Source organism: Lathyrus oleraceus, chromosome 1 (assembly GCF_024323335.1).
Source record: "Lathyrus oleraceus cultivar Zhongwan6 chromosome 1, CAAS_Psat_ZW6_1.0, whole genome shotgun sequence".
NCBI lineage: Eukaryota > Viridiplantae > Streptophyta > Magnoliopsida > Fabales > Fabaceae > Lathyrus > Lathyrus oleraceus.
The window spans coordinates 453,402,107-453,546,285 of NC_066579.1; the positions used below are offsets into that span (position 1 = coordinate 453,402,107).

General features: G+C 34.6%; 1 protein-coding gene across 7 annotated transcripts; it reads right to left on the reverse strand.

The window, feature by feature from the left end:
• Positions 1-8,965: 8,965 nt before the first annotated feature.
• On the reverse strand, positions 8,966-113,966 carry LOC127083878 (MADS-box transcription factor 23). Of its 7 annotated transcripts, none has more exons than XM_051024260.1 (9): positions 113,827-113,966; positions 113,472-113,653; positions 104,523-104,601; positions 104,321-104,382; positions 104,071-104,170; positions 9,815-9,856; positions 9,646-9,729; positions 9,322-9,476; positions 8,966-9,235 (listed from the first exon to the last, which is right to left on the reverse strand). In XM_051024260.1, exons 2-9 carry the CDS (start codon positions 113,651-113,653, stop codon positions 9,220-9,222), a joined length of 720 nt encoding a protein of 239 aa, XP_050880217.1. In that variant the 5' UTR covers positions 113,827-113,966; the 3' UTR covers positions 8,966-9,219. The 7 variants fall into 7 exon arrangements, with proteins under 7 accessions (XP_050880217.1, XP_050880224.1, XP_050880237.1 ...); XM_051024267.1 differs by lacking the exon at positions 9,815-9,856 and adding an exon at positions 103,940-103,981; XM_051024252.1 differs by lacking the exons at positions 8,966-9,235; positions 9,322-9,476; positions 9,646-9,729; positions 9,815-9,856 and adding exons at positions 102,940-103,169; positions 103,272-103,426; positions 103,779-103,862; positions 103,940-103,981.
• Positions 113,967-144,179: the final 30,213 nt, after the last annotated feature.

Here is a 144,179-nt window from a genome sequence, read left to right on the forward strand (position 1 = left end):
ATGTATCAAGTGTGAGTAGTGTGGTTAATAGTCTGGTTGAAAATGTGGAGACTTGAGCATTTATAAGTGAGAGAACCCACCCACCTATCACCTTAAGGTTTTAGGTGAATATGTGGTGTGTCTCTCACAAATGTGTTGCTCTAAAAAAAGGTAATAGTCTCACATTGGTTGAAATATGGAGACTTGAACATTTATAAGTGAGAGAATCCATCCACCTATCACCTTAAGATTTTAGGTGAATATGTGGTGTGTGTCTCACAAAGGTGTTGCTCTAGAAAAAAAGGAAGTCCCACAATGTTCAGTGTTTCCTAGATAAAAACTCCCCCAACAATATATATATATATATATATATATATATATATATATATATATATATATATATATATATATATATATATATATATATATATATATATATATTCAAGATCAAATGACACTAAGGTGTTAAACTTAATAACATGACACTTCCGATAAGTCTCTATTGGATATCTGTATAACAAAATTTATCACTGGATTAAAAAATATTATCATACATATCCGATTATATTTATAAAATTTAATATCAATCGTAAATTATTTGATATGTTAAAGAGAATGATCAAAATTAACGGTTTTGTTGAAGTTTTACAAGACGTTAGTTTTCAAGCATGTCGTTGACATATCAAATGATTTTAGATTGATATTAAATTTTATAGACATGATCCATATGATAATAGTTTTCAATCCAATAGTGGATTCTGTTATAGGATATGCGGTAAAGAGTTATCAAAAGTATCATGTTACTAAGTTTGACATCTTGATAAAATTTAATCCTGATCTCATACAAACACAAAAATTAGAAATTTTTCTTTAGTGATCCTTACGAATGAACATGATCAATGATAGAACCGTTACCTCTTGTGGCGATTGAAACCTTTGATGCAGATCTAAAGAGTGATCACGAACGTTGAATGGTGACAACGCCGCTACTCAGTCCACACGAACGAATTCCTCCAGTCTTAGTGCTAGCTGTCATGAATGAAGACTTTGAGTGAGAGAGAGAAATGAAATTTCATCAAAATGAAATGTTTATGCACAAGTGGTTCTCTCTCTCTCTCTCTCTCTCTCTCTCTCTCCCTCTCTCTCTCTCTCTCTCTCTCTATCTATCTATCTATCTATCTATCTATCTATCTATCTATCTATCTATCTATCTATCTATCTATCTATCTATCTATCTATCTATCTATCTATCTATCTATCTATCTATCTATCTATCTATCTATCTATCTATCTATCTATCTATCTATCTATCTATCTATCTATCTATCTATCTATCTATCTATCTATCTATCTATCTATCTATCTATCTATCTATCTATTTATCTATCTATCTCTTTATATATATTCGAACTCATTTAATTTACATACTTAATTTTGAGTACAAGTATAACTTATTTGATTCATGTTGTCCAATAACTTAATTACTTATTCAAACGTCAAACCATTTTTAAATTGATTTGATTTATTGTCACTTGTAATTATAACATCTCGAGTCTCAGATGATATCTTATTCCCTTCCTATTAAATTCAATAAACAAAACAAAAAAAAACCAAAAGTTTAATTTTAACTTTTATTTTAGAATATGGAATCAAATAATTTATTCATTTATTTAAGGTAATGTACCTAAAATGAAATCTCACGAACAACTTGTACCGATATTTGGGCACGGTGGAGGAACTTCACTTCGTGCTCTGATTGGTTAGAAAAGTGCAAACTCATCTTTGCTTACATAAAGCCAAACACCTTCTCGCATTCCAACACCATTCACTCCACAATTCAACCCACCAATTCGTTTCGTCTCTTCCTCCTTCTCGCCGACATACCCTATTCACGGTGGTTCACTTGTTCGCGGCATTCCATCAAAATTCCAATCCAGAATTCACACAAATCTCTATAGGTTTTCAATTTTTGCCTTTTCTATTTCTACTAACTCATTTTGTTTGTTTTTCCTCTCGTCAACTTTGCATTTGAAAATCTAAAAATCGTTCTCAAAATTCTAGTATGATATATAGTTTAGTAGTAGTGTGCCTTGTTATTTAGTTTGGTAGTTGTATCGGCTACTTCAGATACTGTTTTGTCGTTTTCACCTTAATATTTTTCCTCGACGCTTGATCTTACAACTATATTTTGTTTCTTATTTTTCTAGGATATCATGTTTCCTATAACAAGTACATAATACCTAAAGATGGATCATCTATCAGTGGGTGAGTCTGCCTAATCAGCATTAGAATATCCAACTATTTGAGTATGTCCCTTATCATCATACACAATAAGATAAATGCATCCTCGAGCCGACTAACAATAAAAAGTTGAATGGTCGGCTTCACTAGAACTATGTCAAACCGTTGTACTACGATGTTGAATCTCCCAAACCAAGCTCTTGAAGATTGCTTAAGACCATAAAAAGATATGTGTAGCCGACAAACCATAGTCGAGGATTCTCCCTGAGCAACAAAACCAGGTGGTTGCTCCCTATATACTTCCTCTTTATGATCACCTTGTAAAAATGCATTTTTGATGTCAAGTTGATGAAAAGGCCAATGTCAAATTGCTGCAATGGTGAGAAGAAGTCTAACTGATGCCATCTTTGAAGGAGAATAGCGATCCAAAATGCAACGGAATTTAAAATTTCTCCTTTAGTGATCCTTACGAATAGGCATGATCAATGATGGAATCGTTACCTCTTATGGCGATCGAAACCTTTGATCCAGATCTAAGGAGTGATCATGAACGTTGAATGGTGATAACGCCTCTACTCAGTCCACACGAACGGATTCCTTCAATCTCAGTGCTAGTTGCTACAAATGAAGGCTTTGAGTGTGTGTGTGAGAGAGAAACGAAATTTCATATGAACAAATGCTTCTGCACAAGGGTTCTATTTATAAAACCACTTGTGTGGGCTGTAATCTAAAAAACCCACTTAAGTGTGTGTGGCCCATATCTTATGATATACCAAAATCACTTAAGCACATGGTACCTTACCATATTTCACTACTTAAGTGCACCGTATCTTATGATGTTCTACAATTCACTTAAGTGCACCGTACCTCACAGTGTTCCTTATTTACTCTATCTCTCATCAATCCGTCCTTTTGTGTGTGACCCTGTAGGTTCTCGTGACATTGGTAATTATATTAAATCACGTATTTAACATAATAAACAATGAGCGGTATCTAGCAACACATCACTGCTATCCAAGATACGAAAATGTCATGTGATATGACAAATCCTTTTGTGATAATACTTATGTGTACAATTACCCTTTTGCCCTTATGTCTATATTGAACACAAGGCATAGACCGTGTCATCCTTGTCCAATTCAATATTGGGCCCTTAGATATTTATCCTGTTACGCGGAATGGAAAAATTCCATCTAGGTCACCCATGTCCCTCAGCATGCTTCGTGGAGTACCCATCAACTGTCTTTATGATCATCCAGTTACGGACAACGTTTGATCAATAATAAAGCACTCGACTCTACATCTAGGGTCCATAGTGGTTTCAGGTCGAAGGGTGGTATGTACCACTATCACCATGAGAATAACTTGTGACACTTTGCATAACATTCTATATAGTATTCTCATAGCGGGTCAATCCAGTATAAATATTACTCTTAATATTCATACCTATGTTTAAGACTTGATAACTCCTTTTCCATGATCCATGAGATGTGATCATCAGTCTATGTACATAATAGTCTTAATGCTTTAATGTTATCCCACTTTACAACAAAGCTCGACTACATATACTTTAAGAATAGTATCCTTAAGTTTAATGGGATCTCATGATTAAGTCACAAGTATAAATATTACTCTTAATATTCATACCTATGTTTAAGACTTGATAACTCCTTTTCCATGATCCATGAGATGTGATCATCAGTCTATATACATAATAGTCTTAATGCTTTAATGTTATCCCACTTTACAACAAAACTCGACTACATATACTTTAAGAATAGTATCCTTAAGTTTAATGGGATCTCATGATTAAGTCACACTTGATACATTAAACGGACTACCTATTCTAGGGACTTTATTAAACAAACATAATAAAGAAAAAGCCTTTTATTATTAATAAATAATTCGATACAAGTACCAAAAGGATTGACCTCTAGGGCTTACACCAACAATCTCCCACTAGCACTAGAGCCAACAAGCATACCCCTAATGCCCATAGATCTAGTATATCCACCATGCTTCTGTTGTGCAAGAGGCTTTGTTAGTGGGTCAACAATATTGTCAAGTGTAGGTACTCTGTATATTTTCACATCTCCTCTATCTATTATCTCTCGAATGAGGTGATAACGCCTAAGTATGTGTTTGGATCGTTGGTGAGATCTAGGCTTCTTAGCTTGTGCGATAGCACCATTGTTATCACAATAGAGATCAATGGGATCCACAATGCTAGGAACTATGCCAAGTTCACTAATGAACTTTTTGATCCAAACAACTTTCTTTGCTGCACTTGAGGCAACAGTATACTCGGCCTCAGTTGTAGAATCAACAACTGTATCTTGCTTTAAATTTTTCCAGCTCACAGCGCCACTGTTTAAGCAAAACACATAATTAGATTGCGATCTAAAGTCATCCTTATCTGTCTGGAAGCTAGCATCGGCGTATCCAATTACAGCAAGCTCTTCCTGACCTCCATATATTAAGAATAAGTCTTTTTTCCTTCTCAAATACTTAAGGATATTCTTGACAGCTACCCAATGAGTATCACCAGGATCAGATTGGTACCTACTCGTTACACTTAAAGCATACGAGACATCTGGTAGAATAAATAACATGGCATACATGATAGATCCTATTGCAGATGCATATGAAATCTTATTCATGCGATCCCTTTCTTCCTTAGTTGAAGGGGATTGTGTTTTTGATAGACATAGACCATGTTGCATATGTATGAATCCTTTCTTGGAATCATGCATATTAAAGCGTCTCAACACTTTGTCTATGTATGTACTCTAACTTAGGCCAAACAGTTTTTATGATCTATCTCTATAGATCCTGATTCCTAATATATAGGTTGCTTTACCTAGGTCCTTCATAGAAAAACATTTCCCCAACCAAGACTTTACTTGTTGTAAGGTAGGGACATCGTTTCCAATGAGTAATATGTCATCTACATATAATACTAGGAATACGATCATGCTCCCACTAACCTTCTTGTAGACACAAGGCTCATCATGCATATAATACTAGGAATACGATCATGCTCCTACTTACATATCTTTTGGGCTTCTTCTGGTATGTAAAATCCTTCAGGATTCTCCCTAAAAAGATCTGAAGATCTGTTTAGCCGACAAACAATAGTCGAGGATTCTCCCTGAGCAACAAAACCAGGTGGTTGCTCCCTATATACTTCCTCTTTATGATCACCTTGTAAAAATGCATTTTTGATGTCAAGTTGATGAAAATGCCAATGTCAAATTGCTGCAATGGCGAGAAGAAGTCTATCTGATGCCATCTTGACTATAGGCAAGAACGTATCATTGTGATCCAACCCAAAAATTTGAGTGTACCTTTGCCTACAAAGCAAGCTTTAGTGATACGTTCACAGTATAAAGCCATTAGCACAACATCCCCCCAAAATCGGAGTATAAAGCCATTAGCAAAACATCCCCCCAAAATCGGAGTGGAACATTACCTAGGGATATCTAGTGGGTAACATGTCATTAACACAACATCCCCCCAAAATCGGAGTGGAACATTACCATGGAGAAGTAGAGTCCGAGTGGTTTCTATGAGATGTCTATTTTTGCGATCGACTACCCCATTTTGTTGAGGTGTACGAGGGAAAGATGTTTGGTAAAGTATACCATTGCAGGACATAAAATTTTGAAGTTGTTAGGATAAGTATTCATGGGTATTATCCCTTCTTAAGGTACGAATAAACATACAAATTAAGTTTTTATTTCTTGATAAAATTGTTCCAAAATAGAAAACAATTCAGATTTGTTCTTCATTAAAAATAACCACGTGCAACGTGAAAAATCATCAATGAAGGTAATAAAATACCTAGACTCAAAAGTAGAAATGATATGTGATGGACCCCAAACATCATAGTGAACTAAAGCAAAAAGGGACAACCCCATTTATTGACTCGATTGGGAAAGTGACTCATGACTACGAGTATGTTTCCTACATGACACAACTCATCGTGTAAATTAGATAACTTTGATAAACTTGACAAAAACTTCAGTAGTTTATGAAGATTTAGATGACCTAACTGAGCATGGATAATGAGTGGAGAATCTGCAGCTGAACATGTCTTAGATGACAGAAAGAGCTAGTAAAGGCCTTGAGACTCACATTCAACGTCAATCGTCTATCCCGAACTCCAGTCCTGTAGGGTAACATTACCGTTAGTGAAGGTGACAATACAATAAAGAGAACCAGTTAAACGACTGACTGAAAGTAAATTAAATGGACAATTATGTAAATATAGAACATAAGTAACATAGAGATAAGGTACGATTTGAACAGTACCGATCCCTTGGGATCGAGTTTTAGATCCATTTGGAGAAGTTATAATAGGTAAGAAACTAGAGGTAGAGAAGGAAGAGAAAAGACCTTTATACCGATACCATGTTCAGACACACTAAAATCAAGGACCCAAGGGCCAAGTGAAGATGATTGAGAGAGGCAAACAAATAAATACCAGAGTGTGCAACCAAAACAATAGAACTAGAGTTCTGATTATTCGGACACCACTTGATGAAATTATCATAGCTTGGCGCAAAACTCTGAGGAATAGGTGAGGTCTGAAGAATTTCTAAATGATCAATTTGAGTCGCACTCACCCGTTGTGGAGGTCTCCCATGCAACCTCCAATAACGGTCAATAGTATGTCCAAGTTGGTTACAATGCTTATACTTGAGACGAGGTTTGAAGTTGGATGAATAGTGGACTTGATAACGCCGCACAATTGAGCATCAATTTGTTCCCATTTTTACTTTTTAGCTGCAACTACTGTGTTGGAAGTCATAGTAAGGTGATCATTCTAGCCTTGGCCATGAACCTATAATTTGATGTCACTGACCCAAGTATCGTAAATGAATCCAATCAAATTTTTATTAAGCTCTAGATATCATATTGAAATACGAGAGAATGAGAGACATTTGAATAACACTCTGATTAAGTAGCACTACGAAAATTGTATTATACAGTGAATATACGATCATCGTATTAATTACATAAGAAATATGTTAAGGTGTATTCTATATTCTATATAATATTCTATATATACAAATATAACAAGTATCATGCCTTAATCAAGAATCAAACTCGGACCTATCTCCTCTTCCTCCTAATAAACAAGCTAAGTGGATATTCAAGATTTAGTAGAATCCAGATGACACTCTTAACAAGTATAAAACAAGGTTGGTAGCCAAAGGTTTTCATTAGCTTCATGACTTTGATTTTATTGAGACATTTTCTCCCATAGTTAAACCTATCACGTTAGGGTTGTCCTTAAAATAGCTACCTCAAAAGGTTAACCCATCACTCAATTTGATGTGAACAATGCCTCTCTCAATGGCATACTTTATGAGAAAGTCTACATGCAACAACCTCTAACTCTCTCAATGGTTTTGAAAGCTCTAACTCACAACTTTGCAGGTTGAACAAGACAATCTATGGGCTGAAGTAGACATCTAGGGCTCGGTTTAAAAGGTTAAATCAAACCTTAAGAGGTTTTGGCTTCACCTCTAGTAGATGTGACCCTTCCCTATTCACTTTAGTCACTCCTACCTACACTATAGATGACATAATTGTTACCGGAAACTCCCACTCATAATACTCAACTGCTTATCAACAAGCTGAATTTTCAATTTGCTCTTAAACACCATGGTACTCTTGAGTATTTCTTGGGGATAGAAGTTGCTCATCAAAAGAATAGTGCTTTTTTTTTGTCTCAAGCCAAATAGATTGATGCTGATAACATGTGAAATGTTATTTCATTTCCCTTTTTGTAATGTGTTACATAGTGAATGCTGCATCTATTAATATTACAATGAACACATCTCTCATGCTAATATTACAATTAATTCTTACTATTAATTCCTTTATATACAAAAGGAAATAATTATGAATGCTGCAGTAACTAAATGGGATATCAATCATTTGCAGCTGGCTGTTATAATATGTCATAAAAGGGGCAGATGAGTACACAATCTAAAATTAATTCCATATTCATATTCAGAAAGAAAAACAATTCTTGCTCTTGTTGCATCCCCATGATGGCCATTACATCCAATGGATGTAAACTATGCATTCCTCCATGGCGACTTCAATGGGGAAATTAACCTCCAAATCTTATGCCCTCACCTAATATTGTTGGCGAACTAAAACACACTAATAGCAGAGAATTCTGAAAACATTGAACTAAAACATTAAAAATCCGCTTTCAAGATGAAGCAGAAGGCTGATGGGTGTTTTGTCTTATGAAACACGGACACCGAAAATACTACACCAACACAAATATATTGACACCAAGGATAATTTCGGTGTCAGTTTCGGACATGAACACACCTTTTTTCAGATGCGTAGATGCTAACGAGGTTTTGTCAGGTATCAAAGCACTCTCCATCTCTCACCATATATGTGTAGAGGAAGCCTCTATGTTGAGTTGTTTATACATTTATTTATGATGTTGTAGCATTATACATCTGGCCGAGTTCACTGTTGTTAAATGGCGGTCATGGTGCCCGCCATGAGCCACAGTGGAATGGCGTGACAGTTTTTTGGACCACTGCCATAGAAAATTTGTGAATGAATGCCCACCATGGCGGTAAAGGCGTGCATATGGTTTATTTCTGACCTTCCGCCATATTCAGCTAACATTGGCTGAGCATGATAGATACAAGATTATTGTGTTCCAAATTCCATTTAATTGATCACGAGAGATGTAGAAATCATATAAAGCAATACCAGGCACAACAATCATTGATATCTTATTGCATAAAATTTACAAAGGCAGTCATTATGTCTGGACTTTAACACCAATTTTAAGTTTCTTGATAGACAATCTCATACCCTATTCTGTTGAAATTGAACAATGTGGCTGTTGAACTACAAGATCCCATACATAGCAGCATGATTATATGTTTGAACTGGTTCATGACAGCTTGTCAGGAATGAAAACACAGGTGATTGATTATCAAACAGTTCTTGCTAATGCAGCTGTAATCTGGTGCAGAATTTAAGTCTTTAGTTTTTATACAAATCAGAAAGAACTGGATCTATATGTGGTATATTATTAGTTCGAGGGAATACCCTAATTTCATGGCTTTGGTTGCTGGTTCACTGTATTGAGGCTGTGGCTGGCTTAGCTGGAGACTGATAGGCGCATGTAAATCATATCCATTTCTGATAGTGCATGAAAGATTCGATGCCACATTTTCTTCATTTCTACTCCTTGCTTCATAAACCTAATATGCAAATCTTCTCTTTAGTTTTAGCACAAGAAAATTCGAAGCCTAATGAAAACTAAGTTTTGCTTGATATATAGCTTGTGTCCGAGTTCAGGATGTGTATGCATTTACGACAATTATTAAAATACTCTTAAATTGCTGTGTTTTTTTTTATATTCATATATACCTTCTTCTGTAGCTCTGCATTTTCTTTCTGGATGAAGTCCATCTTTTTATGGAGTTCTACATTTTCTTGATGGACAAGAGTTCCCTACAATGGCATTAACGGAAATTGGTCAGAAATCTGCGAGAAAGGCTCATAAAATACAGCAAGAAAACCATACTCCTCCTGGTACCTTTTGGTGTAATTCTTTAATCTCATTAGTCAAAATATGATCCTGCAAAATAGACAGCATTGTAGCAGTCGATAATTTGGCGTAAAAAAGCTTAAAACTGATTGGATGAGATTTGAATTGACCCGACATACCTTTTTCATTCGAACACCCTTCAGACTAATCTCCAGTTGATTTTCCAGATTTTGTAGTTCTTTAATACCCAAGCCAGAAAGTCCTTCACCCATCAATTGCCTGCTTTTACCCGAAAGAACGTACAATTTACATTTTCATATGAAATTGGTTGGTTTACTTATAACAGAAATTCGAAAAAATCAATATTATCCTTTACCGAAAAGGTTATGATTAACTGCTTAGTGCTCATCATTTAATTTACCTATGGCTTTCTTGCAGGTACTGCAGTTGTTGTCTTAGTCCAGCTGCTTCTGTCTGCCAAAACTAGCAGGTAGAAACACAGATATCAAATATGTTTAAACAGTTATTACTAGAGAAAATTCGGAACAAGATGAATAGAATAGTAATAATTACCTTGACTTCTGAAGCAGGATTCATTAGCTGATGCTGTTCTTCTCTCTGTTTGTTATAGCGCTCGATAACACCTTTCATGCTGCCATAATATACAAAGTTAATAAAAAAACATTGCCAACTATTTATGATTAAAATAGGTTTATCAATGTGATAAATTGTATAATTAGTTATTTGTAATGTAGTTGTTGTGACTTTAATGAATAAGAGTCTGGAAAATCTTTAACATGTTGAGATGATTCTGAGCGTTTGCAATACACGAAACTAGTGTTTTGGGTTCGTTTCAGATATCTCAACACCCATTGGACAACCTCCTAATAAACCTTTTAAGATTTTTTCAAAAAGGTGTTTGAGACACTAACAACATGAGAAGTTTAGAACATAATATAGCATACATAATGCCACCTAACCTAAGAAGAGAATTGAACCTGGAAATTTTATTATTGGTTTTTTGAGTTTGTTACAAAAAGATTATGATTTATATAGATGAGTCAGGAACCGTTGATATCATCTATAAGTCTAAATTTTTTACATTAAATCTCAATCGTTAATAAGATTGAATCACACGATCATATTAAATGAAATAAAAAATATATGGTTATTTCTTTTTTCTAAAAAATAGTCTATTCATATGACTGTGTGATTTATTCCTATTAACTAGGGGTGTTTGCGGTACGGTTCAGATGATTTTAATGCTAAAAGTCATTCGAACCGCAAGAGAAAAAAGTGTGTGATTCGGTTGGTTTTTAGAAATAAAACCGAATCAAACCAAACTAAACCAATTTGGTTTGGGTTGGTTCGATTTTTTTACAAGATTTTTATTGATTCATACGTACGTCTATAGAGAACAACATAACTTTGTGTTTAGTCTTTATAAATTACCAAATATAAACAAAATTAATCATACTTAGACAACAACTTCTCAATCAATATACAAAAATCAAATTAGACCGATGTGAAATAAAAACATAAATAGTAGTATAAAACAATATCAAAAATATTATAATGAAATAGAAAAAATAGAGGAGATGAAAAAGAAAGAACATAAGAGATGAGAGATTACAGAAGAAAGGTGCGATAAAAATGTAATTGGAAGAGAGAACATTAACATAAAGATGAGAAGAAGAAAAAGAAATAACATAAGAGAGGATGAATTAAAGTAGAAGAGACGAGATTTACATGACAAGGAAGATGAGAAAAATCTGCGATACTACTAGGATAAGTTTGAGAAGGTTGAAACTGAAATCCTAAGTGTGAGTAAGAGACATCGTTCGTTATCGTAAAGTTAAGGAATAATAGGTTTGAGTTTTTTTGTTGAATGTGGGATAAATGAAGTTTGAGCTGTAACGTAATGCGGTTTGGTTAGGCTTGATTCGGTTTTAAAAATACAAACTGCAAACCAAACCAAGCCGTACAACTCTGTTTAAAAATGACGCAAACACATCCGAATCAAATGTGGTTTTTTGCGGTTTCGGTTTGATTTTGAACACCCCTATTATTAACGGTTGAGATTTGGTTTAAGTCTTTTAGACTTACACTTGGTGTCAATTGATCCTGACTCTTATATAAATATTTTACCCTACATATAGTCATAACAAACTCTAAGTTAGTTATGCTGAGGTGGCAAATGAAGTTAGATGGAGCTTCTATAGGAATCTTTTAGCATATACTATAGCATAACAAACTTTGAGTTAGTTATGATGAGGTGATAATGGAAGCCTCTGATTGTACATCTCTCACACCCTTTTAAGATTAAAGTGAGTCTTTTGGAAAAATCAATGGGACCACCAAGGGCTTGAAAAATTTGCCATCAAGAAGAGACTTGGTCAGAATGTCTACTTTTAAAAAAAATATATAATTTGAAGATCTTTAGCAATAACTTTCTCCCTTATAAAAAATAGATAATTTCCACGTGCTTTGTCCTAGCATGAAGAACGAGGCTATGAGCCATACCAATGCATTGTCATTGTCAAAAATAATGAGTGGAAATACAGAGGAAACCTTAAGTTTTTGGAGGGGTGTCTAGAGCCACATAATCTCAGAATTAGTGAGAGCATACATTTGTACTTTGCCTCTACACTAGACATGGATACTATAGTTTGTTTCCTAAAGATTAAGTTGGGAAACTAAAAGTGAATCTTTTGTCATTAGGGCCAGTTGCTCAATCTCCACTAGATAAACTATGCATAGAGAATGCTTTCTTAGGGCCAACTGGATGAAGTTGGAGGCCAAGATGAAGAGTGTCCAACAAGTATATGAAAATCTTTTTTATTGCTTGCTATTGGGAGTCCAGATGGTTAGCCATAAATTGGAACACTTTATTGATAGAGAAGCTAAACTTTGGTCTAGTAATTGTGGCATATAAAAAGCCTTAACTATTGACCTAAATAAAGTAGGATTGTCAAAAGAATATGAGTCAAGTTTGGAGAGATCAGAGATGTCACTCATATGAATGGAAACATGATTAAAATCATACATACGAGTTTTATTCAAAAGGTCACTAATGTATTTAGTTCGAGACAATAGTGTGGTGTCTGAGTGTTGCTTATTTACTTAATCCCAAGAATATAATCAAGATCACCAAGTTGTTTAAGAAGGAGCTACTTGTGTCATTTGATTAAACTCAAAAGACTAGATAAATTTTCAGTAAGGATAATATCATCCATATAAACCAAGAAATGTGCAATTGAAGCCTTAAAATTAAAATTAAAAAGTGAGGGATCACACTTGTTGGTTTGGAAAATTAGTAGAAGTAAAGTGTTTTTTCATATTGTAAAACCACTACCTGGAAGCTTGTTTCAATTCATACATAGGAACATAAATCAAAGTTTTATTGAATATTAAGGCATCAGAGTTAGATTCCATGGTAGTAAGTTTGTGTGCTTGTTGGATGGCTTATTTGGTGGTTATGGTGTTCAATGTTAGGAATGGATGAATGAATTTTGTGGCTAATAATATCATTTTTTACCCTAGTTTTCATAAGGTGAGTGTGTGAGATAGAGGATAGTATATTAGTCTGTGACTAGATAAGAGTGAAGAAGAGATTAAGGCATGATAAGTGGTAGATATGGCGGGACTAATGATGGGGTATATTATGGTATTAGAAGAAATAAGTGAGGTGTATTGATTGTTAGAGATTAATGGTTCAGGTGAAAGAGGGACAAAGGTTTGTGGTAAATATGGTGTCATGTCACCAATATGGGAAGATAAATTAGAAACTTGAGGTGACTAGGGACCAATGGATGAAAGAAGGATATGTTCACGGTTAAGAGTGATAAAAATGACATGCAAAAGATCCAAAGATATACTCCCTTCGTCCCATAATGAGTGATCTAGTTGACTATTTCACACAAATTAAAATAAATAAATAAACAAATGAAAGAGAGAGAATGCTATTTTTACTAAAGTACCCTTATCATGTATTGGAAATGATGAAATTAATATTAATTAGAGGGTAAAATTGAAAAAGATACATTGGAAATTGAAATAGATAATTCATTTTGGAACACTCTTTTATTTCAAATATGTCACTCATTATAGAACGGAGAGAGGAAATGAAGTGGTAGAACTAGGATGGGAAGTTATGACAGGAGAATCAAACAAGAAAGGATAAGGACATCTAGAATAATTAAACTAGACATCCTTAGAAATATTGAGTCTACCGCTAATTGACAAACATTTATAACTCTTGTGAGTAATGAAGTACCCTATGAAATGACATTCATGAGATGTTAAATAAATTTTGTGAGATTTATAGGGCATGAATAAGGGAGCACAATCACAACAAAAATAATTTAGGATTTTTTTAATCAAATTGTTGACCTAAAAGTGTGAAATAAGGAGTGACATGGTGAATGGATACAATTGGTAACCTATTAATGAGATATAAAAGTTGTGAGGTAAGCCGTAAACATTGAAAGTTATAGGAGAAATAATTAAATACAGTGGAATTAACATAAGGGGCTCTAGGAGCTATGAATTTATGTAGATTAACAAGGATAAATGCTTGAAGGAGTTGGTTGAAACACTAAAGGCACAAGGAATCTATGTGACCAAAGTTGAAGTGCATTTGGCATTACATTTCATCGAACCTTCCACAACCATCACAGTGACATCCACCTCCACAATTAGATTCACCAAATCTAGAAAAAACCACACAAGAGCCATTGGAATTGTGAGACTTACATGTTGGAGCAATAGAGTGAGGGACAAATGTGCTAGAGGAGTTACCTAGTCTATTTGACTAAGTGAGATTAATCGAAATTGTAACAACATGAACTTCTTGAACTTTTCAATACTTGTCTCATGAGCAAGAATAAACGATTCAACCTCCTCAAGTTACACATATTCAAACTTACTTTCAGTAACATAAATGATATGATTGAAATCATGTAGAAATCCTTATAGAGTTACATCTGTATTCTATAATGAAGGGAGAGGATTAACGATTGATTCAAAAGAATCCATTAAGGTTTTGATTCAAAGAAGATCATGGAAATTCACGTGGATTAGATCTTACCGTTGATGAGTGTGAACACAACTAACAAGACGAGTCATCATGATTGATCTTGAGAATGAATAACTAGGGGATCATATTATTGAGAAAGAATTGATCATTAGAAGCATGGATCTAATTAGAAAAATTACTACATTAGTCTTGAGCAGGGGAGGACATGTAATTGCCAAACTCATTTGTTTTACATGAAATTAAAGATTTTTGTTATTAAACATGATGGTAATAAAAGTTTGATCCCATATGAGTTCAGAATATTAACGTTGGCGCCAAAGATTAATCATCATGATTCCCCTAGTCATTTTCATCTAATTTATCTTCTCGAATACTTATACAAAATTGTGGTCAAGGTGATATATAATATGTAGAAGTATGTTTTAACTTTAAGTGATGAAGAGAAAATTAATGTTTATCGAGATTCCAGAAACTAAAAAGGCATAAAAGAATCCAAGATATCGTCAGATGGCATCAAAATCACAAGTACACGGCTCGACAAAGATTGCTTGGTGGCAGGGATTTGGGTTGGTACACGACGGTTCTAGTTTTCGATCATCTTGTCCGATTTTCTGAGTTCGTGTGTTTTGGGCTTCTTCATTTCAGTTCATGGTAATGTTAATTAATGGGTTGAGTTTTAGACAATGTTATGTATATGTTGAATTTCACTATGTAAGATTTTTCAAGTACACAGGGTTCACAAAACTTCAACTTTTTGACTTTGTCTCCACCAAGTATATTTTGTTTCCTCAATTCGTCCAGACCCCTTTCATTGACATGGCCCAATATCATGTGCCAAAATTTTGTCTTCGACAAAGGTTTCGTGGATGCAACATCTGCACAACCACTGACAACTTCAGCCTCAAGAGTATACAAGTCTTGTTTCTTCATGCCTCTTATAACTTCCTTTGGCCCCTTCATGATTTTTAGAGTATTTTTTTCTCCTTGGAAAACATATCCTTTCTTGTCAAATTCACCAAGAGAAATCAAATTTCTCTTCAAATCAGGTACATACCTGACTTCAGTCAACCACCTTATTGACTCATCATGGAGCTTGAATCTGACAGATCCAACATCTACAATCTTGAAAGCTTTATTGTTTCCAAGCAATACAGATCCACCATCTTGATCATATAGTTCCTCGAACAAATCTTTATTTGGAGTCATGTGCCAAGTGAAACCTGAATCCATAATCCACTATTTACTTGAGTCGTTGCTTGAACCACAAGAACCTCAGACGAGTCGAAATCATCTTGAACAATGATTGTGTTTCCATTATCCTTACCTCTATGATCTTTCATGCGTTCATGACACACTTTTCTTGTATGACCACCTTCTTACAGTGATAACATCGAATTCCAGATGCATCATCACTATAAGACTTTTGCTAACTTTTACCCTTCTTCTTATCGAACTTGCCGTCTCTCTTTGTGAATTTCGCCTTAACCGACATGCTTTCACTAGTCGAAGATGGCATGTGCTCCTTTCGTTCGCTCAAATCCTTAAAATACAAGACTAATTGAATTTCTTCAAAGGTCAGAGACTCTCTTCCATATAAGAGAGTTTCTTTGAAGTGAGCATGTGATATGGTCAAAGCACATAACAACAACAACGCTTGATCTTCATCCTCGATCTTGACATCGATATTTTAAAGATTAGGAATCAGCTTGTTGAACATATCCAACTGATCAACCAAAATTTTGTATTCACTCGTCTTGAATGAATACAGAGCTTGCTTCAGGTATATGCCATTGACCAACGATTTGGTCATATACAAACTTTCGAGTTTTTCACCCATAACTCTGACGTTGTCGTCTCCTTCGAAACCTGTCGAAGAACCTTATCACCAAGGCTCAATAAGATGGCGATGTGGGATTTCTCTACTATAGTCATTTTTTCTTTGTCCGTTAACGCAACGTCCATGACTTCGGCTCCCTTCAACGCTTCTAAACAACCATGCTGAACTAGTATGACTTTCATCTTCAAGCGCCACATACTGAAATCGTTCACTCCGGTGAACTTTTCAATCTCATATTTTGTTGACAACATCTTTTCCATGCTCATTGCACCAATTTGTTGTGAAAAATGATGCAGGAATAACAAAGTATAATTAGTTTCTTGATCGACAATAAACTCACAAGGGTAGAAAAGAGGGAAGCAAGAAGAACACAGTGAAATTGGTTATAAACTGTCATCTTTTACTTTCTTTTGGGAACAAGATTACAAGTGTTACAGAGTAGCAAATAACCTTTCTCACCCTAATTGGGATTTGCGTTATACAATGATGAGAGACTAATATGCTATTTATAAGAAAACTAAAACACATGCTCATTACACAAGTTAATTTAGAGAACAAACTAATTTAAACAATTAGACATGACAAACAAGCCCAATTCGACATGCTAACAATTCTAGCATATTTTGACTACAACATGTGAACAGACTTCAACAACATGCAAAGGTCTTGTCGAACCAATAAGCTATCCTTCGACCATACTAAAGTTTAATCCAATATCTCAGAGGTGTAATATTGTACAGAGAGTTATTTTTTTTACTGAAGATCAATTATTATGGTTTCTATTATTCTTTTTCCCAACACATGATTTTTTTTGGTGTGATCGAACCTTTTAATTTCTCAACATGATAGATTAAAAAAGTTAATGAATTATATCATTTCACACAACAAATTTTAATTTATTTAAAGATGTATTTTGGCATATGGGAGTTATTGTCATTAACGAGATACTCCCACCATTCTTTATTATAAATATAAAAATTTAATTTTTAAATTTATTAAATTATATATATATATATATATATATATATATATATATATATATATATATATATATATATATATATATATATATATATATATATATATATATATATATATATATATATATATATTCCGATTAAGGAGACTTCATTTTAAAATATTCAAAAAAAAAACAAGTCTTTCTTGTGGTGTTTTCAACTAGAAATGTTGTCTTAAATTGGTTTATCGAGGCTTTGTGAAAAAATATGGGTAATGAGTACTCTATTTTCTTTTGGCATAATATTCGGTTGGTTTCCCTCTCCTGAAACTTATATTTTCAATATTATACTTGTAATTAAGTTCCTCGTATTTGTATTTAACGCGAAGAGGAGAAGTTAGATTCAAGTTTGTATTTTCTTAGAAAGTTCTGCAATGTTGGTTAATAGTTGTTTGATAAGGGAGATGAATATTTAAAGAATTAAAATATGGTGATCCATTTGCTCACTTCATTTTATTATCGATTGTGAAGTGTTTGAGTTAGGCTTTGAAAAAAACATAATCAACTAAATCATTTTAGGAGGTTTCAATTGACTCGTCAAAATCAGTAGTTTGAAATCGTCAATATGTTAACTATACACTTCTGATTTAAGAGGTATTAGAAAATATCCACATGAGTTAGATATTTTCGTTGATACGAAGATGTTTTTATGGATGTTATGTTTATGAAGTATGGAAGGCCAGGTGCTATGAGTCTATATTAGGAGGATTTGGTATAATATAGTATTTCTTTAGTTTGATGAAAAGCCTTATGTCTCTTGTAATTTGGTAGAGATTGTTGTTCATATACATAGATACAAGAGGTTTTTTTGTTAGATAATTAATTTCTTTTAACCAGTCATATCGTATACGGGCCACGAATAAACGAATTAGTTTTTTATTTTTATTTAAAATTTTAAAATAAAACCCTCATAACATTTATTATTAATCCAATATATAAAGTATACTACTTTAAATAAAATACTTGTTTTAAGTATTATAATCTTTTTTTTTTAAATAGTATATCATATTTTTAAATATAATAGTTAATTTTTTTTCAAAATAACACACAAATATCCAACCCAACACAAAGTAATAGAATATAAGGAAGTTGTAAAGGGAAACATGAAACAATTAAAAACTAATTTAATAAAGAAGCAAGTTGAAAATTTTGTTCTCATTTTATGAGCGATGAAAGAGAGTATTTGATCAATCATTTTTTATGAGATTAAGTTAAGGTATTACTCTCTCACTTCCTTTTTTAAATGTTTCTTTCCTAAAAAAGTTTTGTTATTTTTTAATTGTTATTTATTAAATTCAAGATAGTATTAATTATATTTTTTCAAAATTATCCCTAAATAATTAGTAGGGGAAAAGAAAAAGTAAAATGAATGTAATAAATAATTAAGAATATTATAGATAAAAGAAAAATTATTGTTGAAAAAGTAACAATAATAATTAACTTTCTTGGTATGGGTAAAAAAATCAAAAAATAACATTTAAAAAGAAATGGAGGAAATAAATTTTTCTGCTTCTTTTTAATAGTCTCGTTGATGTACAAATATATAAATTTATCTTTAAAAGAAATAAAATGTATAATATGACATAGTAAGAACCAAACTTCACTCTCATGTTATCTAAGTGTTTTTTTAGTGAGCTAACATAAATGAATTTTTTTTAAATAATCATTTTTTTCAAAAATAATACGAAAATAACCATAATTTTAAATTATTTACCAATATAACCACTTTTTTTTAAAAATGATTAAATGCGTCATTTGCTATGATGCATGCGTTGATGAATTTGTATTCACGCGTCACTACAATTGGCGCATGCATGTAAAATATAAGAGCATGCGCCACTGCGATTGACGTATGCATGTAAAATGTAGGAGCATGCGCCACAACAATTGGCGCATGCATGTGACTACTCTTTATTTTTTTTACATGCATGCGTCAATTGCAGTGGCGCATACTCCTACATTTTACATTCATATTATAGTGGCGCATGCTCCTACATTTGACATGTTTTTACATGCATGCGCCAATTGCAGTGACGCATGCTCCTATATTTTACATGCATGCGCCAATTGTAGTGACGCATGCTCCTAAATTTTACATGGATGCGCCAATTGTATTGGCGCATGCTCTTACATTTTACATGCATGCACCAAATGTAATGGCGCATGCTCTCACAAACATGGTTAGTTTGATAAATAAATTGAAAATATGATTATTTTGGTATATAATTTGAAAATGTTGGTTATTTTAAAAAAAAATCACATAAATATTAGTATAATTTTTAGAATTTATAGTTATACACTCCAGATGAGTACTAATTTGGGTAATGGATTTTTTCATGCCAGGGCAAAAAAAACGGACTCAAATTTGTGTTTTATTGGGTTAGGTGGGTCGACCAAAACCCTGAGTTTTAATGGTCATCGATTCATACAACTTTTTACCATCAATGATCGCTTCTTAGAACTTCAAGCTATAAGATTAGGTTCAAGGAACACACATGAGCCTGAAGTTGAACGTCTTTTGTCAAGATCACTTGCCCAATCCGAGTCGTTATATGCTTTTAGTGAGATTTTGTGCAATGAATGTGCAAGAACTAGAAGCAATCCATGGGAGCTTGTGCCACTAAGGTATCTTAACATACGTTTGACCACACTCCAATGATATTTAAGTGGTTCAGCCATGTATTGGCATGTTTATTGACTCAAAATTCTATGCCAGGTCAAATTAAGGTTATATATTGCAACACTCAAACTATGGATCTGTAAAGGAAGGGACGAGGAAGCTTGTCATCTCCATGTTTACTCAGTTTACAAGTTTTGAACATGGGAGTCTCACACCCTTGGATTTTGTCATGTTAATCTTAGCAAGCTAATCCTTGATATATTTTGTTTGAGTAAGGAGAATGGCTCCATTAGGTTGATGATGCACCTCAATTATAAGAAAATATTGAGGGATACCTAGCTTCTTTAGAGCAAATGTTGCGTGAAGCTTGTCAATGAGTTTATGAAGTAGAGATGATGAAGACCATGTGAGTAAGATATCATCTATTTACACTAATGCATACATAATTACATTATGATGATGGTAGATAAAGAGAAGAGTTGTCACATTGAATTGAGATAAACCCAAACTGCAATAGGGCTTGATGGAAATTTAGATACAATCCACGAGGCACTTGTTTCAAGCCATAAATAGCTTGAATCAGTTGGCACATTAAGTTGCATCTGTGTGAGGGAACCCCAATAGCTATTTCATGTAAACCTCTTCTTGCAGATCACTATTGAGGAAGGCGTTGTTGATGTCCACTTGTTGAACTTACAACTTGCAAGTGATTGTTAGTGTGAGTATGATCCTGATGGTGATAGGTTTCACGACTAGAGAGAATGTCTCAGGGAAATCAAAACCAAATTGTTGATGAAAGCCTTTAGTGATAATTCATGCTTTATATTTATTGACGCTACCATATGCATTCTCTTTCACTTTGTAAACCCACTTATATCTTATTAGCTTCTTATCAGGTGGTAGAGTAAATAGAACCCATGTATTATTCTTCATAAGTGACTCATGTTCTGATTTCATAGCTTGGAACCATTCAGGGTGAGCTAAGGCTTGCTTTGTTATGGTAGGTTCATCGTGAACTATGAAAGCCTTTGGTTTGGATTTCCCAATTTTATATCTAGTGAGGATGGAGAAATCATTAACTAGGAGTGGGGCCTGAGTGATTTGAGTGTGAAAAGATGGTGAAATAGACTCAAACATGGACTGTCATTTATGTGATGTTATGGCATGGTGATGTTCAATAGGTGCATCTGATACAATTGGTGACTCATATATGACAAGTGGAGTCGAGGGAATAGGTGGAAATTGACAAGTGTCTAACATATGTGAAGATCTACTAAGTAATTCTTAAGGTGATGGTTGATATTTTCCCGAAGTAGTTTGTTGGTTGTGTGCATCATGTAATGCATTATGGTCTATAGGTAAGGTAGTTGTGTCTATAGTGTTATGAAATGATTGGATAGTTGGAGGCACATGACTAGGTGAAGCCCGATCTAAGTGAGGAATGAAGTTGGACTTAGGTAGGAACAACATCAAGTTTGAAGTTTTAGATGATAGGCTTGGTTGAAATTTTGAAGTGTCATCTGCCTTGAGATAACTTGTTTTGCAAGGAAACATTGTTTCATTGGAAATTACATCATTTGAGATGAAGATCCTGCCTTCTAAGTTGAGACATTTGTGACCTTTGTGTGTTGGAGAAACACCTAGATATGTGCATTGATCACTTATAAACTGAAGCATGTTCTGTTAGAACAAGATTTTGTTTTGCATATATATCTTGAGCTTTAATGATAATAATGTTGTATTTATGTGAGAATAATTTTGGTACCCTAATGGTTTATTATTATGTAGATTTAACAAACAGTCATGATTCTGAGTTTATGATGTGCAACGTCATCAATTTCTGAACATTGTGTTCCAAATTCCGCTTCTGCGCTAATCATGAGAAGTTCTGAAAGATGTCAAGTTGCTGCTGCAATGTTCTTTTTACTTCTATGATGATTCACTCCTGAGAAGTTTCTGAACAAACATTATGTTGTTGCTTCAACGTTCTCTCTACTTTTGCTTTTGGATGTGACTCTGATCATTAAGCTTCTGAAGTTTAGTTACTTAGCTAGAGATTCTGAAGATCTCAAGTCAGATGTCGAGGTTATCAAAGTTCTAACTGAAGAGTCTGAAGATTCTGAAGATACTCGAGATCTCAAGGCAGACTGCTGACGCAGTCAAGATTCTGACTGAAGAATCTGAAGTTTCTGAATCCAGCTGTATGTTTCTTCATTTCATGCTTCATCAACTTTCATCAGAAGCCAATGAATTTGAAGATAAATTCAAAATGACATGTGATCAAATAGTATATGATACAAATCAAATATTCCTTCCACTACCTGATATTGTGGGCAAATGACAGTACTATACATCACACCTTTCACTGAATTTATGGACGAAGGATTGTACGTTGTATCACTCCTTTTACCAATGCAACTGTGGACAACCACTCTATTTGGTATCCCTATTTTGCCCTCCATCAGTTCCTTTTCTTATGCTATATAAGTGGGACTTGGAGACTTGAAGGACTACTACAACAATTTCATAAGACTGTTTTCCACGTGAAAAAGATCTAGACTTTGTTCATATTTTTCTTTAAGTGTTTTGTATTTGATTTGGGTAAATTCGGCTTGTGTAGAAGCATCTTGTAACACAAAACCTTTGATTCAAACGTGTTGCATGAGATTCCTTAAGGATACTAGGGTATAGTCGGATCCTTGAGAAGACAAAGAAGGTTATTCTTTGTGATTATTTAATCATTTGATTATAGTGGATTAAGTCCTTGTGTATAAGGCAAAATCACCTTTGAGGGTGGAATGGAGTAAAAATACTCGTGTTTTTATCTCATTTGTTCTTAGTATTTGACTGGTGGTCTTGAGTTGATAAAAAACTTTTGTTTTTAAAACCCAATTCACCCCTCTTTCTAATTGTGATAAAGTTTTTATCAACACTTCACCGTGTCAGTACCGATCTAATTTGTATGAGAAACAATGGTCGTTGCTAACAATAACGCTGCCACTACTAACACCAATGAAAGAGATCACTATAGTGTTACACCCCCAATCTTTGATGGTGAGAAGTTTGATTATTGGAAATATAGAATCGAAAGTTTCTTTCTTGGTTAGGATGTTGATCTCTGGGATCTTGTAGTCAATGGCTATGTTCACCTAGTTATTGCTGAAGGAAATAATATAGCAAGAAGTGCTATGAAAGATCAACAAAAGAAGGATTTCAAAAATCATCATAAGGATATAACTATATTGCTAAGTGATCTCTTATACTGAATATGAGAAGATAACAAACAAATATTCTGCTAAGTCCATATTTGATTTTCTGAGGATGACTCGTGATGGGAATGCTAAAGTAAATGAGACAAACATTTTTGCCTTAATCTAGAAGTACGAAGCATTCGGAATGGAAGATGATGAAACCGTTGAGACCATGTTCTTAAGATTTCAGATGCTTGTTGCAGGGCTGAAAGTTCTGGACAAAGGATACTCTACAACTGACCATGTCAAGAAGATAATAAGAAGTCTCCCTAAAAAATGGAGACCTATGGTAACTTCTTTGAAGCTGGCAAAGGATCTTAACAGTATAAGTCTTGAAGAACTTGTTAGTTCTTTGAGAAGCCATGAGATAGAACTCGAGGAAGATGAACCTCAAAAGCGAGGTAAATCTATTGCTTTAAAGTCTAAGCCTGAGAAGATAAGAGTTTATCAAGCTGAGGAAGAATCAGAAGTTTCTGATGAAGACTCAGAAGATGATGATGAGTTGTATTTGATTTCAAAGAGGGTCAACAGACTCTGGAAGCACAAACATAATGGTCAAGGAAAGTTCAGAGGATCTAGGAGGACTGTTGGTCGTTCAGATACTTTGTTTGGCCATAAGAAGCAAGATTATGGTAAAGAGGTTATCTAATTTGAGTGTAAGGAGCCAAACCACTACAAGAATGAATGTCCTAAGCTGAAAAATGACATAAGACCTAAGAAGAATTTTTATAAAGGCAAGAAGGGGTTGATGGCTACATGGGATGACTCAAAATCAGAAGAAGATTCTGATGAGGAACAAGCCAACATTGCATTGATAGTAACAACAGCTGATCCAAAATGTTCTAAAAAACTAGAAGATAAGATGTTGTTATAATCACAATCAGACTCCGATTCTGAAGAGGTATTTTCTGAACTATCTCGTTTTGATTTAGAGTCATGTCTCTCTAAAATAATGGAAAAGTACCAGAGTCTTCAAAGCAAGTACAAAGACCTTAAACAAGTCCAAGTAGTTTGTTCTGAAACTCGTAGTGAACTTGAGAAAAACATTTCTTCCCTAAATGAAAAATTATTTTCTTTAGAAAGTAACAACTCTGCTTTGGAATGTAAAAGTTCAAAACTAGAGGAAGAAATAGTCTCAGAAGCTTCATGTACTTATTGCATTATTAGATATGACAGATCATTCCAGTACTTTTTGGATAAAAGCATAAATAGAAGTAAAATGGCTTCTTTGATCTGTGGAGTTAGCAGAAATGGAAATAAAGGTTTAGGTTGTACAAAAACTTTAAAACCTGACGAAAGTAAGAAGGTTAAATCGAAACCTCCCTATGAGCATTTCATGCCTGCTGGCACTGAGCTTGATTTTTCTGCACAGACACAGAAACTTACTAAGGATAAGAACTTAGTTCTGAAACCTAAGTATCATGCACAAATTTCACTTGACTATCATGTTGCACAAACCCAAGGGTATAAGAAACTTCGGGAAAGCTAATAAGAGAGGACCTATAAAGTGCGTACCTAAGGATAAGATCATCTATGTTATAGACATCCTTAGCAGCTCAGTTGAAACACCAATCATGGTACCTGGACAATGGATGCTCGTGACATATGACAGGAAGAAGGACTATGTTCCAAGATTCAGAACTTAAGCCTGGAGGATTCATTGGTTTCGGAGGAAACCAAAAAGGGAAGATCACTGGCTCTGGAACTATTGGTAATGGTAAACTTCTTTCTATTACTAATGTTCTTTTGGTCAATGGTTTGATGCATAACTTATTGTCTATTAGTAAACTTAGTGATAATGGTTATGAAATCATATTTAATCAAATGTCGTGTAAGGCTGTTAGTCAGAAAGATAGTACAATCCTTTTTAAGGGGAAGATAAATAATAACATTTATAAAATTAGACTTTCTGATCTTGAGGATCAAAATGTAAAATGTTTAATGTCTGTTAATGAAGAGCAATGGGTATGGCATAAACGTTTGAGCCATGTTAGCATGAGAAGGATTTCTATGCTAAATAAGCTTGGATTAGTCAGAGGCTTACCCAACCTGAAGTTCGCTTCAGATGCTCTTTGTGAAGTATGTCAGAAAGACAAGTTTTCTAAAACTTCTTTCAAAGTGAAAACTATTGTTTCTGCCTCTAGACTGTTAGAACTTCTGCATATTGATTTGTTTGGGCCAATGAAGACCACCTCTATAAATGGTAAGAAATATGGATTGGTCATCGTTGATGACTATAGTCGTTGGACATGGGTAAAGTTCTTGAAACATTAGGATGAGTCACATTCTGTGTTCTCTACTTTTTGCTCACAAGTGAGACAGAGATGGATTATAAAATAGTCAGAGTCAGAAGTGATCATGGTGGCGAATTTGAAAATAAACATTTTGAAAATATTTTTGATGTTAATGGCATTTCCCATGATTTATCCTGTCCTAAACTCCACAGCAAAATGGGGTTGCAGAAAGGAAGAATAGGACTTTGTAAGAAATGACCCGCATCGTGATCTAAGAGACTGATATGGCTTAACATTTTTAGGCAGAAATAGTTAACATATCTTGTTATATTCATAACAAGTTTTCTATTAGACCTATTCTGGATAAGACTCTCTATGAATTATGGAAGAACAGAAAGCCCAACATTTCTTACTTTCATCCTTTTGGCTGTGAGTGGTTTATGTTGAACACTAAAGAGAATCTTGGAAAGTTTGATTATAAGGCACATAAATGTTTATTGTTAAGATATTATGGACGCTCTAAAGGCTACAAAGTCTTCAACACTGAGACACAAATTGTCAAAGAGTCAGTTCATGTTAGATTCAGTGATAAGCTTGACCTTGAAAAGTCAACGCTAGTTGAGAAATTTGCAGATATGAAGATTAACTTCTCAGAATCTGAAGATAAAGACTCAGAAGTAAAAGAAAAGGACGCTGAAGCAAAAGAATCAGAAGAGACTCAACCAGAAGCCATTGATGGTCCAACTCATCAGAAGAAGAGTATATCAAGAATTTCCATTCTGAAGAATTGATTCTGGGAGATAAAGACGCACCAGACAGAACTCGGTCTTCTTTCAAACCTTATGAAGAAACTCTTCTAAGTTTGGTATCTCTGATTGAGCCCATATCTATTGATGAAGCTCTTTTGGATAATGAATGGATTATGGCTATGCAAGAGGAACTGAATCAATTCACCAGAAATGACGTCTGAGATCTTATTGGAACTTGATGGGTTTTCAGAAACAAGCTCAATGAGAAGGGTGAAGTCATAAAAAACAAGGCTCAACTGGTAGGACAAGGTATACACTATACAAAAACCTTTACTCTAGTTGCCAGGTTAGAGTCTATTCATCTTCTAATTTCATTTGCAGTCAATCATAACATCATTCTTTATTAGATGGATGTTAAGAGTGCATTCTTGAATGAATACATTTCCGAAGAAGTGTATGTGCACCAACCCCTTGGTTTTGAAAGTTCTCAAAACCCATATTTTATTTTTAAACTGAAAAAATTATTATATGGTTTGAAACAAGCTCCTAGAGCTTGGTATGATAGACTAAGTAACTTCCTTTTGGAAAATGATTTTACCAGAGAGAAAATGGGCACAACTCTCTTTTGCAAAACCTTTAAGAATGATGTTCTGGTTGTGCAAATTTATGTTCATGATATTATTTATGGTCCTGCTAATGCTTCGTTATGCAAGGATTTTGCCAAGTCAATGCAGACAGAATTTGAAATGAGTCTGATGGGAGAACTCAAGTTATTTATGGGAATCCAAATTGATCAATACTCAGAAGGAACATACATTCATCATAGCAAGTATACAAGGGAACTTATAAAGAAGTTTAACTTGTCAGAATGCAAGCCAGCAAAGACTTCAATGCATCCTACATGTATTCTGGGGAAAGAAGAGGTAGGCAATAAGATAAATCAGAAGTTATTTAGAGGTATGATAGGCTATCTCCTTTGTCTAACTGCTTCTAGACCTGATATTTTATTCAGTGTCTACTTATGCGCTCACTTCCAATAAGATCCTATAGAAACTCACTTAACTAGGTATCTGAAAGGTAGTACTAACCCTGATTTGTTTTATAGAAAATCAAGTGAATATAAATTAGTAGACTATTGTGATGTTGCCTATGATGGAGACAGAATAGAAAGGAAAAGTACTTCTAGAAGTTGTCAATTTCTGGGAGACAATCTGATCTCATGGTCCAACAAGAGACAATCAACAATTGTGCTTTCAACAACCGAAACTGAGTATATTACAACTTTTGGATGCATCACTGAGATACTCTGGATGAAGAGCCAGCTGAAACATTATAAGATATTTGAGAGTAACATTCATATTCTCTATGATAATACTTCTGCTATTTGTTTGTCTAAGAATCCTATCTTGCATTCTAGGGCTAAGCATATTGAAATTAAACATCACTTTTTACGTGACTAAGTTCATAAGGGTATTTTTCACTTAAAATTTGTTGATACAAACCATCAATGGACTAATATCTTTACAAAACCCCTTCCTGAAGATAAATTCATTTTCATTCTAAAAAACTTATTTATTGACTCTTGTCCAGAATGAAAAGATGAATTTCAGAATGTTAAGCTTCCAAAACTCTAGATTGGGTTCTGATAATTCATTTGTTGATTCTGAGACATGAGCTTTCTGAAGTGAGGAAGTTTCATGGATCATAAAGGTTTTGATTAGAAGCAATCTTATCGATTTGTATTATTGATTTTAAATAATTATTGCATTAAATGTTTGTCATTTACTTTGATATCATGTGGTTCTTAATGGTGACAACTGTCCCACTTTCTGAGCATGCGTGATGTTAGCGTGAGACGTTGGGTGTTGGATTTATTGGAATTAGGTTTTAAAAAATTACGCTTCCCCCTATGTCTGCGTATTTGTTAACTTTTCATCATTGCAATTTTTTTATATATAAACCCACTTCACTCATATCTTTACACTGAGCGCACTTTACTCTCACACTTTTCTCTCTTTCAAACCTTCAAACACCTTCTCTGCAACTGTTCATGTTCATCTTCATCTTCATCATTCAACAATGGCTGCTCTTCAACAACAATAACAATCTTATATTCGCTCAATTGTTGACGAGAATCATCTTGTTATGAAAGGGATACCTTAATTAACTCTTAACATTCTTGTTGATGAGCTTATGGTTATTTGTGAAACCATTGACGACTTCAGAAATATGAAGGATAATTGCTTGTATTTCTCAGAGACTTTGGAATTCCAAGGGTGGAAGGGTTTTTAGAAAGATTAATTGGTCCAGTATATCCAGTGCTTGTGAAGCAGTTTTGGATACATGTTGTTGCTACAAAGTATAAAATCACTTCCTCAGGAATTTTCAAGGAATGCACAAAGTTGGATGAAGGAAAAGGTCCAAGTTCTAAAGACCTATCTGATAAGATGAGTGTTTGGTTTAAGATAATTATGGGTTGTATTCATCACCGACCCAAGAAGGGAAGGTTCATTCCAAATGGAAGGTTAATTTCTGACCTTCTGGTTGGAAATGGTCTTGTGGATGACCTTTTGGTTAGTGGTTTAACGAAGAAGCTAGTAAAGGATGCTGGAAAGATCTTTTGATGGAAGAATATAAAGAGCATGTGTCTCATATCCAAGGTAGTCAAGCCAAATTTCATTCCTTCAAAGGATGATATATGTGGACGAGAATTCCGATTGACAGCTTTCCAATCTTCACCAAGATTGATCCTCTAGAAGTTCTGGAATATTATCTTGAGAGTTATCTTAAAGATGGAATAGATCCAATGGTTGGCCCATTTAACTTACCAGAAACTTACCCAAATATTCATAGGAAGAGGAAGAAAGAGTCTCATGAAGAAGGTTCTTCAAGACCTTAGAAGAAGAAGAAGAAGGCTGCTACTTTTTTGGATGAAGATGAGGTGCCTCTCAGTGAGCGCCAAATGGTCTTGTGGATGACCTTTTGGTCAGTGGTTTAAGGGAGGAGCTAGTAAAGGATGGTGGAAAGATCTTTTGGTGGAAGAATATCAAGAGCATGGGTCTCATTTCCAAGGTAGTCAAGCCAAATTTCATCCCTTCAAAGGATGATATCTGTGGACGAGGATTCCGGTTGACAACTTCCCAATCTTCACCAAGATTGATCCCCTAGAAGTTACGGAATATTACCTTGAGCATTGTCTTAAAGATGGAATAGATCCAATGGTTAACCCATTTAAATTACCAGAGACTTACCCAAATATGCATGGGAAGAGGAAGAAAGAGTCTCGTGAAGAAGGTTCTTCAAGACCTCATAAGAAGAAGAAGAAGAAGAAGAATGCTACTACTTTTTTGGATGAAGATGAGTGCCTCTCAGTGAGTGCTAAAAAGTAATGCTTCTGAAGGAAACTTCTGGTGTTATCCAACAGTCTTTGAAAGCTTCTGACACTCACTCCTGGTAAGCTTCCTAAGGCCAAAAATCTTTTTGTTTCTGATTCTCTAATTTATGAACGGGTTTTACCAACTCAACCATTTCCATCTCCTTCTCAAAGCATTCCTACTTCACAACCACCTCCCATAAAAATAACTGTTTTAAAACATGTTACAGAAACTCCTAAAGTTTATGAGACTCAATTACATCAACAACAACAATAAATACCACAAACATCACCTCCTTCATAGTTACCTTTATCACCCATTCCACGTCTATCTCTAATTGTTTATGCTCCCCACACCGAAAATCCAAATTTAACAACACCTAGAAGATCTCCCTCGAGAGATTATGGTAACCCAATGTATGAAGGTGCTCTTGAAGGCATGTCTAATTTTGAGCCTGGACCTAAAGTATATGACTCTGGAAGATACGAGGCCATTCCCTCTTCTCTTCCTACTATTTATGGTCCGGATCCTCATCCAACCATAACTGATATTTCTGTCAGAATCCCTAGCCAACCTAAACCAAACCCAAATATCGGTAACATTCTAAAAAAAATTGAATCAGACTCAAGAAGTTGTCTTCACACTGGTAGGTGGACTAGTTGTTTATTAGCTAATCCTGCAGAAAGTGATATTGCTTGGGAAGATTACAAAAGTTGCATAAACTCCAAGATCTCCAAGCTGAAGAACTTTGGGTATAAAGTCTCTGAAAGAAACTTATGTTCTGGGTTTGTAACCCTTGTGGAACTCTGGAAGTTACGACATAATCCATTGTGTCTTCTTGCTCCAGAGGTCAAAGAAGTTGTTCAGGAAGCTGAGGTAGATTCTGGGCATCCAAAATTTATCATGGAAGATGATGTTGCTTAGCCGATTGCTTCTGAAGAACAATAGATTATGGTTTCCAATGATTAACAGTCTGCTAAAGTTTTTTAATTGTCTTGCAAGGATAAGTTCAAACATCAGAAGCTCTTGAAGTTTTTTAGATCAGAACTTAAGTTACCAGTTTCTGAAGAAATGATCTACTCTCTGAGTCTAAAGCTTTAACTCTGCTGTTTGAGAAAGATTTCAACCAGGAATCAGAATTTGGCATCAATTTTTGAGGAATTGAAAATTCGGCATCAAGTTTTGAGGAGTTGTAAATTCCATGGTAATTAGACTTGGAAATCAAGCTCTTCAAGAAGAATTTGTAACCAGGCTCTGAAAGCTGTTTTAGAGAGTCAAAGAGAATTTCAAAGAGAACCAGGCTCCGAAGCTTATTCAAAAGAGTTCAACCAAGCTTCTGAAGTGAAGTTCATCAAAATATTGAGTTTGATAACCAGTGCTCTAGATAAGTTCAAGTAACTTCTGAAGACAAACCAGATTCTGATGGAAGATCATTCTTGTACTTAAAAAGGTTAATCAGAAAAGTGTTCTTTCATTCTGATTTTATCTTTTTAGGATTATACATCTCAGGGGGAGCTTTGTGCTTCTATAAGATGTATCTTTCTGTGATTACCCTGTACAAAACAGTTCATCAAAATACATGTTTTTGTCATCTTCAAAAAGGGGGAGGTTGTTAGAACAAGATTTGGTTCTGCATCTATACCTTGAATTGTGATGATAACAATGTTGTATTTATGTGAGAACCATTTTGGTACCCTAATTGTTTGTTATTGTGTAACTTTAACATACAATTCTGATTCTGAGTTTATGATGTGCAACGTCATCAGTTTCTGAATATTATGTTCCAAATTCCGCTTATGCACTAGTCATGAGAAATCCTGAAAGATGTCAAGTTGTTGCTATAATGTTCTTTCTGCTTCTATGATGATTCACTCCTAAGAAGTTTTTGAAGAGATGATATGTTGTTGCTGCAACATTCTCTCCACTTCTGCTTCTGGACGTGACTCTGATCGTCAAGTTTATGAAGAATGGCAAGCTTCTAAAGTTTTGTCACTTAGCTGAAGATTCTGAAGATCTCAAGTCAGATGTTAAGGTTATCAAGGTTCTGACTGAAGAGTCTGAAGATTCTGAAGATTCTGAAGATTATGAAGATACTAAAGATCTCAAATCAGACTGCTAACACTGTCAAGGTTCTGACTGAAGATTCTGAAGTTTCTGAATCCAGTTGTATGTTTCTTTATTTCATGTTTCATCAACTTTCACCAGAAGCCAATGAATTTGAAGATAAGTTAAAAATGGATACGTGATCAAATAATATATATTACAAATCAAATATTCCTTCCATATCTGTATTGTGAGCAAATGACAGTACTATACATCACACTTGTCACTGAATTTGTGGGCGAAGGACTGTACGTTGTATCACTACTTTCACCAATCCAACTGTGGGCAACTTCTCTATTTCCCCATTCCTCCCTCCAACGGTCTCTTCTCTTATGATATATAAGTGGGGCTTGGAGACTTGAAGAACTACTACAACAATTTCATTAGACTATTTTCTATGTGAAAAATATCTAGACTTTGCTCATATTTTTCTTTAAGTGTTTTGTATTTCATTTGTGTAAAATCTGCTTGTGTAGAGTTGTAACACAAAACCTTTGATTCAAACATGTTATTTGATATTCCTTAAGGAGACTAGGGTATAGTCGGATTCTTGAGAAGACAAAAAATATTATTCTTTGTGATTATTGTCATCAGTTGATTATAGTGGATTAAATCGTTATGTATAAGGAAAAATCACTTTTGCGGATGGACTGAAGTAGTTTTGAGTTTCAAGCGAACCAGGATAAAAATACCAGTGTTTTTATCTTATTTGTTCTTAGTATTTGAGTGGTGTTCATGAGTTGATAAAAAAACATTTGTTTTTAAAATCCAATTCAAACCCCTAATTTCTTGTGTTTTTCACACCTTCATGTTCTTGTTACAAGGTCTGAGTAAAGTATATCATGCACATCCAAATATGTTTTTTTATCAAACACTCTCGATAAAAAACATCAATTCAAATATAATACTTCCTGTGTTTTTTATAATTTATATTGAATATCTAAAAAATATTATATTTGATTATCGAGAAAATAGGTGTAGATTTGTAAGAAAAAAAAAAGAAAATAAGTGTAGATAGAGATTTTTTTTGGGTTGGTGGGTATGGTAACTTGTTTTGTTTTCCCTTTTTTGAACAGTTTTTCTTATCTATGTTGGATTGTTTCTTGTATTATCCCTTTATAATGTTTTGTTCTTTAAGAAAAGTAATAAGTATGTTATTCAAGCCTCCAAGGTAGCATGTTTTTTCATCAACATGTCTACAGCTCCTTTTCCAAGGCATACCTTGATCGATTCCACCACATCAATTAAAACTCAAACAAAAAGAATCTTGTTCATCTAACATCTCTTTCATTTATAACAAGATTTTTTTCCTTCAAATTAGGTTAACCTTTCTTTAGCCATCTTATCCTCAACTTCTTTCACAAGAAGCATTCTTTCTTTGCATAGCAACCCCTAAAGAAGCATATGAACTTTTGAAATTGTGAAATACAGATGTAGTACTTATTTTTTTTTATAATTCTTTTTTAAGTGAAATTTGTAGTTCTTTCAAATATTAACATAATAAATTTGTAGTTCTTTCATGTATTAATATAGTAGATGCATGTATTTTAATTTCTTTGTTATAGTAACTTAACACAATTTTCTATTTTTTAAATTTTTATTGTAGTGTTTAATTATGAATTGAACAATCTAGCTAACCACCGATACATTGCTCTTATTTTTTTTAATAGACGTACTGATTCCTTGATTTTTTTAAATGTCTTATCCCTCGTCGGTACTGATATTTCTATTTATGTATCATAGATTGTAATTTGTTAAGAGTCTCACATTAGATGATATATTGTCTGAACATGTATTTATAAATTGTGTAATCCTCATCCTACAAATCAATTTTGTAGAGTTGAATTAGGTCAAATCATATTTTTTTAATATGGTATCAAAGAGTCTCGTTTAAAATCTAGTGGATCACTTACTTTGATTTTCGTTATCTCACTGTCCACTATTTATTTTCACGCTACAATTGTCTAGTCCTAAGTGTGAGGAGATGTGTTAAGAGTCTCACATCAAATAATATATAGTCTGAACATGTACTTATAAGTGAAGTCAATCTTCGCCCTACAAATTTTATAGAATTAAATTAGGTTCAACCACATTTCTTAACACAACTAATTAGGAAAATACAACCTCAATATAGCTCTTACTCCTTCATGTATAAAACTACTTTGTCCACATTTAAAATGCCAACTACTAACTATTTATTTGCAGCCTCTATGCAGCTCTCTAAGCCTATGTTTTAGAATCTTCAATATCTACTTCAATACAAAAGCACCTTACCCTTCAACCTTTATAAATGTCCATTGCTTTCAAACAAACTCTAAAAAACCTTCTTACTTCCATTCCACCGTGATCACAAGATATTTCTCTTATAGATGAATTTGTAGTACTAAGGATAAAAAGCTAAGAAAATTTTTCTCTTTAAGTTAAGGGACAAAAATCATCTCCCATAAATATTGATTATATAATGATATGAACTGCCAAAAAAGGAGTTAGTTTCCTGGTTTAGTGCACTATATCACATGTGAATATTCATCTTCAATATCATGTTAAACATGTAGCTCAATAATACATTTGCATATATATAGATCATACCAAATTTCTGACATTCTCAATCTAGCATTTATCTTTCTGTTAGTGCATAATTAATTTGTAGAATTTGTACTTTTCATATTAGGGACAATGCATGAGTAGATAAAAAAAAACATATACTAAAAAAGTTTTATTATTTTACTACAAGATTTTACAGGTTTACTTCATAATAGTATATTAACTATTGCTTTGAAAATTTCAAAAGAAAAGGAATGCACCTGCGTTCTGGTGATAGTGTTCAGTGCAGAAAATAGATTCCCAAACTATAATTCTTTACCTTAACCTATACATACATATATATAATATTTATAGTACAATATGAGATTTTGTGCCGCTTTAAAATACCTACATATATAATATTTAGTCCTAAGTATAAAATTATTCTCATTTTAGAAGTTGAAATGGTAATTATAGTTAAGGTCATGAATCATGAAGATAAGTACCTATTTATATGTTTTATTATATGATCATAACAAATATATTAATGCCATAAAAAGCTCCTAATAATGCAACAGAATAATCGCAACAAACATATATAGTTATTTTATTTAATTTTCCATTTTATAAATGATATATATTTTTCTTTTTCTCTCCAGTAAATAAAAAAACTGAGATTTCAGATCACTAATCAAAAAGGAAAATAAATAATTAGAAATAATGAATACCTAGTGCTTGAATAATCATAGAGCCTTCCAGTGCTTGAGAAAACAATCAATCCAACTTCAGCATCACAGAGAATGGATAATTCTTTTGCTTTCTTCAACAATCCATTTCTTCTTTTCGAAAAAGTTACTTGCCTGCTCGTCGAGTTATCAATCCTTCGAATCGCAATCTTTCCTCTTCCCATCTCAAAATATGGATTAGGGTTTCTTTCACCTGCTAGATCAGTAGTCAAATACTCTTCTTCTTAAGATCCATCACCAAGGGATATTCAATTTTTTTTTTAAAAATAAATAAAAAAAGGGAAAAAAATATGAAAGATAAAATAGAGAAGAAAAAGTGACTTACTTTATAGGAGTATTGAGTAATAAGGAGGAAAGGAAGAAGAAGAAGAAGAGTTTATAGATGTTGGTATAGATTTGTAGAAAGCGGTATTTGATGCAGTTTTATTCTTTATATGGAAAGACTAAGGAGCTTTAGGACAAAAGTAACTACTATATTTATATAATTTTCAATTTTTTCTATTTATGGGAATCCAATATAAATATAAAAGAGAACCTGTCATAGAAAAGAGAGATAATATGTGTATATTATGTTTTAATATTATTCAGTAAAAAAAAATTAAAAAATCAAATCATTATATCTTAATTTTTGTTGGTCAGAAATTGAGGGAAGTGACCAAATAATATAATATAATTGAAGTTAATGAAATAACCTATAATATTTTTTAGTTAAAAAAGGAAACTAAAATATTAAATTAAGTTAAGAATTTAATAATTAATTATGTTTTAATATTTATAAATTTAGATGATAATTGTAAATTAAGTTAAACCGAATGAATAGTTCAATTTATAAATATTAATTGATTTAAATAAATATAGACAATTGATATAAGAATTCAAATACTTAGATTTGTGTGTGAATTATAGTGTTTAATATTATTCTTTTATAATGAAAGTTATTATTTTTATATCTTTTGTTTCCAGCAGATGGGGAAGGTGTGAAGTCGTTAAAAGTATTTCTGATGCAAACCTTAAAATGGTATTCCAAGATTAGTGGTATTAAGGTTTCCCAAGTAGTACATAAAAGAAGCGCGTGATTTGTACTCGCTCATTGTTTTGATTAAAATGGTCACGTTTCAAATTGATAGGGAGAGTGCTGAAAACGTGGCAAGCATGCGCGTGGAATGGTTTACATTATGACAACATCGGAATTCAGAATGATGGGACCCTGAAAGTAGTGAAATAATGTGACGTATAGGGAAGTGACACGTGGAGTTTCTAAAACCGAGGGCGCTATTTTTTTCCTGCTTGTCAAAAACGGTTCTTCTCTCTCTTATAGTTTTTTATATTTCACTGTTGGCAATTTTGTCCTTTTCAATTTAGGGGAATATAATAAATATTGTAAAATAAAGGTCTATTCATTAATTATAGAGTGCCTTTTATATTTCGTCTGCTTTTCCAAAATGGAAATTAATAATTATTTTGTTTTATTAAAATGCATGTTTCATAGTCTATTTGAAGGTAGGTATTACTTGGTGTAATCTCAATACATTTGTGAGAATGATGGTTGGATTTGATACTTTATATAGTAAAACCTTTCTTATATTTAAAACAAAGTTTTATCTTTGCTGCTAATAGGAGTAATAAGTACTGAATTGCAAAAACTTTTACTTTTGGGAAATGGACAAACTTTTTTAAATGAGCGTTTGGCGATGATTGTCCTTAAATATTTTAAGATTTTAAATAAATTAAATATTTTTAACTTTTAATATATTGAATATCCGTATTTTTTTTTATCATTTTAATATTTTTCATAAGTGATAGGTCATGCTTACGAGTATCCCCGCACTCTTTAAGAATTTTAAATAAAAAAAATTTATTAAAAAAATTAAATATTTCAATTACCATGCATTGAATGTACACATTTAAAAAAAATGTACCTTATTAAGTTCTTAAAAAGTGTTATGAGGCATTCATTAATATTTTCTTAACTGATGAGACATGTCAACGAGTGACCTGAGACACACTTTAAGAATTCTAAATAAATAAAATATTCTTTAGAAAAGTAAAATATTTCAACTTCTAATGCATTGAATCCAACTTTATTTTTAATGAAAGATAACTGAAATTCTTAAGTATATGATAATGAATGAAATTCTTAAGCATATGATAATGAATTTTTTAGAAATGTCATCATTTTAAATAAGTTACTTGTAATCAAATAATATGTAAGTGGAATGGAAGCACATAGAAAACTAGAGAAGATTTTTCAGAAAGAATAATCAATGTAACAATGTGAAAGCGAGGCGACAAAAGAGTACGGTTGATAGGAGAACATCTTTCTTTTTCACGTCAATATCAAGTGAATGCAAAGCTAAGGAGATGTACGAGGTATTCGGGAGTTACTGTGACATACATTAGGTTGTGATTCCATCCAAGAGAAACATAAGATTAATGTGAATATTCTAAGGTTTTAAAGGAGAGGTCATGATAGGGCTCAATAGAATCCTAATTTTAGAAGAGAAACCTACATAATTAAAGAAGACACAAGAGGCAGGATGTTGGGTCAACCATTCAAGGATAAGTAGAGGCAAGCTTAACATTTGGGGGAACCGGTTCACAAAGAAAGCAAAGATTCTAGATCATATGCGCATGTACTCAAAAACGAAATTATGAACAGAAGGAAGAACTTTAAAAGGGAGCCAAGAGCAAACCATAACATGGAACCGAATTTGCTCATCCGAAACTCGATATTGAAAAAGAAGAGGCGTGAAGTAGATTCGAGAAGGCTTACATAGGGACAATAGAAAATTCAGTCATGACGTACAATATCCAAGATGTATTCAATTATGAGGGATACTTTGCCATCCATGCTACACCATTGGAGCTAGTTTACACCCTTTCGAAGAACAAATGAGGGAGAACTTCAAGTCCTAGTTAATGACAGAGATGATTTGCTGAAGTAATGGTTCAAGGAAATTAGAAAATGGGATTCGTCTGTTGTGGATAATGAAATAGTAACATGGTTATGATGCTATTATGTTCCATGTCATGCATGGAACCTTAAAATGAAGCCCTTTGAATGCACATAAAGGTTTGTACTCATCATAATCAAATGATTCTTCACGCGTGTAGATCAGAGAAGAAGAGGCACCAGAAAACGAAGAAGATTATGATGATTTTCTTGGACATGGTAGCGAAAAACATGAAGTGGGGAACATGTAATACCCTAAAACTCGACACCCTTGATTTATTAGAATAACATAATTTTTACACAACCTCGATGTTATACATTCACAACATATATCTTTCTTGCAAATTATAACATGAAACATGCAGCAGAATAAAATATCAAAACTTCAAAGAAAACACTTATTGATCTCATCAAAATTTACTAATTAAAATAACTCAGACATCTCAAGAAACATAAAATATAAAAAAGCCACATGTCCCTAGTGTTACATATCATATCGACACCAAAACTTAACAACTCGAAAAACTGTAAACAAACGAAAAGGTCTCAATGCCATCCTCCAAGTCCATAACAGCTAGTGTTCCTCTATTTTAGTAGTTGTACAACGAGAGTAAGGACACCACAAACAAAACAACCAGATGGTAAGAATACATCCAATAGAGTTAGTGGTGCATAAACATTAAAGGATAGTATAATTCAAGTAATTACCAATCACATGAATATCATTCACAACCATGCATTGATTACAATAATAACTCGATCATAAAAAGGCTATGTATGTGTAAGACCCCAATTTTGACCCTAAGATCCCTCATGCAATTTCATCATAAGCATTAGCATTGGGATCATACCTTGGCATTCTCCTTACCCCTCATTCATTGGGTTTATTTTGGGAGAGATCACCAAGTACTTTGTGATTGTATCATACTTGTATTTTATCATTTTACTAACCAAAATACCAAAAATATGTCTTTGCATTTGCCTAACTCTTTTGTAGGTAGGGCATGATCCCATTGATTTATCAAGTTCACATTTAGGGTTTGAGACCCTCATGAAGAAAGAACACAACCATGAATTGATACAAGAATGATTATGAGCATCATATATGAGTTACATTGATTACTACATGTTATATTGATCAAGTTTTCTTCAAGAGTTTGAGGGTGATTTGCCTTGGAACCCCTAGTTTGACTGGGTATCTTGAGTAACTTCTCCAACAAGCTATCTCACCAATTGATCAAACCTCTCAAGGGACACTTCAAATTTCATCATATTATGCATATATGATCTACCATGAACTTATAAAGTCAAGAGAATTGAAGATTAGCAAGTTGGTTGATGGTGGTTGGCCAGATGAATTCATCTGATCAAAACTGGGTCTCCCTAGACCCTATCTCCTACAATTTTCACCATATAAAAATTATTACAAGATCAAACTTACTCTAAATAACATTCCAAACAACTTTCGTGTTGATACCTAGAGCTAGTTTTGCTTGGAAAATCATTTTCTATGTTGAAACATTATAGGTCATTTTGTCTAAACCCTAATTTGAAAGTCAACTTCCCAAGGACATAACTTGCTCAATTTTTATGAGATGAAAGATTTCCAAGTTGAAAAATAAAATTCAAGATACCTACTTAAACTTTTATGTTTGGAGTGAGAGCTAATTCAACTTTTATGAGCATGTGATATGAGGCTACATTATAGGTCACTTTTGACCTATACCATTGAACAAGTGATTTTTCCAAACTTCAAAAATGCATAACTCTATCATTTCAAATCCAAATTACATGAAATGGGTTACCATTTTGGAGGTCTTTGAAAGAGCTACCACTTTAATGAAGACACTTTTCTCATTTGAAGCTCACATAAAAAGTTAAGCAAGGTGGAATATTGAGACATATGGCTTGATACTTAGAAAAATATTGATATGTTAAAAATTTCCATACTTCCACCTTAAAATTCTTCATGATAAAAACTTCAAATGGAAAAATGTTGAACATGAAAGTTGTTCCTCTTGATCTCACCTTTCCAAAAAGCCTAAATTCATCTATTTTGGACAAGAAATGAATAGGTTGCGCATGGCATGAACATGGTATCATCATTTGGCAAGATTAAACTTCAAACATCCATGCACAATTGCTTAGCATTCCAATATGACTTCAGCCTTTCTTACACTTAATTATGGATCAGATGGAGTGATTTCATGGGCCTGTACACGCCCATGCACCCATGCATCACACATTGCTAATTTTGGAAGTTCACTTCAAGTGTGCAAATATCAATTGAATTGGCTATAAATAGAGCCCTCTTGCATCAGAATTTCACACACATTCGCGCCAACTTTGATCCCAAACCTCTAACCCTCTCATTCCAAAGGATAATCCTGAGAATTTCATTTGAAATTGAGTTTGAATTCTCACTGTTTTGAGATTCAAAACTCCAAGGATCTAAGACCTTTTGTGCATTCCATTCTACTTCTGCAAGCATTTAGAGTGAGATGAAGCACGAGCCAAGGCAAGAACAGTTGAATCCAGGCCTACATGGAAGCTATTTTTCAAAAAATTTCATCTCTTCGATTCTCTCTCAATCTTGCTCAATTCTCTTGATTCTTTGGTTGTCTGAAGTCCTACCAATGTAGGCAAGAAGATTGAGTTGCTTTGAGGCCAAATCGAAGCAACTCAGTTCATGTACCTCAAATTTAAACTCCATGTATCTCTAAATATACTTGGAGTTAGGATGAATTGAGGTCAGATTCGTGCTCTACGCCATTTTTTCTTTCAGATCATGTCCTCATTTTTCATTTTTTTGATGGTGATGAGTGAATCAGTCCAGCCAGGGTCGCCGGAGAAGACGACCGGCCTTTGGACACCGGTGATGTGCTGGCTTGGTTCTGAGCCATTGATCTCATTTGAATTATTTTAATCACGAGCGTGCATTGTAATTACCTTTCCTGTGGCGCATTGACTCAAGACCACAATGGAACGCGCGCTGGTGGCCACTTGATCTGCCACCTCAATTAATGTGGGAGATCAAGTGGCTCACGTTTTTTGGTTATTTTCATGATTTAATTGATTTTTCATTTGTTTTTAATTGTTTAAAAATACTTTTAAATTTCCAAAAATTATGAATTTTTTTCTCCAAGGTCCTTTGACCTTATTTGACCTATGATAAATCTCATGGCCATTTCTTTGGTGTTTTGATGAGGTTTTAGGAATTGGACAAACCATATTTAATTTAAATGCCTTATTTTAGTATTTGCCAAATAATTTTGTTGACCAATTTGATAATTTGTTTGAGTTTGACTATTGTTGTTAGGCCTTGGTCAAGGTTCATTTGACTTTGTTGAGTTAATATCATTGGATTTAGGGGATTGATGGAATGTACATTCCATCTCCCAAAATGAATGGATGATATTAATTTGGTAAAAGTCCTCCTTTGACCAATTTGTGTTTTGATCCACCCCCTCCCACTTTATCTCATTCCCTTTCTTCATTCATTCATTTCATTTGGCCTATGATGTCTCAAGATCCTAAGGCTAGTTGATTGAAAAATTAACATAAGTATGGATGAGATTAGGCCACACCTTTTGCATATTCTTTTTGTGTGTGACATGTTTCATGAGCATAGTTCATAATACTATGTCTCTAACATGAATTAACACCAAAATTCTATTGCTCGACCTCAAATAGTTGTGACTTCTACATAAGTCCAATTACGATTGCTTAACATAGCGCTAAATTTATGACATCAAAGGAATATCATTCTAATTAGTGAGATTGTAAGTCTCCCCTCTTTCATGGTATTGTGTGGAAACTTGGCCTTCTTTCCTTCCTTTGGAAGATGTTTTGGTTCAAGGATCCATGCTTGTGATAAGTGGGTTGAGTGTTCTCCAAAGAATGTCTAAAAATGAAAAGTAAAAGCAAAACAATATTAACTTCTAACTCATTAACAACTAACTTTTAATTTCAAGTCATTTACTTTAATGTCATTTAATTCTAGCTTTTATACATTTGCCATTGTTCATATCATTCTAATTGTTTATGTTAATGCAATTTTCACTTTGTCCACTTGAACCATATTGTGTGATACATTTTGTTTGTGTATACTTTGTGTGTTTGTGTGGTCTTTGACCATTAATGTACATAATAACAACAAAAAACCCTAAAAAACTTTTGTATGGACTGTTGGCTTGATCTTAGACAAATGGACTTAGAACTTAGGTAACATTCCTATGCTAAAGGACTTGGCCAATGGCAACTTATTGAGAAATCAAGTGCTTGCAATTTGAAACTTCATCTGATATATCATTCAAGATCTCTCTAAGTTCATATGCAACATGATCATTGTGAAGCTATTATTTTGAACTTGTGACTCGTGAATTCATCTGTTACATGGGCTATTTTGAAGAAGATCATGGATTGGATAAGCTTGGATGTGGATATCTTTATTTGATGCCTTGCTCTTCATGATAATATAATTGTGCATTTATGTGTTGCTTGATTCTAAAAAAAGTCCAAGGGAATTCTGGGTTTCTATTGACATTCTTGTCTATTGGATTGCTACCCATTTGGTCAGATCTTTTCAACTCTAAACTTTTAATTTTGTACATAGGATAGTCTCTTCATCTTCTCCCCATTTCTTTAATTTCAAAATATCTCCCTCATTTTTCAAAACCTTCTTTGATTGAACTTATTTTGTTCTAAACTTTGACCACTTTGCAAAAAAGATAGAAACTTTGGCCTTATGCCATTGCATTTTCAAACTTCTTTTCTTAAATCAAACTTGTAAATAAACTTAACTATACTTGACTTAAACTTTCAAAAAGCCAAAAAGAACTAACTCATTCAAACCATTTTTAGGCCTTTGTGCCTTTCAAACTTAATTTTTGTTAAAATCAATGCATCCACTTTGAAATTTGTATCACGAACTACGAGGTTTTGATCCCTCATTTTTATGTTGGTACGTAGGCACAAGACCGAAGGTCTTGCCAAACACAAAAATATAATTAATGAATTCTTTTCTCATCCCTCCATTCTATTTGTTTGTAAACATCACTTCATACCAAGTACATATGCACACAAAAAGGGCTCCCTAGGAGTACCTAGAACACTTTGGGTGCTAACACCTTCCCTCTGTGTAACCAACTGTTAGATGCCCAAGTTTGCTTATTTGAGCTATCAAATATGGGCATCTTTCACTCCTTTTTGTTAGACGGTGTGGCTAGTGATCGAGAGGGGGGGTGAATAGATCACCTCTTTTAAATTTAACGGATTTGAAATTTTATCAGAGTTTTCAAAGTTGGCGGAAAAATTTGTCCCGAATCGACTTCCGTCTATTCTGAACCGCTACTAGAAAGCCGGACACACAAGTTTAATTGCTGGATTTTAATGAGAATGACAGAACCAATTCACACCAGAATTTTAACTAATTGAATGCACTTATCATTAAAGTCTATTTCCAATGAATAAAATCTAGCTAACCATTTTATCAAACAGTTGGTGTGTATGTGATTGATGATAAACAACAATGGAGTTTGATTAAAAGTTTTCTTGCCACTGCTGTCTTGCAAAAGGAACAATCACCACAAACTAACTGAATGTGCGAAAACAGTTTGAAAAACGTAAAGAGGAGTAAGATAAGAAAACGATACGCAGAGATTTGGTAAGGAAGTTCCCCACGTCGTCCTCGCGTGTGGGTACGTCTCCCTCTCAATTTCAAATGAAATTGAGAACTTTGATTATCAATTTTTGCCGAATCCGTTGATACAAGGTTATGATACAAAGACAGAATTCTAAACTCTAAGAACTTCTTCTTGTATGAACCTTCACTTGATCTGAGCACGATCAAGATTTTCCTGCACGAAATTGCAAACAATTCACCGGTTCCACGACCTGCTTGCGAAATCCTCCGATCTCCAAACGCAACGCTGTGGCTGAATATGTTCTGCAAACGTGGCTCCCAAACCCTCAAGAACACTCCAGTTCTTGAAGGACAAACCAGTAGGTTTTTCCTAGAAACCCCCTTCAATCTTCAACTCAGCTAGATCCTCGATCGTTCCACTGCAAACCACAGCTAGATCCTTGATCGTACCACTGAACGTTATCTCGATGCTTCTTTAATCCAAAGAACAAGAATGGTTATGTGTAAATGTTCTTGAAGAAAAGTAATTGAGAAGATGAAGAAGATGAAGTCTCTTTCAGGTTTCTAATTGCTCTCAAACAATTGCTCCAACACTGCTTTTGATCTTGTGTTCAATTGTTTTCCCTCAATGAATTCGTTTTTTTTTTGCACTGCTGTTATAACCTGTCTTATATATGCTGCAAAACAGTTGCTGTTATAACACAAAACAGCTTTATGTATTGATACATAATAGTGTGCATCGATGCATACTGTAGGATATGTGAATTTTTGGTGAAATTGATTACTCATGTATCGATGCAAAAGTCGTGTGTATCGATGCATGTTATTATTACACTAGTATGTATCGATGCCTGATGCGTATGTGTTGATACACAGACTGTTTCAATTAGTCATGTATCGATGCAGGGATCGTGTGGATCGATGCATAGAGTCTTTTGCCTTTCATGTATTGATGCATGACTCGTATGCATCGATGCATACTGAACAAAAATGTTTTGTGATTTATCACATGCTGTGTGTATCGATGCAGAGGTTTATGTATTGATGCATACTGACACCAAATGCATTTTAATTGTTATTTAGAGGGAAGTATCAATGTAGGTCTATATGTACAGTTATGCAACAATAGAGTGGGATGAAAAATATAATAAAACACACATGTATCATGTAATGCAATGCACAACCAACATTTGGATGATGATCACACAATTTGCTATCATTAAAAATTAATTCAAGGTAAAGAATTCTCTCACAAACTCCCCCTTTTTGATGATGGCAAATTCTTGGCAAGATGTGTGATACTCCCCCTGAGTTTGTGCATATCTGCATTTTCTCCCCCTTTGTCAACATCAAAAAGAGGAGGAAACAAATTTATCAAGGTAGCATAGTGTAGCAGGGCATGGCAAAAAATGGATAACAGGCTATCAATCACAAAGAATGTAGCTTCAAAGTAAAGAATCATTCACAAAGAATGAAGAATAAGGGCAATAACAATAGAGATAAACAGAATTAGAAAAGCATTTTAAAGATACGAACGAGTTTAAGAGTTACATAAGCTAAACCATATATTGTGCAACAAAATAAAACTTGAGCAATATGAAATGAAATGCAGTGAGATGAAAAGATGGTTGGTTAATTTGGATTGTTGCCACCACAGGACTCCTCATCATGTCTGTCAGGATCTCTGTAGCTTGGCGGAGGCGGAGGAGGAGGCATTGTGTCTGGATTTTGGCCCATGAAGGAGTATTGCCTAAATCGGTTCTGAACTTCAATGCTTCTAAAGCTGTCCATAATACCAGGATTTTCACGGCAGTCGTCCATAAAGCCGGACATTTTGTTGTAGAAAACCTGATGCCATTTAACCAAGTCTTGGTGCCAAGCGTGTTGATTCTGATGCATCCGTGTATGCTCATCATGCCAGTCCCGATGCTCGTTGTGCCATTCAAATTGTTGAACATGCCAGTACCGTGCTTCTTCATGGCGTTCTTTGTTGACAATTTCCATATGTTGAAGCATATGAGTGATGTCCGCATTTGGTGTTGAGGCTGAAGTACCACCGGAGAATGGAGGGGCTGTAGGTTCAGGTACGTAGTTGGTAGGAGACCACCTTCGTGGCACCCAATCACCCCAACCAGTATTGGCCTTAGCTTGTGGTGCATCTGTTTCGGCCGCATCCTGCATTTCTTCATCAGGCTGATCTTCAGCAACATGGATGCGTTCCGAGGGCACGTCAAAGTTGTAAATTCTGGTTTTGGATTTTCTTTCGAAGAAATAGAAACATTTGCGGTCCTTGTCCCACCGATATCCCATATGCGATAGAGTGGCAGAGTCAAACTCTTGAGCAGCAGATGGAGATAGGAGAGGAACAATAGGTATTGCAACTTTCCAAAACTTAAGAATTTTCATTATTTGAGAGGCATAACCTAGAGCCACATTCTTGGAGCTGTCTCGCACAAAAAATAGACGTTTTACAAAGTAGTTCGCCCAATTTAGGAGAACCTTATTTTGCAGAATGTAGAGAAGATGTATGCTAGGCCTATCCAACCGAGAGTGTCCACTGTTTGTTGGACGCAGAATATGTGTGATAATCCAGTGAAGAATACGCGGAGTTTGCTTGATCATACCTGACGTGACGTGTTCATCCTCAATCAGCGGTCTATCAATCTTTAGGATAGAAGTTGTAAAGTCCTTCATGTCACATTCAGGATCAAAATGCAGGTTATGCCAGCACTTGAAAACCATCGACGGAGACGGCATTTGAAATACCGTTTCCCAATCAGAGGCTTCAAAGGTATATGTTCTGACTCCGATAGAACACCGGAACATATAGCCTCTACCAGTTTGTAAGCCAGCATAAAAGACCCGAATGAAATCCTCATGATAATCATCCTTTGTGGACAGAAACGACCCAAGTCTTTGTGCATGTAAGAGTTCAACTACTTCATTTAGGTGTAGGTGAATGGCATCTGTTTTATCAAAGACGTGAGGTTTCATGACTAACCTTGTCTTGAAGGACTCTTCAAATTCAGCAGCAACAGCAGGATGAAGTAGCTCTAAGGCATTTGAAGGAACTTCTGGTGGTTGCTGAGATGTACCGGCTGTTTCCTTTCCCTTTCCTTTTCCTTTGGCTCTGGCTGGAATAGTGCGTGGAGGCATGGTGATGTGAGATTTAGGGTTTGAGAGAGAGAGTGAAGATGAGGAGGATTAGGGTTAGCCACTGGTTTTGGGGTTTTTGAGGGCAGATGATATGAAGTAATGAGATAGGAAGTGATATGATTGGCTGATGTGTCGATGCATGAGAGAGAAAGAAATGCATTTAATTCAGATAGCATCAGTATGTATCGATGCAGAGGGTCATGCGTCGATGCCAAATATTCACAATTGGCATGTGTATCGATACATGCGATGGATGCATCGATGCATCCTGAAGCAGTTTTTAAAAATTTGAATTTCAGAATGTATGGGTCGATGCATGCTTCGTTTGTGTCGATGCATACTGATGCTGAACTAGCTTTTAATGAGTTTTAATGCAGTATGAATATGCATTATGCACTATGTCATGATGATTATGCTCAACAGAGATTCAGAAGTCAAATTGTTAATGTGCACACAATATGGACAAGGAGTATATGCAAACAAATTTTATATCAACTAGAGTAAGAACATTTGTTCTAACATACACAATCACTTAGCAATAAGAAAATTGTAGAAAGGATTGATATTACCTCTGTTGGAGAACTCTTGTGATGGATAATTGACATCTAAAACAGCTCTTATCAACCATGGTGAGGCATAATATAATTAAGAGGTAACATGCTTATGACATCAATTGAGAGAGATCTAAGATTCCCAATTCGCGACGAATGTTGAAGAAAGGTTCCATTGCCAATGGTTTAGTGAAAATATCAGCAAGCTGATTTTTGGAATCAACGTGTTCAAAGACAACGTCTTCTTTTTCAACATGATCACGAAGGAAATGATGTCTTATCTCTATGTGTTTAGTGCGTGAGTGTAAAACAGGGTTTTTAGTAAGGTTTATGGCACTAGTGTTGTCACATTTGATAGGAATACGTTTGAGTTGAATGTTGAAGTCTTGTAGTTGCTGTTTCAGCCATAAAATCTGAGCGCAACAACTACCGGCTGCAACGTATTCTGCCTCTGCAGTTGACAAAGCCACGGAAACTTGCTTTTTGCTATGCCAACTGACCAAGGAGTTTGAAAACAGGTGACATGTACCACTTGTGCTTTTCCTATCTGATTTGCAGCCAGCAAAATCAGAATCGGAGTACCCTACTAGGCTACAATCACTTCCTTTGGAATACCAAAGCCCGTATTTAGGTGTTCCGTGAAGATATCTAAATATGCGCTTCACCGCTTTTAGGTGTGATTCCTTAGGATTTGATTGATAGCGTGCACACATACAAACACTAAACATGATGTCAGGTCTAGAAGCAGAAAGATACAAGAGAGATCCAATCATACCTCTGAACCTTTTGACATCTACACACTTACCGTGCTCATCCTTATCTAGATTTCCGTTGGTAGGCATTGGGGTGTCGATTGATTTTGAGTCATTCATTCCAAATCGCTTGAGTAGTTCTCTACAGTATTTTGTTTGACATACTGCTGTACCCTCATCAAGTTGCTTTATTTGCAGTCCTAGGAAGTAGTTCAGCTCCCCCATTAGACTCATCTCAAATTCACCCTGCATAACCTTAGAAAATTCTTCGACCAAGTGTATGTTAGTTGAACCAAATATGATATTGTCGACATAAACTTGAACTAAAAGAATGTGCTTCCCTTTGTGTTTAATAAAGAGAGTATTGTCCACTTTACCTCTTGAATATCCATGATCAATTAGGAATTTGCTAAGCCTTTCATACCAAACCCGAGGGGCTTGTTTAAGACCATACAAAGCTCGTTTTAATTTGTAAACATGATCTGGATTTTCAGCATTTTCAAAACCGGGAGGTTGTGAAACATATACTTCTTCATTTATGACACCATTAAGAAAGGCACTCTTTACGTCCATTTGGTAAAGCTTAAAATCCTTAGAACACGCATAGGCAAGCAAAAGACGTATAGCTTCAAGGCGAGCAACTGGAGCATAAGTTTCCTCATAGTCTATGCCCTCCTCTTGGTTATACCCTTGTGCTACTAAACGTGCCTTGTTCCTAGTAATCACTCCGTTTTCATCAAGCTTGTTCCTAAAAACCCACTTAGTGCCTATGATATGATGATCTCGCGGACGAGGGACAAGTTCCCAAACGTCATTTCTTTTAAATTGATTAAGCTCTTCTTGCATGGCCATTAGCCAAAATTCATCAATCAAGGCCTCTTTGGCATTCTTAGGTTCTACTTGTGAAACAAACGCGAAGTGAGAACAAAAATTACTTATCTTAGAACGAGTCATTACTCCCTTTGAAATGTCTCCCAAGATGTTGTCAATGGGATGGTCTTTTGAGGATCTCCAAGCTGTTGGAAGATCATTCACTTCAGCTGTCTTTTCTTCCTCAATTTCTTCATGACTAGTATCTTCCTCCTTCTCATGGGCAGCTGTTTTGGACTGATCAGTTTCCTCAACAGCTTCCTTGAGTATGTCTTCTGTAGATACACCTGTGTCATCAAAAGAAATACCTTTTCCGACATTTTTCGGATAAGACTCATCAAAAGAAACATGAACAGATTCTTCAACAGTAAGTAAACGCTTGTTATACACTCTATATGCTTTACTTGACAGTGAGTAACCAAGAAAGATACCTTCATCCGCTTTTGCATCAAACTTCCCAATGTTTTCCTTACCGTTATTCAAAACAAAACATTTACAACCGAATACGTGAAGATGTGACAAGTTTGGTTTTCTTCCTTTCAAAAGTTCATAAGGAGTTTTGTTTAAAATAGGGCGAATTGAGATTCTGTTTAGAACATAACAGGCCGTGCTGATAGCATCAACCCAAAAGTATTTTGGTAATCCACCCTCATTGAGCATTGTTCTTGCCAACTCCTCTAAAACACGATTTTTACGCTCCACAACGCCATTTTGTTGTGGAGTGCGAGGGGCTGAAAAGTTATGCTCAATACCATACTTGTCACAAAACTTCTCAAAGTGGTAATTTTGAAACTCACCACCATGATCGCTACGAATTGTAACTATTTTGGAATTCATTTTGTTTTGGGACAGATTTGCAAAATTTTTAAAAGCAGAAAAAGTTTCATCTTTGCTATGAAGGAATATAGTCCAAGTGAATCTAGAGTAGTCATCAACTATTACAAAGCCATAGTAATTTCCACCTAGGCTCTTTGTCCTAGAAGGTCCAAAGAGGTCCATATGGAGAAGCTCAAGAGGTCGTGAAGTTGAAATTACATTCTTAGATTTAAAGGACACCCTTGTTTGCTTTCCCATTTGGCACGCGTCGCATAGGTGGTCTTTTGAAAATTTTATTTTTGGTAGACCGACTACTAGATCCTTAGATACAATCTTATTTAGCAAATCGAAGTTAACATGTGCTAAACGTCTATGCCAAAGCCAAGAATCATCATTCAAGGTGACTAGACATTTAGTATTTGTTAAAGGTACATCAAACAAGTCAAGCATATAGATATTGTTTACTCTTACACCCTTAAACACAATGTTTTGTTCAACATGTTCAATTATGCAGCAAGTTTTTGTAAACGACACTTTATAGCCCATGTCGCATAGTTGACTTATGCTTAACAAATTGTGTTTAAGTCCCTCAACTAAATGGACATTTGAAATAGTAGTGGTGGAGGGATTACCTACACTACCTTTGCCGAGTATAGCTCCTTTGTTGTTGTCTCCATAAGTGACATATCCCTTCTTCTTTGCCTTGAAGTCTATAAAGAGCGATATGTCACCGGTCATGTGCCTCGAGCAGCCGCTGTCAAGAAACCACCTTCTATCTGCGGAGGCAAGGCACTCATCCTACAACATCAAAAGAGAGAAGTTGGTACCCAATTTTTATTGGGTCCAAGTGGGTAAGTGCTAACATGGTTGCCTTTTGGCTTCCATTGATAAATGCCTTTAGGGACAAGAAATCTCCTAAATTTGCATTTCTCAATGGTATGGCCAGCATGGCAACAATAATGACATAAACCATGATGATGTGTTTGTTGTTTCTTGTTCATTGAATCCTTTAGAATAAAAGAGTATTTTGCATATGGAGGATTCAATGACTTCTTAAACAACTTGGGGTCAACGGCATAAGTAACTTTAGGTTGTAGCGCTTTCTCTAATTTGACCTTAAGAGTGTTTACCTCTTTTTGCCAAATATAACAAGCGTCACAATACCTAACTCTACTACATCCGTCAATGTCAATAGTTTTTGAATTTTCTGCAATACTAGTTTTCAATGCTTCTAAATCAATTTCAGCTTTGTTTACTTTACCTTCCAAAAATGAGAAGATATGTTTGTCGGAAGATAGTCTTTTAAAAGCATCTACAGCTTCGTTATGCAGTTTTTCAAAAGCTATTTTTAGTTCCGAAAAAGACATAGAGGAGAAATTATTGTAATAGGCTTGTTTTACCTTTGTGTCATTATTTTTCTTCTTGTGGTAGGACAGATTTTTTGTGTGAGCCATAAGGCACAGATTTGCAGCTTCATCACCATCACTAGAGCTTTGTGTGCTTGATGAATCACTATCACTTTCCCATGCAATATACGCTCTTCTTTGTTTGCTGTACCCTTTTGGCGAATCTTTTCTTTGATCCTTATACTTCATAGGGCAGTCCGTTTTATAGTGTCCAGATTTACCACAATTAAAACAGGATCCTCTTCCTCTACTCTTCTTGTTCTCTTCTTGTTTCGAATTTGTAGATTGTTTTCGAAACTTCATGAGATTTTTGTCGGAATGCTTGACTCCATTCTTTCGAATGAATCTATTGTATCTCCTTACAAACAGTCCCATTTCCTCATCATCCGAGTCTTTGTCACTACTTGAATCATTGCCGCTTTGCTCTTTTCGTGAGGACTTAGAGCTAGAGGCCACAAGAGCTATTGGCTTCTTCTCTCCCTCTTTGTCTCTTTTCTTCTCCTTTTCCTTCTTACTTTTATTCTCATATTTTTCAAGACTTTCCAAAGCTTGCTGATGTTCTTCCAGCTTTCCAAACAGAGTTGTAATCGTAAGTCTTGTAAGATCGTTGGCTTCCTTGATTGCTGTAACTTTAGGTTGCCACTCTCTGCTAAGACACCTAAGAATTTTATTAGTAGCAATTTCATTGGAAATAGGTTTTCCAAGAGCATTCAATCAGTTAGTTAGATGAGTGAATCTCTTTTGCATGTCGGAGATGGATTCTCCTTGTTTCATGCGAAAGAGCTCAAACTCTTGATTGAGTGTGTTAATGCGGGACTGTTTTACTTCAGTAGTACCCTCATGGGCAACTTCTAAAGCGTCCCACATTTCTTTAGCTGTCGTGCAATGGGATACTTGATAATACTCATCAACACCAAGTGCTGAAATTAACATGTTTCGAGCTCTCCAATCACACGACCACTTTTTCTCATCTTTCTCATTCCAATCATCTTCTGGTTTAGGTACTATGGCGCCAGCCGCATTTGTCATAGTAATTTGAAACGGACCGTTTTCAATGGCAGCCCATACTAACCTATCCACAGAATTTATATGAACTGCATGCAGTCTTTCCAGTAGCCATAATTTTCACCGTTGAAAATAGGCGCTCTATTATATGCCCCCTTTGGTTCAGAATCCATACTGTTACAGGCAGCCACAGAGCACCAGCGAACCGACGCTCTGATACCACTTGTTAGACGGTGTGGCTAGTGATCGAGAGGGGGGGGTGAATAGATCACCTCTTTTAAATTTAACGGATTTGAAATTTTATCAGAGTTTTCAAAGTTGGCGGAAAAATTTGTCCCGAATCGACTTCCGTCTATTCTGAACCGCTACTAGAAAGCCGGACACACAAGTTTAATTGCTGGATTTTAATGAGAATGACAGAACCAATTCACACCAGAATTTTAACTAATTGAATGCACTTATCATTAAAGTCTATTTCCAATGAATAAAATCTAGCTAACCGTTTTATCAAACAGTTGGTGTGTATGTGATTGATGATAAACAGCAATGGAGTTTGATTAAAAGTTTTCTTGCCATTGCTGTCTTGCAAAAGGAACAATCACCACAAACAAACTGAATGTGCGAAAACAGTTTGAAAAACGTAAAGAGGAGTAAGATAAGAAAACGATACGCAGAGATTTGGTAAGGAAGTTCCCCACGTCGTCCTCGCGTGTGGGTACGTCTCCCTCTCAATTTCAAATGAAATTGAGAACTTTGATTATCAATTTTTGCCGAATCCGTTGATACAAGGTTATGATACAAAGACAGAATTCTAAACTCTAAGAACTTCTTCTTGTATGAACCTTCACTTGATCTGAGCACGATCAAGATTTTCCTGCACGAAATTGCAAACAATTCACCGGTTCCACGACCTGCTTGCGAAATCCTCCGATCTCCAAACGCAACGCTGCGGCTGAATATGTTCTGCAAACGTGACTCCCAAACCCTCAAGAACACTCCAGTTCTTGAAGGACAAACCGGTAGGTTTTTCCTAGAAACCCCCTTCAATCTTCAACTCAGCTAGATCCTCGATCGTTCCACTGCAAACCACAGCTAGATCCTTGATCGTACCACTGAACGTTATCTCGATGCTTCTTTAATCCAAAGAACAAGAATGGTTATGTGTAAATGTTCTTGAAGAAAAGTGATTGAGAAGATGAAGAAGATGAAGTCTCTTTCAGGTTTCTAATTGCTCTCAAACAATTGCTCCAACACTACTTTTGATCTTGTGTTCAATTGTTTTCCCTCAATGAATTCGTTTTTTTTGCACTGCTGTTATAACCTGTCTTATATATGCTGCAAAACAGTTGCTGTTATAACACAAAACAGCTTTATGTATTGATACATAATAGTGTGCATCGATGCATACTGTAGGATATGTGAATTTTTGGTGAAATTGATTATTCATGTATCGATGCAAAAGTCGTGTGTATCGATGCATGTTATTATTACACTAGTATGTATCGATGCCTGATGCGTATGTGTTGATACACAGACTGTTTCAATTAGTCATGTATCGATGCAGGGATCGTGTGGATCGATGCATAGAGTCTTTTGCCTTTCATGTATTGATGCATGACTCGTATGCATCGATGCATACTGAACAAAAATGTTTTGTGATTTATCACATGCTGTGTGTATCGATGCAGAGGTTTATGTATTGATGCATACTGACACCAAATACATTTTAATTGTTATTTAGAGGGAAGTATCAATGTAGGTCTATATGTACAGTTATGCAACAATAGAGTGGGATGAAAAATATAATAAAACACACATGTATCATGTAATGCAATGCACAACCAACATTTGGATGATGATCAAACAATTTGCTATCATTAAAAATTAATTCAAGGTAAAGAATTCTCTCACACTTTTTGTCGAAAAAGTGTTCGAAACCGCCCTTGCTTTTGTTGATTTGCAATACTATGTGAAATAATCTTGGTACCTTTAATTTGTGTGTTATTGTGCAGGAATTAGGCATGAAAGAGTAGAAAACTAAGGCACAAGAAAGATGGAAAAGGAACCAAGAAAGAAAACAAACATAAGCAAGCTCGCTAGGCGAGTGAGGTAGCGAAGTATTCGCTAGACGAGCACGCAGCGAGATGCCAGCGAACACTCCCAGACTTGGACAGAACCAAAAAGATCAAAACTCGCTATGGCGAGGGAAGTAGCAAAGTATTCGCTAGGCGAGCATCCAGCGAGAAAGTAGCGAACACTTCCAGTAGCAAAAACATCAAGACTCGCTGGAGCGAATGAGAGAAGCGAGGGCTTCGCCTAGCAAACATATGCAAACTTGTCTGGGATGATTCCTCTGGACGCAGGCTCTTCTGGTGACTTATTTTGGGGCTCGCTAGGCGAACCATTCTGCTCACCTAGCGAGCATGACAGCTCAGCAACCATTTCTATAAGTAGTATGGGCTACTTTTTGGAACAGATCTTATCTTTTCCTTGGATCATCTTTTTACTTGTTTTTTACTGAGAGGTGATTTTTGTGCCCTAGAAACCCCATTTCTCATTCTTCTTCTTCTCTTGACAATATTTTACAAAAAGAAGGTGGATTCCCATCCAATCTCGATTCTTCGACTCGGATGTTGATCAACCTTCTTCCGAAACTTGTTGTTCAAGCTACCATGAAAATGAGTAGCTAAGTCTTTCATTTTGTCAAGGTTAGATGTAGATGATCATAAGCTTTGTATGTATATGGGTTGATCTTCATTTGTAAACTCTTTGATGATGAATGTATGGTGAAAACCTTGTTTTATTGATAACTCTTTGTGTTGGTTTATTATTGAAAGGTGTTTTCCGACTCTTGACCTAGGTTTTCATCCATCCTTGTTCTTTAGCTAGAGATAGTTTTGAATGAGTTTGTTCACTAAAAAGTTAAACCTAAAAGTTGTCATTTTGATAGATTGTGTGAGAAATCAACAATGGATCAAAATGGGAAAAACCCACAATGTGTGTTAGAAATAAGCACATTGGGAGGATTTTGTGAATGTGTTTATCATCTAATGGAGTTTATGAGTTTTATTTGATCGAACATATGCATGCAAAGTGATCGTCAAACCCTAACTTTGACAATCTTTCTCAAATCGTAAAACCAAAACTTTTACCGCAATTTCTGACTTTTTATGCAAGCTACCGTAACCGAAAACTAAAACCCCCTTGTTACTATAAGTTAAGAACTTAACAACTGTCGAACGGAGGCAATATCACATAATCCCTGTGGAGACGATAACAAATCCCGATACTCTATCCATGTTCTAACAAAATGGTGCCGTTGTCGGGGATTGTGAATTGATATTGCGAGCATCGCAATAGTTGCTGAATTTTTAACTTCTGAATTTTTGACTTGTGCTTGTTAATTTGTTTGGTTTAGTGTGCAACTTTCGTTTTATGCGAGGGCAGGTTCCTAAGGATCAACTTCTTTTTGATCCCGAGATCGAAAGAACCGCAAGAAGACTGAATAGTAGAACGAGACGAAGGAGGCAACAAGCTAGACAACGACAAGAACAAGGAGAAGGTTCTTCTACAATACACCCACCACCTTTCACACCTATCATGGATCCACCACCACCACCGCCCGTTTCCACACCATGTGTCAACAGTCCGAGGAATACAACTCAGTTTGCCAACCACACGGGAAGGCAAGCCGAGATGAAGACGGGAACTCTTAACTTGCTATATGGAAGTCCATTCACCGGAATGGACCATGAAGACCCCTTTGATTTTCTCACCAAATTTTACGAGATAGCATTGGCAGCCGGAGTTGATCAAGCTCAAGAGCTACCATTGTTCAAAAGACTATTTCCTCATGCTTTTCTCGGCAAAGCCAAAGATTGGTACTTGGATCAAACACTTGCAGTCATGACGGATTGGAACGTGTTGGAAGAGAAGTTCTTTGAAAGATTTTTCTCCCACAACCGGTTCATGGAATCCAAAACGGCTATCTCCGTGTTTTCGCAAGGAGCCAAAGAATCATTGAATGAGGCATGGGAAAGATTTAAGTCCATGCTTCGAAAGTGCAAAGGGCATGGTTTTGAAGAATTGATGCAAATCCACATTTTCAAGAATGACCTTCAACCTAATTGCAAGACTTTATTGGATGCTACCTTGGGTGGTTCTTTGTTGTCTAAAAGTGCCGCCGAAGCTACTGATATCATTAACCGTATGGCTCTAAATGACCTCCAAAGTCAAAGTAGAGGCAACACTTTGAAGAAACCAGGAGTGCTTGAACTTGGGAAAAACAATGCTATTCTTGCCCAAAATAAACTCATTTCACAATAAGTTGAACTCTTAACTCAACAAATAAAAGAGTTGAAAGAGCCTTCAAAAGCTAAACAAATAGCTTGTTGTGAGCTTTGCAAGGGTGATCATGACACCGGGTTTTGTCCACCTCCCGGGTTCGAAGAGGTGAATTACATGGCGAACCAACGAGACTACCAACTGAGGCAACAACAACAACAACCGTATCAACAACATCCTCAAAATCAACAACAACACTTTCAAGGGAATCAAGGGTTCCAACCAAGGGCTAACTATCACCATAACCAAGGTTATGGGGGTGGTACTTCTAGCCGTCAAAATCCTTACCAACCTTAACAACCGCCGGTCGTGACTTCAAAGTTAGAAGAGACATTGACACAATTTATGCAATTGTCGATGGCTAATCAAAAGAGCAACGATGCGGCAATCAAAAATCTCGAAACTCAAGTCGGTCAACTTGCTAAACAACTAGCGGAACAACAACCCAAACCATCTTTTTCTGCGAACACGCAAACGAATCCAAAAGAGCATTGTAAAGCGATAACGACGAGAAGTGGAAGGGAGTTGATTAGTGAGAGTGAAAAAAGAGATAAGAGTGAAAAAAGAGAGGATGAGAAAAAGGATGAGGAGAAAAAAATAGAGGATAGCATTGATGTTGAAGTTGGGGAGTGGAGTGAGGAAGAAGTTGAAAAGAATGAAAAAAATAGTGAAGTAGAAAATAAAGAAAGTGTGGAAGTTGAAAAAAATAAGAGTGATGAAGTGAAGATGGAGGGAGTAAAAAAGAAAAGAGAGAGGAATTCTAGAGTTTCTAAAGGAAAGGAGGTAGTGGGCGTTACTCCAATCCAAAACCTTTCGTATCCACATGCTCCATCTAAGAGGGAGAATGAACGGCATTACGCCCAGTTCATGGATATATTCAAACAACTTCAAGTGAACATTCCGTTTGCCGAAGCATTGGAGCAAATGCCTAAGTATGCGAAATTCATGAAAGACATACTTACTAAAAAGCGGAGGTACACGGAACCGGAGACAATTGTCCTAGATGCTAGTTGTAGTGCAATCATTCAACAGACGCTTCCGAGAAAAGAGGTTGACCCGGGACGAGTTACTTTGCCGGTTACAATTGGTGATGTCTATGTCGGAAAAGGGCTAATTGATTTGGGGTCAAGCATTAATCTAATACCATTGTCTATTGTGAAGAGGCTTGGCAACATTGAAATGAAGGCCATTCGGATGACTTTGCAATTGGCCGATAAGTCGACTACCCATCCTCATGGGTTAGCCCAAGATGTATTGGTCAAAGTTGACAAATTCTTCTTCCCGGTTGATTTCATTGTGATTTATATGGAAGAGGATGATGATGCTCCGCTTATTCTTGGCCGACCGTTCATGAAAACCGCACGCATGATGATTGACGTTGACGACGGTTTGATGAAAGTAAGGGTCCAAAATGAAGAAGTTACTTTTGATCTATTCGAAGCCATGAAGCATTCAAAGGATAGTCGTGATAGCTTTCGCATTAATGTGATCGAAGAGGCAACTTTTGAAGTTTCTAAACATATTCATGAGATATCTCCTATGGAGTTAGCTCTTGATGACTCCTTTGAAGTTTTCACAATTGAAGAAGAGCAAGCTCTTGATGAATGCCTAAGGGAACTTGATAGTCTAAAAGAGTTACATCCGTGGGAAGTTGAGGAGGAAGTATTGAAGAAGGAGGTTAATGAAGAAAAATCGCCGATTGAATTGAAAATGTTACCTTCTAATTTGAAGTATGCATTCCTCGACGAGACCGAAGCAAAGCCGGTTATCATAAGCAATCTTTTGTAAAAGAACGAAGAAGCTCGTTTGATCAATGTTTTGAAAAAGAATCAAGAAGCCATGGGTTGGACTCTTTCCGATCTCAAAGGAATTAGTCCTTCCTATTGCATGCACAAGATCTTAATGGAAGAGGACTTTAAGCCGGTAGCTCAACCGCAACGCCGCTTAAATCCTACTATGAAGGAAGTTGTCAGAAAGGAGGTAGTTAAGTTGTTGGATGCGGGAATGATTTACCCGATTTCGGATAGCCCATGGGTTAGTCCTGTACATGTGGTTCCGAAGAAAGGTGGCATTACCGTGATTCGAAATGAAAAGGATGAGTTAATCCCGAAAAAAGTGGCAACGGGGTGGCGTATGTGCATTGATTATAGGCGGTTGAATACCGCAACTCGAAAAGATCATTTTCCACTCCCGTTCATGGATCAAATGCTAGAAAGACTTTCTGGGCAACAATACTATTGTTTCTTAGATGGCTATTCCGGGTATAACCAAATTGCGGTTAACCCGGGCGATCATGAAAAGACGGCTTTCACATGTCCTTTTGGAATTTTCGCATACCGTAAAATTCCCTTTGGGTTGTGCAATGCACCGACGACTTTCCAAAGATGTGCGCAAGCTATTTTTGCCGACCTTATCGAGAAAACAATGGAAGTCTTTATGGACGACTTCTCCGTATTTGGTGGTTCCTTTGGTCTATGCTTGGACAACTTGGAAACGGTTCTTGAAAGATGTGTGAAGACAAATCTTGTTTTTAATTGGGAGAAGTGCCACTTCATGGTGACCGAGGGGATAGTTCTTGGCCATAAAGTCTCTTCAAGAGGGCTTGAAGTTGATCGTGCTAAAGTTGAAGTGATTGAAAAGTTGCCTCCTCCGGTGAATTTGAAGGGAGTCCGAAGCTTTCTGGGGCATGTCGGTTTCTATCGGCGCTTTATCAAAGACTTCTCAAAGGTAGCTAGGCCTTTGAGTAACTTGCTAGCTAAGGATCAGGTATTTCTTTTAACTGATGAGTGTTTACAAGCTTTTGAAATTTTAAAGGAAAAATTGGTTACCGCTCCAATTATAGTCGCTCCAAATTGGAATTTAAATTTTGAGATCATGTGTGATGCGAGCGACTATGCAATCGGAGCGGTATTAGGCCAAAGAAAAGAGAAAAAATTTCATGCGATACACTACGCAAGTAAAGTTCTTAATGAGGCTCAAGTTAACTATGCCACCACTGAAAAAGAATTACTTGCGATAGTGTATGCGCTTGAAAAGTTTAGGTCCTATCTTATTGGTTCCAAGGTCATAGTGTATATCGACCATTCGGCGATTAAATATTTGCTCACCAAAACGGACTCGAAGCAAAGGCTCATCCGTTGGATCCTCTTGTTGCAAGAATTTGATGTTGAAATCAAAGACAAGAAAGGATCGGAAAATTTGGTGGCGGATCATTTATCTCGCTTAGTTAATGTGGAGGTTACCGCTTCCGAGAAGGAAATCCGGGAAGAGTTTCCTGATGAAAAACTTTTCAAAGTTCAAGTTAGGCCATGGTTTGCGGACTTTGCGAACCATAAGGCTAGTGGTTTGGTGCCTCCCGATCTAACTTCGAACAAAAAAAGGAATTTTCTCTCGGATGCTAAGTACTACGTGTGGGATGACCCATACTTGTTTAAATTGGGTGGTGATAACCTTTTGAGGAGGTGTGTTACCGGCGATGAAGCGCAAAGCATTCTTCGGCATTGTCACAACTCGCCTTACGGCGGACACTACAATGGGGCAAGAACGGACACTAAAGTCCTTCAGTCAGGATTTTATTGGCCTACTATTTTCAAAGACGCAAATGCCCATGCGCAAAGTTGTGATAGTTGCCAAAGAAGTGGTGAGATTGGTAAGAGAGACGAGATGCCTCTCCAAATCATCCAAGAGGTTGAAGTATTCGATTGTTGGGGTATCGACTTTGTTGGACCATTCCCACCCTCATATGGTAATGAATATATGCTTGTGGCGGTTGACTATGTTTCTAAGTGGGTTGAGGCGATTGCCTCACCTCGGGCGGATGCTAAAACGGTAAAATTTTTTTTGAAGAAAAACATCTTTTCCCGTTTTGGAACCCCCCGTGTGTTGATTAATGACGGAGGGTCGCACTTTTGTAATGCACTGTTAGAAAGCGTTTTGAAACATTACGGTGTATCACATAGAGTGGCGACTCCGTATCACCCACAAGAAAACGGTCAAGCCGAAGTCTCTAATCGTGAGATTAAGAGAATTCTTGAAAAAACCGTGTCGAATTCTAAAAAAGAGTGGTCGCAAAAGTTGGATGAAGCTTTATGGGCATACCGTACCGCTTTTAAGGCTCCAATTGGGCTAACTCCTTTTCAATTGGTATTTGGTAAGACTTGCCATTTGCCGGTCGAATTGGAGCACAAAGCCTTGTGGGCTCTGAAATTATTGAACTTTGATAAGGATTTGGCCGGTGAAAAAAGAAAAGTGCAATTGCTTGAGTTGAAAGAAATACGCAATGCCGCATATCACTCGAGTTGGTTGTACAAAGAAAAGGTGAAAGAGTATCATGACAAAAAGCTTAGGAAGAAGGAATTTGTGCCTGGACAGTTGGTCCTTTTGTTTAATTCTAGGTTGAGGTTATTCCCCGGAAAATTGAAATCTAAATGGTCTGGGCCATTTCGTGTCAAAGAAGTCAAAGAGTATGGAGTTGTTGTCATTGAGGACTTGGAGAAGAAAGATAGTTGGACGGTTAACGGCCAACGTTTGAAGATTTATCTTGGCGGTCTTGTGGATCGCGAGAGCTGTGCGATCTGCTTGGATGCTCCTCTGTGAGCATCTCGAACCGTCGAGCTTATCCGACGTTAAACAAACGCTTGTTGGGAGGCACCCCAACATTGTAAGTATTTACAGCTTTGTGTTGTGTGGTATTGGTATTCAAATTGGTGGAACCTTGCTGAATTGTGTTGTGCAGTGCTGTTCTGAAAAAAACAAGATCCTGTCATGTTCGCTAGCTGCTCGCTAGGCAAAGACAGTAGCGAGTCGTTCGCTAGCTCTTCGCTAGGCGAACGTTGCGTGACAGAACTTTATTTTATTTTTCAGAGGGCCACTCATTTGGGCCCAAAACCCATTTATTTTGTTTTAGTCTGAACATAGGGTCACGAACTCACTCTCACTTTCACACTTTTCACTTCCATCTCACACAAAAACTTTGAGAATCATCCTTGTGCAAACCCTAACTGTTTCATTTCAGAATCAATCAACCACTTCAATCAGATGACATCCAGGTCAAGTGCTGCAAAAAAGAGAAAGGTCGGGAGCACTTCCCGCACTGTGCCAATTCAATTTGACACCGATAAATTCGTTGGGGCGAAGCAAGCCGCACCTTATGTGGCGTTGGAGAAAAGGAAAATCTTACCTGAGAAGAGTTTTTTGATTAACGCACAAGGCGATTATCAGCCATTTTCAGGGTTGATAAATAGCAAGAAATGGGACAAGTTGATCTCTCCACCCGAAAGCTATGATATTGAGATAGTGCGTGAGTTCTATGCGAACGTGCTGCCAAATGACGACGAGCCTTTCACTTGGACTACAAGAGTGTCAGGACGTCAGGTCGCTTTTGATAGGGATGCTATTAACCGAGTGCTTGGTGAACCGCTCCATCTGGGAGTTAATGAGAGGGATGCATACCACAGAGATCTGAAGCTCCACAGGAACACTGATACTATTTCTGCGGCCCTATTGTTTGAGGGAAAGTCGGTTGAGGTGAACCCATCTGGGGTTCCTGTGAGGTACCATCGGGAGGATATGATACCCTTGGCTCAGTTGATCTTGATGCTGGTTCTGACTAACATTAAGCCCAAGTCACACACGTTGACCGTGCCGATCCCAGTGGCACACTTGGTCCACTGTATTCTAACTAATGTACAGATCGATGTGGGGCGAATCATTGCGATTGAGATGAAATCCGTGATTGAGAGCGGGCTGAAGTCGGGGGCGCGAGTTAACTGCCCCCTTGCTTTTCCTTGTCTCATCATGGCTTTGTGCCTACAGTCGAGGGTGAAGCTACCCTCCCGCAGTCAGGTAAGGATTCCGTCCGCAATCGACGATCGATATGTGGACAAGTACTATAAGCCGAAAAACTTCTGAGGTAGTACAGTTGCTGATGATACTGGGGCTGCTGATGGTCTTGGTGCTTTTTCTCAGGGGTTTGATCCTTTCCAGCAGGCTGTTTGCAATTACAATTGGGATTGGATGGCGGCGACTCAGCGCGCCATGATTGATATACATGACTCTATGCACGTATTACAGTTGCAGGTACGTGACCCTTCTAGAGAGCATCCTATGATGACGTGTGAGCAGTTCCTGCAACATGCTAGCTGGCCTGAGGACAGGCCTGTTTTCAGAGAGGGGGCGGGTGCTGGTGCTTCTGGTGCTGATGGTTCTGGTGGCGCTGATGATGCTGCTGCTGCTGATGATGATGATGATGGTGATGATGATGGTTCCGGTTCTGAGGCCGGTAGTGAAGAGGGTTCTGAGTCCTATGAGGACTAAGTTTTTTTTTATGTTATGTTTTATTTTCTTGTATTTTCAGATATTTGGTATTTTGGTTATGTACTTTTTGGGGTGTTTTGTCCCCCACGCACATTTTAACATTTTGAAGTGATGGTTGTTATTTATGTTTTAAATTATTGTGTTTGGTTTGAATTTCTTTTGTTTAATAAATTTTTGGTTGTTGAGGGTCAAACCTTGTAGATTGGTTGCTCCTCAAAGAAGTATCCAATGAAGGTGCTTCCGAGCTTGGATGTCGATGATAAAAATAAACAAGCGAATAATGCTAAGGTACATGGTTACCTCCTGTTAGAATTTTAGAATGCATTAAGAACTTTACTCTTTTCGTAATTGAATATTGTTCTTTTTGCAACATAATTGAATGAATGATTCACCTAGGGCTTAGAACCACAAATTGTGAGGAAACCTCCATTGTACACTAAAATATGTTGATTCATTTGATTCATGATTTGTCTTTTATTATTGTGAATTTGTGGAAGCAATTAGAAATGATCAAGGCGCTTGTTTTCTTTCGAGCACAACCAGTTCCAAATACAACTTACCCGTGAGCAGAGAGTATTCGTGAACCCCTTTGAGCTTAAACAGTTGAATCTCAGCTTGAAATAAGGCGAGACGTCAAAATCTTTTTTCTTGAAACCCTGAAATTTTTGATAATTGTTCTTTTGCCGTAAAAAGTCAAGAGCATTCACTTGGGGTGGGTAAAAGATAAGTTGGGGAGAACGAAAATGAGAATCGGTAGGTGCCACAACTCTTGAATAGCCGAGCAAGCATTGAAAAAAAATTGGAAAAGAGAAACATCTGTTTTATGAATACGATGTGGAAAAAAAAATGAAAATGAATGCTTGCTTGGAAGAAAAATAGTGAAAAACAAAATTGAGTTGTGAAATAAGACTTGTGAAGGTTTCAAATGAGAAACAAGTGGAACGAAGTTGAGATGTGTGAATAGCTTGTACAGTGAATGTCTCTTTTGCATCGGCAAGTTCGTTTTCAATGGCCTTAGATATGACCCTTATTTGTAAACCTGACCAAGCTACAACCGGAAAAGACCTTAGTGATCTTCGTGCTTCCGCATTTTCATTTATAATTGTTAGACATTGTATGAATTGAATTGACTTTTGCATTGTTTGTTTGGAGAGTGAAATTGTCCCCGCGGTTGCAAACGCGTAATTTCTTCAATCCTTATTCGAAGAGGATAGATAGGGTGATTCATTCAGGATAACATTGTTGTGGATTGATACATGTTTTGCATTGCTATAAGGCTTTAGTTCTTGTGTATTGTGTTATTCTAACCATTGGGAACTTGTGTCTGGTTGATTCTCTTGTGTTTGAGCCATTTATCCGATTTCGGAGAAATCTTTTTCTTTAAGCAAATCCTCTTGTCCTTCAAGAGGCATACTTTTCTTGAGGGCAAGCAAGAATCTAGTTGGGGAGAGTTGTTAGATGCCCAAGTTTGCTTATTTGAGCTATCAAATGTGGGCATCTTTCACTCCTTTTTGTCGAAAAAGTGTTCGAAATCGCCCTTGCTTTTGTTGATTTGCAATACTATGTGAAATGATCTTGGTACCTTTAATTTGTGTGTTATTGTGCAGGAATTAGGCATGAAAGAGTAGAAAACTAAGGCACAAGAAAGATGGAAAAGGAACCAAGAAAGAAAGCAAACATAAGCAAGCTCGCTAGGCGAGTGAGGTAGCGAAGTATTCGCTAGACGAGCACGCAGCGAGATGCCAGCGAACACTCCCAGACTTGGACAGAACCAAAAAGATCAAAACTCGCTATGGCGAGGGAAGTAGCGAAGTATTCTCTAGGCGAGCATCCAGCGAGCAAGTAGCGAACACTTCCAGTAGCAAAAACATCAAGACTCGCTGGAGCGAATGAGAGAAGCGAGGGCTTCGCCTAGCGAAGGATTGTTCGCCTAGCGAACATATGCAAACTTGTCTGGGATGATTCCTCTGGACGCAGGCTCTTCTGGTGACTTATTTTGGGGCTCGCTAGGCGAACCATTCTGCTCACCTAGCGAGCATGACAGCTCAGCAACCATTTCTATAAGTAGTATGGGCTACTTTTTGGAACAGATCTTATCTTTTTCTTGGATCATCTTTTTACTTGTTTTTTACTGAGAGGTGATTTTTGTGCCCTAGAAACCCCATTTCTCATTCTTCTTCTTCTCTTGACAATATTTTACAAAAAGAAGGTGGATTCCCATCCAATCTCAATTCTTCGACTCGGATGTTGATCAACCTTCTTCCGAAACTTGTTGTTCAAGCTACCATGAAAATGAGTAGCTAAGTCTTTCATTTTGTCAAGGTTAGATGTAGATGATCATAAGCTTTGTATGTATATGGGATGATCTTCATTTATAAACTCTTTGATGATGAATGTATGGTGAAAACCTTGTTTTATTGATAACTCTTTGTGTTGGTTTATTATTGAAAGGTGTTTTCCAACTCTTGACCTAGGTTTTCATCCATCCTTGTTCTTTAGCTAGAGATAGTTTTGAATGAGTTTGTTCACTAAAAAGTTAAACCTAAAAGTTGTCATTTTGATAGATTGTGTCAGAAATCAACAATGGATCAAAATGGGAAAAACCCACAATGTGTGTTAGAAATAAACACATTGGGAGGATTTTGTGAATGTGTTTATCATCTAATGGAGTTTATGAGTTTTGTTTGATCGAACATATGCATGCAAAGTGATCGTCGAACCCTAACTTTGACAATCTTTCTCAAATCGTAAAACCAAAACTTTTACCGCAATTTCTTACTTTTTATGCAAGCTACGGTAACCGAAAACTAAAACCCCCTTGTTACTATAAGTTAAGAACTTAACAACTGTCGAACGGCGGCAATATCACATAATCCTTGTGGAGACGATAACAAATCCCGATACTCTATCCATGTTCTAACACCAACCCCCTTACCTGTAATCTCTGACATTTTATTAGTTTTGATTTGAAAACTTCTTACTTTTGGGTTTTGTTCGTACTTTTTCCCTTTTCCCTTGGAAACAATAAAAGTGCGGTGGCGACTCTTGTTATTTGATCTCTAGCTTATCTATAGCTTGATGATCATGAATTTACCGCTACAGTATGCAATGCATCAACTCTATATGCATGTGGTACCTATATGGACATCAGATGTGTGTTAGCGGTTTATTCCACTCACTGATGGTCCCGCTTCGAACCATAAGCGTCATTAACTCCCCCTTCTGAATCAGGACTCGTCACTGATCTCCCATTCTGAATCATCGAATCATCACTGGACCCCCTTATGAACCAGCGACACAATGTTAGACCAAAGTTCGTACACCATGATTCATGAAATACAACAACACATACAAATGTAATAATCATCATTGATTCCCCTTCGAATCACATATATCGCCAATACAACCACCACGTCAAAATGATACACATGTTATGTAATTATGACTCACCGATACATAATCATACAAGCATTCAATAACAATTTACTCATATATCAACAGAGGAAAATCAAACAATTCTTAAAACATAACAACTTTCCTCACCAACTCCCTAAACTAAATGAAAACAACAAGAAACAATCACTAGAATTGACAACAACTCAAAAAACCGAACCGACAATCCAAACCAATCAACTTAAGGGATGACGGTTAACCACCGGTCATTACAGTCATCATGATTACATATCACCCTTGTCTCACACAAATCTGTCATCCTACCGACGCTGGGGCAAGAAACACATCTCGGAAACCATGACAATATCCACGTCATCACGCTAACGCCTGTCATCTCCCTCATTTGTAGTGATGGGTTGCCCGTCATCCAGGTGACACCAGTCACCCCTGTGCAGAAGGCCTAATTTCATTTTCCACCATATGATCACTTCCAAAGCTCCGATTTCAACCCCTAACCACTCCAATCAAACAGAGAAACATCATACATGTTTATTCGATGTTGAATACATCGTTTGCACACAGATTCACCATATATTCCACATATTTTCACAAAGTAAATTCGCATGCTTATCATATCAGGCATAACAACATTAACAATAATCATCAAAAAATTTACATACAAATCATACACGAATTTCAGGAAATAAAATAGAGCATGAATTATGATTAATCTCACAATTAGGAGCAAGGTTTTACACAACCCTCTAAAAAATAACCCACCCATGGTAGAAAATACAACAAAGAAGAAAGAGAGTGAGGATCCCTCACAATCCTTTATGAAATAAGAATCCAATAATGAATAACCCCTTACCTGGATTTTACAGCAAAAGGTTGAATTTTTAGTAATGGTAGTTCTTCCCTCTAAGTTTGTTATCTTACCTTTACAACTCCTCTTTTCCAAAGTTTCACATACTACATAAACTTATTTTTCTCTTTCTTTTCTTTTAAATGAAAACCTAATTTAATCTTATATTATTTCTAATTCTACTCCTCCACTTTTGGTAAATCTCTCCTTGTCCCACCACTTATTTTATTATTCTATTTTCCACCCCATATCTCAATATCTCTTATTTCATCCATATTTCTATTATTTTTAATTAACTAAAAATAATGATAAATTCTATCCCACTTCACACACCCTCACAAAAATACATATATCACTCTAATAATTCACATTAACGCATAAACTTAATAAAATAAATTAATTTAAAACTGGGGTGTTACAACTCTTCCCCACTTATAGAATTTTTGCCCTAGAAAATTACCTGAAAGAAGTAGCTCTGGATAAGACTCTCTCATTCGAATCTCTAGCTCCCACGTCACGCTTCCTATAACAGGTCCTCCCCACACTACCTTCACAAAAGAGATCTCTTTACCTCTCAAGTGCTTCACTTTACGATCCTCAATCTACAAGGGTGATGCCTCAACAGTTAAGTTATCTCACACTTGCACATCATCCAATTGGATCACATGAGACGGATCATGAATATACCTCTGAAGTTATGACACATGAAAAAATTCATGAAGATTCTAAAGAGAGGATGGTAAGGCAACGTTGTAGGTCATTTCTCCTACTCTCTACAGGATTTGATATGGACCAATAAATCGAGGCGTGAGCTTTTGAGACTTCAACACACGACCCATACCATTCATCAGAGTGACTCTCAAGAACATATGACCTCCCTATTTGAACTCAAATACCTTTCTTCACTTATCATGATAAATCTTCTGTCTACTATGTGAAGCCTTCATCTTCCCCTGAACCATCTTGATCTTCTGAGTAGTCTGCTTAATAATCTTTGGTCTAAGTGCAACACTTTTACCTAATTCATACAACACAAAGGAGTCCCACACATCATTCCATACAAAACTTCAAAATGTGTCATTCCAATACTAGAATGGTAACTATTGTTATAGGTGAACTCAATCAATGACAAGTAGCTATCCCACTTACCTTATTATTCCAAAGCACAAGCTCTCAACAAATATTCCAAAGATTTGATAATCCTTTCTGTCTTATCGTCCATTTGTGGATAGTAGGAAAAACTCAACCTCAACTTTGTTCATAAGGCTTCCTGCAAACTCTCCCAGAACCTTGACTTGAACCTTATATCTCTATCTGAGACAATACTCGAAAGAATACCATGCAACTTCACAATCTCACTGATGTAAACCTCTGCTAGCTTCTCCAATGGATTACTGATCTTTATTGGAATAAAATGAGCCGACTTAGTCAGTCTATCCACCACAACCAAAATCGAATTACCTCACTCTTTTTGTTAATTCTTTGTATTTGTGATTGACAGTAATTTTGCTAAAACTAACTTAGCAGCAATGATTTACATCTTGCTAACAGTTTGTTTGATTAACAAATTGCTTAATATTCTAGGAACATTAAGTAATCCTATGTGGCATCCAAGATTGAGGAATCAGAGATTCTGTTTGAATTTAAAGTTATTCTGTTTTTCTAAATGTTGAGACGTTTCAGGAAACCCTTGATTGAAGACCGATTTTTATGCAGAGTATTCTGCTGACTTTTAGCAGCTGCCTTGGTGCATTTTTGAAGCCCAAATCCATTCCAAAATATGTTTATAAATAGAATTCCACAAACCTAATTGTAGCACAAATCAAATATTGTTTCACTGAGTTTTTAGGGTTTATGTGTTCATATTAATTATGAGCCTCTCTAATATCTTTTTGGTATAAGAGTAGGACTGTCTATATTGAGTTGTAAGTTATGTCAATCACTCTTAAGCTTTTAAGCATTGGGTGATTGTGCGTCTTTGAAGTGTAACTTCTGAAACTATCAAAATAGTATTGGTTCATCACTATTGTGATTGAAAGGGAAGTGAGAGAGGTCTCATATCTAGGTGAGTCTTAGGTAGAAGTTAAGCATGGGTAGTGATTAGGGAGTAGATTGTAAACTGGAGATAATTTGCTAAAGGTATAGAAAATGATATTATTTAGTGGATTTCCTCCCTGGCTTGGTAGCCCTCAGATGTAGGTGTTGTTGCACACCAAACTGGGTTATCAACTCCGTGTGTTCAGTTATTTTCTGTACTCTTAATTGTATGTTATATTGTCATTGTGTTTTGATCATATATTAGTGTCTCGATATCTCTTAAGACATCTGATATCTGCATACCATAATTTCAATTAGTATCAGAGCAAACATCCTACTCTATATTTGGGTGAGATTTAGGGAAATAATTTTTGGCACAATGGACAAGGAAGGAGGATTTGTGAACATACCACCAATTATTTATAGGACCAACTATGACTAATGGAAGGCTCGTATGGTGGACTTTATTAAACCCTTGGACAACAAGGCTTGGAAATATGTGTTCAAGGGATGAGATCCACCAATGGCTAGAGATAAAGATGGTAAGATTACTGATGTGCTGAAGGTTGAGGAAGACTGGGATGATGAAGATTATAAATTAGCTCAAGGAAACTCCAAAGCATTGAATGCCATGTTCAATGGAGTGGACAAGAACATCTTCAGACATATAAATAACTGTATTGTGGCTAAAGATGCTTGGGATATCTTGAAGACCACTCATGAAGGAACCTCTAAGGTGGAGATGTCAAGACTTCAACTTCTTACCACCAAGTTTGAGAACTTAAGATGAATGAGGATGAGAGCATTCATTACTTTCACATGAATATTATTGAGATATTCAAATCCTCAAGTGCCATGGGGGAGAAGATGTCAGAAGCTAAGTTGGTTAGATGAATGTGACCTGGATACAAATGAAGGGATATCTAATGCTATTGTGTTACTTGGAAGACAATTTAACAAAGTGATAAAGAAAATGGACTGGAAGACAATATCAAATGTCAAGAACAAGTCATTTGATATAAATAAAAATCAGGATTTTGGGAGAAGGCCCAAACTGAAGAAAATACTAATTAAGGAAAAGGAATCCAATGTCATGGATGTGAAGGGTTTGGACACATAAGAGATAAATGTCCCAATTATCTCAAGAAGCAGAAGAAGGGTTTGTCTGTGTCATGGTCAGAAGATGATTCTGAAAGTGATCCTGAAGTGGAATCTACCAAACAGGTTACTGCCTTGACTAGAATTTGTGATTTTGATGAAGAATCAGATTATGAAGAACTCACTTTTGAGGAACCTGCTGATTCATACAAGGAGGTATGCCTCATAAGTGAAGAAGTGTGTCAACTGGGAGAAGATCAAAATAAAGTCATTTCCCAACTACAAACTGGAAAAGTGGAGCATCTGTCTATCATCTTTGATCTGAAGGACTAAGTTGTATTGCTCAATTCAAAACTTGACAATATGACTAAGTCTGTAGGAATGCTTAACAATAGTTCTAATGTGTTGGATGAGATTCTTCAAACTGGTAAGAATGCTAGAAATGTTAAAGGTATTGGTTATGATAATCAAGTTGTGATGAACAAAGGAAAAGGGCCTGCAATGAATTTTGTTCATCCTAAAAGAAAATAGGAACAAAATATGTCAAATCAAATGTCCCAACATCAGCAAAGACATCAGTATGATTACTCAGGAAGCAATACCCAACGATGGAGATGTCATTATTGTGGAAGGTTTGGTCATATAAAACCCTACTGTTACAAACTATATGTCAATCCCAAACCTATTTCACAACCCAGTAGAAAACAAACTATTGTTCAAGCAAAGAAAAAGTGGATTCCCAAAAATGGAACTTCTTGACTCGTAACACACCTCCCTTAGAGCCTCTGCTAGAGAGGATTGGTATTTTGGTAATGGTTGTTCTAGACACATGACTGGTGTCAAGAAATTCTTGGTGGATATTAAATCATATTACACTAGCTATGTCACTTTTGAAGATGGATCACAAGGTGAAATAAAGGGTGTTGGAAAGCTGGACTATACTAGACTGCCTAGTCTTGATGATGTACTGTTTGTTAAAGGTCTGACTGCTAATTTGATAAGTATTGGTAAACTATGTGACCAAGGTCTCAAAGTTAAATTTACTAAATCTGAATGCCTGGTAACAAATGAGAAGAATGAAGTCATCATGAAGGGAGCCAAATCAAAAGATAATTGCTATCTGTGGACTCCTCAAGAAACAAATTGTTTCTCCACATGCTTGATGTCAAAAGAAGATGAAGTTAAGTTATGGAACCAAAAGCTTGGTCACTTACATTTGAAAGGTATAAAGAAAGTTTTATCAAAGGAAGAATTCATAGGTATTCCCAAGCTTTAAAATTGATGAAGGAAAAATTTGTGGAGAATGTTCAATCGGGAAGCAAACAAAGATGTCACATAAGAAGCTCCAACTTCTGACCACTTCAAAAGTTCTGGAGCTACTTCATATGGACTTGATGGGACCTATGCAGGTTGAAAGTCTTGGAGGAAAGACGTATGCCTATGTTGTTGTTGATGACTTCTCAAGGTTCACCTAGGTGAATTTCATCAAAGAGAAGTCAAAATTGTTTGAAGTATTTAAAGAACTTTGTCAAAAGATTCAAAGAGAAAAGGATTGTGGTATTGTCAGAGTTAGAAGTGACCATGGGAAGAAATTTGAAAATAGAAAGTTTGATGAATTCTACACTTTTGAAGGGATTAGTCATGAGTTCTCTTCAACCATCACCCCTCAACAGAATGGTGTGGTTGAGCACAAGAATATGATTATTCAAGAATGTGATAGGGTCATGCTTCATGCTAAGAAACTACCATATCATTTTTGGGTTGAAGCCATGAATCTTGCCTTCTATATCCTTAATAGAGTGACTATCATATTTGGTACTCTTCTACACTTTATGAACTGTGGAAAGGAAGAAAGCCAACTGTGAAGTATTTCCATGTATTTGGAAGTAAATGTTATATTTTGGAAGATCATAAGTAGAGGAGAAAAATGGATCCTAAAAGTGATGAGGGAATTTTTCTGGGATACTCTACAAATAGTAGAGCATGTAGAGTATTCAACTCCAGAACTAAGGTGATGATGGAATCCATAAATATTGTTGTTGATGACTCAACTAAAGAAGTTAATGTCACAGATGATGTTGAAACATCTATGAATGATATTCCTGAAGATGTTGTAGACTCAAGTGCTAATACTGAACCTGCAGAGACTTAGTCAACTGACAAAGGACCCTCCATCAGAATTCAGAAAGATCATCCTAAAGAGCTTGTAATAGGAAATCTAAAGAAGGGATAATTACCAGATCAAGGGAAGTTGTGTCAAATGCCTGTTTTGTTTCTAAAGTTGAACCCAAGAATATCAAGGAGGCCTTGACTGATGAGTTCTGGATTAATGATATGCAAGATGAACTTGGCTCATTCAAAAGAAATTAGGTTTGGGATCTGGTACCAAGACCAAAAGGGACAAATATTATTGGTACTAAATGGTTGTATAAGAACAAGTTAGATGAACAAGGTGTTGTTACCAGAAACAAAGCTAGACTTGTTGCTCAAGGATACACTCAAATGGAAGGAGTCTAATTTAAGGAAACATTTGCTCCTGTGGCTCGCTTGGAATCTATCAGACTATTACTTGGAATGACATGTCTTTTAAAGTTCAAGTTGTTCTAAATGGATGTTAAAAGTGGCTTTTTAAATGGCTATTCAAATGAAGAAGTGTATGTTGAACAACCAAAAGGATTTTTTGATCCCATTTTCTCAAATCATGTGTTTAAACTAAAAAATACATTGTATGGCTTAAAATAAGCTCCAAGAGCTTGGTATGAAAGGTTGACCGAGTTCTCATCAATGATGAATATAGAAAGGATGGAATTGATAAGACTCTCTTTGTCAAAGAGAAGGATGGAAAACTTATGATAACTCAGATCTATATGTATGATATTGTATTTTGAGGGATGTCATATGAGATGGTCCAACATTTTTTCAAGAAAATGCAATCTGCATTTGGAATGAGTTTGGTAGGTGAATTAACTTACTCTCTTAGACTCCAAGTCAAACAGATGGAAGACTCCATCTTTCTTTGTCAAAGCAAATATACAAAGAATATTATGAAGAAATTTGGACTGGAGAGTGCTACTCACCAAAGATTTCCAGCTCCTACACACTTGAAGTTATCTAAAGATGAAAATGGCATTAGTGTTTATCAGAGTTTATATAGAAGCGTGATTGGTAGTCTTCTATACCTTACAACAAGCAGACCAAATATAACTTTTGATGTTGGAGTTTGTGCTAGATATCAAGCAGAACCTAAAGTGAGTCACATCAATCAAGTAAAAAGGATTCTGAAGTACATGAACGCTACATTTGATTATAGAATATTGTATTCTCATGATTTAAATTCCATGTTAGTGGGGTATTGTGATGCCGATTGGGATGGTAGTGCTGATGACATGAAGAGTACCTCTGGAGGTTGTTTCTTTTTGGGAAACAATTTGATTTCATGGTTCAGCAAGAAAGAAAACTATGTATCCCTATCTACTGATGAAGCTGAGTACATAGAAGCAGGTGGCAGCTGCTCTTAACTAATATGGACGAAACAAATGTTGACTGAATATAATGTCACACAAGATGTCATAACATTATTCTGTGACAACTTAGGTGCTATTAATATCTCCAAATATCCTATTCAGCACAGTAGGACTAAACACATTGACACCAGACATCATTTTGTTAGAGAACTTGTTGAAGACAAAGTTATAACACTTGAGCATGTTAGCACTGAAAATCAGCTATAAATTATATCCCACTTCATACACCCCTCAAAAATACATATAACACTCCAATAATTCACATCAACACACAAAACTTAATAAAATAAATTAATTCAAAAACTCGGGTGTTACAAATGATATGCAAGTGGAATGGAAGTGTGGGGAAATATGGATAAGATTTTCGAGATAGAATAATTAATTTAACAATGTGAAACGAGGCGACAAAGGAGTACGGTTGATAAAAGAACATCTTTCTTTTTCGCATTAATATCAGTCGAATACAAAGTTAAGGAAATGTACGAGGTATTCATGGGTTATGGTGATATATTTTAGGTTGTGATTCCATCCAAGATAAACATAAGGGAAAAAAGATACGACTTGACTAGATTTTTTAATGTAGAGAATGAGAACTTGTTAAAAACTAAGCTAGATTACATCTTTATTGGTGGACATAAGATCATTGTGAATCTTCTAAGGTTTTAAAGGAGAGGCCCCAATACGACTCAGTGGAATCCTGATTTTAGAAGAGAAACATACATAATGAAAGAAGACACAAGAGGCAGGATGTTAGGTCAACCATTAAAGGAAAAGCCAAGGCAAATTAAAAATTTAGGGGAACCAGTTCACAAAGAAAGAAAGTATTCTAGATCCTACGCGCAGGTACTAAAGAACGACATTGTGAACAAAAGAGAGAACTTTAAAAGGGAGCCAAGATCAAACCTCAACATGGAATTGAAGCCATGGTTTGTTAATCTAGAATTAAATATTGAAGAAGAAGAGGCGTGGAGTAGATTTGAGAAGGCTTACATAGGGACAATGGAGAAACCATGTATAACATACAATATCCAAGATATATTCAATTATCTATAACAATATATAAAAGGAATACTTCATTTTGGTGTAGCCTATTTTTCTACTATTTGTATCCTTATTTTATTATGTAATTTACATAATAACTTCCAATAAAACCACTATTATTAACTTCTATGTAACTTCCTACTAATAACTTTCACATGATATATTTTTTATTTTTTAAAAATATAAAGGAAATATTTTTTCTACCATTTTTACCCTTATTTTATTGTATAATTTACCTAATAACTTCCAATAAAACCATTGTTATTAACTTCCACGTAACTTCCTACTAATAACTTCCACATGTTGTATTTTTAAAAATTATATTTAAATAAAAAATATCGCTTATATTTTCAATCATGTGCGTGCCCGTCTGGACGCTAGTAAGGGATAATTTGCCATCCATACTACACCATTGGAGCTACTTTACACCGTCTCAAAGAACATATGGGGAAGAAGTTCAAGCCCAAGTTAATGACGGAGGCAATTGGCTAAAGCAATGGTTCAAGGAAGTTAGAAAATGGGAATCATCCATTGTGGATAGTGAAAGAGTAACATGGTTATGATGCTATGTTGTTCAGTGTCATGCATGGAACCCTAAAATGACCTTTGAATTCAGAGAAAGGGCCATACTCATCTGAATCAAATCATTATTCCTGCGAGTAGATTAGAGGAGAAGAGGCACCAGAAAATGAAGAAGAAGATTATGATGACTTTATTAGAAATGGTAGCGAAAAACATTAAGTGGGGAACATATAAAAGTTAAATATAACACTAATTATCTTCTTTGATATGGAAAGAGAAAATGTGATTGAGACATGGCAGAATGAAAAATATGGAAATTTTGATAAGCCTAGAGGTGTAAAGTCAACTAATGAGGTAGTGCCAGGAAGAGGCAAGTCAATAACACAAAAAGTGGGATAAACAAATGGAATAACATGGAATTCTAGGGGTAGTCATATAGGGCATGTGGAGAAATGGGTGCTCTTGAATATGAGGAAGATAACCAAGTAAGTAGTAGTGAAGGAAAGTCTTGGGGGGAGATGTTGCAATTAAGAGAAATGGGTATCCAAACACTAATTAGTTCAATGGTATGAAGTGAAGCCCAAACTCACATTCCATACATAATGTTAGGCCAAAACAAAAAACCCACTCAAGAATCAGGTAAGATCCATGTAGAGAGGCTCCAGGAAGCAAATGCAACAATTGAAATCATCAAACCTTATTTTCATTTGAATTCTAGGCCACCCTCAAAACTAAAATCGTATACAAAGCCTTTATCATCTTATCAATCAGAGTCTATAGGGATAAATTTTCAGGGGGATCGACATTATGTTGTGAATTAACATTAAAATCAGATGTTATTCAAGGCAATAACAGATCTTCTGTGAAAAAGGAGGAGGATGTTGATGTTGGAAAAGTGACTTCAAGCACAGGAGGGGGTGAGTTATGGTATTCAAAATTCGTGATTAATTTTAACATTTTCTTATTTTAAGTTGTATTAAAAATTTTTTGTGAGTAATTGCAACAAAAAAATAAATAATAAAAGTAAATTGCAAACAATTAAAAGGATAAGGTTAGAAAGATTGCACCAGAGATTTATACAGGTTGGGACAAACATTGGTTCGGTCCTGTCCCCAATAGGTCTTCTTGAGAGTTTCAATATAAATTTTGAGTTGTTGGAGGTTATACCCACAAACCTTTAATACATATTATTCTCATTCAAATGACAACTTTGGCATAGGCTACACTATCAAACCGTTTAGAGATTTATGGTTGATCTCAATAACCAAAACAAAGCTTTTTAATGGTGAAACTTAATAAACCAATAAAAAATATTTTATAAACATTGGTCTCAAGAACCAAACTCTATCTCTTAAAGGTATCACACCTTTAAGAATATAATCGAACAACATGACCACTTAAGAAAGTATCTTCCTCATAAGTAAAACTTCACTTAGTAACACTAAGGCAATTAGAAGTGAAATAGAAAATATTTTCCAAAAGAGAGAAAGAGATAAATTCCAAAGAAATATGAAAACTTTGGAAATGGCGTGATATGAAGTGAGGAAGACCCTCCCTTATATAGTAGTTGGAAACACCGAGAAAGCAAATGATCCATGGGCTAAATTGACTGTCTAATTGATTAGAAAACACTCTAATCGATTAGAAAACTCAAATATAGTCAATTGTAAAGCCCCATTAGGAAAGTTTAGATATATATATGTTGTAAATCATTAATGTGATATCTTCGTTGTTTATACAATCGATTATTATCCTTCAAATCGTTTGTATAAATGCTCTAATCGATTACATAGATAAAAAATGTTTTCCCAATCGATTGACATATCTTTCCAGTCGACTAAATGGTTAAGAAAATGTTTGGATAGCCTTTTAATCACTTGGTCTTGATTTAGAAAGTCATTTTCAAGTTAGAAAATATTTTAAGGCGTGTGTGTGTGAATTTCCTTAGTACTCTTAAGATACTACCTTACTTTTACAATGCTCAATTCACTCAGACAGACTGAGAAACATGACCTGGCGAGCTTTCACATCTTTCATCAGAGTAACTTCAAGACTTTGCTAGATAGTATTTCAATGTATAAACACTTGATATTCAGTTATCTTTATAAGATGATTTGATTATCATTTTAAGAATATTGTTATGCATTCTCGTCATCAAAACTACAAATGCTGATCTTTATTACCTGCAAGAACATAGATACACATTCTCCCTTTTTTGATGATGACAATGCATCTCTCAAGGGAGGTGGAAAGAAAATAACATATGTATATTTTTGGAGTAGTTAAAACTCCCCTTGTTGAGTTAGTGTATCCTCTCCCCCCTGAGAGTATACTCCTCTCCCTTTGTCGAAATCAAAAAGGGAAATAAGCTAAGATATGTAGATATAAGCACATAGATTCACACATATTAATTCATGCAAGATTGGTTTAAAATTTCTAGTTCATTTCTTATGAAAATGATTTTTTCTTTAGGATGTGGTTTAGTAAAGATGTTTGCGAGTTGATTATACGAGTCTACAAAGTCGAGTATACATTCCCTTTTTTCTACATAATCTCTAAGAAAATGGTGCCTAATGTCAATGTGTTTAGCCCGAGAGTGAAGTATCAGGTTTTTATTGAGGTTTATGGCACTTGTGTTATCGCATTTAATTGGTACAACTAAAATTTTGACATTGTAGTCATTGAGCCGTTGTTTCCTCCAAATGATTTAAGCGCAACAGATTCCCGCAACAATGTATTCTACCTCAGTTGTGGATAATGATGCACTTGCTTATTTCTTGCTATGTCGAGACAAGTGAGTTTCTAAGTAAGTGACGCATACTGCTAGTGCTTTTCCTATTCAATATGCACCCAGCAAAATCGAAGTCAGAATATCCAACTAAGTCACAATTAGCTCCTTTGTGGTACCATAGACCTATTTGTTGTGTACCGTTGAGATATCTCATAATATGTTGGCTGGTGTTGATATGCGATTCTTTTGGAAATGCTTGAAAGCGTGCACACATACAGACAACAAACATTATTTCAGGATGAGATAAAGTTAGATAAATAAGAGATCCAATCATACCTCAATATTTTTGTTCATCAACTGGTTTTCAGTATTCGACTTTGTCTAATGAGCACAATGTTGACATTGGTGTTGCTAATATTTTGGACTTCTCCATGTCAAATTGTTTTAGTAGCTCTTTGCAGTATTTAGCTTGATTTATGAATGTTCCTACTTTTATTTTATGGATTTGAAGTCCTATAAAATATTTAAGCTCTCCCATCAAGGACATTTCAAATTCGTTATGTATTATTTCAGAAAATTACTTGCACAAGGATTCATTAGTAGCATCGAAAATGATGTCATAAGCATATATTTGAAATAGTAAAATGTCATGCTCAATTTTATTGATAAAGAGGGTTTTATCAACTTGTCCTCTTTTGAACTTGTTTTCACGCAAGAATTTACTTAGTCGACCATACCATGCTTTGGGAACTTGTTTCAGACCATACAATGCCTTTTTAAGCTTGAAAACATGGTATGGTAAGGTATGGTTAATAAATATAGGAGGTTGAACAACATACAACTTCTATTGAATGTAACCATTTATAAATTCACTTTTTAAATTCATTTGAAATAGTTTGAAATTCATGATGCAAACGAAAGCTAATAATATCCTTATGGCTTATAATCTAGCTACAATGGCATAGGTTTCGTTGAAGTCTATTACCTCTTGTTGATTATACCCTTTTGCAAAAAATATGGCTTTATTTATTAAAACACTTCCTTCTTCATCCAACTTATTGAGAAAGACCGTCCGGGTTCCTATTACTAGATTAGCCGAAGCTTTGGGAACAAGTTCCCAAATGTTGTTTCATTCAAATTGATTTAAACTTTTCTTGCATAGCAAGAGACTAATGTTCGTCGACTATGGCTTCGTCGATTTCCTTTGGCTTAATTTGTGAAACAAAGGCTACAAAGTCACATACCTTATTGAGTGACCTCCTAGTGGTAACTCCGTTGGATATGTCTCCAATAACATTTTGTATTGGATGATCTTTTGTTAATCTCAATTCTTTTAGGAGGCCTCGATTTTCCTGTGGAGTGACTGGATTCTGATATGGAACCAATTCTTCTTATGTATTAATTACCATTATTATTTTTGTCTTGAATAAGTTCTTGATCATCTTCTAAATTTTTCTTTTCTAGGATACTTGCATAGTCAACAACTTCCACTTCTACAATTTTGGGGTTAGTTTCATCAAAGGTAACATAAATTGATTCTTCATTTGTTTTGGTTCTTATATTAAAGACCCTAAAAGCTTTGTTCAAAGTGGAATATCCTATGAAAATACTTTCATCAGCTCTTACGTCTAATTTTCCAAGGTTATCTTTCCCGTTATTATGGATGAAGTATTTGCATCAAAAAACATGAAGGTGAGAGATATTTGGCTTTCTTCCTTTGTATAGCTCATAGGGCGCTCGCTTTAGAATTGGTTATATCAAGACACAATTCATCATATAGCAAGCGGTATTTACATAATCAACCCATAAATATTTAGGAAGATTGGTCTTATTGAGCATCGTCATCACAAGCTCTACAAGAGATCTATTTTTTCTTTCCACTATCCCATTTTTTCATGGAGTGGAAAAGGTTTTCCAAATACCATTCTTGTTGCAACAAATTTAAAAGTCCTCATTTTGGAGTTCTCCTCCATGATCGCTTCTTATGGATAAAGTGCTTGCCTCTCTTTCATTTTGGATAACCTTTGTTAGTTTTCGAAAGGAGGCAATTGTGTCTCTTTTCCGAGATAGGAATTGTGTCCAAGTATATCGAGAGTAGTCATACATAGTGACAAGAGTGTATATGTTTCCACATAAACTTAGATTTCTAGATGGGCCAAAAAGTCCATATGAAGCAGCTATAAGAGCCGATAAGTATAAACTATTTTTTCGATTTAAAAGAGGTCCTTACCTGCTTCCCTTTTTGACACGCATCACATAATCTATTCTTTTCAAAATGAAATTTTGGCAGTCCGTCTACAAGATCTTTTCGAAATAGCTTATTTAAGTGGTCAATGTGGATGTGTGTTATTCTCTTATGCCATAGCCAAGATTCATCTTCGTTACTTATGAGACATACATAATTTGAAGAAATTTTGTTTAAATTTATTGTGTAGGTATTTCCACTTCTTGAGCTAGTAAATAGAATTTCATTTGGTTTTTATTTTATAACCTTGCAACCAAAATAATCAAATCTTACATTGTTACCTTTATCACAAAGTTGACTAATGTTGAGCAAGTTATGCTTAATTCTTTTTACCAAAAGGACTTTCCAATCATTGGAATTGGAAATTTATCGATGGTACCAAAACCTAGAATTTTTTCTTATTATTATCTTCATATGAGACAAATCCTCATTCTTTTGAAAAAAAGGTGAAGAATAAGGCTTTGTCATCTGTCATATGCTTTGAGCGACCACTATCAAGATATCATTTAATGTTTGAGTTTGTAAAGCATTCATGCAGAGAAAATGTTAGTTCTTAACTTTTGGTACCCATATCATCTTGGGTCTTTGCTTGTTAGTTTCATAAACAGTTTTCTTTCTTGTTTTAGATACATATGCATTTCCAGAACTAGGTGACATTTTTTCTCTGTTTTCATAATGTTTCCTATAAAAGTGTGAAGGGGAGTGCCCTTCTTTGCTTTCATAACTTTTCTTTATAAAATAAAACATGACTATATGACCTTCTTTATTGTTGTATTGCATTTTAATGCTTTATAGTGAGATGCGGTTATAGTTTTACACATGCTCTCAAAGTTCTTACTATTGTTTTTCGGTTCATAACTTAATCCTGCTTTATTGTAGTATGCTCTTGAATTTATTAACAAGATTTATAGGTTATATCTCCCTTTGGCGAATTTAACAAGTGTTTTCAGAAGATCGCATACTTCGTCTTTTAAGTTCTTACAATTACTACACAAGTCAGGCTTTTCATTTATGGTGGAAGGGTTAAATCTTTCTTCCTTTTCTTTAAGACATTGTATTTCTTTCTCTAGGATTTTGTTTTTAGTTTAAAGAGAGGATATAATATATTTGGATGTAGAAATAATTTTGCAGTTGTAACATGTTGGAATGAATGATTTCTCTTTACCTTTTTCTTGTTCTTCTGCTTGTTTTTTCTCATACTTCATAAATCTCTTGAAGTTTTTTAATGTAAGAGGCATGGCAATGTCTGGGTTAGATTCTTAGGTTTTAAGTGCTAGACTTTTGTTTTTCTTTTCTCCTTCCTCATCTATGGTAAGTCTTTTAAGTTCCATTTAATATTCCTGTAATCTTCCAAAAAGAGTATGTGTGTCCATAATCGCTAGATCATTAGATTCACAAATTGCAGTGACTTTAGATTGCTAGTTATGGTTCAAACATCTAAGAATATTTATGACTAATTTTTCATTTGAGAATGTTTTCCCTAAAGTTCTCATATGACTCACGATATGGTGAATCATGTTTGCATTTTATTTATGTTCTCTTCAAGTTTCATTATGAAGAGTGCATACTCATGGGTTAGTGTGACCAACCATTTCCTATTTACCTCAGTAGTAGCTTCATGGGAAATTTGGACGATGTCCCACTTTTCTTTAGCAGTTTCGCAGTGAGAAACTCGTAAGAACTCATCAAGACCGAGTGTGGTGGTAATGATGTTCTTAATTCGTAATTAATTTAAACCTTTTCTTGTTTTAAGATCTTATTAGTAGTTTTATGTGAGTAATGTCAGCGGATAATTAAATAATGAAAGTAAATTGCAGAAAAGTAAAAGGATATGGCTAGAAAGATTGCACCTGAGATTTATATAGGTTTGACCGAACGTTTACATAGTCCTATCCCAAATAGGTCTTCTTGAGAGTTTCACTATAAACTTTGAGCTTTTGAAGGTTATGCCCATGGATCTTTAATACTTACTTATTCCCAATCGAATGATGACTTTTACCCTGGCTACGCTATCGAACCGTTTAGAAATTTATGGTTGATCTCAATAACCAAAACAAAGTTTTTTCCAACGAAGCTTAATAAACCAATAATAGTGATTTTATAAAGGTTAATATCAAGAACCAAATTCTATCTCTTAAAGGTATCACACCCTTAAAAATATAAATGACTAGCACGACCACTTACAAAAGTATCTTCCTCACAAGTAAAACTTCACTTAGTAGCACTAAGGCAATTAGAAGTGAAATAGAATTTTTTTCCAAAAGAGAGAAAAAGATAAATTCCAAAGAAATATAAAAAAAATTAGAATGTGGCATGATATGAAGTGAGGAAGACCCTCCCTATAGTAGTTAGAAACGCTAAGAAAGGAAACGCTCCATGGGTTGAATTGATTATCTAATCGATTAGCAAAATGCTCTAATCGGTTAAACAACTCAAATATAATTGATTGTAAAACCCCATTAGGAAAGTTTGGATATAGAGCCGTTGCAAGTCAATAATGTTCTATCTTCACTGGTTAAGAAAATGGTTGGATAGCCTTTTAATCACTTGGTATTGATTTAGGAAGTCATTTTCAAGGTAGAAACTATTTTAAGGTATGTGTATGTGAGTTCCCTTATTACTCTTAAGCTATTATCTTACTTTTATAATTCTCAGTTCACTCAGACAAACTGTAAGACATGACCTGGTGAGCTTTCACATCTTTCACCAGAGTAGCTTCAAGACTTTGCTAGATAGTATTTGAATGTATAAGAACTTGATATTGAGTTCTCTTTATAAGATTATTTGATTATAATTTGAAGGATATTGTCATGCGTTATCATAATCAAAAATATGAATGCTGATTTTTGTTTCGTGCAAGCACATAAATCCACAATTGCAAGTAATATTTGGACAAACTAGAGATATAACTATCTTGTGTTTTCTTACTTCGGAGTAAATTATCCCATTAGTGAAATAAATATTTGAGAAGAAAATTTTGACCAATGATGGATACACTTTCCTTGGAGGGTTGCAAATGAAAGTGAGTAATTTTAACTCTTCAAATATCTTGAAGAATTCACATTCCTAAAAGACTCCAGTGTCCAAGGTGTGGATTCTCAAGATGATTTTACTTGCGAAGTCTTGTAAGAATCTTCCTTCTTGTTGTGGAGATGTGAAATCATTATTGGAAGGGTTAGAGGAAAATCTTAGCCTCCTAGGTGCCATAATGATGATGATAGAATATTGAAGTAATAATCTCTCACACACACAACGAGAGAGAAAGAAAATGTGAGATGCATGAAAATGAAAAAAAAGTTACCAATTTATAGCAGAGCTTATGACAATTTTCGGTATGTAAAATATGCACAAAATCAATGAGGATTATGTCCAATAAAAAATCAAAACAAAATCTTCCCAAATTGGCCAATCTAGGCTCCAACCGACTGGATCTTGATATTTTGAAAGATCTCGCGTGTTTTCCATTAATGCATAGATTTATTGACTTGGAGGAGAAGTTTTTTATTTGATTTGATTTGAAATTTGAAGCGCGAAGGTAATCCAATCAATTAACTTGTGTCCCCAATCAATTGAGATTTTACAATTTAGTCTCCTCGGTGGTTTTGGGTCCTTGGGTTGGATTCATTTTTGGCTTTCTAACTCTTTGGACCCCTGACCAACTTATTTTTACCCATTTCTTGAAGTATTATAGAAAACTCATCTATTTGATTAGCAAAAATATTTTTTTAAGGATGAGCAAATTATTAAATGCACTATTTTAAAGGGTTATTCTTGATTTTCCAATCATTCAACCTTTAAATAGTGTACTACCTTAATTACCAAGAAATCTTGATAAAAGTTCTCCCTTTCAAGGGAATGCTAACATAATGTAGCATGTCATTCTCTATGGGTCGTTGGATACAAGAGTTGGTTAAACAATGAGATAAATATGACTACCTCAAGTTTATCTTCTCAACCTACTAAGAGATTTGCAGATCACCATAGATTAGAGATGTTGAGACCATCCTAAACGAAAAACTTACTTTGATCACGGTCGTTGATATGCATCATCAACGAACATCTTGGGATCATGGACTTCAATTCAAAACTATTGTATACTTGAGAGTATACTCTTTGATTTGCAAAACTTCATTTGATATGTGTTAATGCTTCATAAAAGCTGCAACGAGTTCCTTCAAAAACATAATAGAATTTCATCTTTGCTATCCAAATTTTTGTATGTACCAGGCGTTAGTAGTTTTAAAAGATCAAGGGTTACTATCTTTTAAAAAATTTAATTTATCAAAATAAAACGGTTTTAAATGGCCAAATATATTATATTAAAAATATTTATAAAAATATCGATTCACTTTCTTCTTATTTAATTCTTTATTATACTCTACCAAACTTAAACCCTAATCCATAACTCCACAGTTAAATATATTCCCTATTTTGACTTGCACCACTAAAAATGCTCTAAAGAGATAGAATCCTCTCTATTTTTCAAAATAAACAAAAGTCTTACTAAAGAAGATATAAACACAAAAAGTAACAAATCATTTCAGCAAGTGAATCTCACCATTACTAATAATTTTTAATTTTTTTTCAAACTTCATTATATCTTCATTCTTTCTTTTTTGAAAAATAAAGAGAATCTTACCCATTGCTAAAGTTAAACCCAAGCAACTACCCTATTTTTATACTAATATTATTTAGCATGAACATGTCTTTGGAAACTCATGGTTTTGATTGGTTGTAGCCCACGTGATAGAGATTTTATGTGCCCAATGAGGATATCTTGTTTCCTTAAACAATCAAAGGACTTTGTTAATTTATGTTCAAAGTGTACTCAACTCAACCTCTCAACCTCTATACTAGTATTTAATAAACGATAGAATAAAGAAAGCCTTAGACATAATGTTTCCAACTAAGGGAAACCAGATGTCAATCATCAACACTCATTGATAACAAATCAACCATATTTACTGATTAATTTAACATCTAAATTATCGTATACTATTATAATATAGTATGTACATTAGTTGAGTTTTTTATAATATAGTTGTACCTTAATCGCCCCCATTATAAACCGTTAGATAATTAAGACTTCACATTACCAAATGCAATATGATAATGGTAAAGAATTGTAAAGGGACTGTCTCTTATGGATAAAGAACCAATTACTTTTAATTTGTGGCTTATTCTAGTACGAGGATCACTGCAAATTGTGATTTCTTTATTATCCTAGCGTGTTAGCTTCAATAATTTGTAGTGTGTTTTGTTTGGTGGTCACTAAAAATTAATCATAATATTTATTAGAGTAAATTACACTTCTCTCTTTTAAGAAATCCTTAAATTTATATACACTTATTTCTAATGTGAAAACAATATATTCAATTGATTTTATAAGAGAGAAATAATATATTCAATTGATTTTATAAGAGAGAAAGAGTGTCTATTCAAGCTTCTCTTAACAAAGAGGTCTAACCATTTATTTTTATTTTTATAAAAGAGGACATAACGGCCTAAAGAAAAAACAAGAAAACAAACAAGAAATTCTTCCTCACATACAAAATATGACCTCACATCTATCACCAACTAAAAAAACCTCAACTTATTAGTCAAAGAGATGGAATAAAGAAGAGCTTATTATTATTTAAATTAAGTCTCTAATGGGCTAATCAATTTGCACATCGGTTGTCTTCACGCGTATGGTTGAATTTGATATGTTAATTCTTTTGAGTTTATTTTTATTATGCGAATTAAGTTTGAAAAAATTTTATCATCCAATTTTTTTTATTAACCATATCTATTAAAATTTTAGTCACTCTCAACCATTAGATTTATAAATCGCTCTATCCATACTAACTCCAGACCATATAGCATCGTCCACGTTTGAGTTGTAAGAGCATCACACATCAATTTTTCAAGCATAATCCTTCACCTAACTCCCTAAAGAGTCTCTGAATGAACCTTTGCAACCAACCATAGAGAGCTTTTATAAGTATCGTCAGAATTGAGTTTAATTCAATTGTTATCAAAACGTTTGTTAACGAGCCTGTCTGATCTCTGTTCTCAGCATCAAACCATTATTTTGAATACGGTTCTCATTCTCAATCTCTCTCATCATATGCATGATTGTTTTCATAGACTTGTACGAGCACTGAAACCTCTCAAAGATTTTTTATTTCTCCAAATCCAAAGATATTGACATGATATCATCAAGAAAGACATGAAACTCTGCAATATCTTCTTTAAGATTGTAAGAGATCAAATCCATACCAAAAATAGAAATAAAATTGAGTCATTTTTATTTGAAAGAACAAGTTGGATCCATATTTGTGATGGACAAGGGTAATCCCACACAACACATGGATTAAAATCTCCACACCAATTACAATGAGCAGATAACAAAAACGTGTAATTTATTCAATTTAGTATAGTTAAATGTAATTTAAAATTAAATTTTTATTTAAATATATTATGTCAAAATAAATTGAACAATAAATTTAAAATTAATAATTAATTTGAATATCAACATATTAAGAGTTACCACTAATTCTAAAAATAAAATCTATTTTATTCAAATTAAATAAATATGTCAAATTAATTTTACATAACTAAAATAAAATTGGGCTCTTAAAAGAGTAAAATAAAAAAAACACATACTAGGCATACACATAAATAACCGGTAGATAAAAATATATATTCTTAAATTACTAAGTTTAGAAGAAAAAAATTACTTTATGCTTTGGACAACCACTAAGTTTAAAGAAACTACTTTTTATTAGAATGGATATCCTTTAAAATGTAACTAATTAAATTCCAATGAATGTAATATTCAAAGAGAAGAAACCTCAATATGGGACGGAATGTTTGATTGTTAATAGGGAACCATTAATACTTAAGACTAGTCAGATGCATCCTATACCAAGGGCACGAGCATCATTTATTCTGCAAACCTTATAATCCTCTTCTAAGCAATCAGAGTTCATTGTGAAACAGTGTTATACACTGATGTCTATGCTAAATCGGGGAAGACATTGATGTGGGAAAACTGATTGGTGACAATATTAAGTACACGGTTGATGCACCACAAATTATGATCATTTTTGTATTATTAATAAATTATGCAAGTTAGCTGGGGGACCAATTCACCTTGAGGATGCGACAATAAGCCTTATCGTGCCCGTCAGAAGAAACACCATGAGAAGAGTCCCCATACAACAAATCAATGAAGATGGGCTAGATGAAGCACAACAACAAGAACATAAGCAGTTCTACCAGCCTGAAATTCATCAACTTGAAGGACAACCACATCAGCAACAATACACACCTAACCGTTTACAAAGGCTTGAGGAGTACGATCTTGGCATGATGAGTTGGGCTAATGAATTGACACCCAACTTTTATTGTGCACCCCTAGTTTTGGACCAAATTTACAGGTTTTCTATAATGAGCACAAAGACCACGTGCCAGTGCAAAATCTCATGGAGTAGTTTCCAATAGTTGAAGCGGTGAAGACAAATTTTAGAGAACAAAACCAAGCCTTGGCAAACCGAAGGATTGAGATCAGAACTATATGGAGTAGGCAAGATCGAGATTTCAGGGATGAGATGGATCGAGTGAATGACCTCTTCAACATCGATGACATGTGATTTATGAGTTTTTAGTATTTTAAAGTTTTTTGTTTATTTCCCTTTATGTAATATGATCCAAGTAAGAGTACTAGCAAGCTATCAAGAACGTTCTTCCTCTTTGTACTTCTCTTTACTTTAATTAATGAACTTGTTTGCTTCTATTGTTTCTTTCAGTTTTAATTTTGTTACCTTACTAGTGTCAGCATGAAAAAGAAAAGAAAAATTCGCCGCAAAAAGAATTAACAAAGTGATCATCATGGAAGTTCCCTTGCAAAGTGAAAGTTGATGAAGAAAAGGAAAATCGACTACTTGTACTCAATCTCCATATACCTCAACTTGTAAGGTTTGAGTCAAATATTTCCATTGTTCACTTTTGTTTCTTATGAGAGTATCTGTACATTAGTTATTTTCTAGATTTTTCATTGTTTCTAATTTGAGTTTATTGGTCTGATAAATACACAATGAGGAAGTTATTTGTGAAAACTCTGAGCCTTTTTAAGCCATCATGTTTTAATATGATTATATCTCTTTCTAACCACTTTATAACCATTCTTTCAGTGATATCGTCTTTATTATATAGCCATTTGACTTGAAAGATGAAATATTTCCACCCTTTTTTGAGTTAGGTAGAAATATTTGTTTAACTTGTCTGATGCAAAGGAAAAAGTTTGGAGTTTCTCTTGAAAGTTAGCATAAAAATAAATTTGGGGTTAAGGTACTATAAAAATTGGTCAAAATAAAGAAAAAAAAATTAAAAATAGCTTCTTCAAAAAAAATTGTGAAAAAGAAAGAATAACAGGACCAACAATATGCATTCTCTAGTACCAAGTGAATAAGACAAGAGTGATATGAAAGGAAGGAAATAACATCATGAAAATTAGGTATCTAACTCAAAATCCTACTATCCTAAATTATCCTACTATAACATAAGCCACATTACAACCTTAAAAAAACTTCAAAAGTGTGTGTTTAAATACGATTTTGATTAATCTGGTTACAAACTTTACAAACTCATTGTTAAATACTTTTGTACGTTGATTGTATGATTACCTTGTCGAATTGACTGCATATATGTGAGATGAGATACATGTTGATAACTTTTATGTTCAAAAGAACTTTTATGAGTTACTTGGATTGAAGCATGGAACAAAAGTTTTGATCAACAAAATAAGAAATGTGATATTCATTGGTAAGGGTAAGTTATTTAATTATGATCAAATGTTCAGTGTACAGACATGTTACTTAAGGACAAGCAACAAAGTAAGTTTGAGGTTATGATGACAACCGTTATTACGTGATTTTTACTAATAAATTCAGATGAAAGTAGTGAAATAATGATCAAAAGTCATGTCAAAATGTGAAGAATAGAGCAAACACTACAAAGAGTTGAAGGGTTAGGATTTGAAGAATTCTGAAGAAAAAGTGAAGAAAAAAAAGCAACGTTGGCCTCTGGTTTCACGCGAACGTGATGCATTCCAATTTGGTGAGATGAAAGGCTCATCATGGCACAATGCTTCCCATCGTAGCGTGATGATGCAACGATTTCTGACACGCTTTCCAGCTTTAAATAGAGAGTGTTGGCTACTTTTTTAGGGTTTAAGATTGGATAAAGATAGTGACAGTTAAGAGTACCCAAGTGACGATTTTGAGGGTTTTGGAAGCCATTGAAGACCTTAATATTCCTTGATTTTCATGTTCTCTCCATATAAACTCTTGATAATTGTGATAATCACTATGCTTAGCTAAATTCATTAAAGAAAAACACTTTTTTTGATCATTTTTTTCTCGGGGTCCATTTTGATCCTTTAATTTATAAAAGCTCTGATGTGATTCTTTATCTTTTCAAACAACATCATATTAGTCCTTTCTGTTGGATCTGTTAGTCAAATTCAAATTCAATGTCCATTTGACATACATGTGACACTGATGTCGCATATACTCATTAAAAAGCTCACCAAAAATTTATAAAATGTTGACTCATTCACCGAAGTCAAAAATCAAACAATTGACATCCACTAAGTGAAGCTTATCTCCTCAACATTGTCATCCATCTCAGATTCCAATTCCTTATACATTTTGAAAGAAAATATGATAACGTTTATAGTTCCCTCAAAATAGGTCACCCCAAAAATTAATTACTCTGTATGTTATAATTCCTTACAAAGAGTAGTAGAAGATCCAATCAAATTGTAGCGTTGAAGAAAGAAGGTGGATGAGTTTAAGGGGGTGAAATACATATAACTATATTTTAATGACTATAAAGTTGTCCTGAAGAATATTTTGGAAAATATTGATATTGCTTTAACACTACTTTCTTACTATTCTTTTATCTGTAAGTGTTAAATGAAGTGAAGTAAATAATACAACAAATCATGGAATAATATGCATGTTGGTAAATAAGCAAAGCAAATAATACATATGAAGGGTTATGGAATTGGCCAATACAAAATAGTTGACAAGTAATAATTAATTACACTTTGTCTCACTTTCATAATTTCCATTCTCCATCTGCTGGTGTAAGTGGAATTATGTATGGTTGAACCTAAAGTTGGAAATATTTTGTATGGTTGCACAACATACCCTTACTTAAGAGAGTATATCTCAAACAAATTTCTCAATATGACGATGTTTTTCTCATGAAACCTTCTTGAAAGAAGAGATAAATGAAGTTGTTGACAACGAAAAAAGTTTATGCTTGAACTGATTCAATTTCAACTTCATCGAGTGCTATGAAAGAAGATATGATAACATTTGTCTACGATTTTTCACAAATGGTAAGCTACTGAAAGTTGTGACAAATTCATTCTTAACACTAATTCTAAAAAAGAAGCATCCACAAAGTTTGAACTTAACATAGTGTAGCATCGAGGTTCAGACGGGCACTCCCGTGCCCGTCTGTCCGCTTTTTTTAATGCGCACAGCAGAGAAAAATAAATGTATGTTTTTCTTTTAATATTGAAAGATTTTACCATGTTCTAGGGTTATCTACCTAGATGTCTACCAAAATGGGAATCAATGTGCGAGAATTTTTTTAATGTACTTCATAAATATTTGCGGGTGCGATAAAAGAATTTGTTTGTAGACTACATTTTTTGTGTATCCACCATCTTCTCCTTTCAATTTTCCTTCCCTAGGTCAAGCAGGATACATCACCTACCTGAGAGATATGGATATCTCATAACTGATCAAGATGATGTATTACTCATGGATCAAGATGAGCCTGTGACCTACCAAGAGGCCATAACTGGTCCAGAGTCTGAAAAAGAATAAGGGGAAAGGGATAGGAAGAGGTAGGGAGGGAGAGAGAGAGAGGAAGAGGGAATTCACGCGTATTATGGCTTTCATTTATTCATCTCATAAGAGTCGGAAATGGTAAAATTATGATTAGTATTAAAAAAGGAATGAAAATAGATTATTTAAGCATCCATTAAGTGCTCTCATCCAAATTAGTGTATCTACCATCTATTTTTGATAACCATCGTAGGTCAAGTAGGATACATCACCTACCTGAGAGATATGGATATCTCATAACTGATCAAGGTGATATATTACTCATGGATCAAGATGAGCTTGTGACCTACCAAGAGGCCATAACTGGTCCAGAGTCTGAGAAATGGCTAGAAGCCATGAAATCTGAAATGGATTCCATGTACACAAACCAAGTTTGGACCTTGGTAGAGCCTCCTATAGGAGTTAACCCTATAGGATGCAAGTGGGTCTTCAAAAGGAAGACTGACATGGATGGTAAGGTACATACCTATAAGCCAAAGTACTATTGGTATTGTGTAATCAATGAAGTTCTTTAAAAGGAATACCGAACATGAAATCTTTATTCGAAGTATTTTCTTTTTCATTGCAATTATTTTCCATAGTAAACAAAAAATGTAAGACTCTCAAATTAGAATTTTTTTTTAAGAGAAAAAGATAGTAAAATTAATAGTAAGTAGTGTAATATAGCTTTTTTCACCTTATAAAGATTCAAATCAATTCTTCATACACCTTTTTATTAATGCGCTCTTGAGATTTAAAAAACTACAAATACATGAAGAAATGTCATATCATCAAAGAATACATTCAAAATATATCTCAGCTAAGCAATGTGGGATCAAGAAAATCTAATATAAGCCTGTGACCATTTTCAAGTCTCCTTATTGCGCTACACTGAGTTTTTGTTTTTTCTCCCGTGTCCGTCTGTCCTCTTTTTTATTGCGCTTACGTGTGTATATCTTTTATGATGTTTTTCACATATGTCATGTTAAAAAGAATATTACTTTGACACATTTCATAAAAATAAAATTAAGATGATATATATTCACTTTCAACATGTTTTAGTAAATTATGACTTAAATTTGAGAAATCAACTTAAAAAAAGGCGGAACACCTCTCTCTCTCTCTCTCTCTCTCTCTCTCTCTCTCTCTCTCTCTCTCTCTCTCTCTCTCTCTCTCTCTCTCTCATATTTAAGTAATGATTTACTATAACATATTGAAAGTGAATATTTATCATCTTAATTATATATAAATAAATAAATAAATATTCCTATCTTTTCCAACCAATTTTATCTTTTATATTATTAAATTTCTCCCTATTTTCATTTGAATATCTATTTTTATTTTCTAATTTTTTCTGGCCAATAAATCTATGAAACATGATTAAAAAAAGAAAGTATTTGCATATAATTTTTTGATAATCATGAAAATAAGAAGTAGTACATAATCAACGCTATAAGAAAAATACTTGATAGTCAACAAATCCATAATCTATCATCTTCAGCACCATCATATCTCGAAAATCTCATCTTATGCACCACCATATCTCGAAAAGCATGTCAAAATAAGAAATGATCAAATAAACTTCTACGCCCCACGTCTTGCTCGATCCTACTTGTGTCAATTGGGAAGTCTGCATTAAATTTTTGAAAGACGGTAATAAACTTCTGAATCACTAAATCCAATACTAAGAACATGCATTTTTTTCTTCTTTTTCCCTTTCATTCTCTCTCTAAATTTTTTATTTTTATTTTATTTTTGATGAGTGTGTTGTGTATGGCACTCATGATAATACTATTTGTTTTAATTAAATTAAATGAGGAAGTTGAATATTTTGATTAGTAACAGTAATCCATGAATAATGGGTTGGTTGTAATAAATATATAATTGGAATGAAAATAGGTCACTTCAAAATATCATATCCCCATTATAGATAGTTATAGATACACTAATTAGAATTTATTAGAATTTAAAGTAAGATGTCATAGGTTCTCTGAAATACTTCAGTGTTAAATTCTAGGAATCAATTTAATAATGCAAATGGCATATTATAATAATTAAAAATCATATTATACTTCTAAGTGGTTAAATTCTAAATTGTTTTAAAATTCTTAGCATCATATCTCTCATATTATTTATCTTAATTTATAATCTTTCTCCGCCTTTTTAGTATGCACACATGTAAAACAATTTTTTGTCCATAAATCTATTTCGATTTTTAACTAAATAGAAAAGAAAGATTGGAAATTGTATGAATCAGAGTCAAATATAGATAGAAGGATTTGTAGTAGAAAAAATATCTCAAGATAAATGTCATTAAAATGACAAATAGTAATCATTAATCATCTATTATGTAATACTATATGCCGTAAAAATCAGAAATATAATAATGTAAAATAAATTGAATCAACAAACTTAATGAAATAATAGACTATATATTTTAGCAAATTTGGTAATTATAGGCATGTTATATTTGTTCTTTAAAACAATTAATGGTAGAACTTAAAGAAGAAAATTGTGAACATAGATTTAAAAATATCATATAATACAAACAAATAAATCATCAATGAGAATATGCAATAGTTGATCATTACACTGAATCTCAAATAAAAAGAAAAAAGAAAACATGGGCTTATCTGTCGCTATCATTATAATGAGTTTGTTTCTTCTTGATCATCATACTAATGTTAAATTTGATCAATGTGAAAACATTGGCATCTTTGTGTTAACATTGTGAGAAATTGAGAAAAAAATATATCGTACGGTCATTAATGCCACCAACATGAAAGATCTCTCCGGCTAATATCAATGTGTTGGGGGTTGGCAGTCATATTCTACATTTCTCTTGATAATAGCTTCCATGTTGATGCCACTAAAAATCCAAAATCTTCTCTCTTTTCCTTCTCTTTTTTTCATCTCCTTCTCTTTTTATCTCAAAAAGTTATTTATATGTTCATGTGCAATAAAACAACACATAAAGGTAAAAATCAGTTTCTCATATAACAACATAACTTTAGTATAAAACATAAATTTTAACTAATAATTCCATATATTTTAATAACAATTATGGTCAAGTAAAATGAAATATAATAATTAGAAAGACAGAAAAAAAAAACTTAAATGGTGAAAGTAAAAGTTCAGTGCTAACTCACTTATCAATTATAGATAAATCATTTCCCAAATTTCTCAACTTTCCTCCTTAAAATCAACTTTAAAGAAAAAAATGTTTCCCACAGTTTATTAAGCAAATAAACATAAATTTTAAAAGAGAGATATAAAGTGACATTGTTGCTTAATAGGAAGGTCAACCATAATCAAAATCAGAACACTCTCTCTCATTTTCTTCCGTTTTATAATTTGTATGATATAGGTTTTATTGCTTTATTTTAAATTGTAATTAGGAAAAGAAAATCATATCCAATATAAACTTATATTTTTATGATAATGGAGAAAAGCAAAATAAACTTATCTTTATGTTTGAGTTTTTCAATTATTTTAAATCTTTTATGTGAAGTTTAAAAAAAATAATCATTTTTTAAGAGCAACTATATATGATCATATGAAAAAAATTGTCATTATCGTTACCAAAAGAAACTATTGTCAATTTTAAAAATGTGGTGAGAGGTTATTAAAATAAACTATATTGGAAGTAAAAAAACTGCATATTAGAAAGTTACAATAGAAAATCAAAAGTAAGATAGAAATATAATAGAATGAAAAAAGTTTTAAAAAAAAAAGTATGTTGATTGAGAAAAAGATGAAATTAAAAAAGAAAAATAGAAGAGGATTTTTAACTTGTGTCATCCTTCAACAGATAATGGAAGTTATAGATATTATATATTTTTTTGTGGGAGATGGAAGTTAGTTTATCAATTGGTAACCAACAAAAGATACTAATCACTTAAGTTAGTTATAAAAAAGATAAAGGGTAATTTTGAAACAAAAATAGGCCACTCCAAAAACTTGTAACATATTTTTTCTCCTTTTTATAATGTTATGCTGGTATATTGTATTTGTTTCGGGTATTTGTCAGGTAGGAGCATCCATGCGAGAAATCGAGACGAAAATGACGAAAAATAGAGAAAATATCAAGTTTGTACTCATGGCGTTCATTGTGGCGCTCGCCATGACATTGTCGTACCCCAAAATTTGTCATCTCCTTTTCATCTTTTCACTCAACCTATGACTTGAGAATCACTTGTACACATTCATGCTTAATTCATGTGCATCATGCATTCATTCTCACAAACATCATAGATTCAAAGCTTGTGAATGACAAAAACTTGGTTCTGCATGAGGCCTGTGACACTTGCTCATCATTTGGGCAATCTTGGTGCTTGAGACCTTGGAGATGGCATAATGGTATGCGCTCATGCCTAAACCCTAGTCTCGAATACTTAAGTACTTACGTCTTAGTGGTCTGCATCTATGTTAAAGTTCATAGAGACTAAAAAATTGGAATGCTTAAAGTTAAATATGTGTTTGAAACTAATAAATTAAAAATGAAACTTAATTGTTTCTAGTGATTAATCTCGATACAGATTAAATAAAGTTTAGCTTGAAGGAGAATTGCGGTCCAAAACACAGCGGAAATTAAAATTTTCTCCTTTAGAGATCCTTACGAATGGTCATGATCAGTGATAGAATATTTACCTCTTCTGACGATTGAAACCTTTGGTGCAGATCTCTTGTGACGATCAAAACCTTTGATGCAGATCCACAGAGCGATCACGAATGTTGAACGATGACAACGTCTCTACTCAGTCCACACAAACGGATTCCTTCAATCTCAGTGCTAGCTGGTACGAATGAAGGATTTGAGTGAGTGAGAGAGAGAGAGAGAGAGAGAGAGAGAGAGAGAGAGAAAACGAAAATAATGCAATCGCAATGAATGCTTCTGCACAAGGGTTCTATTTATAGAATCACTTGTGTGGGCTTCAAGCTAAAAAGCCCACTTAAGTGTATTTTGGCCCATATCTTATAATATGCCCAAAATCACTTAAGCCCATGGTACCTTACCATATTTCGTATTCTACTTAAGTACACCGTACCTTACGATGTTCTATAATTCACTTAAGGGCACCGTACCTTACGGTATTCCTTAGTTACTCTATCTATCATCAATCTGTCCTTTGTGTGTGACCCTGTAGGTTTTCGTGACGTTGGCAATTATATTAAATCACGCATTTAACATAATAAACAGTGAGCGGTATCTAGCAACACATCACTGCTACCCAAGACACGAAAATGTCATGTGATCTGACAAAACCTTCTGTGATAATACTTATGTGTATAATTACCCTTTTGCCCTTATGTCTATATTGAACACAAGGCATAGACCGTGGCATCCTTGTCCAGTTCAATATTGGGCCCATAGACATTTATCCTGTTATGCAGGATGGGCAAATTCCATCTAGGTCACTCATGTCCCTCAGCATGCTTCGTGGAGTACCCATCAACTGTCTTTATGGTTATCCAGTTACGGACAACGTTGGATCAGCAATAAAGCACTCGACTCCACATCTAGGATCCATAGTGGTTTCAGGTCGAAGAGTGGTATACACCATTATCACCATGAGAATAACTTATGACACTTTGCATAACTTTCTATATAGTATTCTCATAGCGGGTCAATCCGGTATAAATATTACTCCTAATATTCATACCTATGTTTAAGACTTGATAACTCTTTATCCATGATCCATGAGATGTGATCATCAGTCTACAAACATAATAGTCTTAATGCTTTAATGTTATCCCACTTCACACTAAAGCTCGACTACGGATGCTTTAAGAATAGTGTCCTTATGTTTAATGTGATCTCATGATTAAGTCATACTTGATACATTAAACAGACTAGCTATTCTAGGGACTTTATTAAACAAACGTAATAAAGAAAAAACCTTTTATTATTAATAAATAATTCGATACAAGTACCAAAAGTATTGGCCTCTAGGGCTTACACCAACATAGCTCTAGGCATTGAGTAGATGGAGAATACCAGCACAACAGCCAGATAAAAACTACTTTCAGTCAAAACTGCCTGCATTGAGGGAGAACGTAAGCATAACAGATAGAACCTTCATTGGCTGAGGCATCCAGAAATTGCATATATGGTTTGCATGGTTTGTTAATATATATTTTATTGGTAAAATAAACAAACATAACAATATATCTCTAACATAACAAATCCTAATTCTAACTAATTTGGGTTTGTGCTACAACTTGGATTATAACACAATATATCCCCTTATATCCAAGTTGATGAACATAAACTAATCATAGTCGATCTAAACTATGCCTATTTTATTTTCAAAAGTTTGGAATTTGTTGATCTTTAGTCATCTGGTGAAAATAAACAAAATTTTGGAGTTTTTTTTTGTTGGAATTTCGGTGACCTTGTTGATGAAGATGACTTTAATTGCCAACTCAGCTGCCACGCGTACATAAATAAACGCGGTTCGATTCTTGCTAAAAGAAAAAATTTGGAGTTTTTTTTTGGAATTTTGGTGACGTTGCTGATGAAGATGACTGTTAATTGCCAACTCAGCTGCCACGCGTATATAAATAAACGCGGTTCGATTCTTGCTAAAGGAAAAATTTTGGAGTTTTTTTTTTGAAATTTTGGTGACCTTGCTGATGAAAATGACTGTTAATTGTCAACTCAACTGCCACACATACATAAGTAAACGTCGTTTGAGCAAAATAGAGGGAAATAACTTATGTAACGTTGTTTGAACAATTAAAGGATCAAATTGATCACTTTTAAAATTAAGGGACCAAAATGGACCTATAGGTAAAGTTAAAGGACCAAAAAGGGTATTTTGCCTTCATTAAATTAGGTCTTTTTAGAGAAACCTTCTTATACTTGTTGGATCATATGTCTGTTTGATGTTAATTGAATTATTTTTTATGTTATTATTATCATCTAATTATTCTTGATCTTAATGCTTTTATGTATTGAAAAATGCTTGAGTTGATATCAAATGAGTAAGGATTTCTGACCGTTAGTCTATCGATCCGATTTAGGGCAATTATTCAACTTAGTAATTAACTAGGAATAGGTCATTATAAATTGTGGATTTTGAATTAACGAACATAAAACGCCTAATTTAACTCTGAATTCGGCTAAGGAATTATTGAATTATTGTGTAGATTAATGAGTTGTACACCAAAGAATTGAGTGTAGTGGTCGTATTAATTCGTCGTAATACTTTAACATATTATAAATTTGATTAATGCACAGTTCATCAACAAGTATGAAATGTGAGAGTTGAAAGAAGATCTAATAATCTTTAGTAATTGAAACCAACTACGTTAATTTCTCGTTTTTATTCTCGAACTGAATAACTCTGAAACATAGAAAATGAGAAATATCGAATTAGTGAGTAAACCAACTACCTTTGGTTCGTCCATGTATTTGTTCATTAATTCGAATGAGAAACCTATATCAGGTATGCTATTGCATACATAACTCAAAGATCCTACAATTTGTTTGAACAAAATAGTGTCGACCTTTTCCTCCTCTCTATATTTCTCCAGTTTCAGATTTGATTCGACATGTGAGGATGCAGGATTCGAGTCTTCCATCATGAATATCTTGATTATTTCTTTGACATATTTTCTTTGATGTAGCACGATACCTTGCTCCGACATTTGAAATTCTATGCCAAGGAAATAAGACAATTTTCCAAGATTCAACATCAGCTCTTTGAACTTCGACAAGTTCTCCATGATATTTCTCGTTACTAGACGGTCATCGACATATAAGTAGATGATTTTTATATATTTTTTTCCACAAACTGAACATAAACACCATACACAAACTTGCATTTGATGAATCCCAATTCAACCAAGTATGAGTCGATCTTCTGGTTCCATGCCCTAAGTGTCTTCTTGAGACCATAAAGGGTTTGTGCAACTTGTACACTTTCCTTGCTTCCTCCAGTATCAAAAACCCAAGAGGTTATGTGACATACACGACTTCATCTAGGGAACCATTCAAAAATGCTGATTACACATCTAAGTGAAATATCGACCAACCTTGTTTGCATGCCAAGGCTACCACTAATTAGATAGTCTCCAATCTTGCTACTGGTGCATATACTTTAGAGTAGTCGATTCCCGATCTTTGAAGAAATCCTCGAGCTAATAATATTTCCTTATGTCTTTTAATCGACCCATTAGGATTGTGTTTCAGTTTGAACACCTACTCACTTTGATAACTTTTGTGTATGCTGGAAATTCGACTAGCACCCATGTAATTTTTATTTTGATCGCTTGTAACTCTTTGACCATAACTTCTTACCATTATTTATCTTTGAAGGCCTCACTATAGTTGATTGGTTCAAAACCTGCAAGTAGAGGGAAATGAACCAAATCTCCATCTAGTGTGACTTCACCATCACCAACCACTTCAAAGTCTTGAAGCCTTGTTGGGAGTACTATGGTTCTTTGAGGTATTTGGCTTGTGTTAGCCACACCCTTTTCAACTCTGATTGTGTCTGAAATATTAGTAACTGCTTCAAATTCATCAGTTTCTTCTTCGACGCCTTAACTCATCAAAGGCTTGTTAATTCCATCGCCAAAATTCCAATCCCATGCAGAATTTTCATCAATCACGATATGTTGACTTATTACGATCTTCTCATTGATTGAATTGAATAACCTGCATGCTCTAGTTTTTTGAATAACCCACACTTCTTCAAGACCCTTGTTCTTCAGCTTCTTCGTAGGGCACCTGTTTGGAATACAAATAGTTGTGATGACAGGTTCACCCCATAAGGATTTTAGAAAATTATTTTGCTTCAACATGCATGTCGTCATATCCAATATGGTCATTTTTCTTCTTTCTTATATTCCATTATGTTGAGGCGTGTAAGGACAAGGTACCTCGTTATCGATACCATGTTCTGCATAGAACTCTTCAAACATTTTGGAAGTGTATTCGCCACCTTCACCCCTTCACAGAACCTTGATTTTCTTTCACTCTGGTTTTTTATAAGCATTTTGAATCTCTTAAAGATTGAAAATACTTCATCTTTGCGCCTGATCACATAGATCCAAAGCTTTCGACTGTACTCATCAACAAATGAGACAAAATACCTACTTCCACCAATGGTATGATCTTCAAACGGGTCCAATATATCTAAATATGCTACTTTTAGTATACAAGAGGACCTTATTGGCATAGTCGAAACAAAAGGCATTATGAACTGCTTCCCTACTAAGCAACCTCCAAAGAGTTTTTCGGGCATCTCAAGACTTGGTATACCAGTTACCTTATCTTAAGTAATCAACTTATTGGGTGACCTAAGATTCAAGTGGCCAAACCTCAAATTCCACAGTCAACTATTCTTGTGGTCGACAACAGTTTTGAGGCATTGTTCCTCAGTCGAATTGATCATGGTCTTAAATATCCTATTCTTCGACATAGGAGATTTTAAGACCAAACTATTGTTGATGTCGAACAGTTCCACGACTATATCTTTCATAAACATTGAGAAACCTTTTTCGACCATTTGTCCAACACTTAGCAGGTTACACTTCATTCCATGTACATAGAGTACATCTTTTATAATAGCTTTTGCTCATTGTTCCTTTGAATAACTATGTTGCTAATACCTTTTTCTTGCAACAAGCTATTATCTGTAAGTTTGACCTTACTCTTCTTCAACTCGTCAAAATCTGTCAACCATACTTTCCTACCAGTCATGTGATTTGAGCAACCTGTGTCGAGGAACCAGATTTTAGAGTCGACATGGTCATCTGCAACTATAGCCATAACCACCATATCTTCGTAATCATATGAATCATGGCGTGCAATGTTTGCTCCTTCCTCATTGTCTTTTGTCGCTCCCTTGTCTTTTCTATACCAAAAATTCTTGGTCAAGTGACCCAACTTTTCACATTTATAGCACTACACACTTTTTTTTCTCTTCTTTGTGTTTCTAAAAAAAGTTTCCTTTTCCTCTTTTAGAAGATTCATAAGCCTTATCATCGACCTTATGCTTTTGAGAGTTTGACCAAGACTTCTTACTCTAAGTCTTGTCTCCTTTTCCTTCGAACTTGATGGAACCATCATGTTTCTTTCATGTCTGAGCATGTAGTGCTTGTATCGAATCTTGAACACCTTTCCTTTCGACAATCCTCATCTCATGTGCCTCCAACGAACCAACCAAATCTTCCAGTTTCATGGTTTCAAGATTGTTGGATTCTTGAATGGCTACGATAACATGATCAAAATGAGAGGTCAATGTACGCATTAACTTATCAACTATCATCTTATCAGTTAGGCTTTCACCAAAACCTTTTATGAGATGGACAAGATTCTGCACCTTTGAGACATAGTTTGCAATATTTTCTTCTTCTTCTTCTTCCATCTGCAATAATTCATACTACCTTCGCAACATCTGCAATTTGACGTTTTTAACATTCTCACCTCCTTCGTAATATTTGACAAAAATATTTCATGCTTTTTTCGCCGATTCAACATGAGAAATCCGATCAAACTTCGTCGCATCTACTGCAGATTGAATACAATACGCATCCTTACAATCTTTCTTCTTCACATCCTTATGAATGACTCCTGAGCACAACTTGCATTGTCAGCAAACTCAAGGATGCCACTGCTGACCACTTCTAGGGGTTTTATGAAAATCGAACAATATTGACTTCATCTCCTTACTCCATCGGTTCCAATTTTTGCCGTCAAGAACTGTAAGAGAATTCGGAATGTCACTGGTACCATTCATCTCTGCAGCAATTGCGATTCACGATCTCTGGAAGCACAACCACCAACATGAAGTTCTTGAAAACACGAACCAGAAGGTCTAGATATCAATTTGTTAGTGGGTGAAACACTTTGAGTGAGAGAAGGAATGAGAGATAATGAAAAATAATAGATGAGTTGTTATTATTGAAAACGGTATGACTAATAAATTGTTATTATTGAAAATTGTGTGATTGAATTACAATTATATATATATATATATATATATATATATATATATATATATATATATATATATATATATATATATATATATATATATATATATATATATATATATATATATATATATATATATATATATATATATATATATATATATATATATATATATATATATAACCTAACAAATCCTAATTCTAATTAATTTGAATTAATTTGGAATTAACCTACAATTTGAATTATATCAACAAAAAAAAGAATTCTAGCTCTTCATAGTTGATGATTGTGGATAATTAGATTGCATTGTCTGAGCATGATAAATACAAGATTTATCGAGTGTAATATAGGGATGTCTAATAAAGTATCTGCTCCCTCATTATCGTTGGCAATTATTATGTATAACTCCTTTTGAAGAATCATAAGTCATGCTTATCACTTGACAGTAATAGAATAATTACTGTGACTGTATAAGCTACACAGTTTCCATTCTCTCGCCAATCACATATTAAAGGTATGGGAATGCACATGAAGTTGTGCTCCAAATTCCATTTAATTGATCATGAAAGATGAAATTATATAAAATAATACCAAGCACATTCATTGATATCTTATTGCATAAAATTTACAAAGGCAGTCATTATGTCTGATCTTTAACACCAATTTTAAGTTTCTTGATATACAGTCCGATACCCTATTCTGTTGAATTGAACAATGTGGCTATTGAACTACCAGATCCCCGCATAGCAGCATGATTATATATTTGAACTGGTTCATGACAGCTTGTTAGGAATGCAGCTGTAATCTGGTGAAGAATTGAAGTGTTTAGTTTCTAAAGAAATCAGAAAGAAAAAGCATAGACCGGATCTATATTTGGTATTGGTACATTATTAGTTCGAGAAAATACCCTAATTTCATGATTTTGCTGACTGGTTCAATGTATTGAGTCTGTGGCTGGCTTAGCTGGAGACTAATAGGCGCATGTAAATCATATCCATTTCTGATAGTGCATGAAAGATTCGATGCCACATTTTCTTCATTTGTACTCCTTGCTTCATAAACCTAATATCCAAATCTTCTATTTAGTTTTTTTTCTTTTATAAATCGGCTATCCTCTACGCGTAACGGTAGAGGTTAACCCTCGAGCCGAGTAGAATCATGCGACAAAGCTCTCCCACAAGAGCTTTAATATTGCTGCATGTTCGGTGCTGGATTTGAATTCAGCATATTATCTCATCTCAATCAAGTGCTCTTGAATATCTTCAGTATTAGTTTTACCGCAAGAAAATTCGAAGCCTAATGAAAACTAAGTTTCCCCTGATATGGCGTGTGTCCAGTGTTCGAGATGTGTATGCATGACAAAATGATTAAAATATTATTAAATTGTTGTGTTTTTTTTTATATTCATATATACCTTCTTCTGTAGCTCTGCATTTTCTTTCTGGATGAAATCCATCTTTTTATGGAGTTCTACATTTTCTTGATGGACAAGAGTTCCCTACAATGGCAAATTGTTCAGAAATCTGCGAGAAAGGCTCATCAAATACAGCAAGGAAACCATAAACCTCCTGGTACCTTTTGGTGTAATTCTTTAATCTCATTAGTCAAAATATGATCCTGCAAAATAGACAGCATTGCAGCAGTCAGTAATTTGGCGTAAAAAAGCTTAAAACTGATTGGATGAGATTTGAATTGACCCGACATACCTTTTTCATTCGAACACCCTTCAGACTAATCTCCAGTTGATTTTCCAGATTTTGTAGTTCTTTGATACCCAAGCCAGAAAGTCCTTCACCCATCAATTGCCTGCTTTTATTCGAAAGAACATACAATTTACATTTTCATATGAAATTGGTTGGTTTACTTATAACAGAAATTCGTAAAATCAATATTTTCTTTTACCAAAAACGTTATGATTAACCTGTTAGGTTCTATTAATGTGCTCATTTAATTTACCTATGACTTTCTTGCAGGTACTGCAGTTGTTGTCTTAGTCCAGCTGCTTCTGTCCGCCAAAACTAGCATGCAGAAACATAGATATCAAATATGTTTAAACAGTTATCATTAAATAAAATTATTTAAAATGCAACAGCTGTAATGTAGAGAATTCAAAGAACAACGACATTACAAACAAGATGAATAGTATAGCAATAATTACCTTGACTTCTGAAGCAGGATTCATTAGCTGATGCTGTTCTTCTTTCTGTTTGTTATAGCGCTCGATAACACCTTTCATGCTGCCATAATGTACAAAGTTAAGGGTTTTACAGTGAAGGGTTTTCCAATGTTACTCAATCCATTTTCTTATTTACAGTGAAGGGTTTGTGTTGGGCTTTGGAAATAACAAAGTCAATTGAATTATTTGAGGGGTTACCAATTGGCTCATCAAAATTAGTAGTTTCAAATTCTCAATATGTCGACTATACACTTATGATTACGGAGGCATTAGAAAAAATTATTTGAGATGTAAAGAAAGTGGTGCAATGTTTTGAAATGGTTTTAGACCTTAAAGTTAATTTTACTAAGAGTAGTCAACTAGGTATTAATGTGGCTAAGTCCTTCATCGAGATGATGTGAACAATATCATTTGTAAGATAATAGTGTTGTTTGTGTTTAGGTATTATGGCTTACCAATTAGAGATAATCCACATGAATTGGCTACCTAAGTGACTATGTTTGAGTGCATTTTTCATAGAAGGAGGGTTTGGAGAAATAAGTATGTTAGTTTAAGGGGGTTGACTGTTCTCCAAAATTTTATTCTCAGTAGTGTTCCGTTTTTTATTATTATATTTTTTTTCTTATTATGTCGCTTAAGATATGAATGATGGTGGTTCAAATTTAAAGGGGATTTCTTTTGAGTGGATTTGTTACGGGAAGAAAAATTCTACGATAAAATAATGAAGAATATTATGGATGAAAAAAAGATACGAGATCATATCATATCTCAGAAAATTGTAGTGACACAAATCACCTTTGATATTATTATTGAATGTGCACCTTAAGATAGGTTAGCATAACACCTCAAAGTAATAATTTGAGAGGTGTTAGAAGGTTTATTTTAGAATATATCATAAGGATGAATTTTTTCTGATGATGATATCTAAATGGGCATGTGGAGAGAATGTATCAAGAAGTTTTAAGGACTTGCATGAGGGGTATGGCCTCAAGGATGTTAGTGCATAGGGTGAATCATTCCTATATTTGTTGAAATTTGATCTTACTATAGCTAATACATGCTTTAGAAAAATATAAGATCATTTTATCACACACGAAAGTGGAATGATATGTTCTCAAAAAAAAAAAATCTTTTCAGAAAATTAGATAGGAATATGAAATCATACCCGGAGACATCTTGAATTTTTGGTTATAGATGTAAAAGTTAAGAGAAGAACGAAGATAATAAGTCATAATAAGAGGCTCCACATATTAACTTATGACATTTGAAGGGTGAAAAAAGTATTTTCACTATTACAAAATAGATATTTCATAACACTAAATTACAATGCTCTGACAATTAATCGAGGTAATATCTCATTTTTGGATGCGCTTTATTTTTTATATTTACGAAAAAAGATTGCATTACGGTCAAACTAATTAACCGTGATTATACGTTCCATTTCGAATCTCAACTCCAACAATTTTTATTTTTCGTTACAATGAGTGTTGTTTTTAATATATATATATATATATATATATATATATATATATATATATATATATATATATATATATATATATATATATATATATATATATATATATATATATATATATATATATATATATATATATATATATATATATATATATATATATATATATATATATATATATATATATATATATATATATATATATATATATATATATATATATATATATATATATATATATATATATATATATATATATATCACCACGATTGTTAATGTCAACCGTTATGAAAGATATTATATTTTATCACGGTTTTTGAATACGACCATGGTGAAATTGTTTACCCATATATAAGCGAATTATCTCTCGTTTATTAACAGTATCGTCGTATCTCCCACAGCAAAATCTTAGCACACATTTTCTCTATTCTTCTTCGTCATTAGTTTTTCTATTCTACAGTATAGCCTCAATCTTGTTCTTCATACATGAAGGTATTCTTCTTCTTCCTTATTCTCTCGTTTTCGTGTATGTTGTTGTTATTTTTCACATGATTTTCTTCTTGTTCAAGAGTTTATGTTTTTTTTTATGTTATTCTCTTCTTCTTCTTCATATTTCATATCCTTCTCTCGACATGAATAACGAAAGCAAAGTTGTCCACGAGATTGAGGCTTCAAAGGGGGTTATTGATATGCTGGAGTTATGGTTGAATAAAGCCAAGAAAATTGAAAATGTTAGGGATCAAATTAGTGTTATTGAACTGTCTGGTGAAACAGACTATAAAAAGATTCTTTTCAAGAATCTTAACCTTGAAAATATGAGGAAGGTAGAGGCTATTGTGAAGGACCTAATGAATTTGGATGCAACTGATTTTGAATCAGATGAAGACCTTGAGAACTATGAACACCTTGAGAACTGCACGAATACAACTAGCCATGAAGATTGGAGACCTTGTTATGTTTCACATGATTTATTATTGGTTGTTCTTGTTGACAAATTTTTTCCAGGTTTTCTCTTATTCGTGTATGTTGTTGTTATGTTGATGTTATTGTTATGTATGTTGATAATTTTTTGTTGGATTACAATGTACTAGTTTATGTTAACATGCTGATTTTTTACATGGTGTTTGTTGGATTACAATTGATTTGTGTTGTTATGAAGAAAAAATTACAAGAGACAATGAAACTTAAGTGAAAGATGCAAACTTGTATGATAGACCTAGAATGACATCCATTTAAATTTAACACAAGTTTTCATATTTCTCCTCAATTTCATCCTTCTTTCATTTTACAAGTTTGTCTTTATTTTTTAGGAACGGTTAGTTATCAAGTTCTCTCAATGTATGTTAATTAATTGATATTTTTGTTGATAAATGTTGTTAGTGAATTTGTTATATCATATGCAATTGCTTGTTTCACTAACCCCTCATTGAACTTGTATTCATTTAAATATATTTTTGAGATAATAATCAAAACATTAAATTATCTTGAAAAACAACTTAAACGATCCAATGTTTTATGAATTGCACGCATCTTGTAATTCATGATTTCCTCTTTAGCCCATAGAATTTGATTCAATGTCAAAAATTCTTTAAAACAATGATGATAAATGAATTCATTCATCATCATTACTTTGAAGAATTTGGGATTGAATCAAATTATATGGGTTAATGAAGAAATCATGAATTACAAGATGCATGCAATTTGAAAAACATTGGACTCTTTAAGTTGTTTTTAAAAAATAATTTAATTTTTTTTGAATATTATCTCAAAAATCTATTTGAATGGTTATGTATAGTTAATGAGGGGCAGGGAAAAACAAGCAATCTCATATTTTATAATAAACTCTTATACATATCATCACGGTTGGAACAAATAACTGTGGTGAAATGTTAAAATGCAAGAATGGTGTTGTTGAGATTCGAACCCCAAGACCTATAAATTATTTCACAATGGTTGTTTTCATTACCCGTTGTTATAAGTAGCATACTACCTAACTTATAATCATGACCACTCGCCTGCTGTGGAAACCAACATAAATACAATCACACTCTACCTAACAACGGACGTGAAACCGTCATTATATGTGTTTTGTATTCGTCATTATATGTGTTTTCTGTAGTCGTGTTTCAAACAAAATATCTTTAAGGAAGGTTTTAGATTTCCAAAAAGAAGCATAAATGATATGTAGGGAAAGATGATATAATGGATTAGAAAGATTGATAGAATCAAGAAGTTTTGGATCTTGAGGTAAAGAATCTTAGTGGTGGGACAAAAAAATTTAGAGTAAAGTTAGACTCAAAGTAGGATGTTCTAAAACTTGATCTAAGTATAAGAAAATTATAAGAAATAAAAGAAGGTGACTAAAATGGTGGTTAGTGAAGCAAGAAATACATATTTTGATAGGTTATACTAATTCTTCAAGTTGAGAAAATTATAAGAAATAAAAGAAGGTGACTAAAATGGTGGTTAGTGAAGCAAGAAATACATATTTTGATAGGTTATCCTAATTCTTCAAAACTAAAGAGGGAGAAAAATCTATATATTGATTCGCGTAAGAAAAAAAGAAAGAAAGATATTGGACATGGATCAAGTGAAAGGTGTCATTGATTAAGAAGGTAAAGTTTTGGTTCAAGAAAATGATATAAATGATATTATAATTATTTAATGAAGGATATAAAATCTTATCAGACTCCAATTGTTTATACATCAGAATATGACTTATATAATCAAATTCAAAAGCACAAGGTAAAATAAACATTTGAAAGTTGCATAAAAGAAATGTATTTGAGATAAACAACATATTTATTAAAGTGTGGAAACTTTTTGAAGATAGAGGCATTGAGGGGCTCATCATATTTTTTAACGAAATTATGAGGTCAAAAAAATATGAGATGAGTGAAGCATAAACACTTTAATTCGGATTTATAAGAACAAGTGAGATAAGAAAAATTGTGCAAATTATAAGTCATGAATTGTACCATGAAATAATGGGAAAATGATTTAATGAAAAAAAAATTAAACCAAAACAAAGCCAAATTTAATAAAAAAGGAAAAGGAAAATAAGCTAGAACAAGGGGGGCACTAAAACCCTTTAAGGATGTCAAATTCTAATATTAGGGAAACCATGCTTGTTTTTCAAGAAATCCTCTTTAAAACAAGGTTGCACTATATAAAACCAGTTGAAACTTCTAGAAGCCAAACCAAGACTAGCTAGGCTATCCACACACTTGTTACCCTCCCTGGGAATGTGAGTCACCAAAAAGTTAATGGAATAGGTTCTATGAACAAATTTAACAAACAAGTTTGAAGATGCCAATGAAAAATAGATAGATTTTTGAAAGCTTGCACAACTTGTTTGAATCAGACTCTAGCCAACACATGTTCCAATGTCTCTCAACTACAAGCTCAGTGGCAACCATGGCTCCAATTAGTCCAGCTTGTAAAAAATTGTAATCACCACTAAAAGAAGAGAAACTACCAATGTGATATGAGCTCGAGTTTCTAAGTTTAACCCGACAAGCACAAACATTTGACCCCCAATGGAAGTACCATCTGTGTTAACTTTGATATATCCCTACAAGGGAGACTGTCACAACACTTCAGAGATGGTAATGGGTCTAAGAGGCTTAATATTTATAACGAAATGCATGAGGATATCAAATTCATGCATTGAAGAGTTGGAAAGCTAGTTTGATGAATTATCAAACATGAAAATCTTTGATGAAATAGAAGAAATAACAGTTTTATAGTGAGTTTTATAACCTTTGAATCTAATGTATTTCCTTATTGTCCAAATAGAATTAATGGAGTGAATGAATCTAGCGGATATCACCACATGGCAATGAGGGAACCAATTGTGGAAAATATAGTTCAAGCAATCAGATAAAGAGACAATGATCTGATTGTAACTAATGATTTAGTAATTCATTTCCAAATACTTTAGCAAACTCATAATTAAAGAACATGTGTTGCATGGATTCTACATCCTTGTGGCACAAGGAACGCGTGGAGGGAAAATGGAGGCCTTTAAAAGCTAGGATATCATCACTTGTAACTTTACAATTGAAAATCCTTCAAACCAACAAAGATTTATAAGGAGGAATAATGTGTGGTTCGTATGAATTTTGTTCCAAGGCACAACATGTGATGACTTATTCAAGGGAAGCATGCAAGAATTTACCTTGTGCAACATGTTAGGGTAAGCCAATAGAAGATTCCGAGGTACAAACCAAGCATAATTAGAGAGAAAATAATTCTTTTTAAAGGTGATAAAATCAATCTTGCATGTAGAAATGTTGAAAACATGAGCCAAATGCACGCCACACCAGCTATCCAGCCAAAATTTTATGATAGTACTATTGAAAATGATCAAACTAGAATGATCCATATAGTTCTATGATGACCCTTTAAGTCATTCCAAGAGGAGAATATGTGGTGATTAATGACTATATTATTCCTCAACACGATAGATAGAAGAAGATAATACCAACTATTTTTCAAAGAAAATATATTCCAACCCCGTTTGAGGTTGGCAACTTTATTAAGAGTGAGTAGAGATTTCAAACTAAGTCATCTCTCAGACGTAGGTGTACAACAAATGTGTCGAGTATCAATAACAAGTTTTCTTTTTTGGTATCTAATTGAGACTATGAAAACATAATTATTATTGATAATCAATTTGGTTTAATACCTAATAAGTTGGACATGGAAGGGATTGAACGGTATCAGATGGATCAAAAAAACCATCACTTTGTTTTTATTGATTTAGAGAAGTCATATGATAGAGTTCCTAGAAAAAATAGTGGAAAATCTATGATGAATAAAATGGTTATGATTACCAATATTTGAACTATCTATAATTTGTACGAGGGTGTCTCGACAAGTGTGAGGATACATGACGTAGACATGTCAAACATTTCCATAATAATAGGATTCCACCAAGATTGAACCCTAAAGTTTTACATTTACAATTTTGTTTTAGATGTACTTATGAAACACATCTCAAAGCTAGCACTGAGATGTGTTATTTATGCAAAGAATATAATCTTAGTTGGAATTTGAGAGAGGAACATATTGTTTTGGATATGTGGTAAGATAAATGAGATAAGACTAAAAATGACAACGTTACAAATGAGAGTTGGGGTAATAGGTATAGTAAAAAAGACGTGAAATTAGGCTTAAGTGTTTGGACATGTAGAAAATAAAATGTGGAATATCTATAATAATAAAAACAAAAAATAATAGAAGCTACGCGAAAACAGAAAAACCAACGGTAGAACATAACCAAAAAAACACAAAAACAACCTGCCATCACAGGAAGATCAACCACAATCGTGAACTTGCTACTCCCAACAAAACATCAATACGAGGAAAGGCTACAAAGACATCCAAAATCATAAGAGAGGCATTTTCTCATCCAACACATCCATATACACCTAAATACTTGAGAAGGTCATGCTCCCCAACCCAAGAAAAAGAGAGAAAAGTTTAGAAAATGAGAATGAACTCAATTCCAAGAAAGAGACCTGATGTTTCGGATACCGTAATAAATAGACGAGCTCTTATTATAAAAAAATATTATTATTATAAGACCTCCATGTAATCCAAATCATCACATGCCAAATCAAAATCAAAAAGCAGATCAAAGTATTGAGACCAGATTCGTCATAATGGATTAATCCATATGAACCAATTTATAATGTCTAATAAAACATAGGATTTAGGCCTTTAAATTACAACTTAAATTTTATAAGAAGTTTTTAACCCAACCCTAAATACGTTATAGCCCATATAAACCGCTGATAGACAATTCGCCCATATAGCAACAGATTCTAAAAAATATACTAATTTAGTTATTTCAAAAAAAACACACAATAAGTTGTCTTATAAGTTGTCTTACTTCCATGAAATTTATCTATACTATTAAACTCAATATTTTTATATTAATATTACACATTAATATAATCAAATTAATATTTTATTATCTTATTTTATATTGAATATTTATGTATTATTTTGAATAATTTTAGACACATATTCACTTAAAACATGTTATAATATGTTTTAAAATATCATAGTACATAAAAACATTTTATATTAAAAATATTATGATAATTTTTATTTTATTTTCAATAAATAAATAATAAAGAGATGATTTGTTTAGGACGAGATAGTCCACAATTCTGTCTATGATCGAGTTCGAATAATATATCTTGATTTCATATTATAATAAGATTTTTTTTTGCCTGATCATATAAAGTTCGTAGTCCGTCATAATTGTTTTGTTTAGAATTGAATAGTCTATTTTGACAGCTCTAATTTAGACTTACAGAAACACTCTAGATCTTCGAAAAATTCGATATTGGAATGATGAATGACCCTATTCAATGTTTTTATTATGCTCTATGCTTGTACTCTACAAGGTTTATGGTATCAACCGTTTTTCCCATCAAAGAGACAATAACTCTATTCAACTAATGTTTTCTCCAATGCCTAGAAAGTAACAATTGAAGTCGACAAAGTCGACAAATATAATGAAGTCCAATGGAGGATAATGATCTTTTATCCTCTTTTAAGTGAGAATTGTCATCTTATAATTGTACCTAAAGACTCACATTTAAATACTTTTTAGAAGAGTTATCTATGAACACATTTGTGTTTACTTTTAAATATTGATTATAGAATGATATGAACTTCCAAAAGGAGTTAGTTTCCTGGTTTATTGCACTGTATCACATGTGATTATTCATCTTCAATATCAGGTTAAACATGTAATTACTCATATTCATATCTAGCTACCTCCATAATCAATATACATATACATATTTATATACCCCTAAATTTAACTAGCAAAGATTAGGGTAATATGAGCAATAGCAATCATACCAAATTTCTGACATTCTAAATCTATCATTTCCTCATCTTTCTGTTAGTGCATATTTAATTTGTAGATCTTGTACTTTTCATATTAGTGACAATGCATGCGTAGATGAAAAAAAAACATATACTAAAAGTTTTATTATTCTACTACAAGATTTTACAGGTTTACTTCATAATAATATTAACCATTGCTTTGAAAATTTCAAAAGAAAAGGAATGCACCTGCTTTCTGATGATAGTGTTCAGTGCAGAAAATAGATTCTCAAACTATAATTCATTACCTTAACCTATAGATACATACATATATATAATATTTATCGTACAATATAAGTTAAGGTGCAGATCATGATAAAAACCATATATATGTTTTATTATATGATCATAACAAATATATTAATGCCATAAAAAGCTCCTAATAATGCAACAGAATAATCGCAACAAACATATATAGTTATTTTATTTAATTTTCCATTTTATAAATTATATATATTTTTCTTTTTTCTCCAGTAAATAAAAAAACTGAGATTTCAGATCACTAATCAAAAAGCAAAATAGTAATTAGAAATAATGAATACCTAGTGCTTGAATAATCATAGAGCCTTCCAGTGCTTGAGAAAACAATCAATCCAACTTCAGCATCACAGAGAATGGACAATTCTTTGGCTTTCTTCAACAATCCATTTCTTCTTTTCGAAAAAGTTACTTGCCTGCTCGTTGAGTTATCAATCCTTCGAATCGCAATCTTTCCTCTTCCCATCTTAATTTTTTCAAAAAATATGGATTAGGGTTTCTTTTACCTACTAGATCAGAGAACTATGCTCTAAACTTGAGATTTTTTTTTTACTAATATGGTAACTTCATCCTATTAAATGATTTTTAAATCAAATAAATTGAAAATAACTGTAAAAATATAAAGAAAGAGTGACTTACTTGAAAATGAAAGGAGTGAGTAGTAAGGAAGAAAGGAAGAAGAAGATGAAGAAGGTTGAGAAAACCGTTTTCAGATGTTGGTATAGATTTGTAGAAAGAGGTATGTGATGCAATTTTATTCTTTATATGGAAAGACTAAGGAGCTTTAAGACAAAAGTCACTACCATATTTATATAATTTTCATCTTTTTCTATTTATAGGAATCCAATTAAAAAAAGAGGCAATAAGTGTTTTTGTTTTCTCACCAGATATATAACAAAATATTTTTACAATATATTTTTATTCTAAGTGATCTATTTTTCTGCTAAGAGGGATGTACCTCATAAATAGACGACTTTAACAATAGTTTCTGATTTTTTTAAAATTATATCGTCAACTATTCTTTCCTTTTCAAAATAATTATCGTATTAATAAATAAAATATATTTTAAAATTGAGATTAATTACTATACACTGTCAGTGTAAAAAGTTTTACACCGTCGATTTATCACCATCATCCGTTTGTATTACTTTATAGATTTTTAAAATAAAAGTCAAACTTCTTTTAATATCCGACGTCTATGATTAACTGACGGTGTAAAATCATTTTAAACTGTCAATGTATTTCAATTAAACTCTTTAAAATTAATGTCATTCTTATTTTTCAATTTAGAAAATAATTATTATTTTTTCATATATTTTTTAGTTATTATTATACATATTATTTTTAATACACTTATGAAGTTAATTTAATAAAAAAGTAATCTTTTATTATAATATTATTATATTTTTTATTTTTTTTACAAAAATTTAAACGACATTCATTTTAAAACGGATAGAGTGTCTTAATATTACTGTATGATCATAAACTAACTAGTTTTGAATACTTTTTTATTTATATATTTATCTTTTTTGAATACTTTGTATTTATATATTTATCTTTTCATTTTTAAGTTATATTTTGATTTAAAAAATTAAATAATTAAAATCCGAATTCAACTCAGTAGATAAAACTACTTAGACTTTGTTTGGTAAGTCATAATCTCGAACTTATAGTATAAAATTGATAGTTTATAAACTCATATGACAATTTAGATCGACTTAGTAACCGTTTTTTTTATCACGAGCTTAAAATTTATTTTACTAGTTTATAGTTTATTTTTCAGCTGCTATTTTAAATAGCATTTTAATTTATAATTTATAACTTATCATATTTTCTTCCATTTTTATCCTTATTATTTTAACAAAAACCTCATTTATAATTTATTTTAATTTAAAATAAAATAAATATGTATTAAATATTTTTTATATAATTTTATACTATAAGTTAATTGAATCGTTACCAAACATTTCAATTAACTTATTAATTATCTTCGATCCAACCATCGACTATAAACTATTATAAACTTATCAATCAATGTTATCTACTAAACAAATTTTAATTGCTGTTTTAATTTATTATTATACTAAAACTATTAAAGAATATTTTTTAAATTTTTTATATGTTTGTATACAGCTAAAGTGGGTTAGTATTTCTGATGCAAACCTTAAAAGTGGTTTTCCAAGATGAGTGGTTTTAAGGTTTCGCTCTGTCTGGTTTATCTGAACCAACTACATGAGAGAAGCGCGTGCTTTACACTTACTCATTGCATTAATTAAAACATGTACGTTTCGAATTGACAGGGAGAGTAGTGAAAACGGGACAAGAATGCGCGTGAAATAGTTTATATTATGACAACATCGGAATCCAGGAATCATGGGACCCTGAAAGTAGTGAAAAGTATGACGTATGGGGAAATGACACGTGGAGTTCCTAAAACCGAGGGCGCTATTTTTTTCCAGTTTTAAGGTTTGCGTCAAAAACGGTTCTTCTCTTTGTTTTTTATATTTCACTGTTGGCAATCTTGTCCTTTTCAATTTGGGGGAATATAATAAATATTGTAAAATAAAGGACCATTCATTAATTAAAGAGTGCCTTTTATATTTCGTCTGCTTTTCCAAAATGGAAATTAATAATTATTTTGTTTTATTAAAATGCATGTTGCAGAGTCTATTTGAGGGTAGGTATTACTCGGTGTAATCTCACTACATTTGTGAGAATGATTGTTGGATTTGATACTTTATATAGTAAAAGTTTCATTTCCTATATTCGATACCAAGCTTTATGTTTGCTGCTAATAGTTGTCTATAGTGTTCCCTTTGGATATAGATTAATTTTCCTAAATTTAAACCAAAACTAAATTAAATTAAAGATAAAAAATATTCAATAAATTTTAATATGTGACAATTTATTCATATAAATAAGTTTTAATATATCTCAACATTCTCGACACCAGATTCTTTATACTCCTCCATTTCTGTAATATTTAAATAATTTTTAATCAAAAAAGTTGATGATTAGCGGTAACAAAAACCAAATAACAAACTTAGAATGGAAAATAAAAATATATAAAAAATATTTAAAAAGTAGATGGTGAAAATGATAAGAAAAAAATCAATAAAGCAAGAAAAGAAGAATACATAAATAAGGATGGACAAAGAAGATCTCCATTAATCACACATGAGAGTAAGATTAATGTAAGGTACCAGCAGCCACAAAGAAGAATACATAAATGAGATATGAACACGTAAAACCTCAAGAACAGTGCCTTGACGAAGCACTCTCAAAACAATCTCACCTTCTTCTGTTGCGAAATATGTCAAAGAAATCCAACAAAAAAGTAACTCATCTCTATCAATGTATCCTTGTATCCATATATCATGTTTCCACCACTTGACGCATACATGCCAATATGAGATCTCATAAGTCCAAAGGACTTCTACAAGATTATCACCCGACAAACACAAACAGTTGCATATGAAATACATATCTCTCTGATCATAAAGTTAAACCACATTTTAAAATTCATTAATACATTTAAAAAATAGTTCACAAAATAAACTTTGATAAATAAAATTATCTCAAAGTCTCCTTTGAGTTCAGATTCCAAAAGTTTGATAAGATCCTCTTGGTAAATTTCTTCATAAGTTCTTCTGATTTATTGAATCTGATGACAGTTTATAAGACCAAAAATTTGTATCATTATTATCACTATTTTCTCTTTTAATTTGTTGAATCTGATGTTGTTTGCAAGAGACGAGAGTGATATTTATTTCAAAGAAGAAGTTGGAAGAAGAGAGAGAGAGAGAGAGAGAGAGAGAGAGAGAGAGAGAGATTTATATGTGCTAGAGATAAGACACTAAAATAGAGTAAATGACACTTTGATTTAGAAAGAGGGAAGAGGTAGAGAAAAGTGGTAGATGAAGACCGCAGAAAAAGATGATTGAGGAAGAGAGAGAAGTGAGAGAAGAGGGAAGTGAAAAGTGATAAATGAGAGAAAATAATATATTAATTTTGAATTGGGGATGACATTGGGTGAGGAGAAAAGAGAAAAAGTTGAATTGGATAGGTTGGTTTGGAACCAAATAGAAGCATATGACATCATCAAATGAACTACACCTAGCAAACCATGGCCTAATTAAATAAACATGTAGTTGAAATAGAACAAATTGACATCATCGGTTGGAAAAAGTAATATTTTGACAAAAAAAACTCCCTCAATTTGATGAGATTGTAGAATAAGAGGGTAGGGTATAAGAGGATTTTCCACAACATCATATTTTCTTATATTATAGATTCAAAGGAAGAACATTCATTAATAAAAATACAAAAAAAAAATCATTAACTTGACCTTTAACAATATCCATTAAATAAGATTCATTAACTCGTTATCTCTTGGTCTTATGCAACAATAAAGTGATTTTATTCTTCCATGACATGTTTTGTCGCTTCAATTTTTTCTTCATGCTTTACCAATTTTTACCCTTGTTCTTCCTTGGATTTTGTTAAGAACTTCAATATCCTTATTTTCTTCATGATAAATACATCCTTCTCATGTTCCACTATATCATCAAACCAATCAAAAAAGTCACTCTCAAATTGAGTGAACCCTGGTAGAATTTCACAATAATTACATCTAGTAGACCTAATTTGAAAATCCCTTTCAATTAGAAATTTTTCAATAATTAAACTAATGAGTACTGAAATTAACAAAATAAAACACGTACTATATAGAATGGACATACACAAAATAGTTTTGTAAAATTCACAAATGTGGTAGCCCTTTTCAAAGCATAAAGAAATCTCAATACCAACAATTAGGTATCCATAGCTGTTTTGAGGTGGAATAAACCTTCAAATTATAAATATAACTAGTATCTTCATCATTAGAAGACAATTTTATAATGGCAAAAGAATATGCAAAAAAATAGTTATTATTCCTTGATTTTGGTTTTAGAATAGAAGAAGGGATGAACGCAAGTTTTTGAATTGGGAGAAGATGATGAATTCACAAGGTTTCGAATTGGGAGAAGATAGAGATGCAAGCGGTTTAAAAAATTATGGTGACATAATTTAATGTTTGGTTTCCACAAAGAGGAATATGATGATTAATAAGAACCATTGATGCTTATAAGGACTCCATATGATGTTGACAAGGATGCCACACACACAATTGTATACTATTTGAGGGAAATGAAATAAAAAGTATCAACTTGGTACATATTTAACAATTGAGGGACTTAAATGGTTCTTTTTAAAGTTATCAAACCAAACTATATTTCCTTTTGTTTGATTGTATTTGGTAAAATAATATAATAGTAAGATGTATTTTTGGCAACATGAGGAACAAGATGTTCTAACTTGTATTCCATCATCTGAGTGTGATGGTGTTTGTTGCTAAGAAGAGTTGTTCAACTAAAGTGCTTGACAAACCAGCTAAGCAAGAGCATTTTAGAGAGAATGATTGATAGAATCAATTAAACAAGTGTTATACAGCTAATGTTCTTGACATAACTAGTTAAGCAATAGGCTTAAGGTTTGGGCTCTGACTATCTTCAAATGTCCTTCAAAAGAGTTGTGGTGTTGACTTCTTCAAAAGATGCAGAGGTCTGCTTTTAGGGAAAAATTTGTCGTGTTAATCCAAAATCAACTTGAAAAGATTTTGATTTGTTTCAGTCAAAGAAGAATTGATTGGATGTACCGTGAAGGAAGATTTGCTCCAATATTACTCTACAAAAAAGGCTTATATGAAGAGAGTTATTTTGGATGTTTTGGTGTAACATGTGTGTTGCAACAGCTGGTATATCTCAATAGACAGATGTTAGTGCATATGTGGTATATAAGGATGTGTTGCAACATCTAGTCTTTGTCAACAGACGAATGTTAGTGCAATTATAATAAACAAGGTTACCAATTATTTGTGCTCTTCATTGCTTTTCTGCTTCATCGTCTTTTATAAGCTAAAATCTTTTCTCTTGGTATTTTGAACTGCTTTTTATTATGGTATGCAATGTCCCAGACATCATCTATCACATATATCCCAAGAATCTCTTATCTATCATAAACCAATTATTCACGTTGTCCCAAACATCTGGTTCAACATTTCTCCTTCTGAGAATAAAATTTCACAAATGAACCTCAATATCAAGTTAAGGGATAAAAAGGTGATATATATATATATATATATATATATATATATATATATATATATATATATATATATATTGGAGTTTAATTTACTCCAAGAGTATTTTTTTAACTTACTCCAAATCATAGCCTTTAAATTTAATTTAATTGAATAACTAATTAACTAAAATATTAATTTAACTCTTAGATAGATTCAATTTAAAGGTTATTATTTGCAATAAGTTAAAAAATTTATATATATATATATATATATATATATATATATATATATATATATATATATATATATATATATATATATATATATATATATATATATATATATATATATATATATATATATATATATATATATATTATATATATATATATATATATATATATATATATATATATATATATATATATATATATATCAATGATACAAATACCTACAAACAAAACTCCTAAAATAAAATGGTGGTAAGAAAAGCACATGAGTGGTTCCCAAAAGCTACCAAATCTAAGAAGGAAACACAAATGAAAACAAATGACAAAATATAAGAAAAAACAAGTAAAACAAAAATTCAAGAATGATGAGTGAAACATCACATTTCGAATTTATTATATTTTATTGAGTCAATATATATTTATATAATGTATTGGTTCGTTGCGTGTATTTTTGTAGGATTATATGAGGTGAGATAGAATTTATGTTAGAAAAAGATTTAGTTCTGCATTTATACCTTGAGTTTTAAAGATAACAATATTGTATTTGTGTGAGAACAATTTTGGTACCCTAACGATTTGTTATTGTGTAGCTTTAATAGTCAGTTCTGATTCTGAATAAATGACATGCATTATCATCAGTTTCTGAAAAATATGTTCCAAATCTGCTTATGCGCCAGCTATTAGAAGTTCTGAAAGATGTTCTTGAAAACATTCTTCAAATACTTCTTCTGGAATATGAATGTATGGTAGGCCTGAAACCATGTTTTTCCTCTTCAGATTACTAATGTCATTGAAATTTAAGTGACCAAGTATATAATTCCATAATCACTCATCTCTTCTTGTTGCAGTCGCCAGGCACTTGTGTCCCATCACACTAAGTCCAATCCTGAATGTTCTATTTTGAGACATGGGAGCCTTCAAGATTAACTTGTTTCTTGAGTCGACCGGTCTCATCATTATATCTTCGATCAATATTCTGTAATTCCTTTCAATCAGTTGACATATACTTAGAAGATTACTTTTCATGCTAGGTATGTACAACACATTGGAAATTATTGATTGTTTACCATCCTTTCTTCTGATCAGAATATAACTAATACCTTCAGTAGATAGGGTATTATTGTTTGCAAATTTTACCTTGTATTTCGACGAGGGACTGATGTTGATAAACCAATCTTTTCTTCATTCATGTGTGATGAATAACCTGAGTCGAGATACCATTGATCTTTGAATCTTTCTTCTTCTTTCGTTGTGACCATTTGATCCGTTGTCGCACGCGGATCAAAACAAGTAGTTTTTCAAAAATGTAGTTTAACGATAAATTGACTCAAATATCGTTCTCAAGGATTCTTGTTTAATTAATCTACCGATAGAACAAAAAGGGGGGGGGGGGGTTGGTTTAGATTCGAAAAGTGATTTTTAAAAGTGATTATAAAATAAGCTGACACGAACCAACCTACTGCATCATCTTCCGACTTATCATTGATTCTTATAAAATTCCAAATCCCTAACGGGTCTGCTCCTATTCGATTACAATTACCATTAACAAGCGTAAAGGAAATTATGCGAGTAATATTCCCAAATTCTGAATTAAACAAACGGATTAAAAACTATTGCGAATTAAGCAGACGCAACTTGATCGTTTGTGATAAAATAAAAGCTATGTTAACACGAAATTGATTCGGGATCATCATTCATCCATCGAATTTAAGGATTCTATCCTATAGCAACAATTAGATTAAGCAAATAATTGGAATTATAAGAAGAATTCAAAGGAAACAAATTGGAATTAATAAAAACCTCAAAGCGGATTATGAATTACAGCAGGTTGATTCAAAAGGGATTAGTTCTCCATAGTCATCTTGCTAGCTCTCAAAAAATCGTACAAGAACAGAAAAACGTCACCCTGTTTTTGGCTGCCTAACCTAGGTAAAAACACTCAAACTCGTTTCACAACTCAACCGGGTCAAATGTACGATCCGGGCCCAATACAACTAACCCAAACAAAATATAAAAATAATGCAGCAGCTTCAACGAAATTTCTGGCCCTGCTACAGTCTGATTCAGCTCTCGACTTCTGAACAAAAGTTGTAGATCTTTTTCTTAGCTTTCCATCGACTGGTAGCACGTCTCAATCCGATACTCCTAGCTCAAGATATGATTTTTCTCGCGAAAGATGTTAATGCTAAAAATTAAATACGAAAATTAAATAAGTGCAAAAATAAAATAAATTATGAACACACATTAAAACATAAAAATAATCAAAGCAAATCGAAGAAATGCTTAAGTACAAACATGGAAGAACGTGCATCAAAATGCACTGATCAAATTCCCCCACACTTGAACTTTTGCACTCCGAGCAAAATGAAAAACAAAACAAAACACAGACACATCAACGGTTACTCATTCTAGGCTACAAATCATCTTCGGTTAAGTTTGCTTCGATAGGTACTAATCTTGCACACTAAGGACATTGTAAGAACACTAATCCACAGTTATGCAGACATAAACCTCCTGAATACACAAATCAACTCGAATCATGTTATTATATTAAAGCCAAACTTACTCATCCTTGTTTGGCTCTTTTTCATTCAGGCGCAATCACATTAAGTCCGTTATCTTCACACACTCATAGCAAGGCAACCGGTTAGTGACTCTGATCCTTTTCTGCACGGGGTTTTGGTACTTAAGTGGCATAACCCTCTGCTTAGTCAATTGTAGTTGCGGGGGATCGGACCGTAATCCGCCCTACCAAGTTCAGCACCAGAAACCGCTGAACCAACTGACAACGAGTCTTATTTTCAAAAAAAAAAATTCAAGGTTCTACATCTGTTGGGTTAAGTGACCGGGTGAGGGTTAATAAACTTAGAAGGTGCATTCCCTTTTCTTTCTCTTTTTCTTTTCTTTTTCGGAACACTTGTAACACCCTTCTAAATACCCCAAATTATTATAATTAAAATACACATATATTCATCAGAGTAATTATGCCCCGAAGGGTGTCACACAATCATTTCACTACATTCATCAAATATCCTGTCATGCTCATTTATTTAAATCGAAATAAGGTCTTTTGCATAATTCGCAGCGGAATCAAATTCAACATCAATGTAAAACATGTAACACTAGACATGTAAATCATCCAACAACCAATATCAAATTAATTAAAACATTCCCTCCCGATGTTACATCTATCAGAGCATGACCCATAAGAAACTACTCTAGACTCCAAGCATAAGCTTCTACTCAACTCATTCCTCGTTACCTGAAAAATAGGCGTAAGGGTGAGTTCCTCAATCAATATAATAAGCATTATAGAACAACATGTAATGCCAAGTAATTAACACATTAATTCACCCTAATTAGACTACGCATTCAGCAACAGTAATATCCATTCAAACATCATACTCAACAGTACAAATCTCCATCCTATTCAATCATTAACAACACAACACACAACACACATATGATACTGGAATACATCCATTCATATCATATGCCATACATTCATTATGTAATGAGACTCTATGCATGCGGTACCGACTATTTGTGAACATATAGTTCAACCTCACCGTCCAAATCCAGGCACGGCTACCAAGCTCACTAGTCCCACTCATTTGAGACATAGTGACTCACTCACTAATTCCTCACCATGGGAATTAGCTACCACCCCAAATGGGCCATGAAATGCACGCTAATCACCTAGCATGCAAACATCAACAACAACAACAATCAAATGATATACTCACTAATTCCTCACCATGGGAATTAGCTACCACCCCAAATGGGCCACAACATGCATGCTAATCACCTAGCAATGCCACATCAACAACAATCAAGAATAGACACATGCTCACACTCTAAGCCATAATACAGTCTATTCACACATGTATACATTCACATCATCATGTATACCATCACACATTATCAACATAATTACTCACAAAAGCATATCATATCATGCCACATAATCAAACACAGTACTAGCCCGCTCTACTAATACCTATACCACTCAAAACAACGGGAAACGATCCCTACAACATCATATCTCAGCTAAGTACATCACTCAGCCTAAACACCCAAAAACTGCACCACAACAGTTCAGGAAAATCCCAACTCTGCCCATACGCGTACTGCCCATGCCATACGCGTATTGCCCAAACCTGCCCAACTCCATACGCGTATTGCCCACTCTCATACGCGTATTGCGCATTTCCTCGCCCAACTCATACGCGTATCACCTGTCTCATACGCGTATGCTACGCGTAACAATATCCCATTACGCGTACCACCAGAGACCAATTCACGTTCAAAATGTCATCTTTCTCTCCCATACGCGTAAGGCTTCCCCCCATACGCGTACCAACATCTCATACGCGTATTGCCTAGTGCCATACGCGTATGACCAGAGATCAGAATTCTCAGATCTGCAATGGCTTTCTCTGCTACGAGATCTACCCAATTCAACCTTCTACAGTCCAATTTTCACACAAAATTCCTTCCTATTGTCTAACTCAAAACAGATCCTATTCGATTCCACAAGGTCTAACATTTCCACACTAAATTCCTACGACTTCTCCAATTATATTCCAATTTTCGTTCATCTCAACAGTTCACAAATTCAACATATATTATCCAATCATAGGTAAAACAATGGTCTATCACTACCCAGTACATATCATCCCATAATACCCGTTAATTGATGATAAACCCCCCTTACCTGAGTTAATCCGGCAGCCTCTGAGCTCCAAGCTTCTCCTTCCTTCAACCTTCGTTCTCTGGTTCTCTTTTTGCCCTTTCTGCTTCTTTTCCCCTTTTCACGTGAAATTAACCTTTTTCCAAAAATTGGGACTTTTTATTATTCCAACTTATATACTCCAATAATATTATTCCACTAAATAATTATCCCAATAATTATTATTCCAAAATAATAATAATAATAATTCAAATATTCTAATTAAATTAATAAACATATTATTAATTTAATTTAAATAAATACATATTATTATCGGGGTGTTACAACTCTCCCCCACTAAAAGAGTTTTCGTCCTCGAAAACATACCTCAAGCGAACAACTCCGGATAAGACTCCTTCATCTGACTCTCAAGTTCCCAAGTCACATTGCCACCTGCTGGTCCTCCCCAGGCTACCTTCACTAAGGCAATCTCTTTACCCCGCAACTGCTTCAACTCTCGATCCTCGATCCTCATAGGTGATGTTTCAACAGTCAGGTTATCTCTCACCTGTACATCATCTACTTGGACTACATGCGACGGATCATGAACGTATCTCCTCAACTGAGACACATGAAAAACATCATGCAAATTCGCAAGCGACGGCGGTAAAGCGATACGATAGGCTACCTCTCCTATCCTCTCTAAAATCTGATAAGGACCAATAAATCGAGGTGTCAACTTCTTCGACTTCAAAGCTCGACCAACACCAGTTATCGGAGTAACACGAAGAAACACATGGTCTCCCTCCTGGAACTCAAGTGACTTCCTCCTCTTATCATGATAACTCTTCTGACGACTCTGAGCAATTCTCATCTTCTCCTGAATCATCTTAATCTTTTCCGTAGTCTGTTGAACAATCTCCGGTCCAACCACAGCACTCTCACCGGACTCATACCAACATAAAGGCGTCCGACATCTCCTACCATACAAAGCTTCAAACGGTGCCATACCAATACTCGAATGAAAACTATTGTTGTAGGTGAACTCAATCAAAGGCAAATAACAATCCCAAGCACCTCCTTTTTCCAAAACACAAGCTCTCAAAAGATCTTCTAATGACTGAATCGTCCTCTCAGTCTGACCATCAGTCTGCGGATGATATGCAGAACTCAATCTCAGCTTAGTTCCCAAAGCTCTCTGCAACCCTTCCCAAAACTTCGATGTAAATCTAGGATCTCTGTCCGAAACAATACTAGACGGAATACCATGCAAACTTACAATCTTCTCAATATACAACTCGGCTAATCTTTCTAACGGATAATCCATTCTGATCGGAATGAAATGAGCCGACTTCGTCAATCTATCCACAATCACCCAAATAGCTTCAAAATTCTTACTTGTCCTCGGCAAACCAGAAACAAAATCCATACTGATACTATCCCACTTCCACTCAGGAATAGCCAACGGTTGCATTAGCCCAGACGGCTTCTGATGCTCAATCTTCGACTTCTGACAAGTCAAACAGGAATACACAAAACTCGCAATTGCTCTTTTCATTCCCGGCCACCAAAATAACCTTTTCAAATCATGATACATCTTCGTAGCTCCAGGATGAATACTCAAGCCACTACGATGTCCTTCCTCCAGAATACTCTTCTTAAGTTCGGTCACATCCGGAATACACACCCGACTACCAAATTTCAAAACACCATTCTCATCAACTCTGAATTCACCACCTTGACCTTGATTCACTAAAGTCAACTTATCAACCAAAAGCATATCGGATTTCTGACCCTCTCTGATCTCATCCAGAATACCACTTGTTAACTTTAGCATTCCCAATTTAACACTATTGTGAGTACTCTCACACACCAAACTCAAGTCTCTAAACTGCTCAATTAAATCCAATTCCTTAACCATTAACATAGACATATGCAATGATTTCCGACTCAATGCATCAGCTACTACATTTGCTTTACCCGGATGGTAATTCAAACCGAAATCATAATCCTTCAAGAATTTTAACCATCTCCTCTGTCTCATATTCAGCTCTTTCTGATCAAACAAATACTTTAAACTTTTATGGTCACTGAAAACTTCAAATCTTGATCCATACAAATAATGCCTCCACAACTTCAGAACAAATACCACAGCTGCCAACTCTAAATCGTGCGTCGGATAGTTCTTCTCATGAACTCTCAGTTGTCTCGAAGCATAAGCTATAACCTGCTTATTCTGCATCAACACACCACCTAAACCCAACAATGAAGCATCACAATAAACCTCGAATAGTTCCGACGAACTCGGTAATATCAGGATAGGAGCAGTAGTCAACCTTCTCTTTAACTCTTGGAAACCTTCTTCACATTTCGAATCCCAAACAAACGCTTGCCCCTTTCTTGTCAACATCGTCAGCGGTAATGCCAACTTAGAAAATCCCTCAATGAACTTCCTATAATAACCAGCCAAACCAAGGAAACTCTTTATCTCAGAAACTGACTTCGGAGCTTCCCACTTAGATACCGCTTCTATCTTAGAAGGATCAACAGCAATACCACCTCTGGAAATCACATGACCAAGAAAACTAACCTCTTCTAACCAAAATTCACACTTAGACAGTTTAGCAAATAACTTCTTTTCTCGTAGAACTCCCAAAACCACTCTCAAATGCTCAGCATGCTCTTCTTCAGATTTCGAATACACCAAAATGTCATCAATAAACACCACAACAAACTGATCTAGGTACGGATGGAAAATCCTATTCATATACTCCATAAATACTCCAGGCGCATTAGTCACACCAAAAGGCATTACAGAATACTCATAATGTCCATACCTTGTTCTGAAAGCAGTCTTCTGAATATCCTCAGTTTTCACACGTATCTGATGATATCCAGATCTCAAGTCTATCTTGCTGAACACACTTGCACCAACCAATTGATCCATCAAATCATCAATCCTCGGTAAAGGATACCGATTCTTGATCGTCACTTTATTCAGTTGCCTGTAGTCCACACACAACCTCATAGTACCTTCTTTCTTCTTAACCAACAACACTGGTGCACCCCACGGTGACACACTCGGACGAATAAATTTCTTATCCAACAAATCTTCCAGCTGACTCTTCAATTCAGCTAACTCAACAGCAGACATACGGTACGGCGCCATCGATATCGGTCTAGTACCAGGTACTAAATCAATCGAGAACTCAACTTCACGCTCTGGCGGCAATTCATTCACTTCTTCCGGAAACACATCAGGGAAATCACACACCACAGCCAGATCGCCAATCACCAGTTTATCTTTAGCCTCCAAGGTCGCTAACAGCATAAACAACTCCGCCCCATCTGCTACTTCTTCATTCACCTGCCTGGCCGATAGAAGCAAACTCTTTCCTTCTTCAATCTCAGGGAATATCACAGTCTTATCAAAACAGTTGATGGAAACTCGGTTAAACACCAACCAATTCATACCCAGAATAACATCAATCTCTACCAATGGAAGACACACAAGGTCCATCCTAAAGTCTCTACCAAATATACTCAAGGGACAATTCAAACAAACAGAAGTAGTAGTCACTGAACCCTTCGCAGGAGTATCAATCACCATACTTCCAAGCATCTCAGATATCTCTAACTTAAGTTTCACAGCACAATCCAAGGATATAAAAGAATGAGTCGCACCTGTGTCAATAATAGCTACAAGAGGAAAGCCATTAATATAACACGTACCTCGGATCAAACGATCATCTGCAAAAGTCTCAGAACCTGATAAAGCAAAAACCTTGCCTCCCGACTGATTCTCTTTCTTTGGCTTAGGACATTGTGGACTGATATGACCCAACTCTCCACAGTTGAAACAAGTCACAGTCTTCAACCGGCAATCTGCAGCTAAATGACCACCTTTTCCACACTTGAAACATTTCTTCTCATTACTGGTACACTCATGGATACGATGTCCAGCCTGACCACATCTGTAGCACTTAGCAGGAGCACTAGAATCTCCCCCACTAGGCCTCTTCATCCCACTCTGCCTCTGAAAACCTTTGCCAGCAGCATACGGTTTTTCACGATCAATCTGATTCTTGCCCTTCCTATCAACCCTCTACTGATAACTCTCAGCTCTAGCCTTGGAATCCTGCTCAAAAATCCTGCAACAGTCAACCAAATCAGAAAACACCCTGATCCGCTGATATCCAATAGCCTGTTTGATCTCGGGGCGCAGCCCGTTCTCAAACTTCACACACTTTGAAAATTCTCCAGCAGCCTCACTATAGGGAGTATAATACTTCGACAGCTCTGTGAACTTAGCAGCATACTCAGTAACAGTCCGGTTACCCTGCTTCAATTCCAAGAACTCTATCTCTTTCTTTCCTCTGACATCCTCGGGAAAATACTTCCTCAGAAATCTCTCTCTGAACACTGCCCAAGTAATCTCAGCATTTCCAGCAGTTTCCAACTCAGTGCGGGTAGCAACCCACCAATCATCAGCTTCTTCTGACAGCATATGTGTACCGAACCTGACCTTCTGGTTATCAGCACACTCAATTACTCTGAAGATCCTCTCTATCTCCTTCAACCACTTCTGAGCACCATCTGGATCGTATGCTCCCTTGAACATTGGAGGATTGTTCTTCTGGAACTCACTCAACTGACGAGCAGCTCCCATTCCCATAACATTTGGATTTCCTCCAAGTACTCCAGCTAGCATACCCAGAGCCTCAGCAATTGCAGCATCATCTCTACCTCTTCCAGCCATCTATATTCTGAAAACCCAAACAAACTAAAACAATAAGTACTGATAGGGTTACACAACACCTATCCCGTACAGGGGAAACAGAATAATTACGACTCGACTCGACCGACTATGCTCTGATACCACTAATGTAACACCCTTCTAAATACCCCAAATTATTATAATTAAAATACACATATATTCATCAGAGTAATTATGCCCCGAAGGGTGTCACACAATCATTTCACTACATTCATCAAATATCCTGTCATGCTCATTTATTTAAATCGAAATAAGGTCTTTTGCATAATTCGCAGCGGAATCAAATTCAACATCAATGTAAAACATGTAACACTAGACATGTAAATCATCCAACAACCAATATCAAATTAATTAAAACATTCCCTCCCGATGTTACATCTATCAGAGCATGACCCATAAGAAACTACTCTAGACTCCAAGCATAAGCTTCTACTCAACTCATTCCTCGTTACCTGAAAAATAGGCGTAAGGGTGAGTTCCTCAATCAATATAATAAGCATTATAGAACAACATGTAATGCCAAGTAATTAACACATTAATTCACCCTAATTAGACTACGCATTCAGCAACAGTAATATCCATTCAAACATCATACTCAACAGTACAAATCTCCATCCTATTCAATCATTAACAACACAACACACAACACACATATGATACTGGAATACATCCATTCATATCATATGCCATACATTCATTATGTAATGAGACTCTATGCATGCGGTACCGACTATTTGTGAACATATAGTTCAACCTCACCGTCCAAATCCAGGCACGGCTACCAAGCTCACTAGTCCCACTCATTTGAGACATAGTGACTCACTCACTAATTCCTCACCATGGGAATTAGCTACCACCCCAAATGGGCCATGAAATGCACGCTAATCACCTAGCATGCAAACATCAACAACAACAACAATCAAATGATATACTCACTAATTCCTCACCATGGGAATTAGCTACCACCCCAAATGGGCCACAACATGCATGCTAATCACCTAGCAATGCCACATCAACAACAATCAAGAATAGACACATGCTCACACTCTAAGCCATAATACAGTCTATTCACACATGTATACATTCACATCATCATGTATACCATCACACATTATCAACATAATTACTCACAAAAGCATATCATATCATGCCACATAATCAAACACAGTACTAGCCCGCTCTACTAATACCTATACCACTCAAAACAACGGGAAACGATCCCTACAACATCATATCTCAGCTAAGTACATCACTCAGCCTAAACACCCAAAAACTGCACCACAACAGTTCAGGAAAATCCCAACTCTGCCCATACGCGTACTGCCCATGCCATACGCGTATTGCCCAAACCTGCCCAACTCCATACGCGTATTGCCCACTCTCATACGCGTATTGCGCATTTCCTCGCCCAACTCATACGTGTATCACCTGTCTCATACGCGTATGCTACGCGTAACAATATCCCATTACGCGTACCACCAGAGACCAATTCACGTTCAAAATGTCATCTTTCTCTCCCATACGCGTAAGGCTTCCCCCCATACGCGTACCAACATCTCATACGCGTATTGCCTAGTGCCATACGCGTATGACCAGAGATCAGAATTCTCAGATCTGTAATGGCTTTCTCTGCTACGAGATCTACCCAATTCAACCTTCTACAGTCCAATTTTCACACAAAATTCCTTCCTATTGTCTAACTCAAAACAGATCCTATTCGATTCCACAAGGTCTAACATTTCCACACTAAATTCCTACGACTTCTCCAATTATATTCCAATTTTCGTTCATCTCAACAGTTCACAAATTCAACATATATTATCCAATCATAGGTAAAACAATGGTCTATCACTACCCAGTACATATCATCCCATAATACCCGTTAATTGATGATAAACCCCCCTTACCTGAGTTAATCCGGCAGCCTCTGAGCTCCAAGCTTCTCCTTCCTTCAACCTTCGTTCTCTGGTTCTCTTTTTGCCCTTTCTGCTTCTTTTCCCCTTTTCACGTGAAATTAACCTTTTTCCAAAAATTGGGACTTTTTATTATTCCAACTTATATACTCCAATAATATTATTCCACTAAATAATTATCCCAATAATTATTATTCCAAAATAATAATAATAATAATTCAAATATTCTAATTAAATTAATAAACATATTATTAATTTAATTTAAATAAATACATATTATTATCGGGATGTTACAACACTCACTTATATTCATCGGCTTCCCTGTGTAGAGTGTGTGTGAGATGATGCTGACTGCTGAAATAAACTACTCGAGAGTTGTCAGAGAATGAGAATTTAAGGCTAAAACATAATAAGAATTCGAATCAATTTCCATATGCAGGAGACTTACGGTGTTAAAACAATACCGATCTTGTGAATTTTTCCCAAGTCTCCGCAAATTAATCTCAAATTAGTCAGTCTATAGCCTAAAACTTTCAAGAAGATGCATTTTTTTTATTTAGCAACTAAAAACCAAAAACAGAGAAAAACTGAAAAACAAAATAAACAAAACAAAATAAATAAATGGTTCTCTCCCCCACACTTAAAACATACATTATCCTCAATGAAAGAGCATAAATATAAAATAAGAGTGAGAGAAAGGAAAGAACACACCCGAGAAGTCAAGGCGGATAAGTGATTGCATAAGCAGCCTTTCCCAAAGAGATCTCTTCTACAGTCTCTTCTTCCAAAGTCGGGTTCTCATGGAGTAGCTTTGGGGAGTGTCCATTGACCTTGAAATTTTGATTAATGCATTTGTCTTGTATTCCAGGATCAAAGAAGTATCTTCAATAAGTAAAAGTGTTGAATGGACACGTGAAAGTGATCTCCTTTTTTACAACATCAAGAATTAAAGGATTATGGGGTTGCCTCACTACTTTTGTTTCATCTTTAAGTGAGATCCTATGCATACATATGGTTGAGCTAATATCACGAGTGCCAGCCAAGGTCCATCCAATTCCCTTCTTATATTTCTGATTAAGTTGAAGCTTTGATGAATAATATGAATCCTCGGGAAGTGGTTTAGACTCTAAAGAATGTGGTTGTTCAATGCATGGTATGTTTGGGGCAGCCGGAATGTCAAGAGCTTCATCCAAATAAACAACTTCGTTTATACTATCACCCTGCAAGGCAGCATCAATCTCAGCACAGACAACACAAACGTTAGTGTCAGTACAATCAGAACATGAATAAATATCATCAAAACCAGAGAGAGATGGAAAATCAAGCGCAAATAGTTCAGAACTAGCATCACCAACTAATTCAGAAATCAGCTCAATATGAAAAATGGAATGCTCCTCCACAGGGTGTTTCATGGCATCAAAAATGTTAAATTTTGCGACAATGTCACCAAATTCCGTGGACATGGTTCCATCGTCAACATCAATTTTTGTCTTCTCCGTTTTCATGAACGGTCTACCTAAAATGATGGGAGCTCTGCTTGTCTTGGTTTCTCCTTCCATGTCTAGAATATAGAAATCTGCAGGAAAAATCAAATCGTTAACTTGAACAAGAACATCTTCGACTACCCCGGCGGGTTAAGCGTTGCTCCTGTTTGCCAATTGAATGATTAAATTTGTATGCTGCAAAGGACTAAGACAAAGGTTATTATAAATAGAAGTAGGCATAACATTAATGCCCGCTCCCAAATCAAGCATGCAATTCTCAAATTTACTATCCCCGATGGTACAAGGAATAGCAAATGTTCCCAGATCCTTTTGCTTTTGTGGAAGAACCTGAGTAGTGAGGGTTGAAATATTTTGCTCGCCTGCAATCTGCTTGGATGATTGTTTGGGCTGAATAAAGGCAGAAATATTTCGTCCTAAGTTTACTCTTTCACTTCCCTTAATCCTTCTCTTGTTGGTACACAAATCTTTCAGAAACTTTGCATACTTAGGAACCTGCTTAATAATATCAAGTAGCGGAATGTTTACCGCAACCTTTCGGAAAACATCCAGTATCTCTCTTTCTTTGTCTCCCTCCTCAATTCTTTTATTTTTCAGAACTCTACGTGGGAAGGGGACTGGTGGCCCATACTCCTTTTTTTTAATTTTTTCAGTTTCGACCACAACAGAAGAAGGAGAAGAAAGTTCAGCTGGGTGAGGCTCAGAAGGAGAAAGTTCAGAAGTTACCTCAATGATTTTTTTTTTCAGGGGCTGGTTCTGTAACTTTTCCGGATCTCAAAGAAATTGCGCTCACATTAGCATTAGGACCCTTCGGATTGACAACTGTCTGGGCTGGAAGTTGGTTCGAACCTTGAGCTTGCATGTTATTTATTTGAGTAGCAAGTTGTCCCATCTGTGTGTTCAAGGTCTGAATGCTAGCATCGGTCCTTTGTTGGAACTGGAGGTTGTTCACGGCCATTTTCTTAACAAGATCCTCCAAGGATGGTCCGGAAGGTGCAGGGGCAGCCACTTGAGGTGAGTTCTGTTGTTGGCTGGTTTGCGGGTTTCCATATTGAAGGTTGGGATGGTTCCTCCAATTGGGATGGTATTTGTTGGTGGACAGGTCAGGAGTGTTGTTGTACCTGTTTTAATTGTAAAGGTTGGCTGCATAAGCTTGTGGCAGCTCAGTAATGGACTCGTCTCTCAGAATAGGACAAGTATCGATCGGGTGCTCAGGAGAAGTACAAATGCCACACAAAGTTGTTATTTGAGGTTTTGCTATTGCCATCTGTTTGACTAAGGCAGTGAGTTCGTCAATTCTGGTCTCTAAAGCTTTGTTGGAAGAAACTTGAATTTGACTCACACCTTTGCTTTGCACAAAATTGTCTCTAGTGGTGAACTGTTGAGAATTAAGAGACATATTTTCAATAAGGGCTTTGGCAGCAGCTGGAGTTTTATCGACTAATGCTCCACCACTAGCAACATCAAGAATGTTCATGTCCATCGGTAACAACCCCTCATAAAAGTATTGGATGAGGAGTTGCTCAGTGATCTGGTGTTAAGGGCAGCTAGATACCAAGTGCTTGAATCTCTCCCAATACTCGGTCAGCGACTCATTGCCTTGTCTAATACCACAAATCTCCTTTCTTATTGAGGCAACTCTGGAGGCAGGAAAATATCTTTCCAAGAACACTTTTTTCAGGGTTGTCCAACTTGCAATTGAGTTTGGCTCGAGATAATAAATTCAATCCTTTGCTGCACCCTGCAATGAAAAAGGAAAAGCTCGAAGTTTGATGTGATCTTCGGTGATCCCTTCAGGCTTCAATGGTGTAGAACACACCACCTGGAACTCTTTCAAATGCTTGTGTGGATCTTCACCTGCAAGACCACTAAACTTTGGCAACAAGTGTATTAAACCCGATTTTAATTCAAAAGGAACAGCAGTAGCATCATATTCAATACACAAACCATTGTAATTCACATCAGAAGCAGCTAACTGCCTTAAGGTTCTATTATCAGCCATAGTCAAAAACAAACACAATGAAGGAAAACGATTAAAATAAATTTAGAAAAATAAACTAACACCGAAATTAATCTAATGACGTCAATTAAAATTTTTGAGAACTTTTTCGGAATTTTCTAAAACTATCAAAATAGAAAAAAATCATAAAAAATAGAAAAATAAGGAATTTCGGGTTTTTAAGATGACTTCCACTATTTAGTCCCTAAATAGAGGCTTTTGATCCTTGATTTTTTCCTACTTAATCGACAAATAATCGGAATAATTTGAAATAATTTTCTTAAAAAAAACAGATTTTTTTTATCCTAAAACGCGAGTTGGACGAAACTGCAAGGAAACTAGGACCTATACGCTTAGACACTAAACCTATGACTCTAAAAACGATTAAAAGAAACAAGAATCTCCGGCAACGGCGCCAATTTGATCCGCTGTCGCACGCGGATCAAAACGAGTAGTTTTTCAAAAATGTAGTTTAACGACAAATTGACTCAAATATCGTTCTCAAGGATTCTTGTTTAATTAATCTACCGATAGAACAAAAAGGGGGGGGGGGTTGGTTGGTTTAGATTCGAAAAAGTGATTTTTAAAAGTGATTATAAAATAAGCTGACACGAACTAACCTACTGCATCATCTTCCGACTTATCATTGATTCTTATAAAATTCCAAATCCCTAACGGGTCTGCTCCTATTCGATTACAATTACCATTAACAAGCGTAAAGGAAATTATGCGAGTAATATTCCTAAATTCCGAATTAAGCAAACGGATTAAAAACTATTGCGAATTAAGCAGACGCAACTTGATCGTTCGTGATAAAATAAAAGTTATGTTAACACAAAATTGATTCGGGATCATCATTCATCAATCGAATTTAAGGATTCTATCCTATAGCAACAATTAGATTAAGCAAATAATTGGAATTATAAGAAGAATTCAAAGGAAACAAATTGGAATTAATAAAAACCTCAAAGTGGATTCTGAATTACAGCAGGTTGATTCAAAAGGGATTAGTTCTCCATAGTCATCTTGCTAGCTCTCAAAAAATCGTACATGAATAGAAAAACGTCACCCTGTTTTTGGCTGCCTAACCTAGGTAAAAACACCCAAACCCGTTTCACAACTCAACCGGGTCAAATGTACGATCCGGGCCCAATACAACTAACCCAAACAAAATATAAAAATAACGCAGCAGCTTCAACGAAATTTCTGGCCCTGCTACAGTCTGATTCAGCTATCGACTTCTGAATAAAAGTTGTAGATCTTTTTCTTAGCTTTCCATCGACTGGTAGCACGTCTCAATCCGATACTCCTAGCTCAAGATATGATTTTTCTCACGAAAGCTGTTAATGCTGAAAATTAAATACGAAAATTAAATAAGTGCAAAAATAAAATAAATTATGAAAACACATTAAAACATAAAAATAATCAAAGCAGATCGAAGAAATGCTTAAGTACAAACATGGAAGAACGTGCATCAAAATGCACTGATCACCATTAGCATCACTTCATCTTCTGCAAACTTTGCATCACTTTCTTTATATTTCTTGCCTTCTCGACATTGACTTGCATAATGGCCAAACTTTTGAAAATTGTAGCACTGAATATGACTTTTATCAGGTTTTCTTCCATCACCTATTCATTTACCTACACCACTACCTCTGTGATTGCTTTAGTTAGAAGAGTATCTCTAATTATTCGAACTATCTTATTGATGGTTTCCTCTACCAGTTGAATTGTTGTAACTTCATCTTCCCTTGTTAGCATTCCATTTTCCTTTGTCTTTCTTATTCAACTGAGCTTGCATAGCCACGTCATTCTTCGAATTTCTTACAGTCCTTTCATCCATTCTTTGTTCATGAGATTCAAGAGTCCCCTAAAGCTCTTCTTTTGTCATGCTTGATAAATCCTTCGATTCTTCTATGACTCCTACCACATTTGTAGCTAATGATCTCAAAATCCTTGACACTATAGATTTCGATGTCAACACTTCTCCATGTTGGTGTAAGCCCTAGAGGCCAATCTTTTTGGTACTTGTATCAAATTACTTATTAATAATAAAAGGCTTTTTCTTTATTATGTTTGTTTAATAAAGTCCTTAGATTAGCTAGTCTGTTTAATGTATCAAGTGTGACTTAATCATGAGATCCCATTAAACATAAGGAAAATATTCTTAAAGTTTATGTAGTCGAGCTTTGTTGTGAAGTTGGACAACATTAAAGCATTAAGACTATTATGTATATAGACTGATGATCACATCTCATGGATCATGGATAAGGAGTTATCAAGTCTTAAACATAGGTATGAATATTAGGAGTAATATTTATACTGGATTGACCTGCTATGAGAATACTACATAGAATATTATGCAAAGTGTCATAAGTTATTCTATTGGTGATAGTGGTGTATACCATCCTTCGACCTGAAACCACTATGGACCCTAGATGTAGAGTCGAGTGATTTATTTCTTACCAAACATCGTCCATAACTGGATGACCATAAACACAATTGATGGGTACTCCACGAAGCATGGTGAGGGACATGAGTGACCTAGATGGAATTTTTTCATCCTACGTAACAGGATAAATATCTAAGGGCCCAAAATTGAATTGGACAAGGATGACACGGTCTATGCCTTATGTTCAATATAGACGTAAGAGCAAAAAGGGTAATTGTACACACAAGTATTATCACAAAAAGGGTTTGTCAAATCACATGACATTTTCGTGTCTTTGGTAGCAGTGATGTGTTGCTAGATATCGTTCACTGTTTATTATGTTAAATACATGATTTAATATAATTGTCAATGTCGCGAAAACCTACAGGGTCACACACAAAAGGACAGATTAATGAGAGATAGAGTAAATAAGGAACACCGTAAGGTACGATGCACTTAAGTGAATTGTAGAATATCGTAAGGTACGGTGCACTTAAGTAGAATATGAAATATGGTAAGGTACCACGCGCTTAAGTGATTTTCGGTATACCATAAGATATGAGGCACATACACTTAAGTGGGCTTTTTAGCTTGCAGTCCACACAAGTGGTTTTATAAATAGAACCCATGTACAAAAGCATTTCACTTGATAAAATTTTGCTTCTCTCTCTCTCTCTCACTCAAAGCCTTTATTTGTAGCAGCTAGCACTGAGACTAAAGGAATTCGTTCGTATGGACTAAGTAGAGGTGTTGTCACCATTCAACACTCATGATCACTCCTTAGATCTGCATCAAAGGTTTTAGTCGCCACAAGAGGTAACCGTTTATATCACTGATCATGCCCATTCGTAAGGATCACTAAAGGAAAAATTTTAATTTCCGCTGTGTTTTGGATCACAATTTTCCTTCAATGATATTAGAGCCACTTACGAAACCATGCATCTGATAGCTATTTATTTTCTGTATTTTCTGTATTTTCTGTATTAATACGATTAAAAGACAGAATGAATTAAAGAATAAACGAGTAATTATATTTGGCATCATGTGTGTACGATTTAGATGATTGATGTTGACTATGCTTCGGAATTCGACGTTAGTATGGTGAAGCAACGATACATCAATCGTCCATAGGTTACACAAATAAGATCGATCAATTTATATATATATATATGTTATAAGTAATTCATATGCAAAATATGGTAAATATGATATACTATTTCTATTTCCTTCATTCAAACATTTAATGATTGTTATTCCTTTGAGCGGTCAATGATCAATTGCTTCAGAATCCGATATTAGTATGGTGAAGAAATGACGTGTTGATCAATCATACTGAATTATCAATTGAGGTGTGTTTGACGGTATGAAATTGTTGTATTAGGGTTCATGACGGTACAAGGGTTGTGTTGTCAAAGAGTTATGAGATTAGGCTTGTGACTGCACAAGAGTTTATGCTTTAAAGTATCAAGTGTTGATGAAAAAACGATGTCGGTTCAAATGAATTGTTCACTAAAATTTTACGTTGGGACGCTGCCCCTAACAACCCCACAGGGGATGCTGCCCCCTTTACCCCCATCCGCTGAACGGTCAGTGGAACCACCATCCACTGACCGGGCAGCGGAACCCCTAACTAACTCTGCATAGTGTGATCAATCGCCGAAAGTTAATTTGGTTTATTTAATTAACACAATTTAAATTAATAATAATAATTTTATTATTATTATTATCTTGTGGTAATCAATTATGGCTTTAGTTTTTCTTTATTTTGTTTTTGGGATTTTAAAATACGACATGTGTGTCATGTCTCTCTTTTAATCTTTTAATGTAACTTCTTTTCTCATCTCACTCCCTCGTATGTAAAACGAGTTTATTTTATGTAATGTAATATTATGAAGAAAGAGAAGAATATAATATCAAAGGAGGACAACCTTGAAGATCTTTCTTGGAGAAGCTTAGATCGTTACTAGGTTAGCTTAGGTTCTCTCATTGGCTTGGGAGAACAGTTGCGCTAAGGGTCATAACCGTTTCATTTTGTATGTATGTTGATACATGTGAGAGACGATTTATATGATAAATAAGCCAGTGAGATCAAAATAATTGCACATTCCCTCAAATTAAATATTAAGTTTATGGTTTCCATGTTTTAGCACTCATCAAGACTAGTATCGAATAATGTAGGTTTCGCCTGCGCGAGGTGCATGTTTTATATTAGTAAGGTGTGGTGGGATAATTGTAATATCCAATTTCTAAAACAATGGGTCAAACTTAACTAAACAAATTATAATAAGATTATATACGTTTAGAAGCAAAAGTTGGAAATGATCCATATGATGGATTGGAATAAGGAGTTATTCACCCAACTAAAATATTCGAGCGTTGTATTAGATACAATTGGAAGGAGTTCCTACCTAAATAGCTTAGTTTTGTGTAATCCGTCTACGCGGACTTAAAACAAAGTGAAATGTGGATCTCGACCCACTAGAAAATCTTCCAACGGGTTTTTCTGAATTAAATGGTGAGGCTCATTTGTTTTGAGTAAAATATTGGGAGCATATTTAATTAAAGGCATAATTGAATATGTTATTTTAATGATACTTATATTTTCATATTTTTCATGTAGATTACCATGACAACAAACACCTCTAACAACATTTTGAGATCAATCCTTGATAAGGAAAAATTGTCTGGGACAAATTTTCTGGATTGGCACCGAAATCTGAGGATTGTCCTCAAGCATGATAAAAAGTTGTATGTCTTGGAGGAACATATTCCTGAAGAGGAACCTCCTAGTTCTACACCTAAGGCAGAAAGAGATGCTTACAAGAAGCATGTCGATTATGTTAATGAAGTTGCTTGCCTCATGCTAGCTACCATGAACTCGGAGTTGTAAAAACAACATGAAAACATGGTAGCATTCGATATGATTGGACACCTGAAGATGCTCTATCAAGAGCAGGCAACGCATGAAAGGTTTGAAGTTTCAAAAGCCCTTTTTCAAGGAAAGTTGGCTGAGGGAGATCCTGTAGGTCCTCATGTGCTCAAGATGATAGGGTATGTGAAGAACCTTGGGAGGTTCGGTTTTCCCCTCGAAAAGGAACTTGCGACTGTTTTGATCTTGCAATCGTTTCCAGAGACCTTCAGTCAATTTGTCCTTAATTTCAACATGAATGATATGGAAAAAATTCTTCCTTAACTGCTAGGCATGTTAAGAACTGCTGAGCAGAATTTGAAGTCAAAAGGGAAGTCAATTCTAATGATCGGAAATGGAAAGAAACATAACAAAAGGCCCACCAAGCAGGGTGGTAAAGGGAAAGACAAGGAAGTTTCCAAATCCAAACCCACTGCCCCTCTTGAAGCCTAGTGGAGGCATAACAAAGGATATCACTTGCTTCCATTGCGGTAAGACCGGACACTGGAAGAGAAACTACCTAAAGTACTCGGAAGATAAGAAGAATGGAGTAGAGACTTCAACTTCAGGTATTTTTGTTATTGAAATTAATCTATCTACTTCTGCATCATGGGTATTAGATACTAGATACAGTTCTCACATTTGTACCAATGTGCAGGGGCTAAAAAGGAGTAGAGATTTGGCAAAATGTGAAGTTGACCTACAAGTTGGCAACTGAGCAAAGGTTGTTGCTTTAGCCGTAGGAACTTATGTATTGACTTTACCTAGTGGTTTAATAATTCAGTTAGAGAACTGTTATTATGTACCTGCAATTAGAAGAAATATTATTTTCGTTTCTTGTTTGGACAAGTTTGGTTTTTCATTCATAATAACGAACAATTGTTGCTCCATTTATTTGAATGATATATTCTATGCTACTGCACAGATGAACAATGGACTATATGTCCTTGATCTTGAAATGTCTATTTATAACATTAATACTAAAAGGATGAAACCTAATGAGTTAAATCCAACTTACATTTGGCATTGTCGATTAGGCCATATAAATGAGAAACACATTTCCAAACTCCATAAAGATGGACTCTTTTGATTATGAGACATGCAGATCTTGTTTAATTGGAAAGATGACAAGGTCTTAATTCACAAGAAAAGGTGAAAGAGCTAATGATCTTTTGGCCCTCATACATACTGATGTATGTGGACCACTGAACATACCATCCAGAAGAGGTTTTTAGTACTTCATCACATTTACTGACGATTTCAATAGATATGGTTATGTGTATTTAATGAAACACAAATCAGAGTCCTTTGAAAAGTTCAAGGAATTCAAGAATGAAGTACAAAACCAACTAGGTAAGAATATTAAAACTCTTCGATCAGATCGAGGTGGTGAAAATTTAAGCCTAAAGTTTGATGACCATCTGAAAGAGTGTGGGATTCTATCCTAACTTACTCCTCCTGGAACACCCCAATGGAACGGTGTATCTGAGAGAAGAAATTGAACCTTGTTAGACATGGTCCAATCCATGATGAGTCACGCCAATCTTCCAAACTCCTTTTGGGGACATGCACTATTGGCAGAAGCTTACACACTTAACCATGTTCCATCCAAAAAGGTTGAGAATACACCATATGAGATATTGGAGTGGTAAGAAACCACATATGTATTACATGAAGATTTGGGGTGCGAAGTTTATGTGAAACGACAAATTTCAACTAAGCTTGAGCCCAAATCTGACAAATGCTTCTTTGTGGGGTATCCGAAAGAAACAAGAGGGTATTACTTCTACAATCCTTTTGAGAGCAAAGTGTTTGTTGCTCGAACTGGAGTTTTCCTAGAAATGAATTTTATTTCCAAAGGAATCAGTGGGAGGAAAGTAGAGCTTGAAGAAATTCAAGAATACAAAGCATTGATACACCTATGGAGGAATTAGAGCAGGAAGCACAAGTAGTTGTGGAAGAATAACTTGCTCAAGTAGAACAAGACCAACGTAGGTCAAGCAGGATACGTCACCTACCTGAGAGATATGGATATCTCATAACTGATCAAGGTGATGTATTACTCATGGATCAAGATGAGCATGTGACCTACCAAGAGGTCATAACTAGTTCTGAGTCTGAGAAGTGGCTAGAAGCCATGAAATCTGAAATGGATTCCATGTACACAAACCAGGTTTGGACCTTGGTAGAGCCTCATGTAGGAGCTAACCCTATAGGATGCAAGTGGGTCTACAAAAAGAAGACTGACATGGACGGTAAGGTATATACCTATAAGGCAAGACTGGTGGTAAAAGGATATAAACAAATTCATGGGGTTGACTATGATGAAACCTTTTCACCAGTTGCAATGCTTAAATCTATTCAGATTTAACTTGCTATCGTTGCATATCATGATTATGAAATATGGTAGATGGATGTCAAAACTGCTTTCCTTAATGGGAATCTTCTTGAGGATGTGTACATGACACAGCCTGAAGGATTTGACATACCAGAAGAAGCCCAAAAGATATGCAAGTTACAGAGATTAATCTATGGATTGAAGCAAACTTCCAGAAGCTGGAATCTTCGTTTTGATGAAACAATAAAACAATATGGATTCATCAAGAATGAATATGAGCCTTGTGTCTACAAGAAGGTTAGTGGGAGCATGATTGTCTTTCTGGTATTATATGTAGATGACATATTACTCATTGGAAATGATGTCCCTACTCTACAACAAGTAAATACTTGGTTGGGGAAATGCTTTTCTATGAAGGACCTAGGTGAAGCAACCTATATATTAGGAATCAGGATCTATAGAGATAGATCACAAAAACTAATTGGCCTAAGTCATAGTACATATATAGACAAAGTGTTGAGACGCTTTAATATGCATGATTCCAAGAAAGGGATCGCATGAATAAGATTCCATATGCATCTGGAATAGGATCTATCATGTATGTCATGTTATGTACTCAACCAAATGTCTCGTATGCTTTAAGTGCAACGAGTAGGTACCAATCTGATCCCGGTGATGCTCATTAGGTAGTTGTCAAGAATATCCTTAAGTATTTGAGAGGGACTAAGGACTCATTCTTGATATATAGAGGTCAGGAAGAGGTTGTTGTAATTGGATACACCAATGCTAGCTTCCAGACAGATAAGGATGACTTTAGATCGCAATCTAGTTATGTGTTCTGCTTAAATGGTGGCACTATAAGTTGAAAAAGTTCAAAGCAAGATACAATTATTGATTCTACAACCGAGGTCGAGTATATTGTTGCCTCAAACGCATTAAAGAAAGTTGTTTGGATCAAAAAAATTATTAGTGAACTTGGCATAGTTCCTAGCATTGTGGATCCCATTGATCTCCATTGTGATAACAATTATGTTATCGCACAAGCTAAGGAGCCTAAATCTCACCAACGATCCAAACACACACTTAGGCGTTATCACCTCATTTGAGAGATAATAGATAGAGGAGATGTGAAAATATACAGAGTACCTACACTTGACAATATTGCTCACCCATTGACAAAGCCTCTTGCGCAGCAGAAGCATGATGGCCATACTAGATCTATGGGTATTAGGGGTATACCTGATTGACTCTAGTTCTAGTGGGAGATTGTTGGTGTAAGCCCTAAAGGTCAATACTTTTGGTACTCGTATCGAATTATTTATTAAAAATAAAAGGCTTTTTTTAATATGTTTGTTTAATAAAGTCCTTAGAATAGCTAGTCCGTTTAATGTATCAAGTGTGAATTAATCATGAGATCCCATTAAACATAAGGACATTATTCTTAAAGTATCTATAGTCGAGCTTTGTTGTGACGTGAGATAACATTAAAGCATTAAGACTATTATGTATATAGACTTATGATTACATCTCATGGATCATGGATAAGGAGTTATCAAGTCTTAAACATAGATATGAATATTAGGAGTAATATTTATATTGGATTGACCCGCTATGAGAATACTACATAGAATGTTATTTAAAGTGTCATAAGTTATTCTTATGGTGATAGTGGTGTATACCACCCTTCACTTGAAACCACTATGGACCCTAGATGTAGAGTCAAGTGCTTTATTGCTGATCAAACGTTGTCTATAACTGGATGACCATAAAGACAGTTGATGGGTACTCCACGAAGCATGCTGAGGGACATGAGTGACCTAGATGGAATTTGCCCATCCTGCGTAACAAGATAAATATCTAAGGGCCCAATATTGAACTGGACAAGGATGATTGTCTATGCCTTGTGTTCAATATAGACTAAAGGGCAAAAAGGGTAATTGTACACACAAGTATTATCATAAAAAAGGGTTTATCAAATCACATGATATTTTCGTGTCTTGCGTAGCAGCGATGTGTTGCTAGATATCGCTCACTGTTTATTATATTAAATATGTGTTTTAATATAATTGTCAATGTCGCGAAAACCTACAGGGTC

Excerpts from the sequence above, each read along its gene's own strand:
- LOC127083878 (XM_051024246.1), bottom strand. The coding sequence starts at position 35,423 with ATGGGAAGAGGAAAGATTGCGATTCGAAGGATTGATAACTCGACGAGC. Across the intron at positions 10,250-10,339 it reads ATCCTGCTTCAGAAGTCAAG|TTTTGGCAGACAGAAGCAGC; the intron begins GTAATTATTACT and ends TCTACCTGCTAG. Across the intron at positions 10,046-10,187 it reads TACCTGCAAGAAAGCCATAG|GCAATTGATGGGTGAAGGAC; the intron begins GTAAATTAAATG and ends GGGTAAAAGCAG.